The 144,179-nt window shown below is 37.0% G+C and overlaps 1 protein-coding gene and 1 long non-coding RNA gene across 5 annotated transcripts; both read right to left on the bottom strand.

The window, feature by feature from the left end:
- Positions 1-31,479: 31,479 nt before the first annotated feature.
- On the bottom strand, positions 31,480-106,554 carry LOC102222347 (semaphorin-4F). Of its 4 annotated transcripts, none has more exons than XM_023346880.1 (16): positions 106,539-106,554; positions 85,687-85,889; positions 41,946-42,082; positions 41,059-41,118; positions 37,625-37,723; positions 37,168-37,279; positions 36,955-37,074; positions 36,698-36,846; positions 36,430-36,611; positions 36,069-36,210; positions 35,764-35,977; positions 35,400-35,509; positions 35,121-35,272; positions 34,107-34,162; positions 33,804-33,994; positions 31,480-33,038 (listed from the first exon to the last, which is right to left on the bottom strand). In XM_023346880.1, exons 2-16 carry the CDS (start codon positions 85,787-85,789, stop codon positions 32,334-32,336), a joined length of 2,532 nt encoding a protein of 843 aa, XP_023202648.1. In that variant the 5' UTR covers positions 85,790-85,889; positions 106,539-106,554; the 3' UTR covers positions 31,480-32,333. The 4 variants fall into 4 exon arrangements, with proteins under 4 accessions (XP_023202648.1, XP_023202647.1, XP_023202646.1 ...); XM_023346879.1 differs by lacking the exon at positions 106,539-106,554 and adding an exon at positions 86,097-86,392; XM_023346878.1 differs by lacking the exon at positions 106,539-106,554 and having other exon boundaries at positions 85,687-86,392.
- Positions 106,555-115,437: 8,883 nt separating this feature from the next.
- LOC111611159 lies at positions 115,438-120,930 on the bottom strand. The gene is made up of 4 exons (XR_002753920.1): positions 120,867-120,930; positions 118,693-118,895; positions 115,743-115,776; positions 115,438-115,513 (listed from the first exon to the last, which is right to left on the bottom strand). It is a non-coding gene; the product is annotated as an uncharacterized LOC111611159 (long non-coding RNA).
- Between the last annotated feature and the right edge of the window lie 23,249 nt (positions 120,931-144,179).

Below are 144,179 nucleotides of genomic sequence, written 5' to 3'. Positions count from 1 at the left end.
CCTGGATAGACACGTTTAAATAGATTTTTGGATGGTTTCCTTGAAATGCTGAAAGGAAAACTGTGATCATCCTTTCTGAGAATTCATAAGAGACAAACGGCTTCCTTGAGCAAAGCAAAGCTTTTTCAGTTAAATAACTTCTGAATAAAGCTGCAAATACTCAATAAGGATTGTAAAGATTGACATGAATGAAAGCTTTACAGCATGTTCATCAAAACCACCATTATCAAGGATCCTTTGACCTTCATTCATACGTTCAACAGAACAATATGGTTTGGAGTAATAGTTTTAGCTTTGGGTTCAGTTTGCAATAACACTAAATGTTAAAGCTTCTTTACTTTCACTTTTGCAGCAAAGTGAAACTAAAGAATCAGATCACATGTGAGTCACAACTTGGGAAAGAAACAGCCAGGGGCATTTGAAGCATTGCTGCCGAATCAGCTTATCATTTCCTCAGTCGTCACTCATCCAACAGGTAAGGTTTTCACAGCTGCACAACAAAAAGCTTCCAAACAATTTCAAATGAGTTTTCTTTCAAGCTTTACTTCAATGGATCGTATAATCATTTGTTGTTAGTTTTTAATTTGCAGAAATCATGGCAGAATCTGCAGGCAAAGCAGAGAGTTCAGTCAGACTCATCAAACTCGTTTCCCTCGTCGTCTGTTTGGTGTTTCTGACCGACACCGTCAGCTCTCTGGATTTTGGTGCTAATCTGGTAAACTGACCTTCATTTCTTAAGCTTTTCTGCCTAAAACTAAATAAATTTTGGATTTATGTAATTACACTTTTATGCTATATGTTACTTCCTGTTTGCTGCATTTCAGGACATGTACAAGGCAGCCTTTCGGGCAATGCTAGATCAAGCTATAGGATATCAGGTGGGTCTGAGTGTTACTCACATGTTGGTTCAGAAATTATGCAAAAAATAAATGCTTGTTGTCAAAATTCTGTTTTATTTTTCTCTGTTAGAAACAAAGACAAAACAGAGTTGATACCATCTCCAGACTTTTGACAGAAGCACAATCTCTAACTAACGAGAAACAACTGGTAAAGTTAATAATTAATATTTGTGCAAAAAGTCACATCCTTTACCGTAAGCTTCTCAGCATGCACATCATTTCCTGTTAAATGTCCACTTAATTGTCTACCTCATCTATTTGTTTTAGGAACGATTTATGAAAAATCTCCAGAAAGCAGTGAATGAAGCGTATGAACAAAAGGTGGGTCTGTTAAACTTTTAAAGGACACAAAAAGGCATCAGTAAGTTTAAAATAAAACATCCAAAAGTTTATTTATTTTATTCTATTTGATTTGAATATATAACTAATTTAATAATATACATTCATTACACTGAGGGGCAGTTGTCTTTCCTGTCAATATATAGATAAAAGAATTTACCGATTCTTTTACTTTGGTATTTTATGAGGAAATTAATTTGAGGTTTTCATTAAACTTAGTCATAAAAGACAACAGGAATAAATGCTTAGAATATATATCACTCTATGTATTTACCACTATTTCTTAATGTGATAAACTAAAGTTTTGATTGCATAATAACTCTGAGGTGGTTTATAAAAACTATTTATCCAAAGGTAATTTTTTAAAACATCTCATTTCTACCTCCAGACAGAAGGCAAGTACAGAATCTCAGCTGGAGTACAACAGCTTGATTTGAAGCTGCTTGAACTTTATCCTAAAATACAACAATTGAGAAAACTGTCAACGGGGGATGATCCAGTGATACGTATCTCAGAAAAACTCATTCAAAGTGTCAGGACTTATTTTACCCTAAAGGAAAAGGTGATCTCTTCAGAAGCGAAGAACATGGGGAAAAGCCTGAAGGAGGTTTTGAACGTTTTGAAAAAGTCTCACCAGCACCAGCATGAAGAGCTGTAACCGTTTCTCTCTCTCTGTGGCCTTTTCCTGTTGTAATTTATCCAGCAGGTTCAGTTTGTGTGGATTAATTTCTGTATTTTATTACTTTGATCCTGTATCATATGTGCAACGACCCAAGATGAACCTAATGTTTGCTATAAAACACTGTGGTAACCTGCTTTACATTTTAAGTCCTTTTGAAAAGAAAATATCTTGTTCATTTTTTTTAAATGTTTCACATGTTTTTAATACTGTGTTTTTTTCCTTTTAATTAACTGTGTATTTACTCTTTTTTTTTCCTGCAACAAACAACCTTTTTTTCTCATCATTAAAATTGATATTTCAGACAACTTACATTATACCGATTTTGATTTGATTTGATTCAAAGAATGCCGAAAGCCAAACATCTATGTATGTTTTGTGAACGTAATGTGATTGAGGATGAGTTTCTGCCATGAGGTGTTGGTGGTGAGGATGAATGAGGAGAACCCAGGTAGTGGTGTGAAAAAAAATAAGGTTTAATGATAATCACAAAGGTGAAATCCAGGCAGCACAGATGAACTAAGAAGCAAGGAACTCCAATGGTAGCTGGCAAAGACAATGACATTAGACAAGGAAACACAGACACAGGTGGGATTAAATGCACAAGGAAGGTAATCAGTGGAAACGAGGGACAGCTGGGGACAATAAAGGGGTAAACATGACAACACGGAGTCTCAACTGAACACAGAAACCTGAATTAATACACAGAAAAACCAAAACCTTACAGTTTCATTTTAAATTGTGTTATTTATTGTACTACATTTTGAGAAACAATGGGTTCATAAAGATGCAACATAAAAATCAAGATCAAAATTAATTTTGTCATTGTGTAATCTACTGGATTATGCAGTCTGATGCACTGTGCTGTAGCACATGTTTTCACACATGGTGGGAATCAACGAGGTTGAATTTAGCACATTAGAGTTAGCAGAACCTAAATGTAGGATTAGTGCTTTGGAGTTTATGCAGCTAACTTTTTTGGTTAGCGGTGCCTTCCACTGCTTGCTACAGTAGCTTCTGGTAACCACCTGCTTAGTTAATAAAAACAGCTGTTACCAATTATTCAGGGTAATTAGATTACTCTAGAATAAAACAGGCTACTTGGAATGACACATGTCTTAAACTCTCCCACAGACTCTCACAATTAAAAATGGCTACTATTTCAAACTTGCTCTTAAAAGTCAAACATACTGAAATATGTGCAACCTGAAAACAGAAACAGAAATATTAGCAAGGCTAATATGACAATATGAGGTGGAAACAAAAAGTTGCACAATGAGCTTGTAAAACTCTCATAAATGTAATTTATGGTGGGAATTATTTTGGTCCTCTGAGTTTTCATCGTCAGAAGATAAGGATAGATGGTGAAAAATAAAATTATTAATGAAATGTACACGTTGTCTGTTTAAAGTTTAATTTTAAAATTAACAAGTGAAAATCCCAATTTTGACAGATTTGGTAGATCCAGAGCATATGGACGGGGCGAAGCCTACTTAGGTTTGGAACAATATTCGATTCGCTGCCAATGGCATCTGGTAACCGCACAAGAACAAAACAAGAGAGCATGTTATTGAACCGGCATGCCATTGTTTATTTTACCTTCAACAATCTGGTTATAGTTAGGACTGCTAAGAAAAAGTATTCTGCATGCTTTTTAATATCATCTTTTAGAAATATTTCACCCTGCTATGTGTGGCATAAAATAGTTTCATTTTCTCTGTTCCCGTTTTCTCTAACCTCATTTGTTCTTTAGTTTTATTTTTACTAGACTCAGTTACAGTAAACGATGTAGGCATATTCCAGTAACTTAAGGCTGTTGCATAGATAAGGGCTAGGTCAAAGTCACATGTAAAACTTTTATGGAAGCCATCCAGAAACATCATGAAAGTACTTATGCAAATATGCTGAGCTATGTGGGAGGAGACAATAAGGACAACAAAAACTATGTTGTGTTTCATTCTCTCGCTGTTTGTAACTCCTGACGTCTGATTTGCCCTCTGATCCATTAGAAGGTACAGTAATGAACATTACAGATGTAATCATGTTGAATTTGGTAAAGCATTTATTCATTTTACTTTCAAAATTTGTCTCTTCTCAGATTTAACTCCGACTTAAGACTCTATTGTGTAAGTTTATGTTAGAAAACCAGTTTTGGCAGCGATGGCAGTTTTAAGCAGTAGCAGAGGAGTGGCTGGTGTCGATAAAAACAAACATCTTTTCCTCATTTTTACTTTGCTGACTCTGCTCTGCCCTGCAAGCTCGTGGATAGACGAAGACAAGCTGGTAATTTTTTCTAGTTTGAAATACTTGTTTTTTTAAAAGGACTGTTATTACAGTCACGGTTTCTCTGAGCTCATTGTCAATATGTGACATAACTGTTTGCTCTGGTTGTAAATGTTTGCATTTCTTTAACAGAAATTGATCAGAGATAATATTCTGAAACTACAGCAGGATGCAGTAATGAGAAAAGTGAGTAAAACACACAAATAATCACCTCATTACAAATTATTTAGTTTTAACTGTTACATAAACTACACGTTTTCCCCACTAGGTGGACAACATGGTGGACATGACCTTCCTACCAAATCTCCTTGAGGATGTCTTGCAGTTAATGGACAGTTTAACAGGAACTATAAAGAACTTGCTGCCAAACAGTGGATCTCTACCTGAACTTATGAAGGAGCTAAAAGGCTTCATGAAGGAAACTCTGGCTTATGCGATCAGAGAATTTGAAAGGGAAGAGGCAAGAATCCAAGAATATGAAGACAAGGCCAAACAACTGGAGAGGGTTATAGAAAACCTGGCACAGTCAGAAGCTACTATGTGAAATAATTAAGATTAATGCTGTGACAAATGGACAGAGTATTTTGTAAAAGAAAGCTGACTGTATAATGGGCTGAAATGTTTGTAATTTAAAGTTATCCAGAACTTAAATGGTCATGTAAGTGTGTATTCTTATTGTCTCTATATATAGTGATGATGATACAATGAACAAGAACAGTGTTACCCAGTTAGCACTTTTTCTTATTGTTCTTATTTGTTCAAAATATCTGACTTTGATACCAATGAAATGTTAGAATCTGAAGTGTATTTTGGTGCACTTGTGGTCATATTAAAGTTACTTATAACCTTGTAAAGACTAGATTATTTTATATGTCAAAATTTACAAAATTGCAAATTGTACTTTTCTTTTAAGAGGGATTAAAAGTTGCTGGCTTTGCACCCAGAAAAAAAAAAAACATTTGCTTTTGTTTCTGCTTTTTACAGTCTGGACAGCAGAAAATATGAAGTTAAGAACAAATGGAAAGTGGAGTAAAAAATTAAGTGAATTAAAGGATTTAGAGGAAATTCAAATAAATTATGCAAAGCTGTACATTGGAAACATTTTTGTTTATTTTGTTTTGTTTGTCTGTGAATAAACTACTAATAATGAATGAAACTGAGAAAGCTCACCTGACGGGGCATGAACCAGTTCTGCTTATTAAATTACATTGTTTTAATTTACATTTTGTATACTACAAAAACTCAAACACAGTGTGACAAGGTCAAAACTGCATTTTCACACTGACATATCTCAAGAGTTTAAAACTTCTGTTTCAGTTGAGTCTGCTCTAAATCTTTCAGTGGTAAATAACTGATAAAGAGGACGAAAAGTACATTAGTTTGTGCATGCTGTTTTCTTTGCTTTGTTTTTGTATTTTAGCTGTTACAAAACTAAGCTGAAAAGACACATCTTAGCTGGTAACCATATGACATGCCACAACATGCCCATGTGATAGGTCATGTTGTAATTTCTTCATCACTCAAACAATGATTTCTGCCATGTGTTCCCCTATTGATTACTTTTAATTTTGCTCATTTGATCAGTTTTGCACCTCCTCTGGATCACAGCTGTAATGTCTGTCAGTGACATAAAATCTGACTGATATGTATTTAACTTATAACCGAATATGAAAATGGAATTTGTTTGCTCTGTTACCCTCTAGGAGGCGCCACAGGCACATCAGTTCACGGTCTCACAGAGTTTTTTTGTTTTTTTTTGTTACCCCTCATGGGGGTCTTTTTGTGGGCTCTAGTGTCCCTTATATGAAAGTAGGCTGATAGGAAAGGGGGAAGACATGCGGCAAATATCGCCGGATCCGGGAGTCGAACCCACGACGACCACGTTGAGGACTCAAGGCCTCCAAACATGGGCGGGAAGCGGTGTGGATGAATGAAAAAAAAAAAAAAACAGTTACACAAAAGTGTTTCACTGTAAAGATGGTTTAGTGTGTTTTGTTGCAACCTGAAGTATGAAATAAACTTCATAAAGGGATCATATACAGGTGAAGCTGCTCTTCAAGAACACCTTCCAAATAGACCATTTTGAATGAAAGGTGTTGTGCCCGATCTGTGCAGAGTTACAGAAATTCTGAGACACACAACCTGCGCTGGAAGAGCAGGTGAGGATGGCACAATTGGTGCGCAGCCCTGGCCTTTAAAATAAACAATCAGTACTTGTTGCTTCCCACAACCTGGTGAGGGGGGCAAGTAAAGCCTGGTAGCCCGCCAGGCTTCTAAAACACTGCGGGAAACCCTGCAGAGCTAAGATCTTGTGTGATTTATAGTTCAAACTAAATAAACAGATAATACCCATTTGGTTTGACATTGCCGTTGAAGAGAAATAGAACAGCACAATCCTAAAAGCGTCTAAGACATTATGTAAACCCCACCCTCTGCTAGAGATACCGAACTTGAAGTGTACATGTACTTCAATGGAATCCATTTTATTTCTCAACTGTAGCTGATGCTGTAACTATTGCTTTCCTGAGAAATGGATCTGCCACGGGTAACTTCTGGGAAAATGAAAGTAAAGAATGCAGGGTGTGCCTGATTCCGTTTGCCTTCATGTGACTAAAGGTTTGGCATTTACAGATTTCTGTGCAAACAAAATAAGATGTAGAAAATATAAATGACGTACCTGATTTGACTCCTAGAAAATGTGAATGTAGTGCCTGTTTATTTGATTCCTAAATTTACCTAAATTTAAATTTAGGTTTTAAATTTGGTCAAGTGTCCTTAGTCAAGACACTTAATCTGCCTTGAGTGTTGCAATTGGCAATCTCAATTGTAGCCAATTCAATGGCAACCTGACTTCTGTCAATCTGCTCCAGGGCAGCTGTAGTTACTATGAAGCTGACCACCATTGGTGTGTGAATGTGTGGATGTAGTGGTGTTGGGACCAGTGGCCCTTTCTTATTCTTTTTGCAGGTATTGTTACAGTTGGACAGCCAGTTTCAGGAACATGTGGGAAAGTAGACAGATGTGTCTAAAAAACTTAAATGAGTCAAATCTTATGGCCCATTTGGAAATTACTATATGGTCAAATAAAGGTAATAAAATTATTAGAATTATTATAAAATAAATTAAATAAAGAACACCTTTTTCTCCATGGTGTTCATTTAATCAAATATCACAATCTTGAAAACAATGTATCTTTAAGACATTATATGGTGGATAATTTAATAATAAATTAATTCATTCTTTAAATGCGTTTCTCTGCACTGTTGAAAAGTACAGTATTACTTAACTACTGTTTAGAAAGTAAGTTTATGTGCACCAGTGATTTTAGTTAAATGTAGATTAAACTGAAATTGAAAAACATGGTTTCTCTGTAAATGAAACACAAACATAACACAACAGGTTACACAGTGCAATGTGCACATAGTGACAGCTAATCTCACCCACATTCACCCCCCCAAAAGATCACAATTAGGGAGGTTACTTCTGATGAACAGTATATAAAAACCCTCAGTGTTGAGCCTCCCCACAGTGTTTTTCATTCATTACCATCGCCACATTTCTGGTAAGTTCAAATAGTGTTAAAGGTTTAAAATTAAAATATGTCTGTTCAAAAACTATTTTTATTTTCTTCTCCATAACAGTCAAGGCATCAGCTACCAGAACCATGAAAGGCTTGTTCCTGATCTGCACTCTGCTCAGCCTGGTCGGCTTCACAAACTCCCTGTTAGACAAGGGGCAGCTGGTAAGTTTATTAGAAATATTGGTGCACAATTGTTTTTAGAAATTTTGACAGTGCGCCACCTACCTGTCCTTATGTTTGTGAGGGAAACTAAACGTCAATTTTATCCCACTTTCAGGCAGAGTTGAAGGAAAAGCAACAGCAAATGAGGGAAAGGCTTGAGAAATTGAAGGTGAGGAGAATAATGTTACATTACATTACATGCCAGCATTTTGTTATTAATTTTAATCTAACTCTAGACTGAGAGAACTATTTCTTCTCTCAGTATCAGTGTAGTTTTGTTCAATCTTCATCTATACCTGGTGTTATCAAATCCAAGCTTTGAAGACCAGTGTTCAGCAAATTTTAGATCTGTTTCAAAACACCTGAGTCAAATAATAAAATCATTAGCAGGAAAACTTGACCTCATACTAAGGAGGTGATTCAGTCATTTATTTGAGGTGTGTTGGACCAGGTTTTATTCATTTTAGATGATTGAAATGAAATGCATGTAACTGAATTCATTACCGATAACAGCATTATGATCCATGCCACTGAATCCGTTTTTATCACCTAATGTTGAGAAGAACCTCTGAAGTGTTCACTGTACAATAAAAAAGTTTCATCTTTTCGCCCTTAGAATGACAGACATTCAACCATTGGCAGCTCTACAGACTTGTTGAATGACTACATAAACGTAATGGATCAATGGACGCCATTGGTCAAGAAACATGTGGGAGAATTTTATGAGGACTTTTTGCCACTAGAGTCACTGATGAAGAAGACGAAGGATTTATTGGTAAAGACCAAGTCTTCTGTCGACAAGACAAATGACGACTTGGGTATAAAAATAGAGGAAATGGAAGAGAAATTGAAGCAAACAGAGATTCTAATCAATTTCCTTGAAGAGCAGGAAGCTGAATTATAACTTGTCCAAGCTAGTTGTGTGGGTTTGGGTGTTTAATTTCTATTCACTGTATGGCTTTGAATGTATCGCTTCATTTTAAATGTTGAAAGTTTTTAATTTGGAAAGAAATTCAGTGGGTTAGATAGTTCCCATCATCTTGAGGTGATGTGCATTTTTAGTTGAACATATTTGGTTGTTAATAAAACTCATCCTGTAACTGTTTGAAAGCATAAAATGTATTAACTTGAATAAAATAATTCATTCTGATGATTTTTGTGATTTTTTTTATTATTATCCACATCTGAACATCTAATAGATAGATAGATAGATAGATAGATAGATAGATAGATAGATAGATAGATAGATAGATAGATAGATAGATAGATAGATAGATAGATAGATAGATAGATAGATAGATAGATAGATAGATAGATAGATAGATAGATAGATAGATAGATAGATAGATAGATAGATAGATAGATAGATAGATAGATAGATAGATAGATAGATAGATAGATAGATAGATAGATAGATCATGGTCATCATACTTTCTTTTGTTGATCCTATATGATATTCTAATTTTCTGGGACACTTTTGGATAAACGTCTAAACTGAAAGTTAAAAGTATAGTTTCTCTGTAAATGAAACCCAACAGGTGGGTTTGTTCCACACTAGAGTGCACATAGTGACAGCTAACCTCACCCACAATCACAAATACAAAACGTAACACAATTAGGGAGGTTACTTCTGAAGTACAGTATATAAAAACCCTCAGTGTTGAGCCTCCCCACAGTGTTTTTCATTCATTACCATCGCCACATTTCCGGTAAGTCCAAATAGTGTTAAAGGTTTAAAATTACAATATGTCTGTTCAAAAACTATTTTCTATTTCCTTCTCCATAACAGTCAAGGCATCAGCTACCAGAACCATGAAAGGCTTGTTCCTGATCTGCACTCTGCTCAGTCTGGTCGGCTTCACAAACTCCCTGTTAGACAAGGGGCAGCTGGTAAGTTTATTAGAAATATTGGTGCACAATTTTTTTTAGAAATTTTGACAGTGCGCCACCTACCTGTCCTTATGTTTGTGAGGGAAACTAAATGTCAATTTTATCTGCCTTTCAGGCAGAGTTGAAGGAACAGCAACAGCAAGTGATGGAAATGCTTGAGGAATTGAAGGTGAGGAGAATAATTTTACATTACATTACATGCCAGCATTTTTTATTAATTTTAATATAACTCTAAACTTAGACAACTATTTCTTCTCTCAGTATCAATATAGTTTTGTTCAACCTTCATCTTTACCTGGTGTCTTCAAATCCAGGCTTTGAAGACCAGTGTTCAGTCAATTTTAGATCTGTTTCAAAACACCTGAGTCAAATAATAAAATCATAAGCAGGAAAACTTGACCTCATACTAAGGAGGTGATTCAGTCATTTATTTGAGGTGTGTTGGACCAGTTAGTGATCCATCTAAATGTTGCAGCACACCAGCCCTTAAGTCATGGATTTGAGGACACCTGATTGATATCAATACTGTTGACTTTTAGATTACTTTTAGTGCACTTTGTTTTTCACAAATTCCAAATACAAGATTTATAACCCTAAATTTTGTATTTTTGATTTATTGTAATTATAACAAAAGTAACTATGAACATTTATCTTGAATTTTTGTTTAATTGGGAAATCTTTAAAAAAAGAAATCAGGGTTTATTCATTTTAGATGATTGAGATGAAATGCATGTAACAGAATTCATTACCGATAACAGCATTATGATCCTAATGCCAAGAAGAACCTCTGAGGTGTTTCCCATACAATAAAGAATTTTTATCATTTCTCCTTAGAATAACCACCGTTCTACTTTTGACAAAACTTCAGAACAAATGATTCGCAACAACAAAATTGAAATGTCGAAGGAATTGGCGGAGCAGTTCCCTGACGAAGCTTTGGAACTGGAGGCGCTGATAAAGAAGATAAATGATGTTTTTGGGAAAATTACATCTTCCCTCCACAAGCAGAATGATGATTTTGGTGTAGAAATACAGAAACTTGAAAGTAAAATAAAGTACTATGATGAGGTACTACATTTCCTTGAAGAGCATCATGCTGAATTATAACTTGTCCAGGCTAGTTGAGTGGATTTGGGTGTTTCATTTCTGTATGCTGTATGGCTTTGAATCTGTTGCTTCATTTTAAATGTTTAAAATTCTTTGAACTGTTTTGATAAGGAAAGACGTTCAGTGGGTTAGACAGTTTCTATCATCTTGGGGTGGTGTGCATTTTTAGTTAAACAGATTTAGTGATTAATAAAACTGATCCTGTAACTCTCTGCAAACATATAAAAAGTTGAACAGAGCAAATTATATTGGTGGTTCTTTACCTTGAATAAAATAATTCATTGTACTGATTTTTTTTTTCTTTTTATTCTTTACATCTGGACACCTCATTAATTAAAAAATGTTCCAGACATCTTTGATTTTACATTATAAAAAGAAATATGCTACAAATAGCAATTACCTACAGCTCTTAGTGATACTCAATAATGATGACACAAAGGTTCAATACAGCATTAGCATTGCCCTTAGTCTTTAAACAATGATAATGGTCCAATAGGATATTGGACCATTATTATTGTCCCCAGTTTTTAAACAATAATCTTGAGATCATTTGGAACGGAAAAGACAGACAGACAGACAGATCATAGTCATCATACTTTTCATAAGTCTGATATTCCTCATTATAATGTACTTTTTTATTGATCCTATATGATATTCTAATTTCCTGGAGACTTTTGGATTGTCATTATCTGTAAGCTATGAAGATCAAAATGACAGGAAATAAAGACTTGAAATATACCCCTCTATGTGTAATGTATCTATATGAGTTTCATTTCTGACATTGATGGCAAATAACATCATTTCACAGCATAAGGCAGATATAAAATGTCATATATTTATACAAATATGAACAAACAGAAGAAAGATGACTTGTTTGCATAAATGTTAATTCTGCAAATATATTCAAAGTTACTAAGTACTGAAAACAACTCTCACAACAGAGAACAGGTGAGTATTGGTGACCATTAAACCCACTCACAGTGCATGTATCAATTGATAGTTAATTAATTTCATACAGTAAGACTTTACGATCAAAAAACGTGATTTGCTGGTTGAAATGGCGAGGATGAAGCAGAGGACCCAGGTTGGTGCAAAAATTATAATGGTTTAATGATGAAAAAACTAATTACAAAAATCCAGGCAGCACAGGTGAGCAGAAGGCTGAGAGCTCAGAACTGGTAGCAACTGGAAAACAAAGGAATAGACATGTGACCAAACAAATGACTAAATAGACGAGGACCCGACCAGGAACAGAACAAGGTGGGATGAAATACACAGGGAGTAATCACAGAAACAAGACACAGCTGGGATCAAACAAGGGGTAGAGGGGACAACACGGAGACTCAACTGACAGAAACCTAAAACAACACAAAGAAATCTCAAATCCTCACACTAACTGTTCAATAAAAGACATTTTACCTTAAAATGTCTGTCTGATGTACAAGGAGGTTTTAGGGTTGTGAAGGATGTTTAAGGAGTCTTCACATGGACTTCTTAGCTGGTTCCCCTGGCTTCGCATTCACTTCAATGCTTTAACTATAAATCCATCTTTGCTACCACTGTTACTGATGTATTAAAAAAAAAACATTTAAAATAAACAAGCAGCCTTTAGTCCAAGGAGGGGGCAAGTAAAGCCAAGCAGCCCACGGGGCGTATAAACACTGGGGGAAACCCTGCAGAGCCAAACTCTTGTGTGATTTCCAGATCCAGTTTGATAAAAAGATGCCAGACATTCATTTGGACACTGTGGTCATAGAAAAACAGAACCCTCCACCATCAAGGCCTCTGGTAGAGGAAGTTTGATGTGTACACAACATGGCAATGGAATCCATTTTATTTCACAATTGTTGCTGATGATGCAACGACTGCTTTCCTCTTAAATAGATCTCCCATATAACTTCTGGGAAAATGAAAGAAAAAGACACCTGTAAATCTAAGTAGTGATAGCAAGAACAATGAGGGAGTTCCATTTGCTTTTATTTGACTAAACAAAGCACCCCTCCGGAACCTACTAGGGACAAGAAAATGGATGGATGAATCTGCCATAGATGCCTTTCACAGTAGAAATGTGTAGTTCCATTTACCTTCATTTGACTGAGCAATGGGCATTTTCAAATTTCTATGCAAACAAGTAGAAAATGTGAACTTGAGAGAAACCAGTAGTTTAGTTCTTCACACAGCAGCAATTTTTGCCATTTTTGGGGCAACTATGGATCAGAGGAAAGAGGCTCATCTGGTAAAATCCCATCTGACTATCCGTCTTAGTCGTGGTACAAGACAAGGACACAACGGATTGACAGAAGCTTCACTTCTGTCAATCTACCCCAGAAAAGCAGTGGCTACAATGTTGCTGACCACCATCAGTGTGTGACTGCGTGGATGAATGAGTGAATGATTGGATTTAGTCTACATATATACATATATACACTACATATATACTTTGTTTTGGGGGTGGGGGGATTCTTGCATAATTCAGGTCTGAAAGCAATGCATCTTTTTCATTATTTACAGAATTTCTAATTTTCTGTAAATAAATATAAAATTTTTGCTTGGAATTTTTGAGACATCTTCTCAGTAGTTCAGAGAATAAAAGAACAATGTTGATTTTAATCAAACATATACCATATAAAGATTACACCATCCTACCAAATAAAAAAATAGTGATTTGCTGGTTGAAATAGCGAGGATGAAGCAGAGGACATACTGTACATCCTGGTGTATTTCTGCAGACACTACTGTTAGCACTCGGAGAAGGGGAGCTCATTTTATTTTTCCCTTTTTCCCTGTGACTGTAAAGTGACCGTTTCAACAAATATGTAAAAAAAAAAAAAAAAAAATATATATATATATATATATATATATATATATATATATATATATATATATATATATATATATATATATATATTAATAATAAATATGCTAAACAACAAAAAATATATCTAAAAAATATATTGTTAAAGGAGGAAAGTTATTAGGTTAGCTTAAACTTTTGGAAAAAGCATGGCTCTCCTTTCCTCCTGTTAGCCAGGTCACGAGCGGATGTCGTCACGGCTGCAAGGAGACGGCGAGGCACAATGACGTCACAGATCACAGAGTTTAATTCATACAATGCAATCGACAACAAAGCTGCAGAGATACAGAGATATACATTTTATACAGACAAGGGTAAACAGACAACACGAAACACAAAGACAGACAAACAAAGGCGCCCACGTGGAGAAAAAGATGAAAAAACTCAGAGACTCTCGGGTGCGGACCTGGAATTATAAACTAAAGAGGTGTTTCCCTATTTAATATATGCAAAGAAGGCGGTCTGTCGTTCGTCCACTCAGAGGCCTGTTTCGGCCCCCCTTAGAGCTCAGCTTCGAAGGTGCTCTGTTTTTTGTTGTCCAAGCAAACTGGAGGGAAACCCCCCAGTGTTGCTATAAATCTCGCCGACTCCCACATTCCAGCTGCCGTTTCCATGGAGATGCTAATTTTATGGCTTTTGTATGCTCTTAAACAGACAGTGGAAGGCGTCTGCTTGTCTCCTCCGGGCCTCTTTCGAAGGGTCACACAAAGCCTGTTTTTTCAAATACGAGTGATTAACACATGTTGGAAGATTAACTGCATTAAAGACCAAAATAATCATTTTCCTTTACAATATATTGTACAGAATCTGTTGTATTAATGTATCAACACTATTAAGAAAAAAATCAGGTTTGCACAATAGTTTTCAACTCCTGGTGTTCATGAGTTGCTTTTCAGATTTGTAAAAATTGCGGCTTTATTGAAAAGCCTATATTCCTATATCCATGTAACATAAATGTTGGGACCAGTGGCCCTTTTTTATTCTGTTTGCAGGTAGCTATTGTTGATGTTGGACTGTCAGTTTCAGGAACATGTAGAAAAATACACAGATGTCTAAAATTCATTACCTGAGTCAAATCTTGTAGTTATTTGGAAATTATTATGTGGTCAAATAAGGGTAATAAAATGAGGAAAATAATTAAAACAAAGAACATCTTTGTTCATTTCATCAAATATCAAAATTTTGAAACAAATGTATCTTTAAGACATTATATGCCAGATGATTTGATAATAAATAATTAATTGTCTTCATCTGCAATGTATTGCTTAATTACTGTTTAGAAAGTAAATTTGTTTGTAAGATCTCTCATTAGTGTTTTTAGCTTAACCGTCTAAACTGAAAGTTAAAAGTATAGTTTCTCTGTAAATGAAACCCAACAGGTGGGTTTGTTCCACACTGGAGTGCACATAATGACAGCTAACCTCACCCACAATCACGAATACAAAACGTAACACAAGGGGAGGTTACTTCTGAAGTACAGTATATAAAAACCCTCAGTGTTGTGCCTACCCACAGTGTGTTTTTCATTTACCACCTTCACCACATTTCTGGTAAGTTCAAATAGTGTTAAAGGTTTAAAATTAAAATATGTCTCTTCAAAAACGATTTTCTATTTCCTTCTCCATAACAGTCAAGGCATCAGCTACCAGAACCATGAAAGGCTTGTTCCTGATCTGCACTCTGCTCAGCCTGGTCGGCTTCACAAACTCCCTGTTAAACAAGGGGCAGCTGGTAAGTTTATTAGAAATATTGGTGCACAATTGTTTTTAGAAATTTTGACAGTGCGCCACCTACCTGTCCTTATGTTTGTGAGGGAAACTAAATGTCAATTTTATCCCACTTTCAGGCAGAGTTGAAGGAACAGCATCAGCAAGTGAAGGAAAGGCTTGAGAAAGCAAAGGTGAGGAGAATAATGTTACATTAAATTACATGCCAGCATTTTGTTATTAATTTTAATCTAACTCTAAATTGAGAGAAATGTTTGTAAATAGCATACACTTCTATATATACAACCCACATCTACAGCTGGGGTCTTACATCCAATACGTCTGGGCTGATGTGCTCCAACTTTTAGATGTGTCTCTGCTTCAACACACCGGAGCCAAATAAAGAAATCATTAGTAGGACTCTGCAGAACTTGACTGCATACTAAGGAAGTGATTCAGTGATTTGACTCAGGTCCAGCACGCTGGTCCTCAACGCTTCAATTTGAGGAGCCCTGATCAGTCAATGACATATTTGTATAAAGTGTGTGCTAAATGTTTATTAGAAGCTTTAGAAATTTGCTTGGTAAATCATTAAAAACAATCAAATAAAATTTGTTTCACGATCTTTGATGTTGAATCTAACTTCTCCTGGCCCTACATTCTTCAAATGTAGTGAGTTTTGTTTTTCTTAAAGTCCAAATTCAAGATTTGCAACTCCAGATGTTGTATTTGGGATTTATTGTAATTATATCAAAAGTAACTATGAACTGTTACCCCGAATCTCTGCATAAATGCAGAATCTTAACAAAAGATGTAATGCATGCCACTGAATCCGTTTTTATCACCTAATGTTGAGAAGAACCTCTGAAGTGTTCACTGTGCAATAAAAAAGTTTCATCTTTTCACCCTTAGAATGACAGACATTCAACCATTGGCAGCTCTACAGACTTGTTGAATGACTACATAAACGTAATGGATCAATGGACGCCATTGATCAAGAAATATGCGGGAGAATTTTATGAGGACCTTTTGCCAATAGAGTCACTGATGAAGAAGACGAAGGATTTCTTGGTAAACACCAAGTCTTCTGTCGACAAGACAAATGACGACTTGGGTATAAAAATAGAGGAAATGGAAGAGGAATTGAAGCAAACAGAGATTCTAATCAATTTCCTTGAAGAGCAGGAAGCTGAATTATAACTTGTCCAAGCTAGTTGTGTGGGTTTGGGTGTTTAATTTCTATTCACTGTATGGCTTTGAATGTATCACTTCATTTAAAATGTTGAAAGTTTTTTAATTTAGAAAGAAATTCATTGGGTTAGATAGTTCCCATCATCTTGAGGTGATGTGCATTTTTAGTTGAACAGATTTGGTTGTTAATAAAACTCATCCTGTAACTGTTTGAAAGCATGAAATGTTTTAACTTGAATAAAATAATTCATTCTGATGATTTTTGTGATTTTTTTTTATTATTATCCACATCTGAACATCTGATAGATGATAGATAGATAGATAGATAGATAGATAGATAGATAGATAGATAGATAGATAGATAGATAGATAGATAGATAGATAGATAGATAGATAGATAGATAGATAGATAGATAGATAGATATTCTGAAATACTAATACAATATTTTACAATTTAAAGCTTTAACAACTTCTTTATAAACTAGCCATTCTTACAAATAGCCTTATTGCAAAGTAGTACAGACTTCATAAATTCAGAAAAAATGACATGATTAAATGTTTACACTCCCAACATGTATGCTATGCCTCTTTTAGGGGGGTCAAAACATCCATCCCTTCTGCAATGTTATGTCTTAAAACACTGTAGCTACCTTCCTGTGAAATGGATCTACCTTTTATCACTTCAGCAAAAATGAAAGTGAAGGAGGAATTTGCAGAGATAAGCTGCAGAATTTGTGAATTGAGGCTCAAGACAACAAAACGGTTGCTCAGGTGGCAAAGCCTGTGTCATATACATAACATGTCTAAACATGTTTTACTTTGTTGCAAAGTTTTACACAATAAATATGATCAAAGTAAAAAAAAAAACTAACCTTCTTTTGAATATAAAGTAAAATAATTATCTCATTTAGCCACATGTTTCTTTGCTTTGTCCGTATCACATTCAGATTTGTACTTTGATTAATTAAGATTAATCATCAAGAAAGTGAAAGTGATACCTATACACCTTTTTTTACTTTTTTGACTGGTTTAAAGGCATTGTGAGACAATTTGTATATTATCTCCAATGTAACATGTATATTAAATCATTTGGGTCCAAAGCCTGAAATACCTGTTGACTGTTGCATGTGAAGTACAACATCATGGAAGAACATCAGTACCTTCCATTAAACAGTGCTTCTCAATTCCAATCCTCAGGCCTCTTCTTCTTCTTCTTCTTCTTCTTCTTCTTCTTCTTCTTCTTCTTCTTCTTGAGTTTATTGGCGGTTGGCAACAAACTTTAAGTAGCATTACCGCCACTTACTGGTATGGAGTGTGGTTCGAGGTGGACTATCTATTTATATATATATATATATATATATATATATATATATATATATATATATATATATATATATATATATATATATATATATATATATACTCCTACAAATAACAATAATGAATAAACTAAATAAATAAATCATACATATATATATATATATACACACACACATTCATCCATTTTTATACTTAACTTTATACTATACTCCTCTAGATCATGCACATATTCACAAACACACCTACTATAATCAAATTCTGTGAAACAATTTAGTTTTCTTTAAATATTTAATAATTATTTGTATGTGTTTACTCCCCAAATTCTTCCTCAAAATATCTAATATATTAATCTTTTCCTTAATACATTCAAACTCTCTTCTCATCCATCTTCTTTCTCTTTCATACTTATGACATTCTAATATAATATGCTCTATTGTTTCATATTTTCCACAGTAATCACATCCTCAGGCCTCCCTGCTCTGCATGTTTTAGATGTGCCTCTATTTCACAACAGCTGATCCAAATGATTGCATTGCCTTTTCTGTAGGCATCAAGTTCTGCAGAAGCCTGTTAATCACCCATAGATTCAATCCAGGTGTGTGGCAGCAGAGAAACACCTAAACCATGCAGGGCAGGGGGGCCTGAGGACCAGAATTGAGAACCACTTCACTAAAATAAGTGGATGTGTAAAATTGGATTTTATTTTGTAAGTAAAACATGGTAGAAAGGGGATTGTTACACAGTGGAGTCTAGATAGTGGTGGTGATGTCACCACACCTCCTGTCAGCTACACGCCCTTGTAAAGCCCTGTGGGCGGTTCCTACTGGCCAGATATAAACAATGTGTCGTTCCTGTTACGGTTCCACTTTTGCTTTGCTCACCTTCACACGTTGCCCTTCTCTGGTAAGTTTGCATTACTTTCAATGCCCTATAAAGTGAAGCTTTTAGTTGTTTAACAAACGTCACTCTCAAATCATTCTCCAGAACAGTCATGGCAGCAGAATCGACTGCCATGAAGTATGGACCTGCTAGTACCAGTAGCACAAAAGGCCTGTTCCTGATTTGCATTCTGCTCGGCCTCTTCTGCTTTTCAAGTTCCCTGCTCACCAGAGATCAGCTGGTAAATTTGTTGTTAAGATTGGTGAAATAATGGATCAAATATTTTAACAACCATGTGAGTGAAACTAAAAGTATATTTTCCAAACCTGCAGAAGAATTTAAAAGAAATGCTTGAGAAAAATAAGGACGCATTTAAGAAATTTAAGGTAAATATATTTGCTTTAACCTAAATCAAAACCATTGTCCCACATTTCATTGTTTCATGGAATGAGTTTAAGAGAGAACTGTAAAGTAGTTTGTACAGGCCTATGTGAACGAGTGTCCACTCAGATAATTGTATGTGTCTAATCATGTATCAACATTTATCTTAAAACCTACTTGTGTGGCAAATAAAATGAGAAAATCAAAATGATTTTAGTGATCAATTTTAAGACTTTGCTTTAAGGAAAATTTCCAAGTGATCAGGGCCTGAATTCACAATGAATCCGAACAGTAAAAGTAGCTCCCAGTCGGGTCAAGGTTCTTCAAATTTTACATCAGTAGGATAAAAGTTGTTCACTAAACACCTTAAGGATTAAGAGAGCTCCTAAAGTGACAAAACATAATGTATAGTAGTGAGGAGGACTTTTATTGAGCCTCCTGCAGTCCTGTCTAGACCTTCAGGCCAACAATAGAACTTATTGATTTGCTTCAGAAAGAAGAAAACGTTACCAGGCCTTGTTATATTTTTAAGAAACTTTAATCTATATGATAAGATATGAAGGTTGGGATTTTTTTTTTTTGTTTCATATTTTTCACACTTACCAGTTGGTGGCAGTACTGCATCTTCAAACTATTTGCTAACTGCAGTTAAACAGCAAGAAGAAGATAAACTAAACAGTCCCCGGAAGGTCCTTACTAAAAAAAATAAACTAGAACTCTGACAATCTTTCAGAGTACAGGTCCTGATCTGACTTGCTTTATATCCCCTTACATTTGGTTCACGTCACTCTGACTGTTATGACTTATATTATCAGAATACTTGCTGTAATGTCCTAATAACATTTTTATTTTTTCCCACCAGGCTTATCAAGACAAAAGAAATGATCTCTCTTCACAGTTAAAAGATTATGTCAACTTAATGGATTTCATAGCAGAAGAGATGAAGGAACACAAGGAAGAACTTCCTGATGACTATCCGTCAGTGGAGCGATTTCTGAAGAATGTGAAGGATATTGTTGAGGATGGAAAGGTTCATGTAAAGGAGGAAAAAGATAAGTTTGATGGCAAAGTAGAGAAGATGAAAAATAACATCAGAAAAGCAGAGATGCTAATTAATCAATTGGAGGAGCGGCAGGCTGAGCTATAACTCCAACATGTCGATATGATTGTTTCCACACGTCTCTGAAGATTTTGCTTTTTTCAGCTTTGACCTTCATCACTAGGAAAATCTCTTTGAAATGCAATAAAGATACAAGTAAAAAGTTTTCATGAAAAATGTTTGTGATGAATGTTCACAGTGGAGCCTGTCACCATTTTAAAGAATAAGATATTCACAGAAAAATTGAGTACATAACAATTTGCTTGTTTATGGTAAGACTTGAAACATCTTATGTTTTGCTGTATGTTTCTCAGGTTTTATTTTGTATGCAAAATTAACAAAAACTATTTAATTTTGGTTCCTTTTTGCTGCCAATTATGATTTCTGGGAATGGTGGAGTTTTTCTAAATAAAAATTTATATTTCTCTTTATTACAATTTCAGTGAATGGTTTTCCTGAAGAAAGCAGAAGTGAACAAATGGTTAATAGATTAATGTGAATTTGAAAATTATTTACCAATGGAAAGGATTGGTTAAAAATTAATGACTTATGAAAGTAACACGTGCGTCACTTAAATCTATTTGACACGAGTCAAGGTTCTCTGCAATCTCTAGTTCATAACTATCTTGCTAATCAGCTCACCTGCAAATGGCACACAAAAAATCTGACTAATTTCGGACAATTACAGCTAAAAGTGAGAAGCAAATTACCGGCCATGAATGACGAGCTAAACTACCAGCATGTCCTAAATAAACCAGTGTTGGACTCCACAGACATCCTGAGCTGATTGAAACAAGAATATTCACAGCATCCATATTCCAATCGCTGAGCACGTCATGACTTATCGCATCATAAACAGAAAGTCTCTTCAACATATCTTCAGTTTCAGGTGCCCAAAAACAGGAAGAGCTGTTCAGAAACCACTGCACTCAGAAACCCACATCAATCATGTTGCAGAGGCAAGTTGCGCCCACATGCCTCTGCACTCGTGTCTGGCAGACACTAGAGGGCGCTGTAAACCTGCACAATCAAGCTCAACAACAGCAATGTCTCTCTCATGAAAGCACAAACACTCTTCTGTATTTTAACCCAGATCACAAACCACCTCATCCCTTTTAGCAGTGTTCACTTTTAACCATAACGACACCTCACAAAATGATGTAAATATATGTATTTGTGCTGATTTATTTTATCTTTCTATCCTTTCAGGGATTTGAGGCTCCCAAACAACCTGAAGTTAACACTAAAATATATTATCTTGCTATCTTCTTGATACATTTCCATTAAATTACAAAGTTGTATCTTTAGAAATATAGACAATTTGATAATCTATCGCACCAGCTTTTACTTCCACATTTGCTTTTTGACTGAGAATAACTGAAAGACATGTTTTGCCTCTTGGTGACTTTGGAGGTTTTTAATGTCTTCTTGTAAACTGCACTGTTTATTTAAAATGAAAGTAAAAGGGCTCATCACATTTAAGGCAAACCCATAAGTATGTAAAGCATTTGTAGTCAGCAGTCTATTTAGTCATCATTTATGCTGCTCTTCTATTTGCATGAAAAATTTTATTAACATCAAAACAGTGATAGACCCAGTTTTTTTCTTTTTCAGTTAGGTTTGTTTAGTCATATGAAATAATATGAATACCAAAGCCACCTTCTGTTAGTAAATGTCTCACTGCATCTTAACAACCTATAAAAAGTAACACACTTCTTTCTGAGGGTTACTGAAAGTCATGGTCAATTGTGGAAGAAAAAGACGTCAGAGATCAGGCTGATCTCAGACTCACCAGACGCCTGATCTTCTGCTGACTTTGATTTCAGGAACCATTGGTAAATTGCAAATTTCCCTGTAAATTTTTGTAAATTTTCTTTGTAAATTTGTGGAACCAAATTGTAAATTGCACATTTGGATGTTTTGTGTATTTTTCTTTAGATCTAATGTCTAAACGAATGTTTACTGTCCTGAAAATCTTTAGGAAATCATCCTGTTAAAGTTTCAGGAAATCATAAATAAACATTTCTCCTGTTTGCCTCATCATACAGTCTATGTTTTAAGTTTTAGCCTTGCTTATATTTAGGTTTGACACCTCTACTCCAGACTGTGTCCTGTGTTTTGTCATTTGCTCTCTTCTCCTCAGCTCACCCGAAGATTTTCTGTAGGAGTTCAGTCTTAGGACTGAGATGCCTGTGGACAAACGTTGAGTCCATGTCTAGTGAATCAACAGTTAATTTGGTCATTTGTTTAGATTATTAACCCAGAGAAAGACAGTGAAAAACATTACAAAGATCTTCTGTTTTGATGCAGCAAAAATCTTCACACTTTGATTTCATTTCCTGTTTTTGACCACAGACTAAATTTCCTTTTTAACAAGTCATGTAATTGTTTTAATGATTTTGCTGTCATCGCACCGTAGATGTTTTAACACTTTCAGGCAAATATTGTAAGAGTGAAACTGTTCTTAATGGGTTTTCTTTAACGAAATAACAGCATAACTAGCTAACACTATTACATTTGGAAACTAAAGGCAGAAGCTTGTGAGCATGAGAACAGCTTTGAAACTACGGGGGCTGAAAAACGTCTTGTTTTGAGTTTTAATATAAGTTGGGAAGGAGATGAAAAGGATCGATGAGACAATAATCCCACAGTTTAATTTGATTTATTTAATAATGGAACTGTCCATCACAATTGCTTTACATATATTTTACCAGTAGCAATTAAGAAAGTTAAATCCACATTTTCAAAGTTTACATGTTTCTTATCAAAGAACAGTATTAAAAATAGCGAAATTATTTGGGTAGACGTTTTTATAGATTAGTTCAATCAAATTACATTTTATAGTTATGTCTTTTATTATTACACACTTGATCACAAAAAGCCTGAAACAGAAAATAATTATATTTCCACCAAACAAGCAAAGAAAAATGTAACTTATGAGACTTTCACATAAACCAGTTGCAACACCAACTACAGCTCATTACTGCTGTATTCTTGGAGCTCTATTACAGCCCAGATGTCCTCGATCTCCTTTACAAAACCTTTCTTTGCTTCAGCAAACTTTGTTTTTTTCTGGACTATGAAGTTTATGACGACATCCTTGAGTTCTCGCAGTGACGTATTTTCGGTTGCTGCTGTCAGTTGTCGCAGAATCGGATAGAGACTCTCAATTTGCTGTTCGAAATGGTATTCCTCCAAAAGAAGATTTGCCATGAGTTGTGTCTAGGAAAAATTAATTTTATTAGACAAGAAGCATTTAATTAATATGTAAAATGACAAATCATATTGAATACATTAAGTGAACTACGGTCAACAAACCTTCTTTTCGGCTGCTTGTTTTATTCCACCCTGGAAGTATTCATGTAGAATATCCTGCAAATTAAAAAAGTATATATTATGAGGTAGTGGTAAAAACACACACTTTACAATAAAGAACTTAATTCCTTGTTAACATTAAAGCTTCTGTATTTTTTTTTTTACTTTTGCTAAGAGAGATTCCTCATATTACTGTTCTTCTAAACAATGTCCTCACGGTTTTAGATGAAGCTTTGAAAAGCACACACATTGATGGAAGCATGAATTTACATATCAAAACAAAACTTTGTATGAAGCTTTATTACCAGATTTTCTTCATCATACAGCGAGTCTGAGAGATTGATCAGAGCCAACAGACTGAAGAGGAGCAGCAGTCCTGTGGTGAGCCTGACATGGATGACCATGATTACTGGAATTAAAACACATAAAAGTTTAGATAAAACTAATTGAAGTACACATGAAATGGATCTTTCAATTCTCTGTTAGCAATGTTATATAGGAGCTTTAATTGTTCAGTAACAGACTTACCTGCTGGATGAATGGCAGAAGATCTGATGCACAGATTAAAACCAAACTAGTGACTCGACAGACAGCTAGTGCTTTAAATACTCTTCAGGTCACCTGTCACCTTGTGGACAGTTAAGAACCAAACTAATCACTAACCAGACCACAACTGTTTTATGTACTCTTCAGATCACCTGTCAGCCACTAGACTCCACCTTTGTGAACCACCTCTTTAGTTTCATTATCATTATTAGTGCATCATCAGTTGGCATGACAGAAAATGACAGCAGCACACAGGAATGCTTTGCTCATTTTCATATTTTTCAAAGAAACAACACGTAAATAATAGAGCATGTTTTTAAAAATGTATTTTAATTACTAATTTAATTATACCCCATTCTGCAATTAACAAAAATATAGCAAAAACTAGAGTTTCCAACACATTTTGTGTTAATGTTGTACTTTACATTAAAGTTTGCATCCCAGAAGGGAACAAGTGTGAGGCCCGGTAAGACATTTAACGGCACAAACCAAACATGTCCACACAAAAACCACAAGTATTTTAAAAAAAATGTTAGTTAACAGGGGAGGAAGTTGGAAATGCGCGACAAAATGTTTTTCAACATCATAAAACTGCTTACCACACCACATCTACCGCATTGTAGGCATGAAACAGAATTTTGGCTCTGCATCTGTTCTCTGCTTCTGGACATGAAGCTCCAAGCAAAATGTTTCATCTTAGCATTCAGTAAGAAATTATATGGAAAAATGTTTTCCTTTTTTTCTCTTTTGGTGAAGGGAATGCTTTTCTGAAATTGGCTTCTTCATATTTTCATATTGCATGGATTATACTGAGCAAGAAATGTGAGACAAGACTCACATTGTGTAATCTGATAACAGATGGGTATTTTCCGGTGCTGTTAAATTTCAGGGTGTGTCTGTTTACATACACACAGAGAATACAGGTGTGAAAGTTACTCATCTCTACCTGTTTCAGTTTAAGGAAATACAGTAGCTCCTGGCAGTTTCAGTTTACAGGAATATAATCACATTTTATGTCACTGCATAAGTAAAAGAGAAACTGATGTGAGCTAGGCGCAGGAACGTGACTGTTTCTGATATTTCACACCATCCATGATCAGGAGCACTAGATCAAATATGTGGCGAAAGAACATTATGACATCTACCAGGAACTTAAAATTTGGCTGCAAATAGGTCTATTAAGCTCTCACTAATCCTAAACACACTGTCAAAATAGTCACAAATTGTCTTAACAATAACAAAATCAGTGTTTTGGAGAGGCCGTCATAAGGTTCTGATATCAGCCTCGCAAAAAAACTTGTGTGCAGAACTGAAATGGTGTTTGTGAGCAAAAAAAAAACAAAAAACTAACAGTTCTGTCAGAAGCAACGGGACAGAATTTCTGCAATTTACAATAAGAAGCTTCTGGAAGCATTACCAAAACTTGTATCTATGTACATTTCTTGTAATTTTAACAATTTATTTTGAGCTTTAACTCAAGCTGGAGATTGGGGGAATAAAAAGATTATTTGGGTGTTTTTATATTATTTACTTAAAACGTAATTGATCATCCCTACTACCATACGTACATCCAGCTATAAGATTTTAAACACTAAATCCTTGTTTTGAACAGATTTTATTAATAACCTCTATTAAAAAAACAATATTACAGAAGGTCTTATAGATCAGAAAATCATCATACTTTATTAAATTTATTCATCTTTCTCCTTTAGCTTTACTGATTATCGGCTTTATCAAAAAGACAGAAGGAAACAAAGAAAGAGAAATGTCACATTTCACAATTTCACATAAACTAGTCATAACAACAACTACAGTTCCACATGGTCGTCTTCTTGGAGCTCTATTACAGCCCAGATGTCCTCAATTTCCTTTTCAAAAACTTTCTTCACTTCAGCAAACTTAGTCTTCTTGTGGACCATGAAGTTTATGATGACACCCTTGAGTTCTTGCAGTGATGAAGAATTTTCCGGTTGCTGTTATCAGTTGTTGCAGAATCGGATAAAGGTTCTGAATTTCCTTTTCATGACGGTATTCCTCCAACATAAGTTCCATCATGAGTTGTGTCTAGGAAAAATTTATTTAATTAGACAGGGAGCATTTGATTAACCATGTAAAATGACAAATTATGTTGAATGCATAACGCCAACTACAGAAAACAAACCTTCCTTTTGGCTGCTTGTTCTATTCCACCCTGAAGATATTTGTGTAGAATATCCTGAAATTTTACAAAAGAAATAAATCTTATCTTATTTAACTAAAACATTTGATATTACACATAAAAAATGTTTAAATGCAATGAGACAGTCTAAAAAAATTTTAAAAGTCAACCTTCTGTGTTGTCTTTAGATTGATTGAGACAGAGTCCTTAAATTATTTTTTATATAATTCCCATTCTTTTTCAAGCGTTGCCTCCATTGTTTTACATGACGTTTTGTAAGCACACATATTGATGGATATATGGCTTTAGATTTAAAAACAAATTCCTGCATAAAGCAATATTACCAGATTTTCTTCATCAAGCAGCGAGTTTGAGAGATTGATCAGAGCCAGCAGACTGAAGAGGAGCAGCAGTCCTGTGGAGAGTCTAAGATGGATGACCATGATTGCTGGAACTAAAACACATACAAGTTTAGATTAAACTAATAAAAAAAATTATATTTTTATTGTTATTGTTTTTTACATAAAAGACATAAAGACATAAGGTCCTTTATGTCTTTTTTAACAATGTTATACTGACATTTTAGTTGTTCAGCTGCTGAAGAGCAGGTGTGTGATAATCAATGCAATGCCAACACAGAACACAAGTGCTTTAAATTTTCCTGTGGTCACCTGGCAGCATGCAACAGGCATGGACTGGGTCCACAAAAAAGCCTTGGACTTTGACTCGGAGGTGCCCATAACAACCAGTATGCGGGAAACCATCAACCTGGGACGGACGTCACAACAATAATGTCATGACTCACTTTATTACCACTTTAAATTTATACCAGAAGAACCCATGTTTACTCCATAGAGCTTCTGATATTAGTTAAATACTTACAAAGAAATGAAGGTTTCCGTGTGTGTGTGCGGGGGAGAGGGTGTGTGTGTGTAGACCTTCCTATGGCCCTGAAAAAGAACATTTAGCTATTAATAAAAATTTAGCAAAATAAAAGCATCTGGCTGCCATGATGCAGCCACACGGTGACCATTAACAAATTTATCGTTTACGTTCTTCTCACTCAGTTTCTCAGGGCTTCGCTTTGCAAGTATCAGGTGTTGATAAGTAAGGCGAACACTATAGCTACGTTTCCACTCCAAATGTGTGCAAATTTTTGTCAGTATTCCACTGATGTAGAAAAAACTCATTTCACAGTGTCCATTAAATAAACAAAAGTAATTAAAATCACATTTGAACAAGCTTGTTGACACAATGTCATTAGTCATGCCAGCGAAAGATGTAAATACTTGCATGAAATGTATTCATAATTCAGCCATGATGCTAGTAGTGGTCATCATGTATCAGCCATCGGAGGAGACTTTGGCGTCTCATTCTGGGGTTGGAGCAACAAACCTCTATATTTACTATATGTATATGCATGCTATATGTATGCAATGTTTCGGGGAAATTGTAGTCACGATTTTACAGAAGAGCTTTGGATTCAACAAGTTCTAACGACACAAAACGTTTTATGAACGTTGGAGCAGCCAGCTGCTCGTTGTCCGAACAAAACAAAAACAAACCATCATCACAGGCACGCGGATAAAATTAGTACAAATTAAAATGTGTCGCTTGTCGTTAAGTAAAATCTACAGTTGGTTTAGATGCCGGACTAGAAAGTTTCATATCAGGCAGCCTAAAAGCAAGGATGAGAATCCAGCATCCACAAATACTTAAACATAAAGACTATCAAAAAAAAAAGTCTAACCCTCTTTATGTCCTTTTAGATTTCCACAGTACAGGATAAATGGATAAAGAAGAAATCTTTAGATAACATAGAAAACACTATGTTATTACCTGAAATTACCTGAAAATAGCCTGACATTTTTGGGGTAATGGTTGAACTTCCCCTTAAGTACAGGCTGTATAAATGATTTACTTGAAAATGATGGTATTATTAATATTAGATATTATCTGTTAACCCTGTGCCGTCCACATGATAAGCAATCAGGTAAACTGAATGGTATTTAAAACTTTGTGTCTTGATGTTCCTTGTCATACCGTTTTACTGGAATGAGAGATTTTGAGCATGTGAGGAGACACGAACGCATCCTCATGTCTCCTCACATGTCAAACATTTTTCAGATCGGGTTGTGACATCACGCCCAAAACAGGTGTGACTCTGACCTACCCGTTTACACTTCTCAGAAATCCCCTTTGCATGTTTCTCCTTTCAGTAAAGTAACATGTTTACTGTAACTACATACAAAGTTACACTGATTACACTGATTATACTATGTTATATAATGTTGTTCTCATTCTCATCCTAAAAGAAACAAGTGTACCAGGCTAAATGAGAGTTTCATGAAAGCCATCTTATTATAGTGAACCACAAAAGCTGTACTTATAAACAGGAGAAACCTCATCAACAGGAGTTTTCTGAAACATCATCTGAAGATGCTGCTTTTTAAACCTGCTTGTCTAACTACCTGTAAAAAGCATTGAAAACCATTGATGGTAAAGCCTCAACCAATTGTTGACAAAACCATTGACATTAAAAGCAATAGCAGTTTATAATAATTTGAAATAATTGAAAAAATAAAATTTGAAAGGAACAGTAAAAATGTTACTTTCATTTTCATCCCAAATACTGTATGTAATTCAGATTTCATAATTCATTATAACTGGGTTCTGTAAGGCCTTGCAGCTGCTTGTTGTGTGAATATATGTCACCATAAGAAATAAGATTTATTTATTTTTGTTTCTGGTTATTAGTTCCAATAACATGGTTATGTTCAGTCACCATGGCAAAATCATTAGAGCCAAGACATAAACAGGTGTTACATCTATAACACCAACAGGTTACTGTGCAACATATGTTTCTCACTTACATGTTGTCTCTATTCCTGTAAAGCAAAACTGAAAGAATTTCGTAAGAGGCAGGACACACAGACGGAGGCGTGACATAAAACAGAGAGCCTGAGGAATATTTAAGACATGTTTGGAGCAGGATTTAGTCATTTCTTCTGTTGGCGTCTGAAAATCAGCTCTTCTTTCTCTGATCCAACTGGTAAGATGTGTTATAACATTACGATTTGTTGAAAGAGCAACATTTCACTTCTAGTCTTGTTTTATTAATTTGACAAAAATGTGTTCAGTGTTTTAATTTCCAGCATAATGGCAGCAGCAGACGTACCTGGAGCCACCAAAGGACTGCTTCTCATCTTCACTCTGTTTACACTGGTTCATGTCACACACTCACTGGAAGCAAAGCAGCATCTGGTAAAAATAAATACTGTAAATAAATTATGTTTATTGCTCAGGTTTTCTTTTGATAGACAAGGTTTGGTCATTATCATGCAAGGATTAATACAAACACACACATTTAGCACAATAGCTGAACAAATACAGAACTTTGCAAAAAAAAAATAGTGTGATTTTAAATGTTTTACTTTTAACTCAACATCGAGTTGACTTGTTTTAGAAAATATTTTTTTGCCGCTTTCCAACAATAATGACTGAAATTCGCTTTGTATTCAGTCCTGTTATGAGTGAACTCTTACATAGCGATACGCATAAATAGATCACTAATTTTTTCTGTAATTCTGCAGGAAATTCTCACAAAATATTATCAGGGTGGATTGAATGAAGCAGCCAAAAAGAAGGTGGGTTTCTGGGCTCACAGCACTGTGTTTAAATGTGATCAGTTGATAATAATTATTCAATAAAAAATAATTGAGTCTGCATTTTACATGAAAAATCTTTTGCCCAACAGGCACACCTGGACGATGAACTTACACGTTTTGTAGAAGATTTTCAGGAAGATGTTCACAAGATTTCTCTTGTTGTAAAGCAACTGAAAGTCATAACATGGAAGAACCTTTACCTGAGCGAACTCCCCACTGTGGTCGATAACTTTTTAAATAAAAGGATTCAACAGGCCAATAATGATGTAAAGGCTTATGAAAAGGAAATGCAGGACATCTGGGACTTTGTAAACCACAAAGAAAACAATCTTGACAAGCTTTAACAAAGCTTATCCTAAAATTAAATTCTTTCTCTTGTTTTGTTTTTATGAAAAAATCAAGAATAAATCACAAGTTATATGTTAGATGATCAAGGTGTTGCTTGGCAGTTGGTGATTCTGTTTCTTTTTAATAAAACTAAATATGCAGCTTTAAATTAAAACTGAAGGATACTGATCTGAAGAATTGCTTGGCATTGGGTTGCACAGACTCGAATTTGTGAAGTGGTTTTATATTTCTTCTGGTCGGTCCATCAATGCAGAAAGTTCAAAAATCAAAGCAGGTCAACTTCATACACAAAGTTAAGATACAGTCTTGGGAAAAATTATATGCAATGCAATAATGTGACACTGTGTAGTTTTACGTATCTGATTACCAATAAAGATGTCAACAAATCAGGTTTGAGATCTTTCAGCTGTTTTTTGTCTCATTATGTTGGAGATGCAAAAAAAGGGAGAGAAACTGAAGATCAAGAGGTTTTTTAAATTCTGAATAAAAGTAAAGTAGGCCTGATGTCAAAGTTACAAAAACCGTCATTCCCGTATCCAAATGTAGAAATGGATTATCAACTTCTGACTTTGAGTTTATCGTTTCTACCCTACAATGTGTATTGTTGTTACAGGAGTATTTACTGCAGAACCTGACAGAAGAAAGATCTCCAGGGAAATGGAGTAACCCTCGACTTTCATTGGTTTTACCTTGTTTACACTGTAAACTGATGGGTCAATAAAATTACCCTCCAATTCAGGATTCCATCTATCTAATAAAACTCAACATTGTCACAATTCAATGTTTCAAAATATGGAAAATCATGAGCGTCCTCTTAATGAGTCTTCAGTCAGGAGCTTCTTCAGAGCCGCTGTAATACTGACTGCTACTCTTTGAAGAAAGGTCTGAGTTACAATAACATGTAATTCTCCTTTGGAATAAATAAAAGTTTTTGTTTTAATTTAACTTTAAATGAATCCAGAACACCAAACGTACTTTAATATCAGACAAACATAATCCTAGTAAATATTTCATTTAGAAATAATTACATTTTGTGATATTTAATGATTTCAGAGAAAGAAATAGGAAGATGCAATGACAACACCACTCTTTCTTTTATTATAAAACACATGACAAAAAAACAAGACATTTAGGTTGAAATCCACTTACAGAATGAGGTGACGGTGGCTCTGAGTTAAAAAAGGTCCAATCTTTAAGACATCATTTGAAAGACGTTCGACTTGTTTCAATAATCTGGAAAGCGGGTCGGCTCCCAAACCCGGACAGGAATCTGACCCTGAATCTGTGAAGCTCTTGGGGACATCAGTCATGTTGACAGGAACAGTCCTGTCTTTGGTTCTTTAGTCTCTGACAGCGACATCTCTCCATCACTGGGGCCCAGACTGGTGCCAGAACTGGGCCCTGCGTGGCTCAGCAGTCCTTTGGTGCGTTTGGATCCATCAGGGTGTGCGGTATGAACGGTGCGACCACAGAGAGAGAGAATTAGCGACACCTAGTTACAGAGAAAGGAGCTACAACTGAAGTGCACTTTGACTTTTGAAGTTCCATCGGTACAGGTGAATGACAGTACGGCAACAAAATATGGCTTTTCCACGTCTACACATGTAGGCATTTCATCTTTTATTTCCTGCTAACATTGGAAATACACGACGACTGACTTTCATGTTCACTTCTCAGTTATTTACATTTGCCATTTATATCCAAACAATGCAAGCTGTGGCTCTCCTGAGTGTTACAAGAGTGGTGTATCACACGCTTATATTTTTTATGGTGCGCTTCAGTCCATTCATAGAAGTCCTCTGAAGAGACTTTGACTCATATTCTCATAGATCCCTAGTCTCTCTCTTCATGCCACAGCTCCCATTCAAAGGCATTTAGCAGTACCTAAAGTGGCATTGAGTTTATTTGCAGATTGCAGAATGTTTTCCTTCATATTGAGCTTTCTTCACACGGAGCAAGTGGAGCTTGAAATTCTGACAAACTGACGAACTCGTCCTCTAGTCCTTTCTTCCTCGCTCCCAGCAATTCATCCACTCCATTTCCCTCCCCCGCCTCCTTCTCTCCCAAATCTGGCCGCCCCCAGTCCCTCGTCCCCGTCCTGCCCCCCAGCGTGTTCGCTACTAGGATCTCGGAGTTGAGCTTCAGCCCGCTGCCACTGGTGTCGCAGTTGCTGTACAGAGAATGCCCATTGCTCGTGTTGCTGCTAATCCTGGAGCCGCTGTAGCTGTTAGCATGGGGGCCACCGTTACCCTGACTGCTGAGCAGCGTAGTGGCCGTGGTTGACGTCGTCTTGCCGTTTTGTTTTTCCGACGACCTGAATCCGTCCGACACCAGGCTGGAGCTGCTTTGGGACTGCGGCGTTGTCAAAGAGCACAGCAATTTCTGCTCCTTTCCCGATGACAACGAGTTATCGGGAGCGCGATTGCCAGAGCGGGTGCTGTTTTTCCATGGGTTTAAGACATAGAGAAGAATTGCTCCACATACTAGACCTAAGAAGAATAAAAGGACATAGATTGCTAAGTGATGTCGGTTTCCATTCAGGGCAGACGATCCTCTAGCATTGGGTTCCTCAAAGTTCAGGAAAAAAGCCGCTCGCCGGCAGGGGGTCGGGTCTCTGACGTTAGGTCCTCCCTCCTGAAAGACAAAAAAAATACTGGGATAAAGCAAAAAGTGTGATACAATGCCTTCAAAAGGATTCAGACTCTTAAGTTAATTTGGTAAAACTACTAACTTTGTGCAATAGGATAGCGAAATGTTTGTGGAGATGCTAAGTGGGAAAAAAAATGTTTTAATTATATTTTTAAAGAAATCTTTTGTTTAAAAAATCCTCTGAAGTTCAATTTTCATATTATTATTATTGTTGTCAATAATAATAATAATAATAATATGAATAATTATTAACAATGTTAATAATAATAATTATTATTATTATTATTATTGATGATATTTTTAAAATACATTCAATTCAGAGTTCACTGCCAGCCATATGAGGAACAGTTAATATAAAAGATATTCTGTTCAGTTCATAATCAATTAATCAACTTTGTTTATGCCATTAGGCAGATTTGATTAGTGATTTGAGTCAGCTTTCTTGCCAAACAGGAAACTTTACCTACAGACATAATAAATATAAATATAACATGCTTTCCATCCAATCTAACTGTGCAGGAGTCGTTTTGCAAAGACACATTTTCAGTCTCAATATGTGTAAAGCTGCTAGAGACTTACCCCAAATGACCTGCAGCTAAATGTAGTAAAAGGTGATTGGAAAAGTATTGACTAAGGTCACATTATTTGGATTTTTGTTTGTTTGTACAAACTGATCTTGCTCTATTACATAAATATGAGTCACCATGGATACTTTTGTAAGACTTCATAGACACAAAAATAAATCTGTACCAGGCATGTGCAAACGTAGCTCCCCAGGTTTTCCTCTGTCACGGTCACCGCCAAGTCAGAGTGGTGCTGCCTGGTGTGTCTGTGGGGAGGATACTCCCAGCTGCAAGGCCGAGGAGAAAGCTGGACACATGGCAACAGGATCTGCAGCCCAGGGGAGACTTTCAGCACCTTGGTGGATGGATCGCATCGTCCTACAGCACAGGGAAGCAGAGAGCTTAAAAACTGTATTTACCACGAGATGTGAAGGTTCGAAAACAAAAGAGAAACCTTTGCTCATTTTATGTGACACCTGGATCTACTTACCCGCTTGAGAATCACAGCTTTTTAAGGCCTCATCCACAACGTCACCTGAACCAGGACTGGAAGCAGAAAAACAGAGAATCACTCAGATTGTTGGCTAATGTTTGTTCTTCTATTTCCTTTTGTCCAATAACTATGTTTGGTTCGTTTATTTTTAATTATGTGATGTTTTTTTTCTTAATATGTTTTCTGACTGTTTGGTCATTCATTATTATTACTTATTACAAATAAGGACTAACAGAACAAGATGGGTGTAACAGAATGGACTTCTTGTATAGTTAGCTACTTTAGTTACTGTTGTAAACTAACTATTATTAATCCAATCTAGGGCAAGCAAACAAAATAAAAATAAAGTGGCAACAAATAATCCGATAATTTTTTTAGCAAAGGAAAAATTATTAATTGAAATTTCTCAATTTAAAAACGTGATTTTCCCCGTTCTTGCTACTTTCTGGCAAAATGCTGTGAAGTAAAGCGACTAATGCGACAAAAAATTGTCAATTAGTTGTTTAGGAAAGAAAAGGTGGCAGAAAAACAAAGAATAAAAATCAAAGTTTAATTAGTTTTTTGTTTGATGCTTGTCTGATTCCTGATATCTTTAATCATTGCTTGATTGTTAATTGTGGATTTTAGTAGTGTGGATTATTTTGGATTTTTTTTATAATTGCTCCTTTAATTAGTGCCTCATTAAAATTGATTTATTAATTTTATTTAGTTTATTCTTTCTCTCTTTTTTCTTTCTGTCTTTTAAGAGACATTTCACTCAATATGTACATTCTAAACATACAGTTGAATTACAATGAAGTCTGTTTCTGTCTTATACATTACCCTGTCTTGACTATTTTTAGTGATGTAAGAAGAATAATCTTGATAAATATTTGATGAATGAAGCAAAACATTTACATTATATAAAATGGAAAGCGTCAAAGATAATCTAAAAGTCGCCTTTAATATCTAACTTAGGGGTAATCTGCCCTACATTTTCAGCTTCAGACGTCTTTCTGTTGTTATACTCACTCTGTGAGTGTGAATCTGCAGGTTTTGTCCTCTGCGCTCCACTCGCAGCCAACTCCTCTGGCTCTGGCACAGACCTCACAGCTGGAGTACAGAGCGCAGCCTTCAGTCTGGACTTTAGCCACCGACTGCGGGCTGCCCACCAGCGCTTGGCCCTGGAAACACAGCGACGCCTTACAGAACCAACACACACTAAAACTAGCAATTTAATTTTACGATTCAACAAGCTAAATAAAAAAAAAATGAGAGGCTGGATGTGAGAGACAAAAGCTAATGCTTTACCTGATGCATTATTATATTGTTAACAGGCTCTTGGGGTGAGAAAAGAGGAATCTCTTGAAGTAAAGTTGCATTCTGGTTCGCTACTGCCACCTGGTGGAGCTCCCCGCGATCTACAACACAGGAACCAATTAAAATGTTTTTATTTAAGTTCAAATAAAAAAAAAGTCATATTAAATTAATACAAACTAAATTTTATTTTCTGCCGCTATTTTAAATATTTGAGTTTTAAGCCAATCAACTGTTTGAGCATTTTAAAAATTGCCTGAATGAATAGTTTAAAATGTAGTTGAGAAATATAAGCATAGTGACTCAAAATAAAAGTTTTCATATTTTAGAAGTTTAATCTCTATTCCTTTCTTCTGACCTGTTCCAAGATGGAGGACGGCTCCTCTCCGGTCCTCCGCCTCGCCCATCAGCGTCACAGCCAGAGTGGTGTATTTAATTCCCTTCCGGACCAGCAGGGGCGCTGCAGTGACGCTGTTCTCCATCAGAGGGTGATCCCTCACAAAAGTCAGCACCTTATCAGGAAGTTTCAATGAGGATCCGAATCCCTGAGCCTTTAAGTCGCTGTTCAAACACTAAACAGTAAAAAAAAAAAAAAGAAAATAATTAAATGAGGAGAAAACAAAATGTATTAATGAAAGCAGAAAGAGCGGTGGCGCTCGGCACCTGGCCTGGTCTTGGTGTGGGGACAGTCTCAGGACTGTTCCAGTTCTCACATGTCTTCTTCAGCTCTTTAAAAGGACCGTCCATCACTTTGCTGATGTCAAACAGACTGAAGACGCACACCGCTGAGATATCATTGGGTTCCCTGGGAAAAAAGAAACAAGAAAGGGGCAAAATTACAAAGCGTGGTTTAAAGTTTAGAAAACTGTTTTGTCTTACTTGTCTGTATCACGCCCTGGTAAAATATTAAAAAGGAAGTTACCATCTATTTAAAATTTGGTCACTGCTGTGCAATTTTTGCCCACATATTCAACACTTTTATAAAGCATATTTTCAGGTAATTGTTTTCTCTGACTGTTCTTACCACTGTGAGGTGAACAGCCCGTAGAAGTGTGTGCTGCTGGGGTCTTCTGGGGAGTGTTGAGTCGTGAAAACGTCTGTCAGGATGTTGTAGCGCTGACCACTCGCTTTGTCTTCACACACCAGCTGCGCCTTGAGAAAGGTGGTCCATCGTCGCTGCAGAGTCTTCATCCCTCCCACGTCAGACTGAACAATCAGACAGCGTATATTTACTCCAGCAAAGCCAAAAAAAGAAATGCAAATAAGTCAATTTTGTCAAATCTCTGGGTTACCTTGCAAACCCGCACCACCCTCGGCACTTTGGTGTACAGATCATGCTCTTTGGCCATCTCAGTGAAGAAGAAGTAGATTTTGTCGTCGTCTCCGGTCGGGTTGCTGTCTGGGGCCTGCTCTATCAACGCCGAGCTCACAAACTCTGGGTCTGAATACATAAACAACAAAACCAAATGTCCAGTAAGGTCAATCACAAGACGTGACATTAAGATCAAATGTGTGTATTTGGGTGCTGGAGAACTTCTGAGTGCCTCACCGTTGAGCCAGTTGATGGATTGGTCGGTTCGGACGCGCTCCTGCTCGGGGCCCGTTGCCCTGCAGATGTCATAGGAAGTTCCCAGGAAGTTACTGGTGGCTGCTGTGTATAGGATGCCATCTGAAGAGAAGAAAGAGGAACATTTATAACAGAGCAGGCTTGGGAAGCATGAATTAAGCCAGTTAAGAACTGATCCAAAGTTTTCCCACTTGCCTGCCATTACAGCTGTGTAACGCTGATTGGGCTCAAAGGGGCATTTGCCCTTCCCAGTCTCCATCTTCACTGCTCCATCCTCTGTTTTTTCCAACGTGAAGGAGGGAAGGTGCTGCAGGATGACAGAAAAAAAACACGACTGGGTTAAACTAAACTGCCCAGAGGCGCCAGTAAGGATCTGGCTGAGCTGTAGAGTCAGTGTGAGGTGGTTCTATAACCACATACAAATCCATAAAAAACTCTCCTTAGATTTCTATTTGGATAAAAAGTAGGAAAAACATGTTTTACTTTCTATGCACCTAGACGTTTTACATGAAAACTGAATAAAATACATTTACGTTTGTGTCTGAAATTTAATAGCCACTCTTAACTCAAACACAGAGCAGATAATGACTTGTTTGCAGCCAATTATTCACATGCTGTTGCCTAGAAGTATGAAGATGATGGACACACTCACCAGAAATGCACACTGGGGGTCAAAGGCGTAGGTGCCACACACGTAGATGAGACCGTCGTTCAGGAACTCCAACAGACGGATGTAGTTGTTGCAGTCCGCCTGCAGGGGGAGACAAAGTTACAGAAATCAGTCAGGCCCAAGTATGACTCCTTGGTTCAACTTCAACATTTTGTAAATATAATAATACATTCTTAGATTTCTGTGTGAAAACTTTCCATGTAAATATTCATAGTATATCCCACATTTGAAGGTATATTGCAGATTGATGCACAAAGTAGATAAATAACGAACAATGATGTCATACCTGCATATGTTTTAAAATGTTTTAGATATTAATATTTTGGTCTTTTAAAAGTTTTGTTTTGGGAATATAGCTTTCTTTTGTTCATGATCTAAAAACAATCAACAGCAGACCAACAATGTAATACTTTTATTTCTTCTGTCTGTCTGAAGTGGAAAAATACCTTTATAGTCTCACCTCACTTAGCAGGAAAAGATGACGCAGGTAATTTATATTGAAGTGTGTTTGTGTGTGGGGGTGTGCATGTGTGTGTGTGTGTGTGTGTGTGTGTGTGTGTGTGTGTGTGTGTGTGTGTGTGTGTGTGTGTGTGTGTGTGTGTGTGTGTGTGTGTGTGTGTGTGTGTGTGTGTGTGTGTGTGTGCAGCACAAAGACTGCATGTTTTTCTGGATGAGCTCCAGGCCTGAGTCACCTCTTCCCCAGGGAACAGATCCTCTCCCAAGCCCAGATCATGTCACCTGAACCAGCCCTCCCCGCTAACCCGCACCAGCCGCCACCGCCATGCTGGTTCAGCTCCGTGGGAGGCCCACTGCCAACCAAAATACCCTCCAGTCATTAATACAGCCTCAAATCAGGATTAAGATTTTAATGTGTCGCTTTAAATTAACACAACAATAAGACTATTGTTACTCTATTCATTTTTAATGACTAACTCTATGATTTCAACCTTTTAACTAAATGAAGCTGCCAGATGGAATAAGATATTCCTTAACTCATGGGTTCGTTGTAGGCATTTTACAGTCATATGATGAATAAACAGATCAAATTAATTTGGAAGAAAATCTATTGCATCTGGCATTTCCATATTCATAATCTGTGTTTAGTGAAATCCTGCAGTAATGATTTAAATTTTACCAGTTCAGCCAATGGGACCTGCATTATTGGTATCCACTTGGTGATATGATCATCAAATCAATAGATATGATTTCTGCAAATAAATACTAAATTTTTGCTTGGAATTTTGGAGACATGTCAGTAGTTCATAGAATAAAAAACAATGTTCATTTTACTCAAACATAAACCTATAAAAAGTAAAATCAGAGAAACTGATTATTCTTAATAGGCTCTTAAGTTTATTCCAGAGTTGTACCAGAGTACCATCCTGATCCAGGAAATAGTCTGTCTCAGTTTCTGGAGTGAAACGTTTCCTTCCCAGTTAGAAAATGTGGAAGGGAAAAGTGTAGCATGCCTCCCCACTTATGTTCAAGTTTAGCAAGTTGAACTTTAACCTCACACATATTTGCAGCCATCAAGCTGAAGCTAAAAGTATTAGCAAACATGTATGCAAATATTTGAGCCTGGATCAGCACAATTCTGATCCTGTTTTTATTGAAGAAAACTATGCATGTTATGTTGTCAATGAACCTTAGAAAAAGACAATAAAAGCCCAGAAATATAACGTTGTGGTTAGCTTAGGAAAGCTGCTTGAGAAGAGGGTTTCTAAGTTAGCAAATGTTTAAGTAAACCGCTAGTTTCCTAGTTTCCCCAGTAAATCTACCTTCACTCTAAAGCTGTATAAACCCTGAAATGTGGTGTGAAAGGTGAGGAGACAAAAATCCTCAGTTCTCCAGAATGTTCTCACTCCAGCGGTTCTAAGCTGTCTCTTTCAAAGATAACCAAGCCCACAAACACATGCAGGTGGTCTTCTGTTGAGTCTGTCGCCGTGGTTTTCTAAACGCAGTCTTGCTTTTTCTCATAGTTGCTTCCTTCTCTCTTCTTATTCCCTCTAACTCAGGCATAATCTTTTAATCAATGTTTTTACAGGAAAAAAAATCCCTTTGTATTCTTGCTTTTATCAGTGAGTCAGCTTCCCAGTTTTTTTACACAGGAACAAAGAAATCACTAAACTGCTAAAATGAACTTTGAGTATACAAAGGTGACTTACTGGAACACGGTTGAGAGGCGGTAATTTCACAAGTATCCATTAAAGCTTAAAAGCGTTGTCAATCTGACATTGCATTTCAAAAAAAACTATGAATCACTTCGGCATGAATGAACAAATACACGTTGTTAGTATTTACTTTAAGTAGACACTGTAGAAGAAGAGGCAAAGCTTGACTGTACTTTACGCTCTATTTAATCAGTTTCCGGCGGTTAGTGGACATCTGTGACTTTATATACAGCCTGTCTCCTGCTTCTGTGTCCCTTCGCGAGCTAACACGCTGTATGAGGGCCTGGCATCAGTCCCAGAACTTCATGTCTGATGCCCAGCAATATGGGCTTGTAAAACACACACACACACACCAATGTATGCTACAAAAATAGGTGCAGAGGTAAATACAACTTGGATCCAGTACATACCACCTACAGGTACGTATGTCCCAAAAATATAAAAATAGTATCACAAAATTACATGAAATGTTTCAGGTTTTTGTATCTTTGTCACTTGTTTTCCTTCATACAATACAAGGGATTTTTTCTTGTATTATTATTTTTTTTGTTGTTGTTTTATGTAAATTTTATAGAAAATAAGAATGAAAATATCTAGTGAGGCTGACCACATCTACCCATATCACATTCATGTTGCACTGATAAACAAAACAAAAAAAGTCCAAGGCCAAAAAAAAAATTATAATAATTGACCATAGAACTAGAATATGTATTTGCCATGCTGCACACTGTTGGTCAGCTGGCAGAAAGAAGCCTGCTATGCTTATCCCACAATCACAAGACAAATTAAGCATTTTGAAAAAAGGACAAAAAAACTTTTGGATGTCACAGATAACATCATTACCTAAGGAGTAGGTAATTATCCAATACTTTCAAAACTGTTTGATAAGTTGCAATTTTCTGTCTTAAATCAAATCAATAACGCCTCATAGTACAATTTTATTTAAAATCAGGTCAAAGTGAACGGCATAAAGGAAATTGCAGTGGTTTTGAAGCTTGACTTTTTAAAACTGGTTTGAGCTAAAACCAGAAACTAGGCTAATGTCAAGCAAAAAAATTGAAGTTCATCATTTTTTTTTTTTTGTATTTTCCAGATTGTTGATACTGAAACAGCAAACAGCAGGAGTTCCTCTAAATCAAGCTACACAAAAAATTAGCTAGAATTAATTCACAATACCTTATTGTGTCTATAAATCTGAGTTATTTCAAAATCAAACCGGAGATGAATGGCTTTAAAAAGTCTCACCTCCGTCTTTCCTTTCCCCACGCAAGATTTCCTCTTCTCTTCCGGTACGGCCCAATCAATCTGAAGGAAGGTGAGAAGAAAGAACCAGATACGTCAACAACTGCTTACCAATAGCTGATCAATATCAGATTAATCACATCCTGTAACCCAAAAAGATTTGCTATTGTTGCCTTTCACTGGAACAAGCTGATCTTTAAAGATCCTTTAACTCAAATATGTTATGTTCATATTATCAAGAGGTGAGACTCGCTCTTTTCTCAAACTCTGGAAGAAGTTTTCTTGCACAGTTTTCTTTCTTTGCCTCATGTGTCTGAAACATGAGGCAAAAGGGCAAATCCAGGAAAAACAATCCAGTTAAAAATACAACACTTTGTTATTTATAATCCATATCCACATGTGTGAGATCCAGAAGTGATTGAAACTTGTCTTCTCATCTTTTTGGAATAAAAGAAAATTTGCTTTGAGCATAATTCACCCTTTCCCTTAGCATTTTTTATGATTTTTTTTTATCAAATCAAGCCTGTTCTAGTGTTTATGTCATATACATGTTCTCTAACTTTTATGAGCTGATCATCAGGATTTTGAATAGAACAGAATAGAAATATACTTTATTGTCTCACAATGGTTAATTTTCTGTGCAATAGCAATACTGTACAGAAAAGGCAAAATGTCAACATAAATACTTTGTAGTTATAAAAAAAATACTCCAGAGGATTTCAGGGTGACATACTTATAAAACTCATAGGTTTACAAGAATGAATAGTTTTCTCAAATTACTTATTTGTTTCATCTGGTGTGAAAAGGAAACATTTGATAATTTGGGTCCATTTCTATCCACACAGCCCACACACATATAAATTTGCTCTTATCCTGCACTGCAGCATCACCTTTTTTGGCGGTTGCTTCAGGTTGTTGGTGTCCACAGCTAGAATGGCATCTTTGGCGCCCAGGAAAAGGGTCCCTTTGGAAGAGTCCAGCAGGAAGGTGCTGAAGTTCGTCACACCCTTGAATGTCTCTCGCTCTGCTGGACAAAACAGAAAAAGAAGGAGAGGAAGAATTAGCGCCATTTCTCTGTCTGTGTTTGTTTTGAATCTGTTGTTCATGTGAAGCTCTGTATTTGAATAAAATTCACTCCCCTGGGAGACATAAAACAAGCTAAATAATAAAACATAGTAATGTACAGTAAACAATAGAATCTTCTCTACATAATACATGGTGTGCTATATCAGCTATATTTGTCTCCCCTTCTGAAACGGATCACATAAATCAAATCCCAGAAGCTTTTGAACAGCGCTCCAGCTCTTGTTTGCTTTCTCAGTCAGTCACTCTCCCTCCTACTCTTTTCCTCTTTACAACAAAGCACCAATGGTGTGTGTGTGTGAGGGGGTGTATGTATGTATCCCCACTACAGAGAGGGGAAAAGCACAGCTGTTTTATTCAGTGTCTTTGGTGGAAGACTTTAACTGAACCTGTGTGTTTAAATGAGGGGAAATCTGACAGATTTCACAGCTTTTCTTTTCAAGCTGATCTATAATGAAAAGGGCCGGACATAATTACGGACAGAAGAGACACACACACACGCACGCAGCACAGCATTATGTCCAAAGAGGTAACTCAAGAGACTAGTTTGCACACGCAACCTGATAAAACACAAACATACTGTACCCACTGATCACAGAGGATTTAACACTGATGCTGATCATTCAGGCATGGGATGTAAAGCGACACAAACAAATTTTACTAATTAATGAATCATGACTCTCATCAACAACACGGCTTACAGTTGTGTGCAGTTTTAGGCCCCAGTGGAAAAGACGCATCATGTTTATCCTGTGGGTACAGATCTGCTCTTCAAAATCCATTGTTACACCAATAATTTATGCAGAAGAAATCTGCTAATAACTAAAATTAAATGAACTACAACATAAAAAAAGAACAAACACTACACATACGTTTATACTCTGCACTACAATGACTGCCTTCCGTTCAAGCAACGTACTGCATTTCCTTTAAACATTTCCATAATGGAGGAGAAGAAGACAAAGAGTAAACACAAACAGCATGGGCTGCATGCCCACTATTAACTACCAATGGTGCCAAAATATGATTAGCAGCATTCAGCTGCCAAAACTCATGTCTGTAACATAATTCTTTCTCCTGATTACTATTCATCAAAAATAAGATTATTTAGTAGTATTTAAGATTTCACTTTACAGCTGGCAACAAAACAAACACACAAAAAGAGCAATCTGCAAGGATAAAACATATGTAGCACAAATCTTTAGAAATGTTGTGCATGATTTAGAAAAGCAGCAGCAAATATAGTTTATTAGTCCATGTCCAATGAAATGGGTACAAGAACCTGTATAGAGCAGACAAAATTACCTCAGTTATTTCCAGATAAATATATTTTTTATTATTTCAAACGCCACAAACATCCAGACATAAAAAGTTTCTTGAATGACCAAACAACTTTAGCAGAGAACTAGTTTTAATTTGGATCTGCTGTTTGTTACAAAGACTCATTTTCCACTTCCATTTTTCCTCTTTAGTTGACTCTATAAAAAATATCACAAATACCATTTCGAAGGGCAGAAAAATGTTATTTCACCTCCAACAAAATGATTTCCAAAAGAGCTATTTGAAGAAGACTTGGCATATAGATGATCGAGTGAAGGACACTGAATCTCACAGATCCATTGTCAGAATTTTTTTAGATTTCTTAAAAACAGGAGTTTCATATTATTTTAGGCCTGACATTTTCATTTTACTCTCCATTTGTCCACTCTACCCATTTTTCCTCAGTGGTACGTGTAAATCTGTTGTCGTGGTCACCTTCAAAGACTATGCTGAAATGAAAAACATCAGAAATGTGAAGATTTACTGACCAAGACCACTTTGAAAAGGTCATAGGAAGTTTGGGCTGCAACCATTACTGAAAAATGTTTAAATGAAACAACTAGAGCAGCATCCAGGTGTTTTCTCTTGTCTTCTCTAATGATTAGATGGAAAAGCAGAGAGGACAGATGAGGGAGACAAACTCATAACTATTTTGCAGGTCCAGCACATAGAAAAGCAAACCACCTACAGTATATCTGGACTGTGTTCAACAGAATAACACAAAGACATCAGCTAGCTATGAAAAGCCCAGTTCAAATTCTCTAAATTACATAAAACTTAGATTTCCTGGAAGATTTCAATGGACAGAAAATGTATCCAAATGCATTTTGGAGCAACATGACCTCTAGTGTAGCAGCTGTCGACTGAAAGATTTACACCGGCGCAATCATCCTCTGTTTCTTTTACGTCGGATGAGACTCAAAGCGCCACATCAGGGCAGCCTGATAAACGGCACTCAGCGCTGACATGGTTTTCCACTTAAGAGACCGTCCGTCTGTCTGCGCTGCGTCGTTCGGTTCTGCAAAACGAGAAGACCCCAACAGCACACTGACATCTGCCAGTAACCCAATCAGACACTTTCTCTCCTCTCGCCTCTGTCCAGACCCCACCGGCCAGATAGCCCGTGTCTGTTTCCCATAACATTTCACATGAATGTCATTTCTCATTTACTAAGAAGCCATCTGTTCCGCTAATGGCCTCCAGGCTGTCAAATCACAAGAGCGGCTCTCATTCGCCTTGCGCTTCCTGGAAATTAGTCAAAGTAACGACAAAGATGTTGAGCAACACAAGAATAGAATGTTAAATGTCTTCTGTAGAAGTGGGCTTTTATCGTATTGTTTACCATTTATCGTGAAACAATTCTTATAAGAATTTTGATTTACTGTTATGATAAATTTCAGCTGTAGATGTTAAATACTTCTTTAAAAAACTGACAGTGTGTTTGGAAATGTTATTTTTACTTTTCTATTCATTTTTGGTTCCATTAACGCATCAATAAATGTCAGTAATTTCAAAAATATGATGAAATGCAGCTACTGGGAGCAGTCCAGTGATATAAACCACACTTTTCTAAGTAAATGGCATCTTGAAGAATCTTATTTCAGATGACTGTTTTTCAAGACCAATATTTCTGTTTGTGGCGTTTGAATGATGTGCCATTTTGTCTACATACTGCAAAGATATTTATCACCTAAAAAATAAGTAAATGGTTTTTTAATCTTTATCGTTATCACAACAGTACCATATTTTGTCATTCTAAATCCTTATTGCCCATCCTCCACTACATAACTGGCAGATTATTACACTTATAATAGGAGATTTTTCCCATGTGACCAGTGAAACAATCTGCCAATGGAACTAGCACTTTTTCATCAATGTCAAGGAATTATTGACTTCAAACAAGCTCTTATAACTTTCTGAGCAGTTACTTGTAAATTAGTTCTATCTTATTTCAAGTGTAATAAGAGATTTGCACTTGAAATGAGACCAAAAATACTTGGTAATGTTTTGTGTTTTTGCTGTGTAGTTTTCAGCCCAGTTTTCCCACACTAGATCGATCACTCTAATCTCTTAAAAACACAAAGAACAAGTAGTAAAACCATTTTTTTAATTTCCTTTTTCTGTTGCCATCCCAGCTTTTTGTTGCCCTCACACCTCACAACCCTGAGTCGACTTCTTCAACAGCGTATTTCTTCATTTCAGGACTCACACACATACATATGCATGCAGCCATGTGTAGCAAAGTAGACATAAGTGTTAGTGACACGAGCCAAAGGCAAGATCTGGAGCCACGTCCTTGTGAACTCTCCTCACTTGCTGTGTAGGACACACGCACGCACACACACATCAACTTGCACATGATGGCACCACCTGCTGTTCACCCAATGTAGAGAGATGATTCCTAGAGCTGCACCATCTGCCTCTACATTAGCAAAATGCAGGACTCTGACAGACATACACACTCTATTATAATCTAAGTTTTTAATTTATATCTTTAAGGTAATTCCAACCACTGTTAGCTTGCTGCACCTCATTACGTTTAAATCCCACATCCAGTTTGTGGGAGTTTACTTCCTCATTAATATGGAGCGTATGCATGTGGGTGCAGATGTACTTCTCCGGCAGAGAAGCCTTACAATAACATAAAGTTTGAGATGGATTTACTCCTTTGACTGAAGGTGATTTTTACTCTAACCAAACAAACTGAGGTCAGCCAAAAGTAGACCAGTTGATGCAGTTGTTAGCGCTGTTGTCCTGTAGCAAGAAGATTTTCTCCATTACAGTGAGGATTATAATACCAAGGTGACACATGCAGTAACAAATAACAGGTGGGTAGGCTTTTATTTATAAGCTATAATCTCTAAAATCTATGTATGCAAAAATGTATCAAGAAGACTGAGGATTGGGACTCTAAACAGAGTGTACAACTTGCATAGCCCAGAATAAAAAAACTTTTACATCAATCAATACAATTTCACCACCATTTTATGTTAGCTTTAGCATTTTAGCCACTGAAATTATGCATATGGTGAGACGATTCAAGCATGCCGAGTGTGAATCAGCAACAGCAACTGAAATGCATCTAACCAAATATGGCTTCCAAGCTGACCTTTACGATTGTGATATTGCAACCATTGATATTGCGATAATAATAGCGAATCCATATATACTTACTTTTGCCCTTATCCCTTTGCTTTGGATATTTACTGTGAAAAGCAAGGCTAGCTCACATCTTCCCCCTGACCATCGGTCAAACAGGTTCAAACAAAGTACAACTGATTCTACAATCATACGTAAAGAAACTTTGCAATTAAAATAAATATTACAATGTCTAATGTTGTGCTTGTAGTAGCATGGTTTATGTTTCTGTAAGTAGAGAACTGTATGTATATGTTTGAATAAAACTAGGTTACAAATTACTTGTCATCTTTGCACTTGTATGTTTATGCAAATTAATCAGCAGCAAAAGAAAACATTTAATATTCTTGTTTCAGAATGTTAAGCTTCACAGTTTATTTATTCTGAATAAACTTCTGATTTGTTTTCCTTCTGTTTGGGGAATTTTGAAATGTGTTATTTTCTGTCCCCATGTGGTTTCAGGCTCTCTGCACCTGTTACTCATCTGCAATCAGCGCTCCAGCCATCAGTCAGTAAAACTTCCTGGTTCTTTATCAGATCCTCCTGTTGTTTTCCTGTACCCTGTCGGTTTCTGCTGGCTTATGCTAAGCTGACAGTTTCACGGTTTATTTTTTGAGCTCCGGAGTCTCAGTTCAATTATTTAAGTGAATCTGCCTCATGGTTCCCTGCCTTTCTGTCTCCATTTGAATCCTTTGGATTGATGACATCTTGAAGGTCTGTTTGCCCACAAGGAGCGAGAGTCGATTTTTATTTCTTTTTATCGTTAATTTTTTAAGGATCTGGGTGAAACCATTGTATCTTGATCTTGTCCAGTTTACCTGATAATGATTCAAGCCATAGTGGTTACTAACACATCAACAGGATATGCTTTATATTGGAATGTGACGCATTAAGAGATTTCTTGCATATGTTTTATCTCATTTATAGTCACATTTAGACAACTGATGAGCTTTCTTAATAGCAGCAATGTGATATTTTCTCATATGAGACAATAATATTGCACAAATATAAAAGTAGAATGTGTAATTATCTGAAATATGTTGAGAAAAAAAATCTTATCTAAGGCAAAAATCGAGCGGTAGCAGTATAAATGAGTAAGTACTCCTAAAATACAAAATTCTCTCCCCCACCATGAATCATTCATTTATTATACATTAAACATGACAGAGAGGCTTCCAGGGAGGTATGCCAACAGCGAATGTGTGTGTGTGTGCGTGCACGGGGGTGGGTGTGTGTGTGTTGTCCATTAAGGATTTAATAATCTGACTTTTGCTCTGAGGGACCAACCTCAGTCCTGCGGCTGCAGGGCACCGAGGGACCAAGTGGGAAGTGATAAATTATACACCTCCCTTCTTCTTCTGTCAATCAAAACTGACGGGATGGAGAGTAAAGCTGGAGGGAGAGGCGCACATGTTCCTTCCCCCACAGTCTCTGAACACACACGCCTACTCACCCCCACACACACACACGTGAATGTTCGGCGCCTGCAGAGAGACAGGACACAGCTGCACGATCACCACAATCCCACAGACACACGTGTGTACAGCCACTCAGTGCCATTTTAAATTATGCAGCTGCAGCTTCCTCTAAATGATACGTTTTGGCAAAACTACTTCACAGGTTAATGTAGAAAAGCAGCTATTGGTGGAACCGTCTGAACGAACTGGGAGTCTGACCCACTCCATGTTTGCTTCTTACCCTAAATTACTGCATCTCTGTGTGCCGAAGAGGGAAAACGGCTTTCCTGTTCTGTTCTGTTGGTCATAAACACCTGTTGAGAGTTACCCAACTGGGGTGATTAAAATTTATGGATAATTTTAATGTCTAGTTTCAGAACAAACACAAACATCAATATCAGGCTAGTTTGTGAACCGCTTCCGGTTTTTTCTAACGCCTTTCAATTTAGGCGGGTAAAGCTAAATCCTTTGTCTCTTCAACTCCAGAATAACAAAGCTCTTAGTCGTTTGTGTATCTTTGAATGTCTTCTCAATGTTATTTATTTCAGTTTTATTGTAGAGAACTTGAGTCAGCCTTAATGTTGTTTTTAGAGTGATTTATAAATCCAGTTTATTTAAGTAGCTTCTCAAGGCAATTTGCACAACAAATAGAATCAATTCATACACTGAACTGAAGATTTTCAAGAATTTTCATGCTATGACAAGAGCAAATAACGAGAATGAAAATGGATTAGATAACTTGTCCTGTTAGTAGAAAAGGAAGTCAAGTTTTATTGTTTTTTTTTTAATGTTTCATTGTTCGAATTATGAAGCTGAGCTTGAGATGCTGCTCACCTACAGTTCTAATGTCTAATGTAACGTTCATCACCAAAGTGCTGATCAGAATAAACACAGAAACATTTTTAACATTTTTGGAACATTTATTTATCTTTATATTGTTTCTAAATTGCTCATTGTCTCTGCTTTGACTGATGACAAATGTCAGCTATTCAAGTATATCCTGCCTTAAATGTTAGTAGATTGTGTCAAAATTAGAACTGAAGTCAGTTTGCAAAAGATTATCATTAAATTTCAAACGAAAGCATCAACAAGTTAGTAAAAGTCCTCTAAAACCGACAAAGTGAAATACAAAAAATCCTAAAAATACAAGTAAAAAATAGAACATTTGAAACAGACTCTGTAAACAAAGAAACCATGTAGAGCTTTGCTCTCTACTCAGCTCCTCTGACCATATCTTGACACAAACTGACACACTTGAAAGCCACTGAAGCAAAACCGCAAACCCTGTGTGACATTTTTACGAACTTAGAAAATCTGGACCACGGACAACTTGACATGTATCAAAGTTACAGAATCAAAAGTCTTTTCAGCGGGAAACCAGTGAAAGTACTGGAGTTTTATTCGGCTGTATGGAGAAACCAGTAACATAACCTTTTCAAAGGTTTGGGCAACATAGACTTAAAGTTTTGTTAATTGTGATATCATTGTGATAACTATACAAACTATTTATTATTTATGTTTTAGGTAACTGTATGGCTTTGACTACATTACACAGCAGTCATACCCCCACAAACACAAATACTGCTCTCTATAAACATAATCATTTCTAATGCACTCCTTTAGCACACCACTCACATGAATAAGTGTGACTTGTATCGCTAAACTGCAGACAGTAACCACAATTAATATTTTCAATTTTTAATTGATATTGATTGAACAAACAGTGGAGAAAATAGTAAAACTAACAATCCCAACAACACGGACAGTTTTGGGGATTTAAACATCATTGATTTTAACAACGTGAGAAGAATAAATCAAAACTCTTATGACAAGAAATATATCACAATAAATGATGAACAACACGATAAATGACTACCCCTCCCCTACTTGTTGCTGGTGTGCAACCTAGAAATGTCTTTGGTCGAAAAAACACAGACAGCCCACCAGGGCAGACAAGCAGCTAATATGAGTTATTTTATACTTTTGTTACTCTATAAAACACAGAAAAGCAAAAAAAAAAATGTATTCTGTGCATCAGACAAATAGAAACTGCCATTACATTTATTTCTTAGTTTTCTTTAAGTTTATGCATCAAAATAACAAATCAACGTTGTTTATAATGACTAATAAAACTAACATTTGTTATGCTTTACTATTTCAGCAGCAATAGGAATAACTGCTGCTTTACTCTTTCAGTCAAAAGCAATTTGATAATGGTGTCAAATTGTTTTAAATGTTTGACTAAATACTGTAAATGCTGATATCTGTATTTCCATTAAAAATTAAATTTAACTGCAGTGACTCATTTCATTAAAATTTAAGATTATAGGTTAGTTAGTTAGTTAGTATGCCAAATGCACTAAACTGACCTCTGCAGTTAGACATCACAAGGCGTTACAATGTTTATTCAACCAAGTTTGTTTACTTTCCAGTTGGATAAATTAAATCCACACCAAATTGTTTCTCTGGTTAGAGAGTGTCTGCAAATGTCAGTATGTCAAATTTAATAGCTTATAAAACTTGGACCTGTGGCATTTGCAATGTCTGAGGCAAAGAAATAAATATATAAATTAAAAAAACAAACATTTCCTGTTAAAAAGTCCGTATTTGTGTGGGTGAGGCGCTTTTCTTAAACAAACCACAGACCGAAGCGCCGCTGAGCATAAAACTGAAACTGGGTGTGGTATAAAAGCTCTGCAGCTAAATATTAAATCTATGTCAGCATGGGATCATAAACTGTTCAAGGGGAGGAAGAGAAGCAAATTCAGCTTTTCTGATAACAGAAGCTCACGTAAAATATTCAATAATTTGATTTCACTGTCAGGAAGGAGCCTCTAAATCAGTTATTGGTGCCATAAATAAAGCTTAGGTTTCATATTATAAGAGTTAAAAAGTCTTAAAAAATAATAACCTATTATAATTTATAACAGCAAAGAGTTTTTTTGTCAATGGTAATTAATTTTATTGGTGCTGGTTGATTCTAATTGGAAATTGGCAGAGATTTAGTGTTATTCCATGTAATGTGTCTATAAAACAGAACTGAATATCTTATTTGCATGTAACTAGAAATGGCAAAACCTGCAATCAACTATTGCAAAGATGATATATTGTGTGGACCTTACTTAAATATACTTGTGTTGTAAAAAGCAACACCACATAGAATAGACTCTCTTATATTTAGCAGACGTTTCCATGTGGAAAAAGCTCTGTGGATTGGAGTTTGGATCGGGCCTAAAAAAGTCCAAGCTGACCCGGCTCGAGTCAGTAGACATTGTATCCGAGCCTGATCCAAGCTGACTAATTAAATTTAATTATAAGTCTGAGTCTGAAGTAAATCTGAAATATTTTAACCAAGATGTTACTGCTTTAGATTTTAGACCATAATTGGAGTAGGCAGTTTGACTTCTGCTGTTTCTAGATTTATCTCCATTTTGTTGCTTTTTGGGCCATAAAGTGTTAAATAGAGAATTAATACTTAATTCATGCTGATTTTTTGATTTTCTCTTGAGCAGAACATCTAAAGGGCTGGAAGTGGGCTGATGTAAGCTGTGCTAGATCTGGAAGTAGTTTTGTACCCAGATTTCAGGTGAACACTAGTAAAACACCCCCCCTGCGGTACGAGAACTACCTGTTTGCTTTTACCGTTGAGCTGTGATGTAACAGTAAGCAAGAAACATGTGTGAGCAGGGGGAGAGCCATTAGTCACAGCACAACAATTCCCCTCATTCGAATGGCTGGTGACACTGTGGCCTTCCTCCTCTCCACTCAGAGGTGAAGACATCAAAAAAGTCAAGTGACCCTGAGACACAGCCTTGGCATCTCCTTTGAGGTTCTGCTTAAGTGGGGGCAGCAGCACACATCAGTGAGGTCTCAGAGGAAATGGGGGGATTATGAGGCATGAAAAAAGGGTTGAGAGCGAGAGCAGAGGAGCTGAAATCGATATAAAAATCAGGAATAAGCGTAAAAGGTTGCAGCAGTTGATGGTGCACTTTATCATTTAATGGAATGCTACTCTTCTACTTTCTTATTCCCGTTTATTCTATTTATCTCAATTCTTCCTCTTGGATTGCGGGTTTGCATTCATGTTTAAATTTGGATGAATTCAGATGAATCCTTTCAAAATACACCTTCAACTCCCTCACCGCCACATTCCCATTTCCAACCTCCCATTTACCTCCACCCCCCAATTTCCCAATGTCTCTCCAACCCCCACTCCCCTCTCCCTCTGGCTGTGGATGATAAGCGGTGGCACTACTAATCAGGCTTGCCCTAAATTCGCCCGTGCCCCGCAGGATTAGCTTGTGTGTACACTGTTGATTCAGAAGCTGGTTGCCAGCAGCGGGATTCTCCCAGTCTGCACAGAGAGGAAGTAAATAAAGCCCAGTGTGAATGAGAAACTCCACTTCTGTTTCAATGAGTCATCAAGTTGAAATAATTGTGCTATTTTTACCCTACAGTAAGTAAAACTGTACTGCTAAATAATTCAGCAGTTTTTGGAGTATAATTAGTTTCGCAGAATATTTTCCCAGAGAAGTTAGAAATCTTTCATCGCACAAAAAACACTGCTAAGTGCATTAGAGAGCACTAAAGGTGAACTAAACTACGTAAGAAGTAGCCCATTAAATGCTTTTAAAAATAGTCCCTTCCAGTAAAATAAAAAGAACAATTTTCATCAAAGGAGCCCACACACCTGCCTTACAGGGTTTGGGTTTCTTGGTGCTTGATTTAGACTAAACAACAGGAAAAATCTTTGTTTCCTCGGCCAAAAAAGAACCGAAGCAGACATAACATCAGCCATAAAAGAACAGTTGTTCTGTCTCCGCTGTTTTTATCCTGCAGAATAAAAAAGTGTCTTCATTGTGTAATCAAGGAGCAGAAAAAGCCTTCAGTGTAAGAAATGCATGAGATTTTAACATGTTCACATTAGAAAATGATGAAGTAGTTTGTTTTTTTTTCTTACTGCTTTTAATGCTTCTCTAACGGGGTGGGTTTTGTGCCCAGTAGAGCGATTTACAGATGTTTCCCCCTGGTGCAGACGGAGCAACAGGAGACAAAAACAAGACGGATAAAATACAAATACAGAGGCAAAAAACACACACAACTGTAACACTAACCCAACTGTCTGCACAGAAAGTCAGTTTAGATTTCTACGAAACTGTGTGCACTTTGTGTGTTTTATCTGCTGAGCTCACAGCCACTCGGTGAGCCCCACACGTTTCTCAATAAAACTCCAGAAACCACACAGCGGCGGTTAGCATCTGCATGTAGTAAAATCCTCACACACAGCGGCCAGATGCCACACGTGATTAAACGACAGCTGATCGGAGTCGAATGTGTGTCGCTGATCAACTCTGGGGTCGCAGTGAGAATGCTGCTTAAGCTGGACAGGCGAAAGGAAATAAACTTATATAAGGAAAACAACAGGGCAACAACAACTGTAAACATTAAATAAGTTTCAAATCTGCTCTCCTGGATGATCACAGCTGTTTTCTACTACAACTCTGTTGATTTTTGTTGCTATGCAATGCAAAAAAACCACAAAATATCTTAGTATTTTTATCTGGTAACTTTTCAGCAGAATATAGGAACTTAGCATTGATGACGAAGTACTAATAAATGAAAAAATTTGCAAGTAGAACAAGATATTTTCCCCATCTTATAAGCCAAAATGTTTTGTTAGAACAATATGGCTATTAATTTTGTCTTATTTCAAGCATACCAAGATATTTGGACTCAAAACTAAACCAAAACTACTTAAAATGTCGTTTTACAGAGTGGATCTATAAGGAAAGGAAAATATACTGGTTTCTTCTCATGAAACTGGTAATTCCTACAGAAAACCACAACCTTTGACTCCATTTCCACAGCTCAAATGAAACTCACCCCCAGGATCTGACTAATATTGTGAAGGTGGCCATGTGCTGATTTAGTTTCAACTGGTGGCAAAGCAGCAAGTAGGAGTCACTGTGACTCATTTGAGTTTAATGATTAACAAAGATAGTTTCCTGTCCGTCGCCAACATCGTCAACATTAGAACTGGGCCTGTTAAAGTTAATATTTACCTTGTCATGATTACTAGCAGTTTTAGTTATTCTGTCTATGTAACCATTCAATCCATTTTACTTGCTTTACCATTGTTTAATTTTATAGATGACTAAGTCACTTGTATTTCTCCCTTTTATTAACACAGGAGTGTTTCATGCTGCAAATGGCAAAATGTTGCATATGCAGTTTTTATTTAGAACTTTAAAACAGAAAATAGTAGAGATGCAGCATTGACAAGAACTAGCCTATTTGACCTTGGTCTCTATTTGGTGTAAAAATCATTCGTTTTTACTTTCTATTCATTAATGGTATCAAAACTACAAACTCCAACCATGCTCAGTTTTTAAATTCATCAACCAGCAGCATGTACATCAATGTTCTTCTGAAAACAATAAAAATCTAATCAATTCTTTGGACATGTTTTAATGCACAGATAGAGAAAATATTCCAATTAATTTTTTATTCTGTTGGATTTAAAATGACTCCGACTATCAATGAACCTGCAGAAAAAAAACATGTTTCCCACCAGATTTTGGTGAATTCGTAAACTTCTGGACGTTTTATAGCAGGAAGCTTCCATAAAGCATTTTTAAGGATTCAGGGAACAAGAAGTGAATAAAAGAAGAAAATGTGTTGCAAACAGACATAGAAAGCCAAAATATCATCAGACATCTTTCAGTATTTAGAAATCAATCCAGTCTACTACCAGAAGATGATCTGCTTTATATCAGAGTCAATAGCACTTTTATTTTTAAAAAAAGTTTATCACAATAATAAAGTGTTTATTTTGAGGGGCTAATAAAGGCCTATTTTGATAAATTTATTCATGTAATACAAAAAAATCATTTTAAATATGAAAACAGTGTATCTGTATGACACAAGCAGAGTTAAATAAGAGCATAAGCTACTTGGGTTTATACATGCGGGTTCTGATTCTAATATGATGATAAATGTAGAGAATAAAATGAGTCATCAAGGACTTTATAACCATGAATCTTAAGTTGATTCATCCTTCTGCTTGCCTCATGACCACGTGGGTTTTCATACAGTGTCACTTCCTTGGCTTTTGTTAGGGTGTCTTAAGAAATTACTAAAATAAAACAAAAATGGACAACACAAAAAACACATTTAGGTAGCTAGGAAGGAAGGACACGAATTCTAGAGAAATTTTCTTGAAAGATAGACTGAAATATGGGCATTTTGATTCCCTTTAACTATCTATAAATGTTGCGTTTCTTCTCATTTTTATCATGCTGTTTCCTTCTCATTTCTGTCCCCAGTACTAGAGCCATTGTGCTCTTAGATTAAAGCTAGAGGGTAAAGGTCATGTCACTAATAGTGATCTCATTCTCTCAATAAGATGTAAATTGGTGGAACAAAAATCAGTGGAGTGAACAAGAATCAAGGATTAGTGTCTTATCAACCAATGGCTAATGGCAGCTCAATTAAAAGGCGTTCAGTCAAAGAATCTGACCTTCAGGAATAAAAACAAAGCAATAATGTCCCATGTGGGATACGTCTGCCTTGCCTCAAAGAGGAGAAATCTACAGCCTAGAAGCCACAAGGTCCAATATTATTTTTCCTTTATGTAGTCCATCTCTTTTTTACCACAAGATTTTCTAAAGACGCCTGTCACAGTTAATAAAAACACGACTTGATCAATTCAATATAAATACATGACACCGCAGCACTTCTGCAAATTTCACACTGAAACCAGAGGAGACCTGAAAGGTGTCTCGAATGTGGTTAAAAACAAGAGAACAGTTTCCATCCATTGAGCCAGTTTGGCAAACCACACAAACACATGCCAGGTGACCCCACATCCTAAATCTCATAACCTAAACCTCCAACCGCGTCATTAACATCTGTTTCCATGGAGAGCTTTTCCATCAAATGTCGTGTCAGGAAACCTGACTGGCTTTGCTGGTTTTGAGTAAAATGGTGGTTTCAATTAAACCCGCACTGCAGGAGACTTGCCAATTAATTCAGACTGTCTTTACTCTCCGACTCGAGATTTCCGTGTATGGAATCGAAAACCTTTCAATAGCTTCACAATGTTTCCACTGTGTGAAGCCTAATATGCCCATTAATCAATGTAATTGTGTTGCCCTTATCCAGAATCTGGTCACTGGGTAACAATGACTACAAGAGAAACCCAGACCTCCGTCTCACCCAGCAGAACTCGAGCTCATTTGGAGGAATCCCAAGGCATTCCCAGGCCTGAAAGGATATTTAGTCCCTCCAACAAGTTGTTAGTCTGGCCCAGTTTCTCCTCCAAGGTGCCGATGAGGAATCCTGATCAGATGCCTGAGCTAGTCACACAGATTGATTTCAAATCAAAGGAGCAAAGTTCCTCAGCCATCAGACGTCCTGAGAGTCACATCTGATAGTCCAGTAGACTCGGTTTGATTAGGGACCAAATTGCAACATTTGTTACATTTTCAGCTGGTGCAGTTTGCTTTCACATTGCACTGTGTCAAACGAACCAAACCCTTTGAAAAACCTATTGACCCTCTAGACTGTGGTGGCGCTGCACCAAGAACCACTGAAGGAAACGACACAAAAACCTCTGACGACAAGAACAACAAGAAGCGCAACTTCCTTCTTCACAACATGTAAACAAAAATGTTGTGGCGTCAGATTTTTGCAGTTGTGGGATTTTTCTTTGGTTTGGTAAAAGACTACAAATCATTCCTCCCCCATCTCAAGAGATGAGCGTTTGTTTTTGTTGTATTTACCCAGAACACCCTGTGGTTTAGTCCATTTCTTGCTTTTGGAGCGGTCTCCAAATAGCACCAGAATTCACTTTAATCTAACCAAGATCTAGGATTGTAGGCGGACCAGTTAGTTTTTTCGGTCCACATTAGAGTTCAATTCACACATCACCAAACAAACTGGACTTTCTAGGCAAACAAACTAGAGACCGATTAAACTGGGTTAAACAGGGCTGGTGTGAATGCACCTTTAAAATTAACTACTGCAACTGGTCCAGTGAACTGCACACAACTACTGCACTTAATATTTCCTATGAATTTATATTTATTGATACAATAGTGGACGAACACTGCAACCTTAGTTTTTGGGGTTTACATCAAAATTAACTAACAAGACTTTAGCAACGGTGAATTGATGTATTGACTAATTAGGATTAGTCAATTAGGACTAGTTAGGATTAGTCAATCCTTATCACAATTACACTGTGATTAGGATTGACTTGTTCTTTCTTGTAAAGAGAAGTATTCTGATTTTGTACATGAAAAAAATACTTACATAGGTGGCATTTATTTCTCTGTATGCATCATCAGACAAAATTTGTCCTATAAAACCAAAGTGACATTTAAAATTTACTCTTAAGATAAAATAAAACATCACCAGTTCTACTGCCAACTTATTTGGGGCATTAATGATGTCCATGTCTGTTTTTGACTCAGAACAATGTGTCCTGTGTGTCAAACTGAACTTGGCCACAATTCAAAGCTGACACCATTTAGCCACAAGCAGCAGATCAACCCAGAGGGCATGTTTGAGCTGAAATAGAAACACCCTTCAATATTCTCATCAGAAGTAATTGTTTTCATATTAAACATTCTTAAAAATCTGTGTAGGATATTATCTTCTACCATCTGACAGCTGGTGTAAATCTTTTTTGGACGTCTTCCTTTACCCACTGACTGGCCTCCGTCCAGGTACAGTAGCTGCTCCTCATCCTGGATTCATCAGGATGGGGCTTCCCTCCTCACAGAGTTGCAAAGGATAATGGTCGCCTTGTTTCTGAGACATAAGTGACTCTTTTAAGTCTCTTTCTCACATTACAAAAATAATTGCCCCTTGCTGGGTTACAGCCGAAGCTCACCAGCATGCTGCAAAGCCGAAGCCGTGCAAACAGGCGCCTCACCATGTGGCAGCCGGTGTTTATCCGGGAGGTTTCGCTCCAGCAGTTTTCAGCAGACACTGACATAAACATGGCACCCTTTCTGACCTGTGGTCCCTTCCCCATACAGTCTGAGACTTTCACATGAGCTTAGCGCCACATCAGCTGATAATTCAGTATCAGTGTGTCCCTGTGAGGAAGAGGAAGGACCGTGGAGCCGAACAGAGACTCGTTTCATCAAGTGAGAGAGTAGAAATTTAGCCAGATTCTAAAGCTAGGAGGCAGAGAGAATGAGACAGAAGAAAAATAAATTTTAAAAAAATCACACAACGCTACTTGATGGAAACTTCTTTTTCCGTCTTTCTTCTTGGCAGCTTCATTAGGGTCAGGCTGAATCTCAGTTTGTTTGATGCTCCTTTAAATTGCATTTATTCCCAGCTCGCTGCCTCCATTGCACACACACTATGAATGTGTCTGAGCAGCTTTATAAACTATTTAGCATATGATCCCATCACAAAACTAAAAGCTCCACAAAAAGAAGAAACCAAGAGAGGGAGTACGAAAATAGAGCAGTATAATCTGAATAAACAAAGCCATGGGGCTGATCCAAACATACTGCATCTAAATCTGGTAAAAAAAAATACAACAACCAAACCACAAATTGACAAATATCACGCAAACGTACTGAAATAAGAATAAGAATGTCTTTTCAGTGCCCAGTAAATGCAACACTGTGGTCAATGTTTATTGCATTTAATTGGTGAGTGAGTTAAAACAAAGTCTACACAAATTAGTTCAGATGTGTAATCTTTATAAATAAAGATCAGAATCAGCAGGTCGGATCTCCAGGAAAACTGGAGGTTTTACCCGAGTAAAACATGGAAAGTATCCATACTGACATATTGTAGAATCGATAAAGACACACACCCCTTTCTTTGTGTCGTCCATAAATTTGCTGAGTCAAGAGACGGAGATGGAAAGTGCAGGGTGGACAGATATGGCTCCGAGATCGAGCCAGAGTCATTTTCTGAGCCTGTTTTTACCACTAGCGCTGTTGCGCATCGGTTCTCTTGTCTCAGGTGATATACGTCTTCAAAGGTCAAAGGGTTAACGGCTCTGTTCTTGTCGAATGAGTGCTGAGGTGCTCAGAGCCGCTGCAGAGCAGATAGCTGTGTGTGTCCTGAAGGCAACTCTCAGGATCCAGAGGCCAAATTGAAAGAGCAGATGGAGCGTTGTTCATCACCAATCTCTGCAGTATTGATCAATGGTTTAAGATTTATATACTAAGAATTACTAAAGTGATTAAAAATCTAAAGTTTAATGGCACATTTTTGAAAACTAACCTAGTATGAGTTTGAAGTTAGGTTTCATGCTCACAATTTAATGTTTTTACCAACCATAAACTCATATAACTTGATTTGCTGGATGAACAGTGCTTCTTGTCAGAAAATAATTACATGTCATACCTAACAGTTATAGATGCCACATGTGAATTTAAATGGATTTTTACTTAAGAGGTAAAATAACGTGACGTAACAAGCAAAATCATAAATAAAAATAATAGATAAAGAACAAGGACAACAAAAAGTGAACCTGTTTGAACCTATCATGTTTTAAATGTATTGTCCACCTTTCTCTTGTTGCTGAGCTTAACAACAAAAGAGCCACACCTTGTACAGTGCATGAAGATAACTTTGCCTAAAGACATCAGGGTGTGTGTGTGCTTGTCATTATGCATCACTACAATAGATTTGAACAAAGTCACGAAGGATAAAGGTCAGCGGTCTATCAGAAACAGTCGGCTTCATTCTGTCTTTGTCTGATCGTCAAAGACGTCTGCATCAGAAGGGGAAGAAATGATAGAAAGCCTCATTATGTTCCTTCTGAATGTGTGTTCTCTGTACCTTTTTGTTGTTCCTTACATGAATGGACCTGTTTTTTTCCAATAGAAGGATACCAACCTCATGAGTTTCCAATCGAATATCAACATCCTGTCAGAACTGCTTTTGCTTCATGCAGTGAAGTTAAATTCATAATATCTATGTTTTTGTGAGACATCAGGGGCTCAGCACAAGCATAATGATCTGTTAAAATGCTGATTATAATCGTTATATATTAATATATCAGAGTGGTATTTTACAAGAACATCTGCAGTTGAACGGCAATCAGAGTCTTACCAACGTTATTTATTCATTTCTTTCTATTTCTCAAACTTATGAATAAGCAGAAATAAAAATAAACACTTTACATGGCATCTATTTTTTTCATTTTGCTGAAAAACAAATGCAAATGAGAGAACTACAGAAAAATAAAATTTAAGTCTCGATAAAAATGAAAAATATTTAATTTTTTTAATCATTTATTGACAGCCAGCCCCAAAGAGACGATATTAAGCAGTGATGGCGACGCTTCTTTAATATTCATGCAATGACTGTCAGTCTGCAGCAATATGCGGGGGAGGGGCATAAACTATACAAGACAAAACTGCAACAATTGGCACGTCCTAATCAAAATTACTGAAACTATAAGAATGGTGTACAGTGAAATTTGGGTGGTTTCAAAACAAAAACACGGTGAAATTTTAATACTGGTGAGCAACGCCTGCTGCAAACTGGAATAACTGGGAAAAAAGTGATGTAAAATTGAGGGTTCGGTAGTAACACCAATAAGTAGCCTAAAAGGTTTGCTTCTGGTCAGGTTTCACCTTATAAAACCAGTTAGAGAAAGATCACAAACAACATTTCAGCGATTAGCTTGGATCTTAAAGCGTTTACTCTCAAACATTCCACTCAAAGTGAGTTTTCATACTTATGCAAAGGCTTTAAAAATGCACATCAATTGGATTTATTTTCATATTTGTTCCTGCTGACTGTGTTTACCTCCACACTACACGTTGTTCGGAGTCAGCATCTTGATGCCACTCAATCGAGAGCGAAGTGAGATTAATATCAAAATGAAAACAGCGTCCAATGAAGCATTTCTGTCACTTATGATGCATCGTGAACTGAACTGGGGAAATTTTCACTGCCTCCTTTATGCGCCATGTCTCATGTGTCCACTTCAGGATATTTACTGTCGTAACAACATATTTCCATCAGCTATCAGTCTTCTGTGAGGCGCATCTGTTCATAACTTAATGTAAAAAATGTTTCTTTGCAAGTCATTTGCAACATCTGTACCAAAACGACTTGAGAACTACGAACCGCAGCTGTTCGGCTGTTTCATCAGTGGTAACATCTTTTTATGCAGATAAACAAGAAGATCCGTCTCACATCCGCTTGTCTGATTGAATGTGTGAGTATCAATACGATCTCTTTCTCATCTTAGTTCGTCACAAATCACACATCATCATCTGCTTTGCGTGCTTCTCTGTAAATCTTTGCAAACAAATTGTTATTTGACACTTAATAGAAATGTCTGATCGTAATTTAGCATGCAATATGAGAAAGGTGGGAAAACTGACTTATTCTCAGGTGTGAGAACACCAAGCATACGCATTACGCTCCAACTTTAATGTCATGTGGCCTTGCAGTACCTAAAACACACACAAACACACACACACACAGGACAGTCCATGCTAAATAAATGATGTGTGTTATTTTCACTTCGGTGAAATTCTTGTGCTGATTCACTGCGTTTCAGTGAGCCGGGGTACACACGTTCAGCCAGCATGCATCATTAAGTCGTGATCTAACAGAGGTTTGAGTTTTCACTAGCTGAGATCGTAGATGCTGAACACACAGGGGCCATTTCTAAAAACAGAGGTGGGGAGTGAACGCAGGAATCTTATATGAAACTTCTGAATAGGTGAGGCAAAGTTCACAGCAGCAGCAGCTTGCATACATGCTGCAGCTTCGAGGGAGCAACGAACATGGGTTACCGTGTTTACTTGTATCTATTAAACAAACAACACTCAATTCACAGGAAATGTTTCACCTGTATAAATAGTTTTGTTTTTGTATCAAGTGTAATATACACTTCTAGGAAGGGAAATGCGCTGTTTCCCACAAAGCTCGGGTGTCTTTTTTTCATGAGACACTGTGGATCAAGTTGTACCAGTCAGTTTTCTGCTGCATATTTATGTCAACCTGGATTTGAACAAGCAACCAGGAAACCTGAAGTCATCTGAGCAGTACAGAGGAAACGATCCAGAGGCACAAGTAAGAGTCTTGTTTTAAAACAAAGTAGTTTCAGAAGATCCCACTTTAAAACTACAAGATTTGTCAAAATATTGTTGTGATTTGAGATTTCAGAAAGAACACTTAGAGTAAAACAATGAGCACTAAACCACTGGTTTAGCTGTGTACTATGGCCAGGAGAGCAAATCCCATGTTTCCTTAAAAATAGAGAATATACATAAGGTAGTGATAAACATAAACTAGTCATGTCAAAAGTCAGCTAGCTAGAGTTAGCTTGCTGCTAACTCTATTCATATAATAAAGAGCCAAAAACAGAAGCTAACCACTTCAGTTTTTGGAGATTGTAAAGCTAACTAGCTTTTTAGGTTCTGAATGCGACTTAAACAATCTTTGCAAAGCAAACTGCTAAACTGAACAAGAAATCTTAGCAATAATACAATTACAATTTTAAAGTTACAATTATCAGTATTCTAGCTGTAACCTTGTAGTATTTATTTTTAGTTTTAAGGTAAATATTATTAAATGAGATGCATTCTATTTTTCTCATCACAGTATCAAAATCCCCTGTGATCCCATACCTATATCCATCTTCAAATTGCATCTTGTGTTCTTTCTGAATGAAAATCAGAACTCCATTTATTCAACAGAAAGAATTTCTTCTCCTTTATAATTACCACTTTACCTGAAATCAATACTCTCCACTCCACGTGCGAGTGGATGCACACACTAAGAGATTCCTCATTGACCACCACTATGCTAATGGATAAATGTTTGTATGTTTTGAAGCTCGCCCTGGAAAATACCAAAGACACATAACTGTCAGACTCTAACGCCGTTAGGTCACTTCGGTGTTATCCTCTTCTCCTGTGACATACTGTACTGCTGCTACAGCTAAGTTATAGTTTCTATATTTGCCTGCAAGGTTGAGATAATGTTGGCTTGGCATTTATAAAATATCAGCAGTCAAGAGAAAGTGAAGACATACAGTAAGTAGCTGCCTATATTTGCACACACACAATAGAGTTGGTTGGAAATGTGTTTCAATCCATATAATATTATATCGTCCTTATTAAGCTGTATTTTAATGCTAATAGGGTGATAATAAGGTACTACTGACAGTTTAAATTTTTATTTATTTCCCTCTGCTTTAATATAATAAGGAAAATCCTGTTTTACCACAACAGCTCAATCAATACAATACAAACAATACATGGCATGACTTTGCTTCTTCTTCTTGTATACATTTTTTAACTCCTTGCATCAGATCTCAAAGACATTTAATGAGGCTTTTTCTGGAGCTTCTTATCTTCTACAAAACTGGGCAAAAATCTGTAAAAAGTCGATAGAAAATCTGCCAGAAAACTCTGATCAATGCAGCTCCACGTACAGTAATTTTTCCTGATATTACCTCACAGAATCAGCAACTAAATAACCAGCTCAAAAATGTTCAATCTTATCTGAAGAAGCTCGTTAATTTAAAGAGTTTCCCTGAGCAGATATGCCAATTGCAAAGCTACAGAAATTACACAGGTGGATAAAATCGATTTTTAATCTACGTTTGGCTGATTGTTGATCTCTGGAAATGATGAAAATCTGTGGTGATTGTTCACCTCTCGTTGGGTGAAGGAGGGGCGAACAATGAAACAACAATGAAGATGGTAAAAGAGTTTCTCTATGTTCAGTGATTTTGCTTGCAGAAATAATGTCTTCGTAAATTATTTAAACAAAATATTTAACATGTTTGAGGCTAGAGACAACACTGCAGAACAAACACCGATTCAGGAACAAACACCTGAACAGATAATGTCTCATTCTTCATCATGATGTTGGTTTTGTCTTCGTCTAACATCATATAAAATTAAATAGGCTGCTAACGAGTGAGGGACTCCCATAAATTGGTTTCATTAATCTCTTCCTCCTTTTGTGTCATGTTCTCAGGGTTTGACTTTGCCTCAAGCAGAGTTTACTTAATTTTTTTTCTACATTTATGCTTGCATGCATCTTCTTAATGTATATGCCCAAGTCTAAAGGTCATTTCCCACGATGCCTTGCAGCTCTTGGGTCCACTGTGACATCATCGTCACTCTGGGTGACAAGGGGAAATATAGAGTTGGGGGTGTTCCTTCCTCCAATACAATGGAGACCCACTCTGTTTTGGTCCATGCAGGAAAAGCTTCTGGATGGCAAAACTCTGCTGCCAAAAATGTGTGTATGTGCTTCTGAATCTAACTTTGATCTTCCTAACAAACCTTTGAGGAAACTTTGCAAACAAAATTGGCCAGTTGCAGGATTTAAATCAAGTTTGGCTCTACCTGCAACAGGAAGCAGAGAGCTACATCTATAGAGCGGGAGGGTTTTTTTGACTGTTGCCGAAAAATCAGAAAGCAGAAGTTTGAAATATTTGCTTCTTTTATTCATGTGTCTCCAGTGGAAGTCTGTCATCCAGAAATAGCAGAACTTGACTTCTGCATTCAGTCAACTGTCTAAATAACATGTTATTAAAATGCAAAGTGAAAAAAACATAAATAAATATGTGGTCTCTTTAGCACCAAATGCAAAGCAAAGAAGGAAACAAAAAGATCCTGTGAAGCTCAGTAACACAAAGGAACAAAAAAACAGAAGCATAGGAACACTAGCATGTGCAATGATAAGCACAAATGACCTTTATTTTCACACAAAGACGTAGAGCCTGCGGTATAGCGTCAAATATAGTCATGCTTCAGTGTGTGAGTGCGTGTGTATATTTATTCTGAAACTAAACTTGGGTTAACCTGAGGTCCAGCCATTAACCAGCTTGTTGAAATGCTGCAAAACAAGATATGGCACATTAAAGGGACAGGAAGCTCATTGTTGTAGAGATGTGGTTGTTGCATAGGCAAAGTCAGATGTGCATATAAAATGCCATTTGCTGAAATGCAACATCCTGCATGTGTTTCCTTGCAGCAGCCCAGCTACTGACATAAATTCTGCTGCGAGACCGGATCTTTTCTTCTTCTTCTTCTCTTTTTTTTATGAGTTAGGTCACAATCAGCCCTGGACGAATGTTTGAGTTCAGAAATACAAAACTGTCTCTGAAGCTCTCCGTTTACTTCATTTGTTTGTGGTATATTACAGTCAAAGCTCAGCTGATGAAGGTTTGACCTAAAAAAGTTAATTGTAAATGTGAAGAGTGAAAGATCAGAAAACAATGAATGTTTTCTTTCCTTTGGTCTCGATTGACTTTGATAACTTTAAATAATTTCCTACTGCTTCAAACCAGAGGATGAACGACACGATGATATAAGGATGAGAGCAGAGAGATCATGCTGTTGTTTCCATATGACATTCTGTCCAAAGCTTGCAGTTTCTTTCTTTTCCTTATTTTCTTCTTTTTTTTCCTTCCTAACTTTTATGTAGCAACTCTCCACACTATGCTTCTTTTTGTGCATGCCGCAGGGTAACTTCTGCTTTCAGATCTATAAATTTAAAGTACTCTCTATAAAGCATTAAATCAACTTTCACAGTAAGGTAATATGACTCCGTTACATGCTACCAGCTGAAGTTTTCTTATAGTTATCTTGCCAATGATGAAATACAAGGGCATGAACTGTTGCGTTGGTCTGGATGAACTAATAAGTTGCTAATCCTTCAGCAGAAAGTTTATAAATTGAAATTCCGTCTGGGCTTTTATTCTACCTAGATATGCACGGCTCTTTCTGGGTATTCATACTTCAACATTTGATTTGAATATTTGACTCATTACAGCAGCAGAAATTAATGAAACAACTGATGGAGCGTGCAAAACAATGTTAGTCAGACCTGTGCACAATGTGTTGTAATTTTTCTTGACACCCATATTTGAATTTCCAGCACATGTTGATCCTCTACACGTCGACAGCGTACACACCTCTAGACAATTGTCCACAATGGCGTCCAGATAAAGAGCTTAACTCATCTTCAGCTTACGTCAAAATGCCTCAGTTTCTGATAAACCAAACAGTAGTAACCTTTATACTACTGTGTTGCTATGGTGACCTACTTTAACCTGCAATTACTTCAGCCGTTACACTATTAACCAATTTTCTTCCATCAGCTAATTAAAGAAAATGATCCCCAGAAGGAAATACATGCTTCACAAGGCCTTTTTCACACAAATTCATACACACCAATATATTCTGAACATGCAATGCCAAAATCAGCCTAAAACTAATCACCTTTAGGAACATCTTCACTGTAACTGAGGTGCTGCCAACAGCTCGTCACTTCATTGTTATATAAAAAAGAAAAGAAAACCGATCACTATCTGGTACATATGCGAACAGACAGGTTTCAAAACTGTCCACACTGCATTCTGGTTCATTGTCTTTTCTTAATCAGTGTAGGTACAAAGAGATGTGACTCAACAAAGATGAATTACTTTCATTTCAGTTTACAACTTTGAACAAGTCAAATGAAGTCAGTCACGTACAGCTGGGCATAAAAAAAGACAACAACTAAGCAGCTCAAACTCAGGAGAAAAACTGAAAGAGTAAATGTCATCATATTTTCGTTTTGCCCGAGGAGACACTGTGATGCCAAAACTCTGGAGAGCTGCTGCATGATTACGTAATCTGCGTTAGAGATCAGTCATTCATGTGTGAGGACAGTCTGCGACCAGAAGAGGAAGAAAAACACACACACTCTAATTTACAGCGAGCTGTAATGATATTTCCATGGAGTGCTGGAGCTTTTGCAGCGTATGGAGCCGCTGTTGACCTTCTAAACACAGGCGCTCGATCTCCCCGGCACTTCCAATTTACCTCCAGGTCAGAGCAAACAAGAATAAGTCCCTCCCTTCTTCTCCTCTGGGGCAGACGAGTTTCTTAAAGTTAAATCACCGCCTCTCCTTCACATGCCCTCCCTGCACAGCGCAGTTACCCTCAGCCACATCTCTCTGTCAGGACTGGCTCCATCCACAGTGTAAGCCAGCAGCGGAGACCACTCTTATCTAATAAGCCCCTGTCACACAGATTAATGTCCAATGGTGAGATTTCTCCGCCCTGGATCGGGTTCACACCACTGTCTGGCTGATTAAACCCAAAGGAAGAGACTGAGACACATAGATAGAGAGAGACAGGGAGATGGAGGAGGAGCCTCTCAAACTGCAATCACTCCATAGAACTTGACATCTTAACTTTCTGACTTTTGGTCTTTTCTGGCTCTTTTTTGTAGCATTCACTTAGGCCTCGTCTCCTATAGCTTAATGTGGCAGGTTAAATTTTATAATACTTTAGCATATTTGCGGTTTTCAACTGAAACTAACATTTAAAGCAGCTAAAACCCGCAGTTGTTCGCTTTCAATAAGGTAGATGCTGGTATATAACACCAAAGATAAAATTTGTCAATTTTAAATACAGCTTCTTGGTTATGCATCAAAACCATAACCAAGATCTTGTCTTACAGATCTCAGCTCATGTAAGACAATGGTGAGTCGAGGTCAGAAGGTTTTGGCAAACATTGTGAATCAGAAGCATGTTAATCTCTTCTACCTTCCTGCCCTTTTAATCTGCACTAGGCCACAAAATCCCTCTTTACCGCAGCATATTCACACCACAAAATCCATGTTTACCACCTGGACACTTATCTGCAATACTTTGTTTGTTTTGTAATCATGTTTTTTTCGATGAACAAACAGATGCATTTCATTATATGGTCATACAAATGTGAGTTAATTATGATTGACGACCTAAAAAAAAACAGTATTCCAGTGAAGCTGTTCCATCCAGTTGAAGTCAAACATTTCAACAACCGAAAGCATGCAAACATGTGGTTACACCTGTGTGGGCGTACTCCTAGTGGGTGGAGCCAAGGTTGAACCTTCTTTCAGAAAAATAGTAAACACGGAGAGAGAAAAGGAAATGGATCCGAGAAGAAAAACAAGACAGGAGACATTCAGAGCACAACTGTTGGCTGTTTTCCATCAGCTCCGTTTCTAAACATGAATATTCAGGGCCTGCACAATGTTGAATTTAGCTGGTTTGCTCCAAAGCAAGATTAATGACCCTAAGCCCATTCCTGCTAAATACAAATATCCATGTGTGCATGTGTGTGTGCGTGCGCGTGGGGGGGTGCGCTCGCATGTGTGCGTGTGGTTGACCCAACAAGCATCTCTTTGTCCGCCAGCGCCTTTTAGCTGTAAGTCAACATGCTGGGGAAGAAGAGAAGAATCTGATTATATTTCAGTAATGTCACTGTCACACATGCACTTATAAGGACATGTTCCAGTTCCTGTATCTGTGCAAAACTGTTTCTTGTCAACTATATTATTTTAAGATTAGCGATGCATGTTATTGGAGATCTTCATCGGTGTCTGGTAACAGAGACTTCCTGAACAGACAGATTAAACTTGGTGACATGAAGTCACCACATATGTAAACAAACATGAAAAATATGGAGCATTAACATTAATATGTTTGTTTTCCTTTTTATTGCTCAACAAATATTGATATATTCAGTTTATTATTATTGCTTAAAAGGTCTTGCTGGTATTGTTTTCATTCCTTTGTATATAGTTTCTTCTTTTTTATACGTGTTTTTCCTTTTGATTTGTAACTTATTTGAGTCCTAGTTCAGCCTCCCTGTGTTTATTATTCATCTTGTTTGATTTCTCTCACAGTTGCCACTTGTCTCCTGTCACAAATCAAACTCTGTATTTAACCTAGATTTTCCTTGTTCTTGGCTGGATCCTTCTGTTACCCTGTCTGTTCAGCTGCCTTTTACTCTTCTTTATGTCCTGTTTTTATTATTCTCCAGTTGTAAGATTTGTAATTTTATTAAAGATTTCAAATTGATCCTCCTAAGCTTCTGTCTGCCTTTTGGTCCTGCTCCAACCATGCAAAATATGACAATGAAAGCCGTAATAATAACAACAGATCAATGTGATCCACATGGAAAATTAAGATAAAACAAAATTTTATTCAAATAAAATGAACAAGGCACACTAGAATACAATTACACAGCTAAAATACTAAAGGTGATTCATATGTCACTGATCATGATTATTGTTAACTTCTTTAAACTCCCTCACATTGGCTTTTTCCTCCACCAAGAATTGCAACATATGTAGTGGAGAAATTTACCGTCTTTCTTATTTTGTGCGTAAACCAAAATAAAACATAAAACCCCAAAGAATGAGTAAGCTTTTTTCCTGCCTTTCTGTATCGAACTTCATCCTTTCCAAGTAACTCTGGAGGCGTCTCTGCTCAAAGTACAACAACAATGACATGCAAACTCTCTTCACATTCCCCATGCAAACGAGTCAGGGTGACAAAAACAAACACACCCATGCCGTGACATCCAAAGTGACACCAACTGTATACAGACTTATAAATACAAAAGCCAGCACATGCCCTTGCATTATTTTCTCAGAAACAAGCTCCTCCAACAGTTAAACAAAAATATAAAAACATGTCTTTCACATCTATGGTCAACCTTCAGCGGGTTGCAGCCTGACCAGTCGCACTCTTTCCACTATAAACATTGCTGCAAGTGTCATTTGTAGGTTTTATTAGGAGACTGTTAGGAGAGTTTTATTTCATTTCGCAGCAATTATCCAAACAGCTTGCAAAAAAAAAATGCTTCTGGATAGTTTAGTTAGACGTGTGTTGAATACTTACAGCAAAGTTGAAATATATGTAATTTTAATAAATAAACTCCAGGATCTTCTTGGCTTAGCAAAGCACTTTTGGTTACCTGCATGTCTAGAAAACACTACATAAAAAAAACTGGGCTTAATTCAGTTAAATTATGTGATATTTAGGAAATTTTCGGCTATAAAGGTTCATTCAACACATGGTGTGACTCATTAATTGGTGCTGGGGTAGGTTAATAACAGCTCCATTCATAAGTAAACCATTAATAATGTTAATAATTAAACATGAAAAACGTAAAGTAAGCAACAGGAAAGAAAGGTGCTACTGTTAACTGGTAAGCCTTTGTGTGAACTTGGTCCAAAACAGAACATCATAATCATAAGCAGTTAATACATTAACTCAATGTTTCATTAGGTTACCATCCTCAAGCAGCATAATACACACACACACACAAACACACGCCAGCTTTAGAAAAACTCATTATCAAAGTAATTGACGTAAGGTTCAAAAGTTAAAACCTATTAGCTGTGTTACACCCCGCCTTCCCTTCCTCCCTCTGTGAGCACACACACTGTTCGGCTTCATGTCAGGGTGGGATAAGTCCACATCCCCTCTTAGTGACATTAATTACAAAGTTTTATTTTATTTACTATGAGAGCAAAAGCCAAGCCCTTCATACTGCCCTAATAAATAGCTCCTCCTCTCTCAGTTACCTATTAGTTTTCTAACTATGCAGGCTTTTATTTACGGAAACAGCAGGTCAAATCATTGTGGTGAAAGCAGGTGGATGGTAATGAGGTCGATACCGGTTTTATTTCAAGTCCGACTTGCGAGTTTTGACATACACGGACGTAGCAGAGTAATATTTGTTTTGAGTTAATGTAAAAGAAACAACTGTGTTTCAGGTTACTTGGGAGAGGTGGTAGTTCTGAATTAAACAAGAATAAATGTTTTGTTTTGGTTTAAATCCAACATTAATTTCAGTCAAGTCCAATTTCTCTTATTATTGCTAATATAAAAAGTTATAAGAACAGAACCGATCCACTTTTTTGCTTTTGATACAGATGTCTGAGGTTTAATATCGGCCAAAATCGATCCGATACAGAAAAACAGTGCTGAATTTATTTAAAATGTTTGTATGTCATGAAGAGTATAAACCATAGAATTAGACTGAATAGATCTGTCCTTATGGATCAGGAACAATGTCACCAATACCCAATCTAGATTTATTTTCAATATGAGGATTGATGCATCGCTACTGCTGAGAGTAATAATTAAGCCTTTGTTTTTCATGTATTTACAATTATAAAAAGTGGATACAGACAGAAAAATGGAACAGATTATGAACATGAACATTTGGTACAACATCAGCAAAACAGAAAAAATGTAAAAAATAAAAGCTCAAGAGACAATATTTTCCTTTTATCTTCGCATGAAGAACAACAATTAGGGTTGAGTGTGAGACTGGCTTGCTTTGAAGCAAAGCTAACCACCAACCCAAAGATAAGATGAAGACGTGTCTAAATGCTCAGAGATATGCTGTTCTCATGCATCAAAAGGAGACAACTGGGGTCGTCTGATAAGGAAGTGTCTCTGGCTTTGGAGGAATCTACTGCACAGCTTGCTGTAGGGTCAGCACAGAAATGTAAGGTGGGATTTCATACTGTATCTTATCTGACCTGGAATTACTTTTGGATTTCCCAGCAGGAACTGGATGAGGTTGTAGAGGAAAGGAATATATGTAGCGTAACCAGTTAAACTGACATTAGTATTTTGAATGGAGAGAGGAGGAACGAGTACGAGGAGGGAACCAATACATAGTAGAAAATAACTCCATCCTGCTTTTAAATATAAATAAAAAGAAAGAACATATGGTAGCTGTAGATGCTCTTTGTGTTGCCATTATATCCCTGATAAAGTGACTTAATACTAATGCTTGCATACTCAACCAGCAGTTAATTCAACTCTGCTATTTTGTGGGTCAAAGGCATAAAAGTTTTAGAAACCACTACTTCAGATGAAATCTAAAATTGTCCAGTGACTCATACAGATTATGATGTCATCCTAATATTCAAGGATAAACGGCAGTGTCTGAAAACCCGGCTGGATTTGTGTCTCCTTTCAATGCCTGCACTTTCCTAGGCAGCCTCTGCGTATCAAGGCAGTATTTTATTAATCAACTCTGGACTGCAGGGATGTAATTTTCATTCTGTTCCCATGTACCCATTGTATAAAAGCACTTAATCTGATGAGATTCACCAAGACAGGGGCTGCTGTGGTGTCACGATGCTGTCTGATGGCACACTCTGGGGAGTGAGGTCACTCAAATCCTTTAATTGCATCTTTAAATCACATCTAGATCAGTATCCAGAAGCTTCACTCTCCATGTATTCAAGAATTTAAACCTTTAAAAAGGTGCAGTTCTGGTCTAATAACTAAACAAGAAATGTGTTGTCTGTAATTTCCTGGAGCTTTGATCGTGATTATAATCAAAACAAAAGCTCAGTCGATGTGTTCTTAGTGTGAAAGCACCATCTACATCCATGGAGTGTCCATGTAGAGCTTTGTAATGTTGATATTCTTTCTAGATCAGTGATAATACTTTCAGAAGGCTTTCCCAGCCTATGATTTACCGCACTCACAAACACACACGGTCTGTCCTTCATTGTAATGTTAAGCTAAAAGATGAAAGTACAGTGTCTGTCTGGCACTAAAGACCCTCTCTCGCTGCATCTGTATTCCCCATGGGTGAACAGCCACGCACACACAAAATACACAAACAGGCTCCACAGACACCTCAATTATGATAATGTGGCTCAGCATTAATGTATCCTTACAGCGCGGTGGGTTTTCAGCGATCTTGGGCGTGAACGTGTGTGAGCGTTCCAGACAGCAGGAGGGAACGGGCGCTGACTGTACCTCATTTAACACAGGTTACTCCCTGCAGACACCTTGCACAAAAACAGCGACTCAAACCGAATGCAGAATTGAGGTTTTAGCAGAATTCACATGTGGGAGTTATGTACGAATGAAAAACAAATACAGGCAAACAATGGAGTGAAAAAGTCTCATCACTTTTTAAAGCCAAACGTGTTGTTTTTGTTTTTTTTATTTCACATAAAAGTAATTATGTGCAAATGATTCACAAGAGCCTATCAGACTATTTGACTATTCAGCGCAGATTCAACTTTAGGATAAAGCCTGAATATCTACACTATCAAACTTTTTATACAAATTCCAAAGAATAAAATGTTTTATGGTCATCTCTACAAAACTGACCTACTTAAAAAAGGTGTTTTCATTCTCCTCTTTCATCCAAACCAAACACTTCTTTTCCTTCCAACTCCTTCTTGTTGCTTCCCCTCTGTCTCCTCACCCTTTGCTTCCTACCTTCCCCTCCTCCTACCCTTTCCTTCCCTGTAATTACCACCTCAGACTCCAATTAAAAGAAACCACAATAAGGAGAGCAGAGCAGGGAGACCAAGGAGAGGTATAGGGATTGGAGAAGCAAGAATTTAATGAGCAGTTTGTCCACAGAAGCACAAGCAAATATAAGCTTGTGCAGCTATCCTTATTGTAAAACAAACTTCCATTCAGTTTGTATAATTAACCATATTATCTAACCTTAATTTGATCTATAATTCACCACTTTTCTCTAACCCTAACTAAGCTAGAGATGATGCTCAGCGTTTTTGTACCCATACAATTAATTTACCCTCAGAAGATTGGTAATTTTTCCAACTAAAGGTCCCAATGAGGCATTAAACTTCTTGGTTGCCCTTAACTCAATCTGTACTCAAATCTTTCCTCTAACCCTCTCCAATGCCTCCAAAGATGATGCTTTTCTCCATTGTACTCGACGTTGGTCGCCATTAGAATCACTATTTTGCAGAAGGTCAGTAACTTTACCAGTAAAGGTCCATATTAGGCATGAAAAAGAAGAAAAAGAAAACACTTGGACACACAAATAGATGTGATACGATTTATGTGAAATACCTGAAAACTGTACCAAAGAAAAGTGTTGCATCCCAAGGTTAAGAGTAACTGGATTAGATTAAAAATATATACCTTAAGTAACGTAAGTGTAAAACTATATTAACCCAAAGAGAAGCAAATGTTTTCTACTGCAAACTGATTTAGCTCAGCACAACAGCTCAACATGAACAACTTTGCAAATGGAAGCATTTTTTATTCTTTATACGGCTTTAACCATGAATATTCTTTTTTCTTATCAGAGAAACAAGCAGGTGCAGGGTAACAAATATTCATAAACTGGATTATAAACCCAAGTAAGAGAATAAGTGACTCCTGTGAAAAAAATGTGCCGTCCACTGACTCCCAGCGTCTTTCAACAATCTCTGACAGGAAATTGAGTTCTGTTTTAATGACGCTGACACATCGTTATGAAGGTGGACCTCTACACTTGCAGCAGAACACCTAAGGAATACTCCTGCCTTTAAAATTAGTTTTCTAGAAATATTTTTAATGAAACCCAGAGGACTGTTTTGGATTATCAGCAGGTTGTCTTGCACAGAATTTGAGGTCAATCTCCCTCCCTTACATACCTGTCCTCCAGCAGCTTGTGGGAATAAACAAAAGCCCTGAACTCGGTGCTGCAGGAGAAGTCCTGGAAACTAAACCTCTGCATGAAGGTTTGTAACATTAAAAAGACTTGACTTTCTAATAAATAATCTACATAATAAACAAATTAAAAAAAACAAAACTCTAGCTCAGGGGTGGGCACTCCTGGTCCTCGAGGGCCGGTGTCCTGCAACTCTTAGATGTCTCCCTGGTCCAACACACCTGAATCCAACAGCTGAATCTCCTCCTAAGTGCAGTCAAGTTCTCCAGAGTCTTGTTAACGACCTCATTATTTGACTCAGGTGTGTTGAAGTAGAGATGCATCTAAAAGTTGCAGGACACCGGCCCTCGAGGACCAGGAGTGCCCACCCCTGCTCTAGCTGGTAGGCTGAGATAGGTCAGTGTCAGTAAACAACAGTGGGGGACATCTGGCATTGTAGATTTAATTCAGGGGCTTCATGAGAAGATGGTTAAGAATGACACGCAATTTGCTAAAATACTGAGTTCCTTTAAATCAAGGCTAAAACTGTAAACAAATTTATTTTCTGTTTTGCATCCAATTTATGTTCAGGAAATATTCTTCAAATCTAGACCTGTACAACTGTGAAAGCATAAACATATTTGCCAAAACCTTTTGCTTTTTTACATTTTTTGTGTGAGCGTCTGTATTTAAATGCCTTTGCGGCGGCATTTATCTGAGAGCGTTTGTGTGCAAGGTGGGGAGGATTGCTGACAGCTTTCCTTTATGTTTGCCTACGCCAGTTTCCTGTCATTAAGTCCTGGTGTTGCCATGCTTCCTTTAACAGTGCACACACACTGATTCAGTCCTGCTAGCACACAAAAACAGAAGCGTACGCTTTCCAGTGTGAAAACACAAATGAGAAAGAAGGTCAAAATGCCAAAAGAGCATCATAAAAACAAAACAGGAGAACTGGAAATCAATAACAAACATAAACAATACAGCATAGACTTTGAAATTTAACCAACACATACACACGGGTGTAAAATAACACCACAGAAACTTTCAGTTGAGAAAGTCTCGATCAATCAATGAATTCAAAGTTGGCGCAGCAGGGCAGCCCTTGCTGTCAAGCTGTCATTGTGTGAGCAAGCATGTGTGTGTGAGAGGATGAAATGGGTCTCATACAATATGTGCCAAACATGACTGCCAAGACACACACACACACACACACACACACACACCTGCATACAAACAGGCATAAAAAACTGTGGGAGAAGGAGTGAAGAGAGGTGCTTTGATTTACTAGCCTGCCAAAGGGAGACCTGGCATAATTCACACAGAGGAAATGGATCTGAGTCCATTATAAACACACACACTCTCACACACAGTAGCAGCTCTGCTGGTTTATTCGTTTAATTTAAAAGATCCATTTCTCAGGTTCTCTTTGAAGACTTCATTTGTGAGCAACAGATGAGCTGCTGCTCCTTTTTATAACCAGGTTGCATAATGCATCGTGCAACTGGTCGTTGTATATATGCTAAACATATTTCTTTCTCACATTCAGAAATATGTAAATAAACAACACATCCTGTGGATAACCATCTATTTCCCTTGGCAAACCAGCTGAACCAGTGTCATGTTTACTTTTCAACCAGAAAATCCAGTTTACTTTTTCTGACTCAGAATGATCGGTGTATCCTATATTTACTCTATCCCCCTGTTAACATGGGGACAAAATACAAAATACATTTAACTCCATTTTTCATTATATTAAAAAAAACTGAAACAGTGACGGTGTTAGTTAGTAAAGTTAAACTTGTTAATCATGATAATAACAAATGAAAGACCCTTAAGACAATTTTAAGTATTAGCTCCATAACTGTTTCGACTCTGTTTAAAAAAAAAAATAAGACTAAGAGTAAAACTCTGTTTTACAGCGACGCCTTTCTCAGACAGTGTGAAAAAAGGGGTCACTTCTTTTAATTTATATAATTAAAAATAGCACAAAGGGGTAAAAAGAAGGTTTGAATGGTAATAGCTCTAAAAACAAAAAATCAAAATCAGCTAAAACCAGTAAAATCAGTAAAATTCTTTGGTCAGTGCGTCGCTACTTTTACTATCAAGCCTTTGAAATGCAAAATATATATAAATCCATGTTAAAAATTGTGAAAAGAAAATCTGAACACAAACAAATGAAAACAATGTTTTAATTAAAAAAAATACTTAAAGACATTTAGTCAGACAAGATAGTAGTAAAACAAAATCTATTTTCTGGACTAATTTCTGATGCTTTGATGTCTCGTATATAAGTTCATATGTCTTTAAAAATTGAGGCACAATCATCTAGCTACTATTTCAAGACTAAGTCTGCCCTGAAATCAAGGTATTTACAGGTGGATCTGTGGGATGTTTGTAGCTGAAAACAGCAGATTATTGAGCTTTCCTTCAACTTCCCTGACGTGGCGTTTACTGTCAACAATGCAAACTTGTAGGAGAAAGCAGCCCACACAGATAGGTAACTCTGACCAATCACAGCCAAGCTCTGCAGGGAATTCCTCAATCCTTTCATCAAACACCTTTGTGTATTGTAAAATATAAGAAGGTTTAGAAATGTCAACAAGATTGCTCCAAAATGTTGAATTTAGGTTGAGATGATGCTTTAGACCAAAGAAACTTGAAAGTTGTGAAGATGTTTAGGTGAAGTGGGAGGCCTTGCTGAAGAATACATCAACATATCCTGTCAGGAAGTTGTAATTTTTAGACTGAAGAAGGACTTTCTGAGCCACAACCAACTTGATTAAAGAATATTTATCATACTTAATGTGTTTGAACGTATGTGGGACGCTGTCATGCTGCTGTGTGGCATAGCTTGTTATTTTGTTTTAGTGTCAGTGCCATGAGAAGAGCATAAAACTGAATTGAACCAGACGTTTCCACTCAGTAGTCTGCACACGGTGGCTTTTTTTCAGCTGTCACTGAGGGTAAAAAAATGCCAGCAGGCACAAATCTAGGAAAAAAAGCTGACTGCTCACTGCAGCGTTGATTTGACTAGGTTAATACATCTACCTTTCGATACAGACACAAGGACAACTGCATGCTGTTCATGAAGTCCCACATGGAAAGAAAGAATCAAAAGGTTGAAAACAAGCATGGTTTGATGAAGTGTGTGTTTGTTTATGTGCGTTTCCTGCAGGAAAAGGTCCAAGGAAGCGTAGAGGGGCAGAGTGTGCGTGTTTTGCTTTGGTTTCTACCCTCCTCCTCCCTTGCCGTACTGCTGACACAGGTCAAACACAAAGACCAACACAAACACCGCAATAAGCATACATTCAGGTTCAGCAACTCATGTGATTATGAGTCAAATGAATAGGTGAAATGATATGTTCAGCTCAAAAGATGAGACAGTGGAAATATTGGATTCACAAGAATAAAATGAGATTTTACCAATATTTTTGAAAAAAGTAAGAATTCTAACATCAAACAGAACAAACGCTTCACAAATCAGAAAATGTGTTTTAAAGAATCCACAATAAGTGATTAAATGCAGTTTTTATGGTCATCCTACAGTGGTCTTAATTCCTAAAATGCTCATTTTTTGTGTTTTCAAAAATAAAATTAGGTTTTCATGAATCTCGAGATGTATCTTAAAGAATCGAAGTTCAGCTTACAAGATTAGACAGACAACCAAATGCAGTCCACATTCTTTAAAAAAATAAATTAAATAGCTTAGTGTTGATACAAAACTCAGCAGAAGCTTTCCTTAAGTCAACTTGATCTACAAATGAGGATTCAGAAGTGCAGTTAATATGAAAGCTAACAATAAGCTATCTACAGGAAAGACCTTAAGTCAGGTTTTGTCAGAGGTGACCTTGTAGGAACAGAGTACAGGAAAAGCAAAAAGTGCAGCAGAGGGGGATGGGGAAGTACAAGGTAGGGGCTAGGAGATAATCTCTGATGGGTCGAGTCTTCTCTAGTTTCTTAAGACAGACAGGAACTCTGTTGTTCTGGCAGGACTTGGTACATCATTCTCCTGACATGAAACGACAAATGAAAACAGTCCAGATTGTCATGTTAGTGGTGCAGGAACAGCTAGCTGACAACCAGAAATCTATGAAACAGGCATTATAGCATTGTTAGCAGCTAAAAGCTAGCCAGTCATTGTATTCTCACGTTGCTTACAGACCTTTTGTATTTTGTCAGTTGCTCTGTCAATTCTTAGCTGAACATTAGAAGCCAAGAATACAAAGCTAACTTTAGCACCCAACTTATTACTAGTGGTGATGTTTTTACAGCACTTTTGCTTTGCAAACATTCATTTTTCTACAGATTAACCAAACTGCTACCAGTCAAGCCATTTAAAAGATTGTAAGTCAACACAAAAGGACAAGTTAGGAACTACTTTCTCTCTTACCAAGAAAAGTAGCACACACCCACAGCTTACCTCACTGTGACAAACTTTAATATAACTCTTTTCACCCTTATAGATTAAATTGTAGGAGTGTAATTAGATATAAAGATGATCAAAATCTAAAAAGCTCAAGATTTGGAAGGCAAAACTCTTTATGTAGCATTTAGATGAAGAATGTCCTCACATCCACGGTTTTCCATTATTAAATGTCCTCTATGACCTGTACACACACGCACACACGCGCACACACGCACACACACACCCCAACAGATAGAAGCAGACTAATAAATTGACAGGTCAATCAGCTGATGACCTTTCTTGATTCAGCACCTCTGATCTGTCTGAGTAAACAGTCACCGACTCTTTGACTGCACCTGAGTACGTGTGTGTCCATATGTCTGAGATAGCAAAGACGCTAACAGGCTAAGTGGATGCAGCGTCTCAGAATCAGCCAAGTGACTCGGCCTGACCTCTGACCTCATTTCAAACACGTGATGCGTATCGGGCCCTGTGAGTCTAGTTTGTTTTGTCCTAACTGAGACAGATCAATTACTCTTCCCCTATTTTTTTCAGGTCATCAATAACTCTTAGTTTCTGTCACGTATCTGCTGAAACATTTTGACCTCAATCCACTTGTTTTTCATTCCTCGCAACCCCAATTTGCACAGAAATACTTCAAAAATCCTACATGTCTTAAGCAATCGATAACGGTCTCGCCACATTTTTATTCTCTTTTTACTTTACTTTGAGTTCAAGACCATGATTAAAAACTGATATATATGATAGATAGTAATAAATACCAGTCCACAAGGAGAATACACAAATGAGCAGCTTAAGGCACCTACAGTTTAGGTGTGCTTTCTTCATCTAGATGCAGAAAAGTACTCTCCATGCATTTTATTTGGACTCAGCTCGCCTTCTATCAGATGGGATTTTCTAGCTGCCGAGGGAAATGAATCCCAATGAGGTCCTGATAAATGCTTTCACTCTGAAGGTAATACACAGAAATGAAGTCGTTGTCCAATTCCTGAATACTTAAATCTCCAAAAAGGCGGGTTTTGACACAGGGCACGAATATTTCATGAGCTTTCCTTGAACGGGGGAGTGAGAACCAGGCAGGCGGGATGAATGAATGAACGACTGAAGACAATGCTGGAATCCATCAAGTACGTCGTCGACCCGTCACACAGTTCAGAAAGTTCACCAAGCCTGAACTTGGCGAAACGGAACAAGAGACGCAAAGTCATGACAGTGAAAAGAATGGCATAGATCATGCAATCCCACTGAGAAGGAACATAAATTTGCTTGACTTTGATTATATGTATGTGACCTTTGACTTCTGAGTTGTTTGGTTCTCGGTCACAGGAGTGCCACTGTGGGCTCACCACTGACAAACAACAAAAGGGTTTGCATGGCCAACAATTCTTGTGTACTTCTGTGTATCAGAGACCGTGTCTGGACTTTATAGAGGGACCATTATGCGTCAGAGCGTATGGAAAGTTAATGAACTTTGGTGACGAACATAAAGAGGAGTGAGGAAGTATTTCCTGTAGGTGGTCTGCGACAGCAAACAGCACACTCATCTGATCACTCATTCATTCGATCTCTCTCTTATCTTGTTTTTGTCCATGACATCATGATTTCAAATGGATATTCTCTGTCTAATTTTCTCCCTAAAGTATTTATTTCACAACCACAGGTGAGAAACTGCATAAAACAGATATTATTCAAAAAGTAAAATCTAACAAATGATTGCTGTTTTCACACCTGACAGTCTGGTAGACTCAGTTTAATTGGGGACCAATATTGCAACATTTGCTACATTTTCAGCTACACTATGTAAAACAATCCAAACTAATTGAAAAACCTGTTCACCTTATCACCTGTGGTGGAGCTGCACCAAGATCTATTGAGGGAAACAACATAAAAACCTCTGAAGAAGACATGAGCAGAACTTCCTTCTTCACAAAATGTAAACATAAATTACCGGTAAGTAACATCATATTTTAGAAGATGCAGAATTTCTTTTTCTTTGTCTTTTTTGTCATGTTTGTTTCATGACATTCAGACCTAAGATTTCACTTTTTCAGTCCACATCAAGAGTTCGACTGCGCATTCACACCTCCCCAAACAAGCCAGACCTTCTAGACAAAAAACCTAGAGTTCAATTAAAGCGGAGTAAACAGGGCTGTTGTGAATTCACCCTCTGAAACTTTCACTGTGCTTGAGCTCTGGCTTTCTTTTTCAGGAAAAGGCCAAGAAAAGGTTTCAGAGACAGTATAAAAAATATAAATGTTCACTGCCTTGAAAAGTATTCATGCACCTTGAATTTTTCATCATTTTGTCATGTTACAATTTCAAATTTTAATGTGTTTCATTGTGATAAACATGCATTAAATCTGTTGTAGCTTTGGCTGTCTAGTAGGGAATTGTCCTTCTGAATAGTGATCCTTCACCCCTGGTCTTTCACTTCAAGTCTTTTGCAGCTTCTGATAGGTTTTCTTTATTTAGCTCGAACCATCCTCTCTCATCCGGCTAAAGTACATAAATTCAGAATGAAATACATTATAATTTGTTGCTGTAGAGTGACAACATGTTAAGAAATATGAATACTTTTACAATGAACATTGTACAAGAAAAAGAAAAATTAGACAATATGCATGAATATGCATGCGAGTTGATCATAAGGAAACAGATTCTAACTATTTATGATAAAGCAGGAAAGAGTGGAAGATAGGAAGTCCAGTTTTAAACACAAGGGCTTATCAGGCAGGGTTGAAAGAAGAGCTAAAAGCACTTGTGAAGCCTTCCTCCATTCCCCTGGAAGCACTTAGCTCCACCACACCCCATCAGCTCCATTTCCAGGATGGATGGAGCAGAGGGGCCGAGAAACAGACAATGGGATGGCGGGATAAGAAAGAAGAGGCAGGTTTTTTTTATTCTTTGTATAACCACATTACAATCTCCAGGGGGACATAACAATGCAGCAACAACCCAAACACATAATCAGCTGAGGTCCACATTCTCACAGGCAAGGCATGCTTCAAATCAGTGGTTACAAAATTTCATGTCTAATCCCATGACAATCTTGTGGAAATACTGCAGTGACAAAGAGTAATGATCATCATGATCATCTATTCAAAACAACAAACACTGCAGGAGCCGCCATATTGTGCAACCCTGTCAAAAGGATAAACCGTTCTTTCAAAATGTATAAATTAAGTTTATTCACAACAAATGTCAAATTGGGGAACTTGAAAGGCAGACCGTTACAATTCAAAGCCATCCGGGAAACTTCCTTTTCAATGAAGCGATGGGAAAATTCAGCCAAACATACCAATTAACAAACATAATGTGTGGAGACGTTGGAATTATCTAGATATATCTAATTTAATTAAAAGTGATAGGTAATGCTTTATACAGACATTAAAAGTAGTTCTCATAAACAGATTAAAAGGAGCGATATTTGTGTGGTGAGGTCTAATAATAAAGTTGGTATAATTAAAACTGTGTGGTCTGGCAGCACTGCATCTATCGATCCAGAGAAAGACAGCTGAAGACGCTGGACATTTGTCCAAGTAGTGAAATTCCTTTCAACCCATGAATCATTCATGCATAACTGAGAATCATCCTGTCAAGTTTTAGCTCACAAAATATATGTGAAATTCCCTAGAACCACTGATTAGACCTCTTTAATGACCACCAAAAGTACACACATTCCCACAACAGACATAAACATACAGCCGCATGGAATAAAATGATAGCTCTTTCTCTAATACCACAAAGGAACCATCACTATCACAAGAGGGTGATAAATCTTAAATCTAATGGCTACTAGAGTGAGAAATTGCGCTTCAATGGCGATTCTGCAAAGCTTCTGTTGACTGCAAACAAAGATTAAACATAGTTTTGAAGGCCAACTCAGGAGATACAGTCGGTGGACACTGGGTGGCCTCAAGAGTATGCTTACACACCTACAGAGCTCCTGACCAGCCAGGAAAATTAAAGTCATAGCTCTCATTTTTCTCACCATAAATCAGAGGATCCATTAAGTCGCTACACGGGTGGGCGCCAGACCCCTCCAATGCCCCATGTTTGGTGACTCCCTAACGAGTTTCACGTGAGAAGCATTAAAACTGGTGCTAAACCAGTGAAACTAACTGGAACAGGGTAAGCTAGAGTGGTTTCTTCAACCTGAAGGTAAACCAATTACGTCTTGTGCAGTTTCATCGAGTCGTATGGCAACCGTCTCCAAACACTAATACATCAGCATTGCCAACGGATGCTACAAGAAGAATAAAAACGTGCCGAATCTGCATAAAATACCATATTTCTGATGCAGATCATTCACTCCCGCAGCAACGTGGGACGTTACCAGACAAGATAAGAGCAGTACCTGGAAGCAGGATGTTTCCTGGATGTTATTCTTCACACATCACCTGACTTTCTGTGTATACCAACAACTGTGTCTTACGTAAGAAGCTTTTGTGCACTGTAATACTACTTAAGCAAGCACAGTCTTTAGACATTTCATTATAAAGATGATCATTGTTTAACTCAGCAGCTGAAACATTTCAAGTTCTCAACAACAGTCACATCTGAGTGCATTTAAAGACTCCCTTCATGTTCAGCCATCTTGAACTTTTGCACACTATTGTAAAGAAAAAAAGATTTCAAGATATCCACAAATAAAGGTCTAAGTGTATATTCATGACCTCAGTCATTTTTTTTAAATAAACCACTGTTAGCTAAAATTGCAGCTACAAGTATTTTTTGGGGTGTGACTTTTTTTCTCTACTTTGTTTGAAAAATAGTTCAACATTAATTATAAAGACCTGCCACAAATTCACTATAACATTTAGGTCTGAACTTTGACTGGGCCACCCAAACACTGATCTAAACCATTATCTTGTAGCTCTGGCTGTATGTTCAGAGTCAATGTCCTAATGGATGTTGAACTTCTGCCACAGTCTTACGTCTCTAATAGCTTTTCTCCCAGGATTACCTTTTATTTTGTTCCATGCATCTTCCCTTCCACTCTGATCACATTTCATGCTTAGATTGCTGTCAACAGGGTGATGTGCAGTGTTAGTTTTCAGTCTCACATATCATGTTGCATGGCAAATAGCTGAATTTGCTCATTTAGCAGAGCACCTTTCTTCCACAAGTTGGCTGTTTCCACTGTCAGTGGTCTCCACACCTGGTCCTGTATGTTTTGTGCATGTAAGACTTGTTATGGGTATTTTATAGATTTCCAGATGTGTTAACTACAGGGCTAAAGGTTTTCTTGTCAACAGATTCTCCTAACTGAGCCGTATCTCTGTGCAGGTCCTCCAGAGGTACAATAGTCTACTTAGCTGCTTCTCTTGATGCTTTCCTTTTCTGGTCTGCCAGTTTAGACCATATTTAAGTAGGTTTGAAGTTGCATCATACCGTTTTCATTTACACCCAATGAATCCTTAATCTTCCTCTCCACATTTTCCTTCCACTTACTGCAGTGACTCTATATGCTCTATATGCATGAGGTGTTAATTCAGTTTGAGGTATAACACAGGTGGAGTAGGTGGAGATGAGTGATAGGCTTCGAGAGTTGTTCAGTAGTGAAATGAGTCTGTAAGAGGAAGGCTGAGAGTCGGCAGCAGCTCTCCACTTCTCAGAATCACTTAAAAAAAACACTTGACTGAAACTAGTAGGCATTGCGTGCAGACTAGTAATGCATGTCCTCATTTATAAATGTCATATTGCAAAAATAAGAGACACCACTCTGAGGTGCCAAATATCTGAACGTTCCTCTCATTGCCCTTTGCTGGCGTCTCGTCATTCAATCAAAGTGCATATGTCCACAGTTCCATCATAATATAAAACAGTGCCTAACTCATTCAGCTTCATTCAAAAACAAGCAACTTTCAAGTATAAGATTGTAGATGTGAATAAAGCTAGAGGGAGCAAAGCCCTTTAATACCGTCAGGTGACCTTAGAGCAGCCTAATGGTCAACGGACAGAGTGACGCAGCCTCTAAATCTTTTTGCTGTACCCAGGCGTGAGCACCATCACATGGGGGAGAGAGAAGGACTGGCTTGTACTAAACCACAAGGCATCAAATACAGAAAAAGAAAAAAGAAAAAAACAGCTTGAACTATTTCATGAACAGATTCAAAGAAAGCGAATTTTAATGGAGCTCCCATTGGTTCACAAAATCGAAGAGTGACTTTTGTATTTGATGCTTTTATTCTGGAGAAATAAAACCCTGCACATCTGTTGATAATGCAACCAAAAAGAGTTGACTTGTTATGCTTTTCTTATCTTCACCCTCACTCAAAGTCACATTAAATCTTTATCACCCTTTAACTCTGCATCACTTCAAACCTCACTGAAATTAGGATAAAGATTATTTTACTGATGCATTCTGCTGGAAACACGACTGACTGAGCATGAGCAAAACAATAAATCCCTGCAAAGCTGCAGAACCTGACCTTTGCCGATTCCTGCAAAACAAGAATAAATTTCCTCCATGCAGAAAATTCGTTTGAGCGAACTGTTCCTTTAAATTCTTAGCCCGACGCGTGTTTGGGTCAACCCGTCTTGCAGGTCTGAGTTTCTTTCTGCCCAACCAGCGCACTTGTTGTTGGGGTTGGAGCAGAATAGGTCTGGCACCTGCTTTCTTTGCCAGAAATCTCCATTTATCAACTCCTGCAACAAAGACTGGAGGCAGCCGAATGGCTCTGCGCTTTGGAGCGCGTAAAACCGGGCTGCAACGCATGGCAACAAACACAGCAGTCGGGTTAAAATAAGTCGCAGGAGGAGTTTAAGTCATTACCTTTTACTGGCGCATATCATGCTTCATTTTGGTCAACCCTTTGCATGTAAGTGAAAATTGTGAATTAGAAAAAACAAGCTCCATAAAGTTGCAGGAGTCTCTCTCTCTCTTTTCATGACACGCTGGGTTGTTTTGATTTCACAAATATAAAGTGAAAAGATAAATGCGCTAACAGCTGACTTCTTCTGCTGGATTGTACTCACCTTTAAGTGCGCCCAGAGTCGCTGGGACGCAGTTCCCGGGCATCAGGCAGCACATCGGGACCAAAACAAGCAGCACACCGCTGAGGGTCATCCCGTCTCCCATCCCCGAAACTACAGCAGATCTGACTTCACCAACAGGCTCGTTTCAACCAAGCATCCTCATCCAGTTTCCGGGTTTGCAGCGTCACCTGAGCAGATTTATTCTAATTGAGAAATAAAAACGCGTTTTACTTTGTTACCCTCCTACAGGTTAGTCTTTTCACCAGCTACCGTCTGCACAAAGCGCACAGAAAGAAGTGCATCCACTCGGTGCAAATGTGAAGCGTTTGTATTCCACCAATAAAGCAAAACAGCAGCTTTATTTGAATATACCCGACAACTATGCAACGAAGTAAGTCAAAGTGCCGTACTCTTCTGCTGGGAATAATGTCCACTGTCCCGGGCTATAATAATCCGAACAGCCTCGCTTTTCACGCTCCGCTCTGTGCCCTGCTATTTTTCCAGTCTGTCCCAATTGGGGGGAAAAAAGAAATAAAACCGTTTATTCCTTTACAGCTAAAAATGTTTGGTTGTTTGAAGAAGAACGAATCGCTTTGAGGATTCGATTCGGTCCGGAGCGCAGGAACGAGATCACAGGAACACGGAGCGCGGTGACAGCGGCTCGCGCTGAAGATGTGTTCAGCAAAGACGCTCGAGAACTGAGTGGAAGCCGGTGGCCCCGCCCACCCAGGAGCTCCGAGAGAGGGAAGTCCAGGTGTACTGGTGACGTCACGCCGGCAGGTGCGCAGAGGATTAATGTCCTTCAGGAACAGAGAAAAATCTTCCTAAACTGACTGACTTTCATGAGATTTAGTTAAACAATTTCCTAAGGGAAAATACCAGTTTTATAGATAAATCTTCTGTAATATTATAGAAAAAGGTAAAAATTGCTAGTGAAAACATCAAAATCATTCACATTTTGGAAAAGTGCTGCTTATTGTTTTATGTTTCTCAAAACAAGCTAAGAAATTAAGAAAGTAGCCTATATAAAAATCACTGACTATTAGAATAAAATAACATAATGGTGTTATAAACATGGATATGGACATCTAAAGGCCTACCACAATTTAATGTCTTGATTTGGACTCCAAATCCTCCAGATTTCAAACCAATGAAGCCTTTTTGGAAATGTGCTGGACAAACAAGTCTGATCCATGGAGTAAATTAATCTTTGAGACTATTAAACTACTTCTGGTTTGAACTCTGCCAATATTCTGGTTGACACATTATGTGAGGAATTATTAAGCCTGGCTAAAGTAACCTTTGTTTTTCTTTCGCTGAAGCTCAGAAGATTTGGAGCCGCATAAGCTTTGATGTCTTCAAGATTGCTAACGGAGGGTTGAATGAAGGAGAAATGTTCTAGGAAAAGACTACAGAGGGAACCAGTACAAAGAAAAGGAGAGGACCAAGAATTGATTCCTGGGGCCATGACAGGAGGGCTGGAGCGCAGAGGAACCTCTCTGTATCAAATTTAAATATTCTCTCACTTAGGTACATATGAGGCAAATCCAATTCTGCACCTTTGAGATAAGAATACTGTGATCAACAGTATCAAATGCTGCAGTAAGAGCTAAAAGAACTAGACCTTTCAGAGTCGTTAGCTAAATGTATCCTGAGTTTCTAAGCATATGACATTGTTTTTTTTATTACTACAACTTTGAATCAGAAGAGGTTCATAATTCTTCTGAAATAACACATCCATATCGGGAACAAAAACTTCATGACTGATGACAACCTTAAACTAAATCACTCTTGTTAATAGCTTTTAAATCAATCCATGTTAAACTTTTCAACAAATAAATGTTGTATTTTAGGTAATTTAAACTTGTGTGGATGGAATCAGATTTTAATGAAAAGGTAAATCTAGGTAAAGCTAAGAATCTGGCTTGATTACATGCTATGATAACTTTCATAGTTACATTTTTAACTCTCTCTGGTGTGATTTCTGCAATTTCTGTCAACAAAACAGCATCAGAAGGAGGCACAACATCTGAAATATGTAGCATTTATGGCAGAAGTGGAGCAAAAAGCACTTCATTAAACACAGCAGTCCTAGAAAAAGTAGGTTACAAAATGAACTGCAGTCGTTCCCGCTCAGTCTGTTTTTTAATCTCTCTTGATTAATTGTACTCCAGCCATAAGCTCTCTTTCCTGCTTCTTTTTCCCCCCCTCTTCTTCTTCTTCCCAGGAGGAGAGTGGCTAAGCTAGGAGTGCTGACCAACAGATTTCATGGGGCGTGGGCACAGACTTGTACCAGTCGACAGAATAAAGGAAAGGGTCACCGAGGAGACCAGATTAAAGGATTTGGTAGACGATGAGGGCTGGAGGAGGAGGAGCAGGGCTAAGGGTCAAGGGTGAGGCAGCAACGGTTAAGAGAAGCCAAGGGGAGCTAAGAAGCAAGCGGCGCCATCTCTAATCGAGCCTGATTAATCTCACGCTGTGCGTGTCGCATCTTTATGCAGGCGATGACTTTTGAATGGCTAAACATTGCTCTGTATAACAAAAGATGTCTTCATCGGGGGAAGCCACTGTGGACATTTGGAGCTCAGAGCCTTTCTTTAAGACTTTTGGGGAAATAACTAGATTGTACCTGGGGCAAGACTTTCAGCTTCTCAGTCTTAGATACTTCCTTGGTTTTTCTGAAAATTTTCTGAGACAAATAGTGTTTTTCTAGCAAATTTGTGACTTTTCAAACTCAAAAATTTCTTTATTTTTTGATGGAAATGTAGTCTTCCTTTTTCTTTTTACAATAATGTAAAGATAACACATGAGGAGGGTGAGAGCTGCAAGCACAGCTGCTGCCCCCTTCTGGACAGGTGAAGCAGAAAGAAATATTTTTTTTTATTATTTGAATCATTTCAAATGTATCAAGATATTTAGAAGGAAACAGGGAAACACAGACTGGAACCAAAAAAAAAATCACAGTGCACATCACCTAAAAACCCAAATTTGCATAAATTTAAGCTAAAGATTGGCATACATTAACCAGATGCACCAACCAGAGAATAGCAGGGCTTTAAAGGGATTGTCACGGCTGCTTATCCGTCCCCACACATTAATATTCAGAACCTGATGTAAAAAGACTGCAATCCGTGACCCTGCACTTCTTTGGTTAATGTATGTGTCTGCCTGCATCCACGGCTCTTTGTTCCGAAATACAAATATGTGTTAGTATGTGCAAAAATGTGGGTTTCTCCCTGTACCAACCAGGCTCTGGAGAAGGATTTTGTGGGTGTACATGACGCTGCATGTGTGTGACTAATGGGTGGAGGCTAGAGGAATTGTTGTGAGGCAGGACGACGACAGAAAGGAAAATGAGACAGAGGGAAAGTGATGAGGACAGACTGGAGACCAGCTCCTCCAGCAAATGTAATTAAATGACTCTGAATCACTCAGGGAGACAGAAACACACACGACATTGACCTTGTTCTTGGACATAGACACAACACTGACATTGTTGAGAAATAAATAAATAAACCAGCTGCATTCATTTAAATGTAGCAAATCCGTGCCTGATGCACTGTATTTTGGTGTGATGTGTGTTTTTTAAATTCAATAATTGCTTTTTAGAGCTTTTTAGTCATAGGTTTTCAATATGTGCTGCAAGTGCAAAGACGAATGATGTTCCGCACAGACTCGTAGATCCAATTCCTTTAGATAAAAGATTTCTGAATTAAACTGATGATATTGTGAGTTATGACTGTCTGTCTCCCTGTTGTCTTGACTGATTTTAAAGCAAAGTAAGCTGAAGACTTTTACTCCGTCTGTCCATGTTTCATTCATTCTTTACATCCTCCCGCCAAAAATTAGACAAATTACAGGGTAAAGTACAATGCTGCATGCATGAATTTCATGCTAATTGTCTGGCTAAAGAAGATTACCAGACATGGAGGTCAGTCTTTAACCTACATACTACACGGTATTTGGGCTGCAGCCGGCTGGTGGCCAGCTGATTTACCCCCCGTCTCTTACCTCTGCTGAGGAGGAAATGGAACAAATGTCTCAAAAACCTTTGCCTCTAATCCTCAAACAATGGATTGTGCTGTTTGATTTCTGTTGGGGGGGATTGATTCAAGCAGTGGAGCTGAGCTACACTGAGCTCAGGTAAGCCTCCAGATTTGGATCAACAGTTAAAGCATTTCATTGCCAGTTGATTCATGAATAACCATGTTTACTCAAGTAGAACAAAAGTGGAAGTGGTGTTATTTAAAGAGGAATTAAACAGCATTGAATGTCAGCTTGGTTTTAGTACTCTTTGACAATGATAAAATACATAACTGCTGAATGCTACCTTGAACACTCTGAACTGCAACAAAGCACAAAACCATAATACCATACAGTAACCAATTGTGGAACAACAAATAAATGTTACATTTTGTCAAACGCCATCATCAAAATCATCAAGCAAGCATCAAATATAGTGATCAATGTTCCAGGCACTAGAAATCAATCACAGCTTTAAACAGGCGGGGTTTCAGCTTTGATTTAAAGGAACTCAGTGTTTCAGCATCTTTTCAGTTTTCCGGAAGTTTGTTCCAGATTTGTGGTGCATAAAAACTGAATGCTGGGGATGCAGAAACGTATGTGGACGTGTCTTGTCCTGCTGTTTGTTTGCATATCTATCTTTAACGATATAAAAGCACGATGCAAACATCTTCGTGAGGTAAAAATGCACATTTTGTAACTCGAATATGGACACATTTTTAGGTCAACCACAAAGAATGAAACTATCCCGGCTCAGAAAACAAGCAGTCTCTGGGACAAAGCTCTGATAAAACAAAGAGCTTTTCCTCAGTGGGGGGAGGTTGTTCAGAGGATGAGCTTGTGCTGTGCATGTATAAGATGTATAAGGGTTCACTCCCCAGATTCTCCTCCTCTTCTGCTGAACAATGCTGTAATATGAGAAAGAAAACTACAGGTACTTGTAACAAAAGCTCTCAGCCTTGTACTGCCTCTCAGGTGAAAGCCTGAAATGCCCTGCGTTCTGCTTTTATTTCAGTGTTTCTCCAACAAGATTTTTCTTTCGCCTATTGTGGCCTGATGAGTACAGGAAGAAGAATGAGAAGAGCTTTTTATCGTGATCCTGTGGGCCAGAATAGCATAAAAACAAAAAGGAAGGGAAAATACTGCAGTGCTTACCACGTCTGCATAATGTTTCAATCTGAGTTTTGCATTATGTTTCAATAATTTATCAGAAAGAGCAGTAAAGATGAAAAATGTCGTTTGTCACTTTACTCTTCTAAATAAGAAAAGTATCTCACTGAAGCTGTATTTCTGCCTTTACACCACCTTAATGTCTTGGTTTTGTGCATTTATCCTCTAATAAGAGCTGAATTAGACAAACGAAACCAAAAGCCTAAAATCCTCCAATGTATCTTTATTTAAAGGTAACATGTTAGGTTTCACTTCTCTTGTGAGATTAATTTACGAAAGCCCATCTTCTATCTCTATTTCCATGCATTTGATGTTTATATCATTAATAAAACTGTTTAAGTTTCAGAAATATTGGCACATTATTTCCTGCCAGTGCCACCATCGCATCACTTGGGAAAACTGTGTGTGTTATCGGTCTCTGTGCTGTAAATTAAAGATGTTAAAACAATGCTTGGCAATGAATTATTTAGATGCCAAACAAAAGAACAACACAAACACGGTCTGGTCATGTGAAAAACAGACGTGGACTCCACATGCAGCTGATGTTCATCTGAGATTGGATGTAGAAGCCATTTATCGGAAATGCAATTTGTAGACTCATTCGTCAAAGAAACACAGATTACCCTGTAAAAACACACACACTTACAGTATATATCAACGGTCACTGAAATTGATTCCTATAAAATCTAAAGTGCTGACGAAGTGACTTTTAACCAAAGATAGCCAACTGACTCTTGTACTAGAACCTCAAATAGATTATACAGTTCACATGTTTACTGAGTTAAGGAGTCACAGTAAACGCTCCAATGATCCTACAAGGTGAAATTTTTCTTTAATACTGTTTTATTGGGGCCTGCCATGCAAAGCAATGGCAGGAACCTATTACTATTGTCGGAGAGAAGCGTCTCTTTATTGGGGCCTGCCATGCAAAGCAATGGCAGGAACCTATTGCTATTCTCCCAAGAAAAGTTTCTTTATTATTGGGGCCTGCCATGCAAAGCAATGGCAGGAACCTATTACTATTGTCGGAGAGAAGCGTCTCTTTAATCTTTATTTTTCTTCCGTAACCGTTAATGCGGCTCGTACCGCTGGGTGCACACCTACAAATGAGGTATCAAAACGTGCAGAAAATTCACGCCATTGGAGCTATTACTTCTGGTGGGATTTGGGCTTAACGTGGCGACATAATTCGCAAAAAACTACGAAAAAACCCCCATTATAAGTCAATGGGAAAAATCCTAGAAATACCCTATTTTTGAGGATTTGCTGTGTCGTCACAAATTCACCTAGAAATGCCATTCAAATTTCATTTTGTAGATACGTCTGTGATCTCTTCGAAAGTGAAGACGGCTCGTCGATACCAGTTACGGTTTGTCCACAATTTGCCTCTAAGCGACCCAAAGTTTCTCATTTTTCTTCAAATTAGAGTGACAGCCCATCTCGGTTCATATCTGGGCACAACATTTCTTTCTCTCATCGCTGTAAATGCTCTGAGTGAGGTACAGATATGAATCTCGGGACTATCGCAGAAGACACATTGCACTGTCATACGCTCGAAACGCTTTTCGAATATGTATTACGGTTCCCGAACAAGAAGGATTTGTTTCCAATGCTTTTTTTCAGTAAAGTGTGTTTCCTCAAACACACTTGTGTGTTTGAGAGCTCACAGCTCAGAGCTCACACCTGCTGAGACCATTATTTGCCATAGCAACGGAACTCAAGAGGCTATTGGCTGCTGATTTGGACTACGAATACGCATCACTGTAGTTCTATCTATCCTCAGTTGAAACAGATCAGGACTGAGAACTGGCCTTTACAACTACTTGCTGCTTTGGGCTGTATATAACTGATTTAACTCAGTAACTGTTACACATGGGATTAGTTTGGAACTTTAAAATTAAGCATACTGAAAATTTCAAAATAAAAGCCTTGAATATTTTTACATCAGGTAATTGCTGTTTTTGGCTTTATGTGACTTTTTCATCCAAAGCACTGTTACACGTGGTAGTAGTTTGGCCCTTTAAAATGAAGCTTAACAAAAATTTCAAAATAAAAGCCTTGAATATTTTTACATGACGTAATTGCTCTTTTTGGCTTTATTTGACTTTTTCATCCAAAGCACTGTTACACATGGTATTAGTTTGGCCCTTTGAAATGAATATTAACAAAAATTTCAAAATAAAAGCCTTGAATATTTTTACATCATGTAATTGCTCTTTTTGGCTTTATTTGACTTTTTCATCCAAAGCACTGTTACACGTGGTATTAGTTTGGCCCTTTGAAATGAAGCTTAACAAAAGTTTCAAAATAAAAGCCTTGAATATTTTTACATGACGTAATTGCTCTTTTTGGCTTTATTTGACTTTTTCATCCAAAGCACTCTTACAGGTGGTATTAGTTCAGAACTTTAAAATGAAGCATACTGAAAATTTCAAAATAAAAGCCTTGAATATTTTACATGAAGTAATTGGTCTTTTTGGCCGTATATGACTTTTTCATCCAAACAATGTTACACATGGGATTAGTTCGGAACTTTAAAATGGAGCATAATAATAATTTCAAAATAAAAGCCTTGAATATTTTTACATCAGCTAATTGCTGTTTTTGGCTTTATGTGACTTTTTCATCCAAAGCACTGTTACACGTGGTATTAGTTTGGCCCTCTGAAATGAAGCATACTGAAAATTTCAAAATAAAAGCCTTGAATATTTTTACATCATGTAATTGCTTTTTTTGGCCGTATATTAATTTTTCATCCACAGCACTGTTACACATGGGATTAGTTTGGAACTTTAAAATGGAGCATAATAATAATTTCAAAATAAAAGCCTTGAATATTTTTACATCATCCAATTGCTGTTTTTGGCTTTGTATGACTTTTTCATCCAAAGCACTGTTACACATGGTATTAGTTTGGCCCTTTGAAATGAAGATTAACAAAAATTTCAAAATAAAAGCCTTGAATATTTTGACATCATGTAATTGCTCTGTTTTGGCTTTATTTGACTTTTTCATCCAAAGCACTGTTACACATGGTATTAGTTTGGCCCTTTGAAATGAAGCATACTGAAAATTTCAAAATAAAAGCCTTGAATATTTTTACATGACGTAATTGCTCTTTTTGGCTTTATTTGACTTTTTCATCCAAAGCACTCTTACACGTGGTATTAGTTCAGAACTTTAAAATGAAGCATATTGAAAATTTCAAAATAAAAGCCTTGAATACTTTTACATCAGCTACTTGTGTTTTGAGCATTATATAACTATTTTAACCCAAGGACTATTACGCATGGGATTAGTTTGGCCCTTTGAAATGAAGCATACTGAAACTTCCAAAATAAAAGCCTTGACAACATTTTAAATCGTACCGAATGGTGCACGTCCGCCTCGCTTAACGTTCTTGCGGTTCTCCGCGTGCCACTGGTGACGTCGCGGCGTTCTTTGGCGTCGAAGCCGATTTGTGGCGCGACGACGCCGGGCCCGAACCCCACGGGCGCGCCTTGGCAGGCCCCGGCTAAATTTCTTCCGAAATTTTCTAGTTATTATTATAATTCTTTATTTTTCATCCGTAACCGTTAATGCGGCTCATACCGCTTGGTGCACACCTACAAAAGAGGTATCAAAACCTGCAGAAAATTCACGCCATTCCAGCTATTACTTTTGGTGGGATTCGGGATGAACATGGCGACATAATTCGCAAAAAACTACGAAAAAAACCCCATTATAAGTCAATGGGGAAAATCCATTGAAAACCCTAATACCCTACTGGCTAAAACAGAGAATTGTCTCCCCCAGCTGGCTCAAATGAAGTATTGTAAGTCTGAAAAGCGAAAAGAGCAAGTATGAAAAAAAAAAAGATTGTGCCTTGGATATACTGGATTAAACAAAACTTTAAATTTGATTGGTAAACATCCAACAGGTAGATGTGAGTGTGGTATGGATATGGAAACAGTAGAACATGTAATAATTAATTGTGGAAAATATAAAGCAAGTACAATAAATTAGGAAATATGATATAGAGACATTTAAACTTAATAAGATATTAATTAAACACAAAATAAATAAAGCGGTTATTACATGTTTGAAGGTAACAGGATTATATGTAAGACTTTAGATTGGGGAGCGGTTAACTGAAACGTGGGGCGTGCTAACCCCCTGCGCCACCACAGCACGCCCCATGAATATTTATGTTATTTCATAAAATTTCTTAAGAAAACTAAACTGATAGAAAGGATTTAGTGTTTGTTTTTTTTTAAGTTGCGCCCTGATCCACACTCCATACCAGTAGGTGGCGGTAATGCACACCATTAAGTTGCTTGCCAACCGCCATTAAAAACAAAAAGAAGAAGAAGAGCTTTCTGCTTCCGACTGCTTGGTTAAGGTAAGAAGTGTTTGTGTTATGTCCATAAAATATACTATTTAATTTCATTACTATATTATTAGAACTGCTTACAGTTGTTAAATGTAATGTGTTCTTTAAGAAATGTGATCGATTTTAAAAGTTTGACTGCTGTGGGATATTTTGTTGTGGCTCTGATAGCGTAGCTGCTAGCTTGATGGAACCACAATTTGTTCACATGTTAGCACTTTGCTAACTGGCTTTCGTGAAACCTGTTAGGCTACAAAATCTCTGTTAACATCAATCTGATCAGCTGAAATAAGGCAATTTTGTTTTACCTCAACCTAGAGCTATTGTGACTTGCAGAAATTGCCACAAATAACCGGAACTAGCATATTAAGCTACTTCACTGAATCAGTTGCTTCGGATACAGATACTCTCAGCTGCCGTCTTGTGCCGACAGTGAAAAACAGCAGAACTACATAATATTAGCTTGGTATGATGTAAATTATAATTTTTGTTTGAATTACATAAAATAACTTCATGATCTGAGTTTTTTTTCATTATGCTTGGCCTATCAATAATTTCAAATAATAAAACATAAAATATCTGGGTTTATTTTGTTCATCCGAACCAGAACCTCCAGGTTCTCCGTTGTAGAGTTTTACTGAAAATCAGCGGAGAAATATCTGTAGCGCAGCAGCTGCGGTACAGTCTGCCCACTAGAGTAGAACTGAACCGAACCAAACATGAACGTATTTCATCGCCTAACGAAAGACAAGGAAGCAAAGAGATTTCGGCTAAAGAAATCTGACCTTGATTACATTGCAGCATCCTTTAGCGTCGATGCCAATTTGTAGCGTGACGACGCCGGGCACAAACCAGACGGGCGCGCCTTGGCAGGCCCCGGCTAAATTTCTTCAGAAATTTTGTTTTTCTAGTTATAATTCTTTATTTTTCTTCCGTAACCGTTAATGCGGCTCATACCGCTGGGTGCACACCTACAAATGAGGTATCAAAACGTGCAGAAAATTCACGCCATTGGAGCTATTATTTTTGGTGGGATTTGGGCTTAACGTGGCGACATAATTCGCAAAAAACTGCGAAAAAAACCCCATTATAACTCAATGGGAAAAATCCTAGAAATACCCTATTTTTGAGGATTTGCTGTGTCGTCACAAATTCACCTAGAAATGCCATTCAAATTTCATTTTGTAGATACGTCTGTGATCTCTTCGAAAGTGAAGACGGCTCGTCGATACCAGTTACGGTTTGTCCACAATTTGCCTCTAAGCGACCCAAAGTTTCTCATTTTTCTTCAAATTAGAGTGACAGCCCATCTCGGTTCATATCTGGGCACAACATTTCTTTCTCTCATCACTGTAAATGCTCTGAGTGAGGTACAGATATGAATCTCGGGACTATCGCAGAAGACACATTGAACTGTCATACGCTCGAAACGCTTTTCGAATATGTATTACGGTTCCCGAACAAGAAGGATTTGTTTCCAATGCTTTTTTTCAGTAAAGTGTGTTTGCTCAAACACACTTGTGTGTTTGAGAGCTCACAGCTCAGAGCTCACACCTGCTGAGACCATTATTTGCCATAGCAACGGAACTCAAGAGGCTATTGGCTGCTGATTTGGACTACGAATACGCATCACTGTAGTTCTATCTATCCTCAGTTGAAACAGATCAGGACTGAGAACTGGCCTTTAGAACTACTGCTGCTATGGGCTGTATATAACTGATTTAACTCAGTAACTGTTACACATGGGATTAGTTTGGAACTTTAAAATGGAGCATAATAATAATTTCAAAATAAAAGCCTTGAATAGTTTTACATCAGGTAATTGCTGTTTTTGGCTTTATTTGACGTTTTCATCCAAAGCACTGTTACACATGGGATTACTTTGGAACTTTAAAATGGAGAATAATAATAATTTCAAAATAAAAGCCTTGAATATTTTTACATCAGGTAATTGCTTTTTTTGGCCGTATATGACTTTTTCATCCAAAGCAATGTTACACATGGGATTAGTTTGGAACTTTAAAATGGAGAATAATAATTTCAAAATAAAAGCCTTGAATATTTTTACATCAGGTAATTGCTGTTTTTGGCTTTATTTGACGTTTTCATCCAAAGCACTGTTACACATGGGATTACTTTGGAACTTTAAAATGGAGAATAATAATAATTTCAAAATAAAAGCCTTGAATATTTTTACATCAGGTAATTGCTTTTTTTGGCCGTATATGACTTTTTCATCCAAAGCAATGTTACACATGGGATTAGTTTGGAACTTTAAAATGGAGAATAATAATTTCAAAATAAAAGCCTTGAATATTTTTACATCAGGTAATTGCTGTTTTTGGCTTTATTTGACGTTTTCATCCAAAGCACTGTTACACATGGGATTACTTTGGAACTTTAAAATGGAGAATAATAATAATTTCAAAATAAAAGCCTTGAATAGTTTTACATCAGGTAATTGCTGTTTTTGGCTTTATTTGACGTTTTCATCCAAAGCACTGTTACACATGGGATTACTTTGGAACTTTAAAATGGAGAATAATAATAATTTCAAAATAAAAGCCTTGAATATTTTTACATCAGGTAATTGCTTTTTTTGGCTTTATTTGACGTTTTCATCCAAAGCACTGTTACACATGGGATTACTTTGGAACTTTAAAATGGAGCATAATAATAATTTCAAAATAAAAGCCTTGAATAGTTTTACATCAGGTAATTGCTGTTTTTGGCTTTATTTGACGTTTTCATCCAAAGCACTGTTACACATTGGATTACTTTGGAACTTTAAAATGGAGAATAATAATAATTTCAAAATAAAAGCCTTGAATATTTTTACATCAGGTAATTGCTGTTTTTGGCTTTATGTGACTTTTTCATCCAAAGCACTGTTACACGTGGTATTAGTTTGGCCCTTTAAAATGAAGCTTAACAAAAATTTCAAAATAAAAGCCTTGAATATTTTTACATGACGTAATTGCTCTTTTTGGCTTTATTTGACTTTTTCATCCACAGCACTCTTACACGTGGTATTAGTTCAGAACTTTAAAATGAAGCATACTGAAAATTTCAAAATAAAAGCCTTGAATATTTTACATGAAGTAATTGCTCTTTTTGGCCGTATATGACTTTTTCATCCAAAGCAATGTTACACATGGGATTAGTTCGGAACTTTAAAATGGAGCATAATAATAATTTCAAAATAAAAGCCTTGAATGTTGTTACATCAGGTAATTGCTGTTTTTGGCTTTATGTGACTTTTTCATCCAAAGCAATGTTACACGTGGTATTAGTTCGGAACTTTAAAATGGAGCATAATAATAATTTCAAAATAAAAGCCTTGAATATTTTTACATCATGCAATTGCTGTTTTTGTCTTTGTATGACTTTTTCATCCAAAGCACTGTTACACATGTGATTAGTTCGTAACTTTAAAATTAAGCATAATAATAATTTCAAAATAAAAACCTTGAATATTTTTACATCATGTAATTGCTGTTTTCAGCATTATATAACTATTTTAACCCAAGGACTATTACGCATGGGATTAGTTTGGCCCTTTGAAATGAAGTTTAACAAAACTTCCAAAATAAAAGCCTTGAGAAAATTTTAAATCGTACCGAATGGTGCATGTCCGCCTCGCTTAACGTTCTTGCGGTTCTCCGCGTGCCACTGGTCACGTCGCGGCGTTCTTTAGCGTCGACGCCGACTTGTGGCGTGACGACGCCGGGCCCAAAACCCCACGGGCGCGCCTTGGCAGGCCCCGGCTAAATTTCTTCCGAAATTTTCTAGTTTATACTACAAGGTGACAGCAAACCCTAACCTTTGATAAAACTAAAAGTTTTACTGTTAAAACCAGAAACTCTTGGCATTTATAACATGGATTAAAACGATGTCTTGTCTGACTTGGACATTAAAAATTCACTCTCAGTCCACTGTCCAATGCAGTTTTTCAATCTATAAAATAAGCTCTTTATTTGGATCTCTGGTGATTTTCATAATATTAAACCAGAGTCTGCTCTATCTGCTTCTATCTTTACATATTATTTATTGTCTGAATCCATAGAATGGGCACAAATAATCCGTCATACCTTTCCGTGGTTGAAACCTCAGGCACAATACTGCATTTTAGCATTTCGTTTTAGCGCTGTAGCACAGAGTTTAATCCCAACATAAACAATTCTGCCACAGATTATTTTAGACATCTCAAAAATTCATTTGAACTTCTTTTTTATGTATAGCACATACTGTATATGCATTGCTGCTACAGAAACAATGCAACTCAAACTGAAGGTTAATGTGTCTTCTTATTGTTTGATTAATTTGGTTAATGATTATTTGACTAATTAACCTCTTGGTGGATCTCAAACAGCATTGACATTTTATTTCCAGATGAACTTGTACTATGAAAAGTACATAAATAAAACAGAAAAGTAACATACCCGGTCATCGCACTGCAGCACAGTGTGAAACCAACACTCTGCATCTTACACGAAACCAAATTTCTACATATTCTGACCAAAAACAGTGTTTTTTAAGACATCAGCAAACATGGCAGGATATGAATCAAGTGACAGCATCTTAAAAGTGGTTTATTTGAATTTAATTTAACCTGAATGCAGCATGAAATAATAATCCCTCTAATCTATGAAGCTATTACTTGATGGGGGCAAAACTAATTCTGATTACATTAAACAAATAAAACTTTGATGCAATGGTTCTGAAAATAAAAATCACTTTCTTTAGCATTATTCTAGTAAATAGAGAACTTTAAAATGAGTAAAGTTGAGTAAAGTGGTAAAAATTACAGCTTTGGTAAAGCATTGCATCATCTCTTCACATTTACCACACAATTATTAATTTGTATACTTAAACTTTGTGCTGAAAGAGTAAGAAATGTAGAAATTTTGTGTGAAAGGTTCCAAATGCTTAGAAAAAAACTCTTATTTACTTTAAATGTATTTATTTATTTTCGCTGCAAAAGCTTGTATAATTTAATCAAAGTAGATCCGGTGGAGTGTAATGTAAAACCGACTGTACCTGTCCACAAACCCAAACATTTACAGACATCATATATGTATAAGACATCAGATCCGAGCTACATTAATTGCCTCATGTCAATTGTCTTTGTATCAAACAAAGGTAAAATGCAATTAGCTTGTGGTGTTGTAACCTAATTCTTTGCATTGCGGTGGACCGGCACCACAGCAGATGGTGCTATCAATTATTGAGGCTGTGAAGATGAGCTTGCCCTCAATCAGATTAAGTAGATTATGCCAACATGAACTCCCTCCTGAACTAGACTCAACGTCTAAAATAAACACACAATAAAGATGCGCAGTGCTCAATAACTTGTTTACTTTTAATTGGGCCCTTAATACAAATCAATTTACCTCTCCGTCTACCAAGTAAGAATCCCAGCTTTGAGTAAAACATCTGCAGGATCTATTTGTCTGCTTAATATCTGCAATATTTAAAAGTACCATACATAGTCTTCTTAGACCGTCATAATGGAGTCCCTGCTAACATACCCGGAGTTCCACCCAAACCAATGCATGTCCCTTTAATCCCATCAACCCACTCCTGAGTGTGTGAAGAAGCTGAGAGTGGGAGAAGGCCTGCGGCGACTACGACATTGTACCCCTCCACCCTGCTGAGATCTAATTGAAGAAACAAGTACTCGGTACAAAGTGAAGCCCTACAGCTCCCTGGGACATTAATACTCGACTGGTGTGAAAAATACTTGAGAAAAACCTGGGCGATCCGCGGCGTGTAAATCTAAGAAATAGGATTTTCGGTGTGGGGGTGCAGATGAAGAGGAAGCACATTTTAACAGCAGCTTACTCTGCATTTGAGGGAAGGTTTAGCAGCTGCCTGCATGATGAATCATCTGATCTACAAGGGTGGCCAGCAAACTGAAAAACCACTCAGCAAATTTATTTTTTTACTTCAACTTTTGCTGACTAATTATTGCACTTATATCATTTGAGATTAGTTACATTCCTTTACACTGACATAATCTGTCTTCACCAAATTTAGAAAATTTACATTTTCCATGCTAAAATTGTACATTCTGAAAGAATCTTCCTACAATAAGGCCTGTCCTTCTCCATCAGTTTGATAGAAAATCTGCAAGTTGCAGCATATCAACTCAAGTTTATATTGTTAAAACTTACATGTGACAATTTAAAAAAATCCTGTGAATTGTGTTTCTATTTAGACACATTAACCATAATCATAATCTTTTCTTAATTCATGCTGATGGCTTGACTGACTTGGATTACGGTCATTAGCATCATGTCTGTACTGCAGTGTGGAACCAAGCAGATGTGTCATGTTCCTTTCCCAAAGACTTTTAGCAGAATTTTTTAAGTCTTTTTCACTCAAAGCACTGATTGTTTGAATGAGAAGAGTGCTTCAGTTGTTCTGGTGAAGCTGCTGAGGACAGCTTCAAGAGATTTCCACCAAAAATAAATTGTGAGTTTTAAAGTGAGGTAAATTTAGGTAAAGGTAATTTTATTTATATAACACATTTTCAGCAACAAGGCAATACAATAATTTAGCCTTATTCTGTGTTTACAACTGGAAACAAAATACATTTTAGATTGTGATGCAACCATCTAAAACAAATCTGAAATGCATTTTAGATGGTTGCGTCACAAGTAGACAGCTCTGAGTGTGTTTGAAGACATTTAGCAGGACATTTCATACTTTGAAATAAGTTCAGCTTTTTCCAATGGAATATTAGCTAAAATAAATAAATACTACTGCATATATCATTATTATGTTAAAAAATTAGGAGTCAAAAGAGATTTTGATGAAAAGGTCTAGCGCAGCCTCTGGTGTGAAAGCATCCAGCAGAAACATGTAAGCAACCGGATTTCTTTTTGAAATACGTCCAGATATTTATGTAAAATGTTTAACTCGACGTTGTGGGACATTTTTTCATACTTTGCAAGAATTCAAGTGCAGAACTCCTGGGAAATCTTTAAAGTTCCCTCCACCTGCAGGATTTCTGAACCTCATAACCATCACAACTTCATATTTCTGTCCAATCGTGCAATATTTGTGAAACACTAAAAGAAAAAAGTTCTCCTTATATATAAAGGACAAGCTACAAGGACAGAATTATGTCATTTTGTTCTCGCAGCATACCTGGCAGATAAAACATATTTCTCTGTCTTTCCTTGGATTATGTTTTCTTGTCTCCCAATTTGAAAAGTGGTCAATAGTGGTCAAAGTGCTCTGTGAAAACATGCATTACTAAAAAGAAGTTTCTAGAAAATGTAATCGGTTTAATGCTTCAAAGTACAAAATAGGAGTACCTTGGTACATTTATTTTATACAGTCTGTTAAAAGTGTCAATAGCACAATTATTACCCTCTCTAATTCCAGACACTCAAATTCTGGGATTAAATCAATGCAACAAAGAACTATATTATCTACAGCCAATAACTGTGCATACAGATGAGATTTTTTTTCTCTCACTAAAAGCTCTTTAATTTTAACATTTTCCAACTGGATAATGTAAGAAACTCAGACAACATTATCTTTTGGTTGGTTGGGGTTGTGGGTGACAGAGATGTGAGGGAGGAGACTGAGTGAGGCATCTGTCCCTCGTACACATCTACTTACTGATTAGCAGACGACCAAACAGAATCACAGAAAATCAGGAGAGGTTTTCCTTTATTCTTTTGAGAGTTATACCTAAAATAGATGCGAGGAAATGGAATAAGATGTTCCTTGAATACTGCATGAGATTAGTGAATGTATTATTGAACGATGACAGAAAATATATAAGTTCAACCCTGGCTAACCTTTCATGTGTGCAATTGAAGTGAGTGAAATCTCTTGGTTGCCATCAAAGGGACTTTAACTCACATAAGGTTGACAAGTGAACTGTTTTCAATTACAACGTAAACACCTAAAGTTTTTTTTCTCAAGGTGATTTTCTATCTTTTATGTGGTTGGTTCAGAAAGTTTTGGCTCATTTGCATGAAATGATTTCTGGCAACAGCAGAAAGTGTTAATAGTTTAACAGCCTAATAGCTATTGGCTTAGAGGAAAATGGTAATTAGTCCATCTACAAGCCAAATAATGTGCAGAGCTGGAAAAATACAAAAGAGTGTAATTTCTCCTGTGTTCATTCTGCTGCTTCTTCTAATACTTTTTGCTACTCATCATTTATGTTTAGGCGTCAAAGCTTCTAGTAAGTCAGCACTAGAACTATAGTTTGTGGAAAACATTATGTGAGAATGAACTGGCTATTCTTTTAAATATGATCTATTTTTACGGTTTAATGTATCTTTATGTTTTTAAGTTATTCAGCAAAACAGTTTAATTTGGTGGATACAATGAAAAATGCTGGAAAACAATAACGGCATGAAAACATTTAAATGATGAGCTAAATTGCTCATATGTATCGTTTTGCTTTTTGAACTTATAATGAGAAAAGAAACTTTAAAGGTTCTCTCTTTGTTGAGTTGGGAATAAATCTGAACCTGCAATCAGCACCAATGAACTCCTGCACTGAAAAAACACCAAATCTTTCCAAAGGTTTTTGTCTAGTTTCTACTGGAAAAATCTTTGTATTTGAAATAAGTCAAAACTAACTTACAAGTAACTTTTCAGCCAGATATTGGAGCATGTTTTTCCACTGGCAGATTTTTTCACTTATAGAAAAAAGGCTGAGTAGAGAAAGAATATCTATCCGTCTGTCTGCCTGCAGTTGAGTCTTCCACATTATCACTGTCAGTCTGCTAGCGCTGAGTGGTTTAATATAACTTAACAGCTCTGTTGTGGCTTTAACTGTGTTGTGGTCAGAGTGGGTAAACAGAGTCAACATAAATTAAGTCCTTCTTGTCGCCCACTGACTTTAACCGGTAGTTTCTTTAAGACTCAATTTAAACTGACAGGCTTGTTTACTGCGGCCGCCCTTCGGCTAAACAACAGGGACTTCTGATCCGGTTAAAGGATTGTGTGGGGGAAACGGACCCAAACATCACCAGAAGATGTCGGGGGGCGGGGGGGTTACATCGGTTTGGTGAGATGCCTGCTGTTTTGAACACCCTACTGTCAAATAGTATCTGTCAGAGTGTTGGAATTATTTGGTCTGATTGTGGAAGATGTGACAACATATTGAGAATGGTGAATGTTGTACATCTTATTAAAGTTTTCTAGGCAAGAAGGTGAAGGTGTAAATAAATCCAAGAAGTATGCGCCTTGTAATGAGCACCATTGTTTATTGTTAAAACAATGAATGAAGCTACATTTGGTCTGTTGCTGAAATTCACTTGAGATGCAAAAATAGTTTGGGCATCAACTGTGACAACAGCAAATCTTTTTGTCCTGTTAAGTTTCACACCAACCCTAAGTTGCTAATCCATAAAGAAAAACATTTTTATACCAAGAGGTTCTACGAACTTCTAATTAGTAATGCTGTGGTATTACAGTTTTTCTCTGATTCTTTGTTGCATTTATCAAATCCTTCTCAAAATTTGCACAAACATTTTGATCAGCAAATGGAAATGTAGGAAAAAGTTGAGGATTGCATACTATCACTTGCATGGAAGTATTTGCAATTTGCCCACAGAAATGAGCAACAACATTTTTGGTGTGCACAAGTGAGAAAATGAAATGAAGACTGAACACGTAGTTTTGAGAATTTCAATTCTGTGTTGAGAAATTCTGTTCTGACCAAAGCGACTGAGAAAATCTGTAGTTATTCACGCTGCATGTAAAGAACCACTGGCCTGATATCCACTTTGCATCCATTTACAGTAACATTCTTTTCTCATTTCTGTTGTTAAAATGCAGTTTTGCCAAAAGCAACAATCCTTATTTAGTCCACTTATATTCAATTAATATTAAAAAAGTGCTTTTCACTCTACAAGGTTTCACATCTGACTTCTTTTTTTTAACACACAGTAAGCTAAAGTCATTAGACCCACTAAATGTCAAATTATATATTTTATTCATTATGTATACATATTTCTCTCCATGTTTCCATCCATTTCTTCCTTTTTTTCTGCAAACAAGCTCTGAGCGCCTCCAACTCCCAGAAGGCAGCCAAGCCCAAAGAAGTCGGGTTTTGGGGGGGGAGAGTGTGAAGAGAAGTGCTCTGCCAGAATGTCAACACCCACACACACGCACATGAATCTACATTATCACACACACACACATACATACCAGATAAAGCAGACAACCAAACACCATACCCATCACCACACACACACCAACTCCTACATGCTGCTGCTGCCAGGTTTTTCACACACACACCCTCTGAGGCGACTCCACGGTTTAATTGGTGTAATTATATTTGCTCACACACCCAAACACACGCACACTCCATCACCGACGAGTTTTAATCGGCAGGATAATTGAATATGGTTGTCCCACTTGTGCCCTTAAGGACTCATGTATATGGAGGGTCATGAGCTTTACGTTTACTCAGAGAAACAATGGCACAGCTGCAATCAGCTGAACTGCTGATAATAAACTTTAAGTACTAATTTACTTAATGGTATAATGTGGTTATTTGGAGTCGTATTTTATGGCGGAACAAGAGAAGCACACTCAGAAAACGATCATTTTGTGATCATTTAGGCTGCAGGCCAAAGTTTTTACACACTTGTTCCTATCAAATCCTCATTTGGATTTTCATTATCCTTTCAGATAAATAGTAGACAGCTTTAGAAACTGGAATAGAGACATGTTAATTAGAGAAAAACTAATAGTTTGAGTCTGAAGTATTCTTTCTAATTGTGATTTACAGTAATTAATAACTTAATTATAACTAACTAACTGAAGATCTTTCTGTGAAATAGAACTGCAAATTGTTTGCATAAAATCTGCTTATTCTCACGTTTTATGGTTGAAAACATCAAGGATATTCAAAAGAAATGCGGCTCCACAAGCTAAAATGCCTAACTTGATGTGCCATTGGCAGCCAATCCAGGAGCGCCATTCATTTCAGCAGGTGCTGATTGGCTGAACCCCAAAGAGTGGAAACAAGGAAGACTGTAGATGACATTTTCTGCTGTAATACATAACATTTATAACCCCATTTAAATACTATTTGGTTTGCTGTTAAGATGCAAAAAATATGAAACAGATCAATGATTATACCATGTCTGGCACAGTTGACTTGGGAATCTACTAACCTTTTGAATTCATGTTGTATGGAATTATTTTTAGCTGATTTCTAATTATTTTCAAGCAAAAAGATGCTCGCTTGCTTTTAGAGGAAGTGCAGTACTAGTCAAATAAAATGGCTGAGAGTTTCATTTACCTCCCCCTCTTCTTTGAAGCGCGATGGAAGGAGAAAAGCTTTCAGTATTGAAGGTGATCCCTCTCAACCCTTCAGTGAGCTGTTGAACCTCCTGCCATCTGGAAGACATGATATCGACAATAATGTGCAACAGCTTCAATCTTCAGGCAGCCTCCAACTCAAGATATGACATTTCATGGCATTTTTTTTAACTATTTGAATAAACAATGATCATTCTTTCTCATTAAAATTTGCCATCTTGTCCACCTCAGAGTGAAATCAATGTGAATTCTCTGCTTTAATGATCATCGTGTCGTTTATTGTTTTAAGCTTTTTGTCTTAACCTCTCCTATTTCTTCATAATTTTTCTCCTCTTTCTCTTTGTTTCATTTATGAACTTGTTTCACCCACACCATCCATCCACCCCTCCCCCCGACCTCCCTCACCAGGTACTCCTCCAGGTTTTTCCACACACACCAAAACCCCTCGCCTATGAAAAATGAAAGCTGATTGTCCTCCATCTCCATCATTCATTCTCTCCCTCTCTTTCTCTCTCTTCATGGTGGAAAACATGCTAACTGGCTCTTTTGTTCATCCGCCGCCTCATGTGGCCTCCTCCGGTTGCTATGGCAACCCGGTGTATACATTCTGCTCCGGGAAAGAGAGAGAGAGAGATAGTAATGGAGGAGAGAAAGGGATGCAGAGGGATGACAGTCAGGAGGGATGGATAGAGACCGAAGCAAACAGGATGGCGATGGTAAAAGACTGGAAGGGAAGGAAATGTATACAAAATTCACTACAAGGCTAAAAGAAAGACAAAAAATAAATAATAAAGACTGAACCAAAAGGTATTCAGAAATTCAAGAATTTCTGAATTAAATGGTTCAGTGGAACCAACTTCAAGCCAAATTTGCAGATAAAGTCAAAGCCACCTCATTATTTCTTAATTTTAATCAGATACAGCAAAGAAGAGCAAAATTGTAATTTAATTATTTTTTTTAATCATTAATCAGAATCAAAGCATTTAAAAACACACTGCCGCAAAGGAAGCAATTCACCCTGGTTTTAAAATGTATGCGTAAATAACTATATGAGGACTTAACATCTGGGAAATTATAGCAATTTGTCTACTAATGCATAATTAAAAAAAACTGAAGGTGAGCAAGGAGAATTTTCATTTCTCCTGGGTCTGAATTACCATTAAAATATAGCAGAAAACTTTTATGTATGGAAGCAAAAAGAAGACAGTAAGTAAAAACTGCAGGGATGAATCGATACTGCATCAGAAAGGAGAAATTATCACACAGAGAAACAATAAAAACCCATCATCCTCGTCATGGTAGCATCTTTCTCCACCCAGTTGTCTGTGTTTGCCGTCTTAGAAATTCTGCAGGAATCCAAACCCTGCAGACAAGCTTCCATCTGCCATCTTGGCTCCGGTCCAGCGCTGCTCTTTGGGGCCAAAATGGAAGAAATGCTTCCAAAATCACTCAAACAAGACATGTTTCATTACATGGCGAGGCATATTCAGTACATGGCCAGCAGTGTATCATAACTGGGTGGTGGTGTACCCAGCAGGAGGAAGCTGGTTTAGTTGTATTTGGTCAGTTGTGATAGCACAGACAACATACATAATGTGAAAATACAAACAATTTATGATCTAGATATGGAAACTGTCTATAGAATGAAGACTCAATTCAAATCAGTCATCTTTTTCAGCAGACAAAGTGTTTTTATCAGCAGATGATTGAAAGACTTTAAGTTGGTGCAATCAAGACAAAAGATGTCTTCACTCTCGTATTGATTTACTGCCTCATAAAGATCAAAGTTAAAAAACAAAAAACCAGAAATTGTAGGATGTAGAAATCTCGTGACACTACATCTTGCTAAGATAAGATATTTCTCATCAAGGCAAAGTCTGTATCGAGGTCCGTTGTGAGCTTCTTTCTTCATCTGGTGAAATCTGTGTTTCTTTCATAATTGGTAAAATGTATTTCTGCTTGGTGAAGTACACCACAAAGGGGCGCCACAAGGGAACAACATCAGAAAAGATTATCTTTTGGTTGTCCATGCACAAGGCTTTCTAAAGATACGTCTAGTAAATAAAATTGTGAGGTGACAACAACTCAAGCACTGTTGGAAAATATTAAAGCGGAAATTCCCACATCCAACCGTCAGGATGATGATGGTTATATTGACATGACAAACCAGCTTTGTTTCCACTCCAAATGTGCGCAAAACTTTTTCAATAATCTCCTAAGGTAAAAAAAAAAAAAACTAAACAATTTCGCAATTGCAATGTTTCCATTATATAAGAAGCACGATTCAAATTATGCGATAAGTCATTAAAAAACATGGTCCTCCAACCACTTCCCGTCATCTTCTTCATCTTTTCCGCCAGTAGTAACATCTGGTTGTTGGTCACACAACTCGTTTTGTGAAACAATAATCTTTGTGAAATAGAATAAATTTCATACAGCAGAAAAAACACCGTTTTTCAAAATTGGAGGCTTCCATTAAACCTCCAATTTTGTATATTTTTTTTTTATATTCCAATTTATGGTCCATGGTCAACGCAGCTACAGATTGGTCATTTGTGCTACTGTTTGAGTCTGAATTCTCGTATATTTTGACAGTATTTTGAGAAGTAGGAAGTCTGTATTGTTTTTGTATGACCATCTTCTGGTAAACAGCGAGAAGCTGAAGGTGTACTGTATTCCCACAGGCAGGTGCAGACCCAGTAAGCTAACACTGATGAACATCCAGGGAACTGACATGGAAAGGCTAGGCTCCAAAAGTTCATCCCTATGATGCAACCATGAAACATGATGGCCAAATTGTTCCACTTTAGTTTCATCAGACTACAGGACATGTCTCCAAAAATGAAGATTTTTGTCCCTGTGTACATTTGCAAACTGCCGTCTGGCTTTTTCCTTTTGGAGTAATGGCTTCCTCCTCATCGAATGGCTTTTCACAGGTATTTGGCTTTTATTCTGGGGTCAATTTCCAGAATCTATCTCCATACCACTCTGCATGTAAACTTCTGATTTGGAAAGTCCTAATAAATAAATCTCTGACATGTTCTTCTTGTTGCATTTAGCAAATAGAAATAATTTTGGTAATTCTAATTGACCTAACGCAAGAGAAGTCTGGTCTGATTTAACTTCGGATAGTGAGGGAAAAAAGTGTGTGTCTTTTTATCCAACATATGTAAACATCTGATTTTAACTGTACACATATTATCTAGGTTTAAGGAGCTACATTATATTTAAGTAAGCTTCTTCTGCAGCAAATCTCTCATGTGTCCCATCGAGGACATATAATATTAACACTACTTGACATTTCTGTGGTGCCACAAGATGAGGGAGCAATTACTGTGTGGCTTTTCTGGTTGGTGGTGTTCTGAGAGCATGGCTGGTGACCTGCTTAGCAGCAGACCGATTGGCTGAGCTGGAGGCTGATAAGCGAGCTGAAGCAGTGATGAGCAGGCATACAGGGAGGCTGACGAGATATCACTATCAGAGCGATTAACCATGCCAAGCGCACATACATGAATGAACATCGAGAAGAGCAGAAGGATCATTACATGATACTCTGATCTCAGACTAATGCAGACTCCTTGGCATCTTTCCATCTCTGCTGGTAGTTCTCCATAAAATCAGCATCTTCTCTGTTTCTATGCATAAAATTATCCATTCCTCAAACTGCCAAAATGTAATCCTAGCTCTTTAAATTAAAATAAGTTTAACAAGGTTTTCCTGCCATTATAAAATCTGTATAATCATTATATTTCCATTGTTCAACAATTGTTTTAGAATGAATTACTATTCGGCAACTGAATATCCACCTTGAAATAATCTGACATGTTTGCTGTCTTTTTGACGAAGCTAAAAAGAACCTGAGTGAAGCTACAAAGGAGAGACAGTGCAACACAGGCAGCCCCGAAGCAGCCCAAAGGCAAGATCAGAACTGAAAAACCAAAATGAAAATGAGTCAATGTGAAACAACAGAGAGCAGACGGAATTAGAAAAACAGAAATAGGTTGGCATGGTTTAAAAAGATTTACTTTTCATACAGAAATCTGCCTGAAGCATTTCACTGCAATTGTGTTTTGGAATCACTGTGTAAACATAGTGATGATCTGGCTTCTTGTCCTTACAATAACCTGCCTCTCCCACACTGACCATTGAAGATTGCTCCATTCTTTTGTTTTTTATTGTTGTTGGGGGGGGGGTTAGCCATTGTCCTGCTTTGTAATCGAAGTGCACTCGAGTTTAAGGTCCAGCTGATGTTTGGACATTCATCTTCAGGATATCCTGCCAGAGAGCAAAATTCATGGTTCCATTAATTATATGAAGTGGTTTAAGTCCTGGGGCAGCAAAGCAGCCCAACATCATCTCACAACCATCACTACAGTTACTATTTTAGTCTTATTAGTGCAGAGAATCATTACACAGCATGTTTTGTTATCAGTGAATCATGAAACCTGACTTTAACTGAAGTAAGTGTTGTCTGCAGTGCTTTAGATGTCGTTCTAGGTTCTGTTATTACCTCCTGAATGAGTTGCTAATAAGCTTTTGGAGTAATTTTGGACCAGCTGGTTTCATTTTACTTAAATAGTTCTCACCGTGGTTTTCTGGAGTCCCAAAAGCTTAGAAATGGCTTTTTTCTATATATAGATTTTCCAGACTGATAAGATGGGAATCAGTTTGTTTACCTTCTGTCCTGAACTTTAAACATTTCAGGCATGATGTGGTGCTTCTTCAAATCTTTTAGCCTACTTTATGTTGTCAGGAAAGTTCTTTTTAAGAGATTTCTTAATTCTGTTGATCAAGCAATTACATTTTAGCCAAATATGCTCAAAAATCTAATTTTTGTGATTACTCATGTTATATTTTCCTTATATTAAACAGTTTAAGGATCTAAATTACTTAACTGCAACTAAAGAGAAACTGACTTTGTACTGCTTTTTTAAGCAGGAACCAACAGAAATTGTAGGGAAAAATCAATTTGCTGACAACTGTATGTGTCAAGTTATAAAGCAAAAGAGCAACGTCCTTGTGTAAACCTCAAAAGATCTTTATCGAAACACAATTTGCTTATTTAGTGCATTTATTTTTCTGAAATCTAAGAATAAAATAAAACCCAAACCTGCAAAAGTAAGAATGCAACAGATTCAGAACATAATCTGAGCAGCATAATGTATACTTCTACAGACAATGCTAACCCTGTTTGTCTCTGACATGGTTTAAGCAGCAAATATGACATACGTCCCTACCAGGTCAGAGGGATTATGCTTTATATTAGGCCCGTGTCCAGTTTGTTTAATCACAGATTAAATGTGATTACATAGCCCTCATAAACGTCTGCATCACAATAATCCCCATAAACGTGCTTCTTCTAACATGCGATAACAAGTCAGCATGTTTTCCTCATGACTGAGACCGATACAGATTAGTTTGTACGTAATCATGGTTTGAGTAGCTGCACTTAAGACTGTGACTATCTAAAAGAACAACATGTTAGCATGCAATCCTGCATGTTGGATGTAAATGTGCATCTGATCATGTGAAGATATGCTGCACATAAGGCAACATGTGGATGCGAGTTGTTTTGTTCACGGTATCAGCTGGTGTCATGGGATGCTCTCTCTGCTAGAGGATTGTCACATATAATAAAGATGTGTGGGGGTGGGGGGGGTGTCCTTGGTGAGTAATCTATCATCTGATGGATTACTGCCTGTGGACTGAGATTAAATTTGCTAAGCAGGAGTTGATAATGTGGAAGATAGATTACAATCAGCCTGTATGTGTGTGGTCTGGCTCTGTTACTGCTTCACATAAAAGACAGGACCAGACACTGAATATTATACTTTGCAAACGTTGGTTTGAAACTTTAAAAAAAATCATGACACAAATAAAAAGTCTGTTTTTGTGCATGAAGTTGCAGAATTTGATCAGAAATAACAACATCTAGATTAATAACGTGAACTTTGTGTCTAAGGGAAGTAATCAGACTGAACTGACTGGAAGCAGCACTTTGTGTAATTCCTAAACTTCACTTTTGTCTCTTTGTACACCTGAATTTCCTCTTGCGGGACAAAAAAAGACTGTTTCTATTCTATTCTACTGACAGAAAAAGTACATCTCTGTCAATGACTCTATCCAGTAGGATGACAAGGTTAGACTCTGAAGCACTGAGCAGGAATACTGTCTATGGAAAGTGAAACAAAGAGTATGCATGATAAACAAAGCACATAAACACACCCAAGAGGAGATTGTAGTCAAGTGCTTCATAACAGAATGGAAAATCATCTGAAAGCATATAAACAGATGACAAAACTCAAAATGCAGGCTATTTTAGTGTTGTTTTCTTGAGTAGTTACACTGTAGATTGCTTCAAGGATTTACCAGGCATATAATTTAGACTGCAGAAAATTGGACTAATCTCTGAAAAAGTAGCGTTTTACAATTCAAAACTCCATCAGAAAGATTTTTGAAAAGGGAATCACAAAAAGAAACTCGCATTTTATTTTTATTTTATCCCTGCTTCACAATTTATCAAAAGAAAGTGTTGGATAATCATCAGTATCATTGTTCTCAGTAGAATAAAAAAAAGGCTTAATTTTATTCATTTGGTCCATCTGCAAATGCTTTTGGAGCACATCCTGCTACCAGGAAGCCTCCAAATCACTCACACTCTTATCAAAGCCCACAAGCAATGATGCTCAAAAACACAGCCCAGAAAATATTCTGAGAAAGAACATTTGGTTTCAAATTTTTTACAAATCTAACAACAACCACATGGACACACAGAGAAGGACTGATAATCAGATGCAAAATTTTGCAAGAAAAATTACCATCAACAACATTTATGGATATTTCTCCAACACTGAAAAGAAAATCATTCATAGTTTTTTTTCATTTAGGACAAAAAGGAATTTCTGGCCATTTTCAACAAATATTTTCACCCACTTTCTTCTCTTGCCAAATATCTCCTTCACTGTCTGTTACACATTGAAGTCAACACAGTTAGATCTGACCTTTAAATACGCTGTCAGGTTTTTGTATTGTCTATATTTCATTGTTGAGACAAACAAAATCTGAAAATGCCTGTGGGCTTCTTCTCAAAACCTCACAATCAATGCTTCCTGACATTTGGAGGGGGAAGGGTGTGTGCATCACTAAACATGGTTTCCTTGTGTGTGCTGGAATCCCATCATATACATACACAGGCTGGGGAAAATATGTTACTAATCTTTTCATCAAACATATTTCACCTTAACACATTTCATTGAGGTGGGTAAAACTGGTAAAACTGTCTAAAAAGGCCTACAATGAAATTGTCTTCAGCAACATACTGAAGCACCATAAAAATTATAAAAATATGACCTTTCATTTAGCACATTTATTAAGTGTTCAAAAATAGTTGTTTTTAACAAAATAAAACTTTTATTTTTAACTAAATAAAAAGTGTTGAGTTTTTCTCACCTCAAAAAATGAAGCATTTTCCAGATTTTTTTACTCTATGATGCAGTTCTCCACGGAGAAGGCTGATTTGGTGGCTGGTGAACCACTTTATTGTTCATTTGATTATATATTTTGTATCACTGTCCTTCTGAAAGACTTAACTACAAAGGTTCCCCATGGCCTTTCGAGAAGAAAAGACCCGCAGCATGACAGATCTTCAGTAGTGTTTTTCTGTTTATAGCTCCAATGAAAGTCCAGTTAGCATTGATCAAAGTCAACATGTTTATGTTTGTGATAGTAGGATAGAAACACCTTTCTTTTACAGTAAATGCCTCACGAACTACTAGACAAAGTATAAATCATGTTTAGTGGTTATTATGGATATTTGGTGACCCTAAGCTGCTTCTCAGTGCTGCAGTCCTCAAAATTGAACTTTAATTTGCTTGTTTTGTTTTGCCATTTCTTATCATCCTGCTTAATGTGACTGGTGAGAATATAAATATGGCTCCTTATACAGTTTGAGAAACACAGGCTGTTATTGAATGGCAGATTTATATGCCAGGAAAACAGGGAGTATAACTTGGAAAATTAATTTATCATATAGATATGTAACTAGTTCAGTATATTGTACTGTATATGTACTATTTGCAAACTGGTGGAATAATAGAAAAAAACTGTGTGATTATTTTGCTACTTCTTTTATTTTAGGGGTTTTTATTCATGTTTACCAAGCACACAATAATTGTGGAGAATGTTGTATAAACCTATCTTTAATCCAACTACTAAACAAAATTACTTGAACAAACAAAAGTGCGTTATGTGCGTCATATATTAGTGTTTTGCCATTTCTAAGTAGAGAAACCTTGTGAGAACACAGAATCACAAAACACACAAAGCATTCTCTGTTCAATGCAGAAATCAATACACATCTGAACTACAAATGGAGGGTAAAATGTATGGAAAATAAAGTGAATCGGATTATTGACTGTATCTATGCAATACCACCGGATCAATAACCGCTTCTATAGTCATAGATATACATGAAGATAATAATTAAGGCTACAAAAAAGCAGCATAATCTCTATATTGATGTAAACCTCCACAGATAAAGACACTGAAGGGCTTTCATGGTGACCTATTGGGAAATTGAGTAGGTCTTCAGAATAGTCAATAACACAAAGAACTGCAGAGGAAGCAATGTCAATATGAACTCTGGGCTGCACAGATGTAGAGAATCTGACAGGTCCAAGATTTCCTTAGCACAGTCACCACTTCCTGCTTTTTGTCTTGGATTCTTTTCTGTGAGGCAGTTGCTTCTTTTCCTTATTTTCTATCTAAATGAAAAATGTTTGTTGACGGCCCTTTCAACCAATTATCCACCAGGCATGATTGGATGTCAGTCTGGTAAAGGCCACTTCAATCAGCAATCAGCAACATCCCATTACCTTTTGTTTACGGTCACAACCCTGATGACTGCTGCTTCAACTGTTGGCTATTTATGTCTGTGGCATCCTGCCTGTTGTGGGTCTGTCACAAGAAAAGCAAATATTATTAATCTCCTTGATTAATTGTGATTATACAGCATGATGATTGCAGGCTTTGTTTTTTGATGGTTTATTCATACCAAACAGGTGACATCAAGTTAGCATTCATTTATGAACATAATGGGATAGTTTTGAATGTTTTCACTTTGCAATAGCAGAACTTTATCTTACTTTTCAGTAAGATATTTATTTACATGAGTGATATGGCTCACCCTGCAGAGTGGCACTGTGTTTGGGGTGGCATAACTGTAAAACAAAAGAAGACAAAATGTCAGGTATCACCTGTGCCACAACTGAGTTTTCTATTGATTGTTTCCATGTTTCTTGAGGAAATAGGCACAGTAGGAAATTATGGCCATAAATCACTGTGGGGTTATAACAGTGAAGTTGGAATCTGATTTAACTTCACCCAATTTGAATAGTGTTTCAACATGATCAATTTTGAAACATTTGTTACATTTTCAGATGTTTAGCCATGTCAAACAATCCAAATTAATAGAAAAACCTGTTCACCTCCTCTGTGGCGCTGCACCAAGAACCACTGAAAAGGCAACGACACAAAAACAGCAGAAAAAAGGCACTTAACGCATTTTTCTCAAAATGTAAACAAAAAAAGAGTAGCATTAGCAGTTATAGGATTTCTCTTCAGTCATTGGCAAAAGACCATGAGCCATTTCTTCCATTAGCGCTCGAACGGTGCGTTTGTTTTGGTTGAATTTACCCAGAATGCCCTCCACTATAGTCCCCATCCTGCCTTTGGAGTGGTCTTCGGTCCACTTGGCATCCACATAATGCATTCAAACTGTGCCAGTGCTTACGTCAGCCAAACTGAGACTGAGGTTTGCAGATGGACCAGAGTTCAGTTGGCATTCACACTTCCCCAAGCGAGCCGAACTTTCTAGACAAACAAACCAAAGTTTGATAAAAGCGAACAAAACGGGGCTGGTGTTAATTCACCTTCAGCAAGTTAGAGTCTTGGCATTATTCACTAATCTCTAGTTTAAAATGCAAAAGAAATAACAAAGCATTGGCTTTGTTATTTCTACATCACAATGCAGCAGCTACAGGAAGGAAAGGATGTGTTACTCCACCATTCACATCTGATGCTGCAGCATGTGTAACGTGAACTCCACCTGAGCCAAGCTGTGGCAATATTTCAGACATGAGAGTTGCCTCTCAGATATTGTCAAATGCATACCACACATATTTGACACTACTACAAAATTTACCTTTGTATGATTTCATTTTACACTTTAAAGACACTGGGAAAAAATTAAGAGACCTCATGGTTATTCCACCAAATTTTGATTTGGTGTAATCAATATCTGAGTTAAAACATTAGTAGTGTTTCTAAATCAATATAAACAATTTTCATTTTACTCAGACATAAGCCTATAAAAAGTAAAATCAGAGAAGCTGGTTATTTTAAGTGGTCTCTTTAATCTTTTCCAGAGCTGTATGTGCTGACAAGAGAGCTGAAACTAGTTAAATATGTTGACCTAACTGTGTTGTAAAGTTGTTTATGATACATACAACTCATAATTATTATAATTATTATTTGTATCATGTTCTGTAAAAACAGGTAAAATCTTGCAGTGTGGAGGGGTCAAAGGAACGATTACTGAAAACGTCTGAAATCTCCATCACTTAAAGATTCACAGACTTAAAAATATATTGGTGTTATGAGTGCTCAAATCTATGCAAATATGTGTTTTTCCAACCTCAGACACAAAACAAAAAATAATGTCATCTGTCTAGACAGTCACATAATCACACAAAAAATGCACTGACCCCCAAAGCCAGTCAAGTGAGAAATGTTGATCCTTTTTAAGCCCCAATGCCCAACAGTAGCAAAAAGGAAACATTAATAGCCAGGTTCAAAGACCTGTTTGTAATCCTCCTTCTTAGTTCAAAATACAGTATTATCTCAATCAAACAAGCACTGCTTTTAATTTACATAGGTTTGCTCCTCAAAAATCATTGCATCTTTAAGGGAACGTTTAAGAGCCATTAATTCTAAGTAACTACATTGTGTGGGACAAACCATCAATACTGATATTTGGTTTTCATTAAGCAAATCAAATGTGAAAACGAGAATCTATTTCAGCCTTTCACCCTGTGTTTAGATTTCTAACAGTACACCATTATCCCATAAGCGCCCCAGCTGTGCTTCCCCAGATTGGATCAAAGGGGGGGATTTAATCCAGAGTGAAGGCATTTGATGTCTGTATGTGACAGGCCTTTAAATCTAAATTAGATGGTCAAAATCATGTCACATATGGGTCAAGGGCATCCAGTTAGTGGGTGTTTATAAAGAGATCATGGAAAAAAAACAAAAAAACACTACATTTAACTGGGAAGATACAGTATTTCAGCATGTATGACAAAAACCTGGCAACACAGAGGGATTCAGTGTGCACAGTTTTAGAAATGGATATTTTTCAACAAAGTCTTACTTTAGAAATTATCACTAAGTATTATTAAAATTTTGATAAGACGTAAGACACATCAGTACAACGAGATGCTCTTGATCTTACTATATAGCTGTGAAATTTCTATGCAACACTAAATACAGATAAGAAGTGTTTTAATCTCATTCAACAGTCCATATAGGAAACGGATTGTTTCCTATATAGAATATAGAAAACAATCCGTCATCCCCCATTTAAACTCCATCTACCTGCATAAAAACACATTATGAAGGTACCTCAAGTTAAGGCTTTGGTATGGAGCTAGGACTCTTATTTATCTATGGACTGGTAGAGTTTTTGCCAGATTATACTCCCAGGAATTACTATGCCAACACCCCCATACCTGACTTCCTCCTTTGGATGGGTGAACTCAGCCTTAGAGATAACAACTTAACCATCCCAACAGGTGTTGCTGTTTTACTCTTATAACATTTATTATATAAACCAGAAAATATGTTGCTTTTAACAAGATTGCATCTGGTCAGCAAGCCCTTTTAAAGGGGCACTATTTCCTATTTTCCAGTCTCATGGAGTCATGATAAACACAACTAAAAAGAAATTTCATTTTGTCATTTAATACCCTGAAATTGGGCCTTTGTCTCTTTAAGAAGCTCAAGCTATTTATGAAACGCCACCTTCACAAAGTCACCATAACATCACTCCTCTACTAACCCTTTAGCAGTGTTTTTACCTGAGAAGTAGGTCATATAAAGCGCTCAGCAGATGCGCAGTTCCACCAGATGTTTGCTAATTGCTGCTACCTCTAGTCTGAAGGAGCTGAGAAGGAGAGTCACAGGGTAGGTGTGCTCTGTGAGGCGAAGCTGGGCTTGAGACTGCAGCTTTGGGGAGGAGCTTTGTTGAAAAGGCAGCACTCATTTTCTGCACCCAGAAGGGCTACCAAAAGAGAGTAAAGAATGATAGAATCAAATAAACACTTCAGGTATGTTTTTGAAGAGGGAATAACATTATAACATACTGTAATGTAAAGCTCAAAAATGTCGACTTTACATAAGAGTCAGCAATCCAGAACACATTCAGATTTACCCACTATATAGTTTTTATAATAAATCTCTTGTTAATCTTATCATTTCAGTATTTACAGCCTTCATGTGGAACAATCAGAAACTTTAACTTCTTGTCTTTCTTTCCTTTAGCTTGAATTAAAACATCTTCATCCACATGAAGAGAAAAAAAAATTCTACATCAGATAGTCCAAAAAGAAAGCTGCAGTTAATGGATGTGTGTCCATGTGTGTCGCTCTGATGGCTTCGCCTCAGAGAAACAGCCAGCACACACCAACATGCAGCTCAGAGTCTGCTAATATGTTTTGTTGGGCAACAGTGACATCTGCTAACTCTATCCCTGGGTCACTGATGGCGTGATTGTGTGAGTGTTGGGAGGTCCAGCTTGGTTTGACCCTAAGACAAGAGTTTAATCCCCAGGGAACATGCCTGGCGTTACAAACACCACCTACATAAACACACTGCTGGCTGATCATAAGACACCCCCCTACCGAGTGGAAACTCGTTTGACAGCTGACAGAGAAGCTCTGAGGTATACAAGTGGGTATTATTGTTTTTTCTTGTCTCTGTGTGAGTTTGAGTCCCTTCATTGCCTGCTCAGTCAACTGCATGCCTTTGATGGTTCATTATTTCTGCTTGTGTGTGTTGTGTATGCTTCAGAGGGGAGCAATAACAACGATATCACTTCAGACTCAATAAACCTCTCTGTGCCTCCCACTGGGAAAGGAGTGGTGGGAGCACAGAGAAGAAAACAGGGGTGTCACAAATGAAAGATAGGTGTGTTTGTGCCTGTTGAGAGACGAGTGTGTGAAGGAGGGAAAAGGGAGAGATTAAAAGAAAAGAGGTCACAAAACTAAAGGGCTATTCTGTGAGAGGTGGGTGAAGGTAAATGAAAGCTGAAGAGAACAGGAGAAAGATCAAAACATGTCTTCCTGTGATCTGTTCTTTCTCAAAGAGTCTCTGTGTATATTAGAAACATTCCTGCTGTGATTCTGTGTATAATAAACAAAGACACCCTGTTCAGCAATGAGAAATGTAATCATTATGGACTGGATTTATTAGTGTTAAATCACCCTGATTAAAATTAATTAACATTATTATTCTTTCAACAGATTGGACATTAGCTATTCCTGCATATACTGCTACCCCTGTAGGAGAGATTAAGTCCTTTTAAGAATATAGAAATATGAAATAGAAGATAAGCATTTTAAAAGGTTATCAGTGACTTTTTCCACTTATCTTGGCTCTGATAAGCTGTTAACTAGCTGTTAGCTTGAGTAAAAGTAACTGTTAGCTTGACTTTCATTAGGTGTTAGCTTGAGTAAAAGTAACTGTTAGCTTGACTTTCATTAGGTGTTAGCTTGACTTTCATTAGGTGTTAGCTTGAGTAAAAGTAACTGTTAGCTTGACTTTCATTAGGTGTTAGCTTGAGTAAAAGTAACTGTTAGCTTGACTTTCATTAGGTGTTAGCTTGAGTAAAAGTAACTGTTAGCTTGACTTTCATTGGGTGATAGCTTGAGTAAAAGTAACTGTTAGCTTGACTTTCATTGGGTGTTAGCTTGAGTAAAAGTAACTGTTAGCTTGACTTTCATTGGGTGATAGCTTGACTTTCATTAGGTGTTAGCTTGAGTAAAAGTAACTGTTAGCTTGACTTTCATTAGGTGTTAGCTTGAGTAAAAGTAACTGTTAGCTTGACTTTCATTAGGTGTTAGCTTGACTTTCATTAGGTGTTAGCTTGAGTAAAAGTAACTGTTAGCATCACTTTCTTTGTCTGTTAGCTTGACTCTAGTTTGACTCACATCCACTGAGCTGTATCATGTTGGTGTGTGTTTGTATTTCCTACCACATCTCAATGCAGGGTGCAATTTGCAGGTGTGTCCACACAGGTAGCCCATCGAATCTTCTTCGTCTTCTTTGTCTTCTTCTTCTTCTACAATGGCGGGTCGCAAGCAACTTTAAGCTGCATATCGCCACCTACTGTACATGAGTGTGTAGCAACATTACTTTATGTACATCTATTAAATTCTATTTTTAAAATTGTGTATCCTGAAGATAAATAAATAATGATTTCCTTAATCTGTAAATAACTACTATGTTTCCTTCATTGCTATTCTGTCCAACAATTCTTCACAATTTCTCCCTTTCAGGCTCATATGTTTTACAATTCATCAGTACATGTTCTACGTTTTCTTTCTTTCCACATTCTTCATATTTATCATTATTTTTTCCTCCCTATTAGACATAAAATGTCATTTCAATAGGTATGACATACTCTCCATCTCATTATTATTATTTCTTCCCTTCTGTTTCTCTCAGTAATATTTTTTATTAATACTGACTTTTGTACTTTATATAAAGGTCTTCCTTTTTTAGCCCATCAAGTCCTATCAGGGGAAGCTGTAAGGGGACTTTTCCTCATAAAACAATGATTGTTTTGGCCACAGGATTGGTAATCAGGCCTACCTTCTTCTGAAAATGACTTTTATTTTCTGTCCTCTTCTTTCCCATTTGTGCTCTGCCTCCATGCTCCGAGTGTTTGAAAAATTCATCTCAAGTTATCAGAAATACATTGTGTTGTGGTGCCAGAAAAAACAGCATTTACTGCTGTCTTCATCAATTTGTCCACCTTCCCTGCTTTACATGCTGTAAGTAAGCCAACCAGAAAGCAGAGATGTAAAAGTGTGACCCTTTCTGTCGTGCAAACCGCAAGGATTCTCAATTCTTTGCTTCCTGCTTTAATGCTCTTTCTTCCATTTCTACTTTCTCTCCTCTCCACTTTCTTTTCCCCTTTCTTCCTGCGCTGAGTCTTTCATGCTCAGATCAGAGAAGCTTTCCACTTATCACAAGAGTCTGGAGAGGCTTTCTCCTAAAAGCTGGCATTATATGCCTGATTTACTAAGGCAGACACACAAAGAGCGCTCTATCTCCCCGTCTTTCCCATCTATAGGATATCCCCCTCTCTTCCTTTTTTCAAATGTATTTTCCCCATACTGAAAATAACGCCACACTCATTCTATTCTGAACGTACACACACACTCCAGCATATTGGTAGGCCTCCGCTCTTGTTCTGTCACAATGGGATTAGTGGTGTGATTCCTCCACTCCTTTTAAGTGGGCGCACCACCAATCCACTTACGATAGACTCTACTGAATACTGAATGGACTGAAGAGGAGGGGAGGAGAAAGAAAGAGAAGTGCTGAAAGGGGAGGAAATAAAAAAGAGCTAAAAGAGGAGGATGGAGAAAAGAAGTCACTCATGGTTAATCCTGAACTATTTTAAGATTAAAGGCAAAATGTAAATCAGAAAATGAAGAAAGGCACAAAAAAAAACCCCGCGAAGGATTAAAGAAAACTGGCAGCACACTTCTTGGCAGAGTTGATGTATTGACTGCAAACCTGTTGCCAGGGTGACCAGAGGCAGCAGAGGCCTCACCTTCCCCGCCGTGTTTCACACAGTAATGTCATCAATTGCTGGCGGTGCCGGTCAGGACCTCAGCCAATTGGACAAAGGCACTGGGGGGCGCAGAGTGTATTTTTAAAAAATATTCTTTATACTCTTTCAGATTCTTCCTGTCACTCACTCACCCCCATTTGTGATCAGCCTGCTTTTCATTTTTACTCATTTAACCCAGTCAGCAGGCAGCCTGACAAGTTCAATCTTCTGGGGTTTTTTCTCTGATGAGAAATTAAGTTAATTTTACCGGCATGAAGAATAAGTGACAGCAGGATAGTTTACAGTGAATGCTAAAATCTTATGCAGGAAGCCTCTGAAACAGGAGCTGGTTTCTGTAAATGTGTCAAACTCAAATCTGTCCATCCATAGATTTAATGTGGCCCTCTAGATTCTAGACTAAACATTAAGTGTGCTTAGTATCTAAACACCTAAATCTAAACATTTTCAGATTTAAAAGAAAAGCAGCAGTGGTTTGCTAATCTGCTAGTACTGGAGCTAGTTTATGCAGAACATGTAATTCTATTGAAATGCCATTATTCTATTCCACTATAATGTTTGTTTAAGTTACCAATAAATGTGGCACCAGCTGTTTTGTTAAAAAAAAAGGGGGCTGGAAATGTCTTATACTTTATCTGCAAGACTGTAAAGATCTTAATCAGTCACTGAACTCACAGTGAAGGAAGATGTTTCCTTTTTGTTTTCACTGCAGACTGTTTATTGTTTTTCACTGCTGCCCTTTCCCTCTCCAGGGATAAATGCCCTTTTCCAGTTGCATTTAGGACTTCCCGGTTAGTCTTTATTTGCTGTCAGAATCTGAAAATATCTTGTCAGAAGACATTACCTTAGCCTGATAACCTTCCAAAGAGTCCTAAATAAAAGATTAGGAGGTTGTTTTTGTTCCCTGTTGTATACAGAAAAACATTCTTTGTTTATTAATTGAGAAAAACTGAATTATTATGGAAATGGAAAATTTATAAAAAGTGCCTCTCTTTATGTTATGTGTCACCTTTGGAGTTTAACGTTCATGCTCACAATCCCCTGTTTCTTCATTATCCCGTTTCACTCCAATATGTCTTTGCATTAATCCTGTTTTTGTTGTATTTCTGTGTGTATGCATGCGTGTGTGTTTTCTGCTTGCTGTAATTTAATTTCATTGTGATGATTCTCTCTTCTAAGCCATTACCTCGTGTTTCTGCCATCCTTTTGTCACAAGGGAGAAGAACAGAAAGGGCTGTTGTGCTTTCTTTGCCCAAAGCTGCTGCCTGCAAGGACGCTTTGTAGCTGATAATAGCTTTCTGCAGACAAACAGAGACATGAGTAGATTAGAAAATATAATTTTTAGGTTTGATGTCAGTTATGTAACCTGGTGTGTGGGTGTGTGTGTGGGGTTGTGGGGGTGTGGGGGTGCATGTGTAACGGTGAGTGTGCAGCAGGTCAGTGAATGGAGCCTCTGAGGCGAGACTGATGGCTAATTATTCTGTTGGAAATTGGCAGCATGTGGAGAGTAGATGAGATAAATGAAGGGCCAAACTTACACCAGAGGAACCGGCCTTTCTGGAACCACACTGAATGCATAGATTTGAACATCTGTTTTAGGAATTTGCAACTCTGACATGTATATTATATGCCAGCCACCAACTGAAGATGCAAAAAATAATAATATATGATTTTTTTTTTACTCTGCGTACCATTTTTAACCTTGTGTAAGATCTACTTCCTTGCTTGGCTGTCATCTGCTTATATTTATAACATTTAGTATGGAAACTAGCTAAGGTCATGCTAAGGATATAAAACAAATCATGTCAGAAGTAGGAAGTATAGCATTTAGTCAGTTTTAGCTCTGGTTTTAATTTCAGGTTTACAGGCATCTCTAAAAACACTAATAGTGAGATTTCTGTAAGTCTGAGTATCATTGCAGGATGTCTTCAGGAAACATTTTTTTAAAATACATTTATGCATTTACTGACCCTTTTTAGATTAAAACCAGCCATTTGTGATCATAAAAATGAATGCGTGGTTTGGTTATAGCAATTTGTAAAAAAAAAAATAAGTATCAAATATTACTTCCTTGCTCAACTTTGTAGCCCAAATATAATCATTAGGCTCCAAAAACATCAACATTGCAGGGATTTGGGTTCCTCTCAAGATAAAATTGGCCATCTATGTAAATTTGACACACTTTCAGGCATCACCCGGTTGCTTCATATTCTTTAACTCAGTAGGGGCTGTATTTTTAAACAAATATGTTGTTCAAATAGTCAAAACATTAAAATTGCTAAAATAGGTAGAGAAATTAATCATGAAATGCAGAACAATCATTAAACAAACAGCTAACGCAAAGCATTTTACATGTTTGTAGATACATTAGAGAAGCTTTAATTGGAGACTTCAAGGTTTGAATCTGTAAAATTAATTTCTGTTTGCTGTCTGTTAAACCTACATTATTATATTATTTGCTTTACAAATCACCTCAAGAGTGTACGCATGCTGCAGTCAGGAGATGAGTAAGTAAAAAATTAATTGGAAAACAGATTGACTGTCTTTTTTTGTCTGCTGGCGTGCTTTGTGCCAATTCCACAGATCCTTGTATATTCCTAATGCTCAGCCAACACAGCAGATCTCATAGATAAGGTCCAATGAGCCAAATTAGCAGACTTTTAAATAGAAATATTCAACAAATAATCACTCAAGTTACTTCCTTTTTTTCCTGACTTTATACAAATGACTAGTTGAACTTACAGCTGACTTTGCAGTCCCAATGGTTTGCACTGCATTTTAATAAATATTCAGACTTTCTGCAATCCATGTAGAGGAAATGACTGGCCAGACACAGCCTGTCTTGGGAGGTATTGATGACTGGAAAAGTGCTGGAAATAGTGCATGAGCTGCACAAAACACCCAAAGAAAAGACACCAAGATCCATCTTTTTTAATCAATTAACCAATATTCATTCATGTTTGTGTCATGCGGTTGCAGTGCTTTCTCTTGCAGTGCAGTTGGCAGAAAAAATTATGTGAAGAATCATTATATATAATTAGAACTGTTTTCACTTTGCAGATCTGAAAGGTTGAACAAAAACAGCATCATGTGATGGCGCGGCAGCACACAGCTGCAATCAGGGCAGACAGAGTTCAGATGAGATCATACGACTCAGTCCACTTTAAAAAATTATAAATCTATTGTTTTAAATTACTATTAGTGCTGAATATTGAGAAAAAAATATTTTTAATTTATTTATATTTTTAATTTTTCTCTGTTTTTTATTTACCTCCTTTTAAACAAAATATCTCAGATAAGAATCACAGACATTTCAACAAGTATGCAGAAATTACCCTGTAGCTTACCAGGTTTTTAAACATCAGTGTAAACATCAGTGAGATGTTTACAGATAATTAGCATGGGAAGTATTGTTATTAATTCTGGGCATTTAAGGATGCATTTGAATCATTTTTTCTAGAGGGGATTATCAAACAGCAACTAACTTTAACAAGTTTCAAAAATAAGAAGTGCGTTCACAAATTTCAAATCCCATTGATTTTCTCAGATTTTCTTTGTCATTATTTTACCAACATAAACATTTAGCAAGTACTGATAGACAAGCTAAAAACTGATGGGAGAAATTCATAAAGCACTGCTAACACCTCCAGTTTTTGCAGCTGTTTTGCATCAACTATTTGTTTTTTTTAATCACCTGATTCAGTAATCAGATTGCCCTCGATACATGTAGTAACAAACCTTCCTCTCATACCCAGTTGATAACGTTTGAACCTATTTTTGCCCTGTTGTCCTCTATGCAGCACCAATACAGAAAGTGCAGAAGTGATCAAAGATTTAAAAAATATTTCCTCATTGTGAGCTTCAGGTTCTCCAAACTAAACCCCCAAGGCATTCCTTGAAACTTTAGGAGCAACAACGAGTCTGACTGAGTCCTGCAGGAATCATGTTCAGAGTGGCATTTCTATGTGAAGGGGATTTTTTAAATGTATCACAAAGACTGTAAACAATAGTTAGATAAATAAAGAAGACATAAACTTGCTGCATGTAATCTACATAGCAATGTAGAGTTCAACCTTTGATACAATGACAGAATAAAAAGGAAATGTTTGGGGTTTTTTGACCAGGAGAACACACTGGGTTTTTGCTTTGTTATAAAGAGAACCTTGGTAAATTTGTGAATGCTATGACATGGCTGCTGAAAGTTTTTTCCACAAACTTAACTGTATTTTGATTACGTTCATATAAACAGACACCAGTTCTCCATAGTGCTGCTTTGGTCTCTCTGGTCTTTTAGTGTAAATGATGTTCAAGTTTGGTGTCTCTCTCTTGATTGAAGAATTACACATCCTCCCACTCACACACACTCATGACATCCATGATTTATGATTAAGATAAAGAACCAAATTAGTTCTCCATTAATGACTGGAAAAACTAAATGTCCAATCAAGTGATTTTATCCATTCATTTTTTTTCCTGTTTCTATGACAACTGAGACAGGAAACGTTTGAACAACAGCAAAAACTGAAAATAATGTAGTCCATTAATACATACTTCATCAACTGCTAATCAAGAGCATGGTAATGGAGCTTTGACTCCACCATTCAAACGTTTGGGAGCGAACGAAGCAATGAGATGATAAATAGTGTAATTTAACATAGAATGGCAGCCTGAAGTAGTCATAATTTAAACCTCATATAAACATTCGTTTCAGTGGTGATGAAATTATCTCTGTTGCAACTAGATCATAGAAAATGGATTCCGGGTTCTCCTAGTAATGTCAGTAATATATGGGACCCAATGGAGAGGAATGAATTATTCAGAAATGCTCCTCTTGTAATCATGTTGTTGCAGGCTGTATATTCAAATTATTCTAATATCTTCTTGTTATGCAAAATGATTTCCAGCAAGAATTCTGGATCATTGCAAACTGGAAGTAGCTTTCATTATTAAGTTATGATTTAGGAGACGGTCTAAGGTTTAGCCACAAGGTTTATCCTGATTAAACAAATGCAACAAAATTGGGTTATGTTTTGTTTTTTTGCTACTCCCATTAATGCAAGAACAATAATACCACAAGACTAACATCTTTGAAGAGCAAACTTTAAAATAAAAGAACTGAAGAAGACATTCACCACTGTTTTTGTTTTTGTAAGTTACTTCATTAAACCAAGCTTTATGATTACACTTATTCTGTAATCTGAATCTGACGTGTGTTATGGGTGAACGGGCAAACTGTGCATAAGGTCGCGGGAGGAATGAGCATCTGCATCCCAAATGAGTTTTCTGTTAATCAATTATATCTCCAGGCAATGTAGGGCAGCCCTTCTGTGGTGGAAATTCCCTGCTTTGAAGCCCTGGTAATACTGAATGAGGAGGACAGGCCTCTTTGAGCAGAGGGTGCGTAGAGACGGGCTTGTTGGTAGTAAAAGGAGCAAAAGCTAGGAATCTATGGCAACCTGGGTCACTGAAATGTGATTGGCTGAAGTACCAGGAAGTAGAAATAGACAAAAAAGAAGCTGTCCGGTTTGGTTCAAATTTAAGATGAAGCCTTAAAGTTAGAAATAATGTGTTTGACATTTTTCTCTCCCATAATTTCATATTGAGTTTTTTATTTTTTAGTGCTGCATACAATTAATGAATAACATAGCCTGATTTGTTCATCAAAAACCTAAAAAGGAATTAGGTTGTCCTGATGCCACTGCTGCTCTGTTGACAATAACTTGTTGTTGAAAACAATAAATATATTTGAGTCAAAAATTACCATTCAATCCACTTCCTGTGTGCAGATATGTGTGTGTCGTTCTGTGCTTCGAGATTTCAGCTCCACTGAAGTTTCCATCTTTGCTAAGTGCAACAAGTTTTATATTTCTTACTTATTATGATTTTTATTTTTATTATTCTTACTGGCCAAGGCTGCCTGCACACGTGACAAATCTGACTTCTGTTTTCTGCATTATAAATAAATCACTTCAGGCGAGTTAAGAAAGGATGAAGGAACAATATGTAGATGTATTTGTAGCTAATTTTAATTTATTTATAAAGAAGGAAAAATTATGTTTGGCTTGGCAGTGCAAAAATACTTATTTTATTTCTGACTACTCTGACTGAGGTGTACACTGTGTTCATCAGAGACGACCTGGAGGAAGAAAGTGTTTCTGAGGCGACAGGTTTGGAAAAATGAGTTCTGCAGTGCCGACCTGAAAACAAGCAATTGCAATTGATTGTATTAACTCCTCTGGTTGCTGGCGTAGTCTTGGACTGCTACTCCAAACATAACAATGACAAATCCCACAAATTTGAAGTTAAAAAAACTGCAGAAATGCAAAAATTATTGACGACCTGAATGACTTTTATATCAGGACGCATAACTGAATAAAAGTAAATCTAGTCCACAAACTACCATGCTCACACTCAAGAACAATGTAGAGAGATCACTTAATATTGATTTTTGAACTGCGACAGGAAGCTGGAGTACCCAGAGAAAGCCCATGCATGCACAGGGAGAACATGCAAACTCCAAGTTCAACTGCACCACTGTGCAACCACTTATTCACATCAGTAATATAAAAAAAGAGAGCGATAGTTTTATCTCTTCTTCAGCAACTAACCTGGTTTTGCAGCAATTTTGAGTTAAAATTTAATGCTGCCTTGAGAAATCAACAACTCAAACAATGTTCTGTATTACAGTCTCCCTTTTCTTTTCTTTTTCTTTTCATTTGTTTTCCACTCTTAAAGAAAGAGTGCTCAATTGCTTAAATCCACCTGCTGAGCTTCCTCAAAGGAAAAAAAAACCTGAACTCCATCATTCATGCATCTTGTGAGGAGGATTGAATGTGAGGGCAGCCATTTGGAGAGCCAGATTTCCATGACAACAGGTCACAGGATTAGGATGAAGAGCCCAACATGCCAGAGAAATTGTCAGAGGACCTTGATTCAGCGAACCATTTGAGCTTAAAGGAAAGGAGCAGATGATGGAGTGGAAACAAAGACATGTGGAGTGGTTGAAAGGCTCAAGGCAGCAAAGAAGAAAGTTGCACAAATTGTCCTGAAGATTGCTTAGCCCTACTAAATATAAAAAATATATGCATATTTTTTATTATTGTAAGCCACTCTTCAAGACAATTTGAGAATAAAAAAACTATGTTAATTTGTACTATAATAAAAATTGCCAACATTTTTTGATTAAAAAATTAAACTGAATTTTGGATATCAGTTATTGTTGCTTAGGTTATAAGTTTTCTATCTTTATTATTCAGAATGTAGTATTTTTTTTATCACTAATCCATAACCTCCTGTTTTTCAGGGATATAATTACAGAATGGAACAGAGCCCCATTTCCCTTCAAAATGGGAAAGAAAATGGAACATATCATTGCCTAAATCTATTAAAGAACTGCAAGCAAGTCCTCACAACAACCATTATATGCCATCTACATGCAAACCAGTTGTTTGTGAGGAACATGAGGAAACAAAAAGTATTTTTTATCCTTTACCAACAGAAAAAGTGCAAAAAAAATTTTAAATGTTGTCTTTTAGCTGGATGAGAATAAAAACACATGGACAAATCAGATCCAAAGCAAACCAATTTCATTCTCTTAGACCCACTTATATAGAAACCACATAAACACACACACACACACACACACACACACACACACACCGCCATGCACACCCCCGCATGCATGCAGAGAATTTCATGATAAGGTATTTTTGGTCTCAAAATTGTGCAAATTATTTATGGTCTATTAACCAAAATGTGAGGCTGCAACATTTTAGTGCCAACATTTGAGTCATGAAAGGAATTCATTCATTCAGTGGGAGAGGGAAGAGAAACACCTTGAAGCTCCTTCTTCAAAACCAACATGCCTATAAAAAACTGTCAGCTGCAGAAATAAATTCAGGGACTCGTCATGTGCCTGGAGGAGACTGGCGGTAAGGTAAAGGAAGACCATAACATGTTAAATTTGAGTTCCTTTTGCTTCATCTAATCTTTCTTGGACAGGAGGAGCAGCTCCCTTCAAAATGTACACCTTCCTTTTCAGGAGAGAAATCACCAGATTTAAGCAGGTTGAATCTGGTTCCAGCTGTAGCAGTCTGACAGCTTCGCTTTTACATACATAGAGATGCATAGATCTATTAATATAAATCTTTTCAAATCCATAGAAAACTGACAGGTCTTGGTAATGTGGTAGTGTGTATGTCTGATTCATTTAACACTTTTAAAAATGTTTTCAAATATGATTGAAGCGTCTCCACAATTAGTTCCTCCTCCATTCCTGATCAGAAGTGGCGCTGTTCATCTCAGAACATCTGCTTATTCTAATTGGAACTACAAAACAGTACCACTAACATCTGGCTCAAGTAATGCGAGAGAACTTTTACAAATATCCACGTCTATATCTGCAGGAACTGCAAAAAAAAATGGTTAAGAAACTGGAAACGCTTGTCACACTCAGCGCCAAATGAGTCTTTACAGATTACAACTGGCATTTCTACAGTTTCTCTAAAGATGTTTCTGAGAAAGTGAAAGGTATTGGACTCAATAACAGGGAGGAGACAGAACCATTGAGAAGTGGGAAAAAAAGCACAATGAACGACAAAAATCAAACTGATGAGGGCATCAAGAGGACAACAGTAATTATGAATTATTTTCAAATTTGATCCTTAAAATATAAACATTTCCACATAACTGTATATTTTGGACCATCTGATGATGTAATTCTATAATATTAAATGATTGATGTTTTGACCAATCACTCATTTGAGTGACCTTTTTACCAAATACTCTTTTTACTCTCACTTGCGTAATTTCTGGGATGGCTACTTATTACTTTTTCTGAAGTAAAAATATGTTGAAGTAATGTTACTCGCATTGAGGACATTTTGTGGGTACTCTAGCCACCTCTGACTGGCTCACCCTGCAGCCTGGAGATGACAGAGTAGCGTCAGAAACACAAGGAGGGATCAGTGACATCGCTACCATTATGTAGTCAGCTCTATTTTCCACATGCATACAAAAGACAGCAAGAAGAAAACATGTTTACAATAGCAAACCATGTTCTGGTTCATTGACGTCTTCATGACTTTGGTCAACAGTTCTTATCAGTTCTAAGCTTGATTAAGAAGTGAGGTCAGTGATGTAGTCGTCAAGGCCAAAACAGACCTTTAACTCCATAAATCAATTGATTTTATGTTCTGATTTGCAGCTGGTCAGCAACTTACAGCAAAAGCTTCTAGAAAGAAAATAAGGCAAACAAATCCTCTTGGCTTAGAGGCATTGGCATGTCAGTCCATTTCAGCTGGGTGAATCTGCTCCCTCTGCAGCAGCTTGTCCCTTTTCTGACAGCGGCACAAGGAGATAAGAGCAACAACAAGGGTGAATTGTTGGAGGAGATGAGCCATGCAGTCCTGTAACTGTACAGAGCCATACAAAGGAGACAACCAGGAGGCGCTTTCTGACATCTCAGCATCACATATGGTGATGCAGGGCACAAAGAGGAGCTGTGTCCTTTGTTTCCCGCATCTGCAACACGAGATCAGCAGTGACACTGTTTGGTTTTACAACTGCAAAACCTCTGGGATGAAATTATACCTTTTAATCTTCTTTTACCAGTATGAGGAAGTCTGGAATTCAAGGCACATGTTTCAAAAAAGCAAATTATATCAATTTATTTAGTGATAAACTGAAATATTTTGTGAAATATTTACTACATTTTACCAAATTCTGCTCTTGTGCTTTTATTTCAGATTTTGTATCAATGTCAAACTCTTATCCAGCTTAATTAACCCTTAAATTTTTCATGCAAACTTAAGCGTATTTTCTTAAATTTTATGATAGCCTAACTCAGTGCAGTGCTTAATTGTGAAAGCAGAATATGTATGATCTTTGTCCATGTTTAGAGATCATTTGACTCTGTGTGGGGAAAAGTTCAACTCTACGACTGTTTTTAATTGGTAAAATAAGTCTTACTAAGAAAGTACGTCATTTGGAGCCACTCCAAGCATTTGGCATGCTGAGGTAAGGCAATCTACATCAACGCAGAGAAAGCAATTGCATTGCATAAAGTGAAATTACGTAACATTACCAATGGTTTGCTTCTGTAACATTTTAGTACCACTTGTGCAAAAATTGTAGAAATAGTACATATGTATGGTACATATGGCAGGAAGGGAGTCAATGTTCAAAGAAAGCCGTACGAGTTTGCCCAAAGATCTTGTGGGAGATTCAACAAATTGGTGGAAGGAGAAGACCAGAACTGTACTTTTTGGTCAGGTTTGGTCTTAGTTTTTTTTGCCTTCATGCAAAAACTATTGAAAAAATGTAACTCTGAACATTACACTGACCATGTTATCTCGATGGAGAAACATGGTGGTGGCAGTATTGTTCTGTAGGAACCCTTTAACTTCAGAAGAGAGTTAAATGGCAAGACAGAGGTAGCAAAATACTTGGGACCACACTTTCAAATCTTCTATATTTAAAACCTTCAACCTTGGAGTTAACTGCTTGGTGTTAGTGTGTCACATTAAATCCCAGTAAAATACATTGAAATGTATAATTATAATGTAATAAAATGGTAAAAGGTTCAAGTGGTAGGATTACCTTTTCAAGGCACCGCAAAACTGGTTCAAATAAGGTGGATGTAACATGTAGGAAATTATATCAGGAGCACTAAAATGTTCAAAAAATCCTTTTTGATCACACAACCTGTCATAAAGTTATATTCTGTTAGTTAATGTGGCCATGGGAAGGACAAAGGATGAACCAAGTTGAATCAGGTCATGCAACTGACACCACTTACCCAGGAGATAATCATGTTCTGCCGAAGATGAGTCATGTATGCTCTCGAGGTCTCTTGCCCTCAGGGACTCCTGTTCAGTTGGTGCATTATGAACACTGACTTATTGATGAAGCTGCAATCACAAGACCATCAGGAGCTTCCTTTGTTCTGGAGACAATCCTTTTCTTTCTCCTACAACTGAGAAAAACCTCCCTTTGGACGGAAGAAGAAACAGTAACTAAACCATGATGAAACTGGAGACGTCCCTTGATGATGCTGCAGTTTAATCAAAGTAAATCCGTCTGACTCCAGTATCATAAATAGGAAATTAAAAGGTAGCAATATCAATAATTCCCATCATCTACATATTAAGAGAAGAAAAGTTTTTCTGGCTGCAGACCAGCGAGAGTTCTCCGTTTGCTTTCGATCTGAAAGTGGAAATGTACTCAGAACTTCATAAGATTGCAAATTGATATGTAGTAGTTAATTAAATCTGGCAGTGAGTGAATGGTGGTTGATGTCTACATGTTGAGTTTGTAAGAGCACAATAAATGCAGCCACTAATACCCATTTGCTTTATCAAATTTGTGAAAGCTAACTTTAGCTCCATCTTCTCAACAACTGAAACAAGAAGTTTGCATACACTCATCATGAACATAAATGTCACACTAACTTAATTTAACCAGTGATACAACTTCAATTATTTTAAAAACCAACGGATGGAGGCAAAGGTTTAAGGCTGATGGAGATTTTTGGTATGCCACAAAGGATCAAAATTCTCCATGGAATACCAATTAAATACACACACACACACACACACACACACACACACACACACACATTTTTATTTGGTACATTGTGTCTCCTCTTCAGTTCAAATTTAATCACATGCTTTTGCAACCATCAATGAGCATCTGGCACAAATTTGTCTGAGTATTAACAACTCTTCTTGGCAGAATGGGTGGAGTTCCCTTATACTGGTTGCTTTCCTGGTTCACTTCCAGCCTTTAAGCACAGGCTTTGAGTTCAAAAGGGCTAGACTAAACGCTCGTAGAAGACCATTCCAGTAGCTTCGTGTTAGCCTGCTTTAGCCATTACAAAACCAGTTAAGAGATCGTTTTAGTAGATTTTTTTTGTACATTTGAGGAGAAGAAGGGTTAGACAAAACCCTATTTCCATCATGGGAGAAGAAGTGGAGGCTGTAGATCTTCTATAAGTCTGTTGTTGAGATCTCTTTTGCTGTCATCTGTTGGGGCAGCAGCATCAGAACCAAGGATTTTAAAAAGTTCAACAATCTGGTAAAGAAGGCTGACTCTGTTCAGGAGACGACTGTTTGAACCTCTGGAGATGATGACTCAAAGAAGGATTCTTCATAAAATCAACCCTGATCATCTTCTTCGTGAGACTGTCTTGGGAAAACACAGTGTCTTTAGTCAGAGGGTTCTTCAGATTCACTGTAATACAGACCGCTACAGGAGATCTTTCCTGCCAACAGCCATCACTATCTACAATAACCCTTTGAATACTTTGAATTAATATAAGTTATACAACATTTAATTTCCCTCTGTGATCAATAAAGTATTTTTGAATTTGAATTTAATCGAATTTCAAAGTTTCTACCGTCTTGAGTCGAATAAATCTAATAATTTGGAGATTGACCTCCTTATTTACTAGCACCTATGGCAGCAAAACAGTCCACATCATGATGCTACCACCACCATGGTAGGCAGCTTGTATAATATTCTTAGTTGTAAAGGCCAACCTTGACTTGCCCAAGCATAGTTCTTGTCACTATGGGCAAACAGCTAAAATTTTCTCATCTGAATGCAAGCCTTGAGGAATTTGATTTTGGGCCAAAGGTTTGTTAATAGCTTGAATCTTGATGGTTCCATAGTTGTTTCTAACCAGCATCCATTCACCTGTGGGCAACACTAGGTCATCAGTTAGACATTGGCAGAGTGCTGGCACATCTGAAGAACTGTAGTCATTTCATCTTATAAAAAAATGGGCCAAAAAGATATTTAAAATGTTTCTACATCTCTAAGCGCTCTAGATTTAAGCTCTATAATCTCTTCACATTCTGTGCTAATCCTGTCATTAATCTTAAAATATTCAGGGTATGTAGAGCTGTAGGAAATGTGATGATGCCTGCAGCATATAGTGTGGTACTTAATAGAGACAAAGTAGTAGTAGAAAGACATTACTGGGTCATAATGACCATCCCGTTCAAGGTTTGAAAATAACATGAAGTCATATTATTATTAATGGGATATATCAATCTGTTTACATCTGATTTACAGCCAGTATTACTTGCTACTAGTATGAATCATCATAAACCAATAAAAAAACTTGCTTCCCCTCCATAAACTATTTTCACACATCTCAATAGAATTAAAAGGCTTCAAAGCTTCAAGTCAAATATTATTTTGGGATTGATTAATTTCTGTTGTAGAGTCACGGCATTTTAAAAGTAAGTTCTTCATATTAAAACTTTGCTCTCGCCTTTAACATATTTACAGCATAACTATATTTAAAGATTAATTCTTTAAAACCAATTTCACAATTTCACATAAACCTTTTGTAATTTCTTTATTAGACCCTAGACAGTTTTTATACATAAAATTCTTGAAAGATTAAATTTTTCAAAGAACTGAGTGCCATGCACGCCTCTGATAAGGTAATTTGGTTTGCAAGCAGCATTTATTTCACATTTTTATTAGGGTTACATTTAAAGTATTGACCATATTAGTTTCATTTATGCTCTGGTGTTGTGCTCTGATTTTGACCCGGCTTCCTTTACTTGATTTCTCAGTGATGGAGTTGCTGACATCTTGTTGACATTGTTGTGCCTGGTCTTTTTATTCCTCAGTCGAGTGGTTTGAACTGCAGTTACTTTTATTTGCTGGTTGTTGGAAAGTCTGGTTGTCACATGGAAATAAACAACCCACTTCTGTCTGCTGCTGGCACTCTGGAGTAGCTCGGCATTAAAGTCGTGTACTTCGACTCCCAAGAGCCTCTTTACTTCGAGTTAAGAACTTGCCAGTAGTAGCCGAACAGAAACTTTTGTGGAATTCAGTTTTTCTGAACCGTTGCCTGAGCAACCAAGGCCTTTCCCTAGAGGATGTCCAGATGCTCAACGGGGAAGAAATACCTGTCTCAAATGTCTTAAAGTCAAACACAAGGCCACCAGATTTTGGCTTGTGTTTTCCAGCAACAAACAGCCAGTAGAGGGGAATAATTAGATCAACACAAATGTTGCTAATTACTGAAGATTTCTTTTTTGAGTCCTATTTTAGAGAGAAGATAAATTTTGTTTGAATGTTCTGTTAAATCTAGCTCACAGGCGACTTTGACCAAAGATCTCACATTTAATCTTTGACCACTGACCCGATTTTGTTTATATATTTGATTTCTTAGACTTCAAATGCATGCTGTGCACTTTGAGATTCCCCTTTTTTATCTCAGCCTTTTGACACACACACTGTTTCTTATGTTGGTATGTATTGAAAAATGAGTGCTACTCACTTCTAAAGGTGAGAAAACAAAGGATATTTTTATTTTGTACCAAGTCTTGTCATGTCTTTGAAGAATCTGTGTAGCTTTTGATGTGGTCACACTCTGAATAGGGCATTTGTAGTATTCTTTGTGTTTTACTTTGTCAGTACAGGCTGGAAGTTTTGCCTCAACAAAATCACAACAGATTTTAAATTTTCTTCAATTAATTCAAACTACAAAGTTAAAAAATTTCTCAGAAATAAAAAACTTTTCTCGCTAAACAAACAAGAAAACAACATCAACATAGTCTGAAGTCATTATTTTTATGGATAAATAAAAAGAATGGCATGCATAAAATCTAAACTTTTATCCACCTCTGTGGAAAAGCGCAGCTTTAAGCACAGGAATAGCTTTATATCACAGTAAAACCCCACGGTAAACATATCTGGCTTTGCGTTCCAGAAACACGAGCAAAAAACATTCCAGGAACTCATTTTCCCACCAAGATTAGTTTTGAAACGCAAAGAATTAATCTCCACATTGAAAATATACACACACACATTTGTCACAACAGGAGTTATTTAAGCACTCACAGAGAGAACAAAGTCCTAACCACTCTGGTTTTACATATTTTGTACATATAAAGTGTTTGTTTTTTTTACTGTCAGCCATCACTGGTCTCAATCCAGAAATGACTGGGAATACTCACCTGTCTTCTGCTTTCCTTTTAAATTCCTGAGTATGTTAAGCAAACATTTGAAATAGTTCAATGGCAGTCTTTGTTTCTAAATGACTGTAGCAGCAAAGGGGTATTGTATTGGTAAATGTAAGTGTTGAAAATTAATTTTCACGTCTAGATGTGTATGTCAAGCAAGACCATAACAAGCATCCCTGTGAAAGGCTTATTTTTGTTAGTTTATTTACATATCTTTTACATAGTGGTTCATACTCAATAAATAATGACAGTTGGTGAAAAACACATCACTTTCCATGTTAAAAGCTCTAAAATAAATAACTCTTATTGCAGCAGAATGACCCTGCATTAGAAAAATGCTGCACTTCTGTATTTTTATTTTCTACCTCTTCTACCACTGTCCTCATAGTGTGCAAAGCTGGAGTTTGAGTCCAGCTTCGTTAATCACTGCATCAGTTATTTTATTGTTTTTTTGTTGTGATTTGTTTTGTTTAATTATGCCTCTGACTGTAGATTTGGGTAACTGTTGAGGAAAAATGATTATTTTTAGTGCTTACTACAGTTAATCTTACGGCATGTGTAATTTTGAACAAATTTCTTAATTTTGAACAGGTTTGTGTTAAGGATTTAAAACTAAACTATTGATGGGTGAGTATTCAAAGGAACCAAATGCAGATCAAAGGGGATCTCTCAATGAGGCTCCTGCTGTGTTATCAGAGGACAGGAGGCCATAAAATTAGCATCTCCTGCAGGGCAATATCACTTGAGCCTGGAGGAGAGAAGTCTGTTTGGTTCACAGAAGATCAAAAGTCTTCCAGAACCAACATCTGGGATGGTGTAAAACTGAATACAACACAGAATGTTGAAACCACTAACATTTAATTTCTGAGACATTTTTCTAAGTACTAATAGCATGTTTTTAATGAAGATTGTATTATCTAATTGTAGAACTACTAATCTAGTAAATGATGAATGTATTTGAAAATTGTACTATCTGTGACAATATCAGAATCAAATGGAAATTGTTTGAATGAAAATGTTTTGTTTAGTATTAGAAAATTGCTCAGGATTTATGCTAAATGGGGTTTTGTGAAGATAACCTTTCCTTGAACCAAATTACTGGATTTAAGTTTGTCCTGAGAATTTATGTAAGGAGAGATAACGGGAGAGACTCCGGATTCCACAGGTATCTGTGAAATCTTATCTTATGTTTTTCTTTACCCAAATGACCGTAGAAACCAGGAGGCCAGGATGCAGCTGTTTGCTCTTTTGTTGAACCAGAGAGCAAATGGCCTTTGATCTTTGGCGTAAATTAGGGGGAGTTCTAAGTTTTTCTGAGTGTCCAAGGTAGCTTCCAGTTGGTCAACCAGAGGTACGCCTTAATTGAATATATTAAAAAGGAAAGACACGCCTTCAGTATAAGAGTTCGTGCACAGGAGTAATAATTCAGATAGCTGCCACTATTTTGCTTTTTTTGCATCAGCTCTCTCCAAAGACGCGTCTTTGCCTTTTCTTTGTCTTTTCTTTCTCTATTTTTTCCTGTCTCAGGTAATGAATGTATATCTCTGTTCCTCTGCAGTTTTGTTGTTAATTCATACGTTGCTTTGTATGGGATTAAACTCTGTAATTCTGTGACGTCGACACGCATTGTTGTTTTCCTTGTGGCCGCACGTCGCCCGCTGAGAGGACCTGGGAGTTTCAGGAAGAGAGAGCCAAACTTTTTTTCCAAAGTTAATTTATAAATTATTCTTCCTTAACAGTAACTTTAATTGAATAGTAGTTTTCCTGTATCCATGTTGTGCTGTGTAAGTAAATTATTTGAAAGTGCTGCTATACTTCCAACCCTCTAAAACCCGTTTGAGTATTTGTTCCTGCAAATCCAAGTTTTAACAAGGTGAACAGAACAAGTCATTTGACAATGCAATGAAAAGAAAAAGGTGGTTATTTTTGTCCGTTTTGATTATTTTTCTTTACATTTTGCTTTGAAACATGTACATATTTTTCAAATTTTGTTATAAAGTAGGTCAGATTGGGAAATAATTTTTGAAAATTGATGGTGAAAAGATTCAATACTGAAATTAGGTGTAAACCAACTCTGTATAAAAAGTTGCAAAACTACGTTTCTGTCTTTCATCGGCTTCACACTGGTCTTCTTTAGTCAAAACTACCTGGATAAACTCTGGGATTTTCTAATTTCTTGGCCTTTTTCAAATCCAAAAGAACTGAACCAAAACTTCTCAAGGCGGAAGAAGAAAAAAAGGCTTGACTTGAAGTTATTTTCCTCTAAATCTCTTACAGTTTTAAAACTTAGCCAGAAGTAATATTGAAAAGAGTGCTGGAACTCTAGAAGATGGGGTGGAAAAAAGCAACTAGTGAACAAAATAATCGCTCAAACTACTGGACAAAGTTTCCACCAATCCCCCAGAGTCAATCAGAGAGAAACGGCGGATTAGCTCACTGTTGTAAAGCTCCCTTTGACCCAGAAGTATGCGTTTGTCACAACTAAATTAGAAAGCACATCCACAAGTGCATTTCATTATTTGAGTGTGAGTTTGAAAAAGTGTGTCGGTGTGTAAGAATGATTAAGCTCCAGTCATATCGCAGCACTTAATCCTTTTTACAGAGGCCTTGGATTTGAGACTGAATGTTCCTCATTCGTTTCAGTGGAAATCCAAAGAGTAAAGGCCGCGTATCCTGCCAAGAATCATGTGCCTGAAATACATGTTAGAGATAAAAATAGAGCATCGTGGTCTGACAGGAGGATGCTGAGAGAGGTGGGTGAATGAAAGAAAGAGGAAACCTGTAAGAGGCAGAGGCATGATGAGGAGTTCTGATGAGGAAAAGGAAGAAATCAAGAGAGGGGTGCATTATGGAGAACTGCCAGTGCCATTGAGAAGCCACACACACACCACACACCCTCATGTAGAAATGTACATGGCTTACATTCAAATCAGCACCAGTGGGTAAAAAGGAACATCAGGAAATGGTTTCTGCCAGGTGCAGTTATCTCCCAAAAACAGATGTTTATGTTCCACATTTCTTCATGAGAACTTCATTAACCCCAACAAAGCATAAACTGCGTTCAGAGGGTTTGTGACCATGCAGCACTTCAATTACAAAATCCCTTGATACCCACTCATATTCACTAGCAAAGTTTTCCTCACTGACACTGATTAGCTTGTGATTCTGCAAGCAGATTGTAAGGTCTATCTCTCACACATATTCAGCTGCCGTGAGGAGTAGAAAGCACTTCAGTCAAGTAGGTCAACTATCAGGAGCAGATTTCCATATTGCTCTCTTAGTCTGCTGCTGTGACTGGCCTCTCATTGATCTTTTCCCTCCATTCATCTGAAAAGATGAAAGAAACCAAACAGATGGATGTGGGGCAGAATAAGATTCAAAAGTACTTTTTTTCCCCACAACGCCTTACTATAAAAAGCTACAGAAATTATTTTTATTTACAAATCAACAAGTCTGTTATTGGTGTGAACTTTTTTGCTAGAGTGACAGCCTCCAAAACTTCTTGATGCAATAGACTGGGAGTTCAATCTGAAGCCCCACAGAAGTGAACTGTTAAGTCAACATCTCATTCAATGAATTAGCTTCACAGTATCTCATTAAGCTATCTGAAACAATGATCTACAACTACACTTGGCATTGATAGTAAAGAAATGTGTATCTTTTTTCCCCTTTATTGTAACCATTTTTATCTCCTCTTAAATGGTGCCACATTTGTGGGCTGAGCAACAATGTTGAGTATGTAGGTTGCACCCATGATTAGACTTGCCAAATTCTCTATGTGAATGCCAGACAGCTTCTGGTGGAGGCAGTTTGATGAAGGGGGTTGAAATCTCCCTTTCTGTAAAGCCAAGTCTTGTCTTGACTGGAATTAGTGTTATTGTGGAGAGATGCAATGATCAAACATAACGTCCTGCTTGCAGACCTCAACCACCGTAAGTCCTTGTGGGATCAGGCAGGGTGAGCTGTTCATATGAGAGAGAAAAGCATAAACAAACTGGCTAATTGAGATTTGGGAAGCCACGGCAGTGTGCGACCAAACTAGTAACAAGCTTGATGAGAAAGTGCCAGGCTGTTGTGGTTGCTTATGGTTCTTCCAAATACCAGTCAGGGCCCTGTTTTTGAGTGACCTACTTGGTGAACTTGGTATGTCTGGTTCTTCAAACCAAAGTGATCCAACCCAATAAATGACACCAAGCAAAAGTCAGATAGCAGAATAAACTGTTTGACATTGGCAAAGAGGATTTGGTAAGGTTTTCTTGGGGCACCCCCACATACTTAACTCTGTTGTTCAACCCATAAATCTTTACCCATATTCAACCAATTAAAGGGAAATAAACACATCCCCTCACTTTAGTGCTTAATTTAAGACTTTACAGTTATTTGGATTTTTTTTAATGTATATGTGTATTTGCAGTCAGACTGATTCTAAGTTAGTTAGAGATTGCTAAATTGTTCATAGCAAAATAAAGCATATTATTTGAGATACTATTTAAAGACAAATGAGAAAGGTTTAACTATGAACTATGAAAAATGTCCATAGTTCTTACTACTAGATGGCAGTAATACGGTTCCAGTGATTGCTGACCTCTATACAAACAATGTACTCATAGCAACCAGGATTGTTTTAGCTAATATTGAAGCACTGAGTATTGCTATCTAAATTCCTTTCCCCATCTTACTTATATTAAGGCATTGTGAGTTTTGGTTTTAGGAAAATGTAAAAAAAAATAAATAAAATAAATAAATAAATAAATAAAATAAAATAAAGAAAATACCCTCAAGTGTCCTCCTATTCAAACAAATCAATCAATTTTATTAAATAGTTCTTCAGCATGCAGTTTTTATATTGCCACATCTGCAGTTCTTATCAAGATAAAAGTTGCCAATCGTTTCGTTTTTATTCTTACATGTAAATAAAATATCCCGGCTATCAGTTGGATTAAACTTTGCAATTATGTTTTGATATAGAGAGATATAAATATTGCTGATATTAACTCTTTCAAAGTTTTCTGCTGGATATTGTTTATGGTAAACGTTTGAAAAGTTTGATCCCTACCCACATAATTCTCTAGATTCCTTTTTACTGGCTCAAGCATCATATTTCAGTCGTAAAGAACGGGATATAACGTCAAGGTAAGTTTAATACTGTTATAGAGAGAACCAAATGAGAGGTAAAGAGTTTTTTAAAATAAATTACAAGCGGATGTAAGCTGATGAAGCTAGTTAGCATACCGTTAGCGCTAGCAAATGTTAGCATGCTATCTAGGCAGATTTTAGGTTTAAGATGGCAGTTAAACCTAAACTTTTCGAATTTAGTTGCTAACATTTGTTTTTGGTGCTGTCCATATATAAAAAGCTTAGCTGTAGCTCATTTAGCAGTTCTTTATTTTACAAGATAAAGGAGAAGTAAGTTTATATCACAGTTAGTTTAATCTAATGCTAAAGCGAGAGAAAGAAAATAGCTAAGCCAATAACTATCAGACCTGATTTTAATAATGACATATAGCTTTTAAGTGTTTATACATTTTTATTGTAGGCAAATTTTTAGTTTAATGTAGAAAATAGCTGCATTCACTAGGCACAATAGAAAAACTAAACTTACGTCAAAATAATTTTGTCTGAAAGTACACTAAAATAATTTATTCCTTCAGTTAACACAAAAACCAGTTTAAAGTTACCTGGAAACACCAAAGACGACTTTACCCTTTAAAGGTTTTCTAGATATTAAAATTAAAAAAGGATCTCTTTCTTTGTTAGTTATTGTATATGTTTTAAAGTAGAGCTTTTACTCAGCCAAAAGGTAACTATTGTCCCGCTACTGTACATATTATTGACATTGTAGTGATACAATGTCAATTAAGTGACATTGTACCATTAAAAGCAGCAACAGCAAATATTCTGCCTTGGAAAAAAAGAGGCATTCATATTGCCTTATTTTTAAATTATGAAATCAAGACAAAATTCATTTCCAATTTTTTGATGGAAACCAAATTTTGTATGCATTAGTTAAGCATAAACTCTATTTAAGTCCAGTTTGGTGTCAACTACAGGTGACAATAATAATGAACATCACATAACAGAATATTTGGTTTTAAATACACTTGTATTTGTTGTCAGTTAGTTAAAACCGGGTTTATCAGACCTCAAATGAAAAAATCTGAAACTGCAGCTGGCAACAGCAAATAAAAACCTGTTTTTGAGGCAATGATGCAGCCATTAATGCAATCATGAACTGAGTAATTGAACCATAAATCCCAGCCACACACTGAGTGATTTTAGCATGCCTACTTAAAGTATAAAATAAGAAAACATACATGTATTTGTTGTGCTCTACTGTGAAATTTTATCACCATTTCCCAGCCTGTGAAATACAATAATACCCGTAAAAAAAAAAATTTAAATAAAAAAATCCACTTCAACCAACATCTGCCTAATACAGGCATGCCTGCGGAGACTATAGATCTCTGCTGGACTGAGTCTGATTACTTTTTCTTCACAGAAGAGTAAAAAAAGAAAATAGATGACGCAAGTGGAAGGTGTGAGGGTGAAAGGTGTTTGATGTGGTCGTCATGGGTGGTTCAGTTTGTTACAGAAATTCAGTTGAAGACAGATTGTGGGAGCTCAGTCTTTGTGGAGAATATTATCTGTCAGTTATTTTCAGCTTGATCGCTGAAGTGTTTTGTTGGACATGTTCTTAATTGATGATGACACAGCCCGG

The sequence above is a fragment of the Xiphophorus maculatus genome, chromosome 14, assembly GCF_002775205.1.
Source record: "Xiphophorus maculatus strain JP 163 A chromosome 14, X_maculatus-5.0-male, whole genome shotgun sequence".
Lineage (NCBI taxonomy): Eukaryota > Metazoa > Chordata > Actinopteri > Cyprinodontiformes > Poeciliidae > Xiphophorus > Xiphophorus maculatus.
The sequence above is the reverse complement of the archived record's forward strand: the minus strand, read 5'-3'. Positions and strand labels throughout refer to the sequence as shown.

What these genes read in the sequence shown, in the direction of transcription:
- LOC102222347 (XM_023346880.1), bottom strand. Translation starts at nt 85,789, where the DNA reads ATGGGAGACGGGATGACCCTCAGCGGTGTGCTGCTTGTTTTGGTCCCG. An exon ending in ACAATATAATAATGCATCAG is followed by an intron (nt 35,273 to 35,399) that starts GTAAAGCATTAG and finishes CTGTGTTTCCAG; the next exon opens with GGCCAAGCGCTGGTGGGCAG. An exon ending in GCTACGTTTGCACATGCCTG is followed by an intron (nt 33,039 to 33,803) that starts GTACAGATTTAT and finishes TTTGTCTTTCAG; the next exon opens with GAGGGAGGACCTAACGTCAG.